The 134,426-nt window shown below is 39.9% G+C and overlaps 2 protein-coding genes across 2 annotated transcripts; one reads left to right on the forward strand and one right to left on the reverse strand.

Annotated features, from left to right (window-relative positions):
- Positions 1 to 4,756: 4,756 nt before the first annotated feature.
- On the reverse strand, positions 4,757 to 8,473 carry UTP23 (UTP23 small subunit processome component). The gene is made up of 3 exons (XM_054385524.1): positions 8,286 to 8,473; positions 6,059 to 6,233; positions 4,757 to 5,155 (listed from the first exon to the last, which is right to left on the reverse strand). The coding sequence occupies exons 1-3, from the start codon at positions 8,471 to 8,473 to the stop codon at positions 4,775 to 4,777; spliced, it is 744 nt and encodes a 247-aa protein (XP_054241499.1). The 3' UTR covers positions 4,757 to 4,774.
- A 6,544-nt stretch (positions 8,474 to 15,017) lies between these two features.
- Positions 15,018 to 94,744, forward strand: EIF3H (eukaryotic translation initiation factor 3 subunit H). Its single transcript, XM_054385459.1, has 8 exons — positions 15,018 to 15,138; positions 31,548 to 31,704; positions 75,846 to 76,013; positions 77,452 to 77,551; positions 78,882 to 79,031; positions 87,460 to 87,580; positions 91,950 to 92,082; positions 94,494 to 94,744. The coding sequence occupies exons 1-8, from the start codon at positions 15,019 to 15,021 to the stop codon at positions 94,589 to 94,591; spliced, it is 1,047 nt and encodes a 348-aa protein (XP_054241434.1). The 5' UTR covers position 15,018; the 3' UTR covers positions 94,592 to 94,744.
- The last annotated feature ends 39,682 nt before the right edge of the window (positions 94,745 to 134,426 follow it).

Below are 134,426 nucleotides of genomic sequence, written 5' to 3' on the forward strand. Positions count from 1 at the left end.
GCTCAGAGAAATATTTACACTCTCCTTCCACATGCAAGAAGCCATGACATGTCCAAGAGCAATGGCATTCAGCTTAGGGACCTGAGGAGCGGGCAGCAAATCAAGAGCTGAATGCAGAATTCCTGTCCTATAGCTTTTCTCACAAGACTCTTTTTGTCCCTGCTCTTCCTTAAAGAACATCCATCAGAAAGCAAAGGCATTCTGGTCTTCTCAGGTGGGCTTCAATAAGTTGGAATCTGCTTCCCTGTTAGGTACTGCAGAAGACACTTCAGCCTGGAAAAGAGCTGAATGAGGAGAAATATCACAGAGGTCTTTGCAGTCATGAGTGGCATGGGAGGAATGACTAACTGCTTAATGTTTCACCCATTACAAGGGCTAGCTGGTAGGCAGTGCATACAAAACAGACATGTGAAAATATTTTTTCATGAGATGTGTTCAAATTGTGAAACTCCCTACCACAGAAAATTAGAAGCTTAAAGTTTACATGATCTCAGGAAGAGACTGGACAGAAATTAATTGTGCATTGTTGAAAACAAAATATTTTTTCCTGGGTCAGGAACTCCCTAACAAATTGTCAGAAAGTTGGAAAGTCATCTGGGGAAGTAACAAAATAATGTTTTGCCCATTCTTCATTCTATTTCTGAGGAACAGCTTTCAGCCACTAAAGGAAACCCAATGCTGGGCTAGACAGATATTTGGACCATCTTGGAACAGCTCTGCTTGCATTCTTGGAAGCCAACAGAGAGGTCATGGGTGGAAAGAGGGAGCCAAGAATTCTAGAGAACTGCTTTCTTCATTTTTTTTCCTGAAAACCTGCCTGTTGAAATTGGTGTGAATTCACAAAATGAAAATCTTCTCAGCGTTTCTTTAAGAAAAGCTAAAAGAGTAACTGCCCCGAAGAGTCAAATCAGTAGCATCTTTGGCCACAGAGGAATAGACACTGCAAAAAGATCATTCTGGATCAACTAGAAGTCAAGACTGAACTAACAAACTTTTGAAATCCCTTACTGAGATCTTGGAAGATTAGACTTTAAAAAACCCTATACCATGCTTTGGGTCAAGATTTCCACAGCCAGAAGAGCCTCAGTCTATTCCAAGCTATTGTTCTGAGTACCATCAGGAGCAATTAAAATACATGGATTCACCCTATCAGTAATGGGATGAGTGAGGTTGCTCCTGGATGTAATATCTGTGTGCTGGGCAGCGAGCCATGAGCAATGTCAGGCAAACTCCACAGAAGGATTTGGCTGCAAACCCGACAGCGAGTGTTTGGCATCCTGAGACCTGCATTCTGCAGGAACTCTCAGGCTATCAGCACAAGATCTGTGAAGTGGGTTAGTTAGTCCAGCTCTCTGTTTTGAAAGGGCAGAAACTGAGTCAGAAAGGGCAATGAACTTAAGGGAATTGGAAAAGTGGGTTTTCTAAGATTTGTTTATGGTTTATTATTCTGTTCTCTACTCCCCTTGACCTCTAAGACATTTTTGGGTCACCTGTTGCTACTGGCCAATTCTTTCATCCACTTAACACTCAGAATTCCTCATATATACTTTTCTCTCCTCCTCGGTTTCTTTTAAATTCCAATGACTAATCTACTGTCTCTTTTCTTTCTCCCAGCTCTCAGCTCTGGGTTGTTTTTAATTGGACCCTTGTTAACAGCTTCATCGTTTCCCTGTATCCATACACAGAGCGCAGCTGCATGCACTCCCTCTCAACTGCAGAAAATAAAGTCCTCTTGAGAGAGCCCAGCCTGTGCACTGTAACAAGCCACAGCAACCTTTGCAAAATGACTACCTCTGTGGGCAGACAGCTGAGCTCTCCAAGACGAATTTGGGGCTTGGAGTGCACAGACATAATAATTACCAGAGATACATCATAAGCCCCTCTCTCAGCATTAGTTAGGCCATCCCTAAATCACAAGATGCAGTCTCTCTCTCACTCGGGTACAAAAACTTCTGCTTTCTGCCGTTCTCTCTCGGTATACTGCAATCTTTCTCCCTGAAATTGTAAATGATAACACCTGCTGGGGCTCTTATTTGTTCATTCTCCATATCTCTGGCTGCTCCCTGGGTGAGATATTACGCCCACACAGAAGCATAAAAAATACAGTGGCTGCTCATGAAATTTCTGTACGAAAGACGCAATGAGTATAAATAACGGCGCTGTTCCGACGTTCGTCATCCTGTATCTGACAGAACTTGTTCAAGAAACTCCAGGAACTCTCTAAAGCTGATGAAGAAGTCATTTGTGCTGTATCAGTGTAGCTGAAAACAACTGAGGATTGCTTTGGACATCCTGTTTTCCTTTCACTATCAGAATTTATATTCGTCCAGTCATACCCTATTTCATATTTACTTTAATGATTCAAAAACATCCCAGGTTCCAGAAGCTTCTAATTAAATCATCTATTTAGTGTTGTTAACAGATGCTCAGGGAGTGATTTATTGTACAATACCAGATCACACCAATGCATAAATCCAGCCAACTGAATTGGCAGGCAGTCTGGGTAAATATCTTTTGCTGCTGGTAGATGAGACTGTCCTAAATTCAGCACTAATGCCCTGTAGACTGGGGTTGAAGCATTTGTTTTCTTCTTCCATTACTCTGCATATGTAGCATGCATTGTACTGTACAACACTGGTTATTTCTGTATTTTTTAGAAAAAGGATTTAGTGAGGTACTGCATAGGACTCAGGGTACACATTTATTCTGTCTGAGAAAAGAGGAAATAGATGGCCCTAAAGAAGTTGTTGATCAGGCTCCTTTTAATTTACCTCTGGCTTTCTGTAAAAACCAAAAACAGTCCCTCTGACATCCTACAGCAAAACAATCCTAAACTTTATTGAAAAACTCACATTGGGAATCCTGTCTGTATTAGAGGTGTGACCAGATTTCCAGACCATTTATTGATAAAAAAGGGAGTGGGACTGGCCACCACAGCTTTGGGCAGAACATGGAGTGGAACACCTACCACAGCAAATTTAGCTCTAAGGTGCTTTCTGCAATGGTGTTTCACATGCCTAGGGATGCTCCTATCGACTCACACTGCAGAATTATTTGAGGGTCCCCAGCACGGGTTCTAGCCTGGGCCAGCTAAACGTATTTCTACCAAATCCTGGCAGGCAGAGCAGCACAACCAGAGAGCATCTGCAAAATATTGTTTCAAAACCGGTATTTTTAGTGAAGTTACAGAGTTCTAATATATTTTTGACTCAGAATAAGATTTTGAAGATGAACCATTCTCTGCTGTCTACTTCAAACTTTACTTACATCAGTGCTTTCCGTGAGTGGATTTGGGGAATGGGAAGAAATACATCAGTATTTAACAGGGTATGGGAAGCAAAGCTACATTAACATGATACTATGCCCAAATGAGTGAAAGAGCTGGGAAGATGATAGCTTGACAAAAGTGATACACATTAAACAGATACTTCTGCATTAAAGAATTTCTAGGAGTTACTAAATTCCTCCTTAGGATTCACTATTAGCAATCCACATAGGAACAGCATCGTGAGTGTGACTGCTCCAAATTTTAATGAAAGCTTTCATCTCGAGTGTAGGTGCTTCCATCTCTCACAGGAAGTTCCCAAGGCACACGTGGTCTCTCTTATGGCATAAGCAAAGCATGGGGCACTCCAGCCACCTGTGTTGTGAGGAATGGCTTCAAGCTGGGACTGCTGCAGCAGCACACAGTGCTGCAAGCACAGAGCACTCTGATACATCTCTCCTGCAGTGACCGGAGGGAAATCTTTGCATATTCTAGGGAAAGACCCTGCAGCTTCCACTAAGACTGCTGAACTCCCACCACTCAGTTGGTTTCCATGAAACAACTGTCCTTATAATTTGAAAAGCCAACAGAAAGGAGTATACCTTATAGTTGGGTATGTACTCCAGATTCAAGAACCTGTGCACATAATGCACATGAGAACTACTTTGCAAACAGGGACTATGTAGACTGATGGACTGTTTAAAAAACATGCCTTTAACTCAAGTAGGTGAAGAAACAGAAAATTTTGCTTTGAAGAATGACATCTCAGTTAAGCAGAAACAAACTGAGAAAAGTTTAAAGTCTGGTAAGAGCTGATTGTATTTCAGGACTCCTCCACAGTTGTGCTATCCTCTGATGATGATGTTTGCCAGGGAATTCAGTCAGCACTTTCCAGTTGCATTATTCCTATTTAATAAATGAAGAATAAACTAAACTAGACACACTAAGATGCCATTATGATGTCAGGAGTATCAACACAATCACACACCCTCCAGGATCCTCTTAACAAATACATATTTAAATACACAGAGTAATTTAGGCTGGAAGGGACTTATTGAGGGCACTTCACAAAAGAGTTAACTTTTGTATTCAAACAATACAGGTAAATAAGATACCATGGTCTTTTAAGTTAGTTTCATATTCTTTAATAGTACAACTGTCAAGACTAATTTTAGGAAGAACAGTGGAAGAAAGAGGTCCAGTATCCCACCAAAACACACATGAAACCCAAGAAGTATTTCGAAAAGGTTGCTACTGTAAACTCTCTGGAAGGAATCAAGATGCGGGAGAGAATAATGAAATATGAGGGTTCCTAAATATTTTGTCACAATCCCAATGACTAAACAACAGAATAAATTACTAGGAAAATAAACTGCAAATGTTGAGATGCAGTTAATAAGCAGTACTGCCTCATAAAAAGATAACTGATACTATCAACTTCATTGCATAGTAATCTTTTTGCAAAGTTCAAATAACGTTTGAATCCTTCCCTGTTTATAAAGATGGGTTTTATTCTTCTCCATTCTTCTGCACTGACTGCATGCCTTCTGCTTTAACCCTATTTCGTTTTCTTTTTCTTTTCTTTTTCTCAGCAGAAGGCTCCTGACCCTCCTGTGTTTTCTTTTTCTTCTTCAGACAGCTGAGAGGATTAGGGCCACCTGCCCTTTTACGTTTTCTTCTCTTTGCACCTTCTTGTTTAGCTAGTCCTTCTTTTTCTTTAAGCTGCACAATACTTTGTTTCTGGTACTCTGGAACAAGCTGATCTGTCTGCAACTTTTGAACAAATGCCAAAGATTTAGGAGAAGGTTTATCTAGCACCATAGTGTTCTGAATAATAAAGAGGAGAGGAACGCCGGCCTTCTTTTTCACTTTGTTTGCTAATTCCTGGTCCTGTAAAATTAAATAGTTGAGTCAATATTTTGGGATTAAATGGTATTTGCAATTCAAATGCACATATTTTTAATACAAAACTATGAAGATAAATTGCATTATGAAAAAGAAACAAAACTCAATCTAGCAAATATACATGCCGGTGACTTTCAGAGCAATTTAAATTTCAATTTCTCTCCTTCTGATTAGCTCAATTTGTGATGGAAAATTTGTTAGAATTTTCTTTTTAAATGCATGTATAAACATAAGTGCATTTTTAAGGAAAAAGTCCCAGTTCATTAGTATGCAGTCTGCCACTTCACAAGAAGCAACATCATTTCTTCTACAAGTGACTTTAAACTCCTTGTATCTTAGATAAGTGTACAGAATTCCACTGTACACCGTTTTATATATATTCTATATAATTTATACGCATGGTCTGAATAAGAGATCTAAGGAACAACCTGCCTTTCTTATTTGTCCACCAGTCCTACCTTTATTTAGTGAAAACTTTCAAAATTTCTTAACACTGAAATTGTATGCTCATTTAGCACTTAATTTCACTTTTCAGGCTACTGTGCAAAGACAGTTCAGGGCAAGAGATGCACACACAAGCAGTATGTAAATGAGCATTAACCAGTTGTTTTCTTGCATCTCAGCATGTGGTCAGTATGTTTTCTACACTTTGTGCTAAACCCTTTTACGTTCTAGGGTAAAAAAAAAAATCTAATTGTTCAAGTAAGACAGAAGATTCCCTACTTCACAATTAGCAAATACATTTAAAAAGTGAGTAAGGTTTTACAAGATTTAATTCCCGTGAGCTATTTAAAAATCTCATTATCAAGGCTCCTGTAGGTTTCCTTATCCTTATGCATCAAGGATCACTTCAAATGAAATGGAGTTACCTTTTCCATAAGCTTTTACCTGTGTAGCAATAAAGAAGTGATGAGGATTGCCATCTTCAATCATGGAAAGTAAACAGGCCGAACCACTCACAGGATCCTTGTGGTGAGAACAGCTTCGAACTTCAGATCTTTGGGCAATTAATTTTGCTCCATACAGTGCTTTCCCCAATGACTCCAGTTCTTTCAGAACACATCTAAAAATCCCAAAACAACAGTGATTTTCAAATGAGAAAACAACTACACATTTTTTATAATGGCAAAAAGGTTGACATGAGTCAATTAGGAATGAGCTACAGCCAGTTGTTCAGGTTCTGAGATTTGTAAACGGCACCTGGTAATCTGAAGGCAGTAGCCCATCTGAAGATGTCAGCAAGATTTCCTTGGTTCCACACGTTCATGTGATTAAAAATCTCTAAGTTTATGGTTCCACAACATTCCAACTAGACAAGAAAATGCAAACCTAAAATCTTCCTTCTTAGCAGCACTCAAAACATTCACACCAGAAAGCGTCTATGCAGAAGTGTCTATGGGAATGCTAGCTTGGATACTCAGATGTGAACAGGACATGAAACTTAACTTTATTCCAGCCATTGAGTGGGCAGTGGTAGGAATATCCTTGAAACACAGCTTCAAGGATACAGCATCAACTATTTTTCTTTTCAGAGAAGAACATTTAGCCTTTGAGGACAATCTTTGCAAAGACTCTGACAGCAAGCCAGCTCATTTCCTCAGGGAAGTTCTGGTCATGTCACTGAGGTGCTGCCTAACCAACTTAGCATTCTGTCAGCAGGAAAAACAAGTCCATTAAGCTAGCCTAAGTGAAAACAGGTCAAAAAGACCAACAGGTATTGCTGAAAGAAGGAAGCAAGAAGTGACACTTAGACACTTAGACACTTTGGATCAAAGTGATTCGCAAACCGTTCACAGCTAAGGTCATCATCGCTTGGTGTGATGGTTTTAAGACTGTCTTTTTAATTTTTCTTCACAAAGTTCAAGCAGAGAAAGTGAAAGAATGTAAATAAATCACTATTGGGTGTAAGAAAGCAAAATAATGATTATTCTAAAACACTTCCATTGGAGAGATAGAAATGTTTAAGACTCTACTCAAAACAAGGTTGGGGAATTGGGCAGTTCTCGGCTTACTTGGCTTCTGTCTGCTTCTTCTTTTCTGGCTGAAGATAACACACTGACCTTGACCTAAGTCTAACAGCCTCTCTGCCTCTTGACTCTCTGCCTTCTGCCAGGGGGTGCTGGGGGGATTCCTTCTGGCTGGGGGGGAAGGCCCCTTGAGGAAAGAAAAGGGGGCTTGATTGTGCTTTTCTCTTGATTGTACATATTTGTAAATGTTGTGAATAGTGTATATTTGTACATATTCATTGCATTTCATCATAGATTGTAGATTTGCTTGTAAATACAATTTTCATTTGCTTTCAGACTGAGCTAGCCTGGTCATTGTTGGTGTGTGTGGGGGATTTCAGCTCTTACAGTGTTACACTTGGTCCTTTCTACTATGTAGAGGCATATGCCAGTTTTGCATGCTTTGCAAGATGGCTCAGTGTTTAACTTTTGCAGCCTGGGGTATACATCTTCCTGGTATCTTCAGTACTTGCCTCCAGGACGGGCAGCTGGCTATTCTGTCTTTGCAGAAATCCAAGTCAGGGAGGTTTTATTATAGACAATACACAAAGTCAAGTAAAAACAAAGACCACTTCAAGGCAACTTAAATTCTGCATGCACACATCCACCCCTTTGTCTAGCATACCCTGTTCTCCCTTAAAAACAGCTACTTTGGGAAGAACCCTGTACTGGCACGGCGAAACTCCAGATGAGCAGTAATCCTTTCCCTGTTCAAGAGATCTGAGTTTGCCTCTGTTCTCCCTCTGCCAAGAAGACGCTGGGAGTAGGGCAAACTCCACCAGCCATCCCTCATACATGGGGATTACTTCTCACCCCACCTCATCAATGCCTCAGCGGTTTGTGCCATCTGCAGCAAGACGGCTGGTCCTGAAGGAAGCTCCTATTCTCCTGCACGCTAACTGCGACCCACAGCGCGGCTTCCTCATTACAGCTACCGCCCTCACCATATATAACCAAGCCAACCTAGACCCCCGCAACGCCCACCCCAAAGACCCAGGACCATGACAGCAACTTTCCCGCATGCGCGCCTCGCCTCGTTCCGGGGCCCCCGGGCATGCGCGGCGCGGCTACCGCCCGCCCCGCGTTTTCTCCATGCGGCAGAGCCTTACCGGGTGGTGCAGAGCTGCGTAATGCCGCCGAGGTAGCCGGGCAGCTGCTCCCGGATCTGGATCTTGTTGCGGAGCGCGGCCTGGCAGAAGGTGCCATCCAGCAGCACCTGGAAGGGCTGGCTGAAGTGGAAGTTGTGCTTGTAGAAGCCCATGTTCTTTTTGGCATGCTTCTGCCGCCGCAGCTTCATGGTGCCGCTGCCCGCCCGGAAGCTGCGCCGGGCCCTGCCGCCGGGTGGGGCGGGGCCGGGCTGGGCTTTCCACCGCCCACCGTGGTGCCGGGTTATGGGAAAGTTGGAGCTGGGGTGAGCGTATTGGGTGCAAGGGGCGTCTGTGTGGCTTGGCGAGGCCTGCGATTGCCTTCTCGCTGCGGAAAGTGGCAGGCACGGCGTGCGCCTGGCTGCCTTGTGCCTGGGCGGCCAGGCTGCCGTGAAGCGCGGCCCGGGGAAGCTGGGCCCGCGGCTGTGCGCGGTGCGTCACATCGATTACCTGCGGACGAATTCACTGCTCTGCGTTCTCTGATGCTGTGCTAGCTCCTGCCCTTCGCTAAGATCAGAAATACACGTGGTTTTGTTTTCCTAATACACTAAGAGTGGTTTAATTAGAATTACTGTCCGAGGGACTGTAGTTTACGCACTGGCATACTTTTCCTTCGGAAGGCGTAATGAACATCTCTTTATATTGTTTGCCTGTATTAAGCATCAGCATAAGGTCTGTGCTCAAAATTGAAAAGCATATAATAAACATTTTAGTAGTACTTTCCCTCCCCCTCCCCCTACGACAAAACAATCAAATTTCACTAGTCTGTGGAAACGGCTTTCAGAAACCTACATTGCCCAAACCCCTCCTTGTCCAGCTGAAAACAGGATCACACCAGACATTCAGCAGTTAAGAAACAAACGAACGTCTGTATTTTAGGCAGGCAAAGGGATGTGCTATCAGCACCAAAATGGTAATGAGAGACAGTTGTCCTGTTACGCAGGTACAACGGAAGGCATCTCTCTGCCAGAGACGACTACTGTAAGCAAAAAAAACTGCAGGTACCTGCCAGTTAGCTGTAATCAGGCTGCTCTAGGGTCATTTAAGCGAATTCCCAGCCGTGCTACTGGTCTTTCTGCTTGCAAACAGACATAGACAGTATCTGCTTCCAAGGAGGTTAGCTAGTGTTAAAGAGAAAAATGAAAAATAATGCATTTATTTGCTGTTCTAGAAAGTAAAATGTTTAAACAGGAAGATGCTTTAATGTACTTAAAAGGACAAGGTGTGAAAAAAACACAGGTGATGATTATTTTCCATGGGATCTGATTGTGCTGTTGACAGTATTCTGTCATTAAATCTGTCTTTCCAGCTGTCTAGGGGACAGTTGTGTGTGCTCATGAGTATCTTGGACATAGATGGACACAACTTAATATTTAATTCACTGGTCTTTTATTGATTCCTGTGGGTGAGGTATTATTGTACTGGTGGGTTGTCCCAGTTCTTCTAACTGCATAGTTTCCTAATTTGAAAAAACAGATAAAAACACTGTTAGTTTCCAGATTTTTTTTTTGTCAGGTAGCACCTCCCCCCCCCCCCCCCCCCTTTCCTTTGTTGTTTTTATTGTTTATTTGTTTGTTCTGAGGGGGAGCACAGGCTTTCCCCATCCCATTATGCTAGAATGTGGAATCTGCAATGGTAACAGCTGCTATTGCTTTTTTTCTCATTTTTGACTTTGAAGCAAATTTGCATGAATGATGAATAAAACCAGATCTTACCTACTTTAAGTCTTTTGTCTTTTTGAATAGATGCACAGCACTGATACACGCCATTTAGTTTATGCAGCATTTTTTGTTGACGCAGCTCTTTATGATGTACATGTTAACAGGTTTCATGCTGCTGCAAGGACACACAAAGGCACTGTTCAGAGGAGTCTTTCCTTTCCTCCCTGCACTGTTCATTGAAACCTGCCCTAATTAGTTGGCATTCTACTCCTTCTGTACTCATGGAGCTCATATAGAAGCCCATTAAGGGTGATGTAAAAGTACCATAATCTACAAAACTGGGACGTCTTCAAGGAGTACCCAGGACTGAAATTGTAACTTCCAGTTTGAGGAGCAGGAAGAATGGAGAAGATAGGAAGATATCTTGCTAAACACTGTGTGGTAGGTGATGCTTACTGTCCAGGATGGCTGCTCCTTTTTTTTTTTAACATAATGCTTTTACATTTAGTTAAGCAAATGCTAAAAGGTTGCCTAAGAGCATGGCTGAAACCATGTTGGCTTCTGAAATCTCCATTCTTACAGAAAAGAAATTGAATTTTCAAAGCTCACATTCTGGTCCTGTAGTTTCTTTATTGCATTTCATGTTTGTCCCTGGGGGTTTCTGTGCTGCTGCAGCTCCCACCTTTACTGTTTTTCTATCAGTTCTGTACCTTATTACTTTCCATTTCCTATTTCAAATAAAAAATCCAATATCACCAATTTCTTCACTTTGATTCTCTTCAAGGAAATTAGGAAAAAAAAGTGGAATCAGCTTCAGTATTAGTACCACTGACCTCTAAAGTCACAATCAGTCTCGTGATAAATAATAGTACTTAAGTATTTGTTGGCATAAAATGTCCATGCAGTTATGTAGCCTGATACTACGTTTTCACACTGAGCTCCTCTGTGTGAGGTCATAGTAAGCACTGGAATATCTGACACTAAAGATAGTTACTTATCAGTGAAACAGAATTCTGTAGATGCTGTAGACAAGTATAGAAAGGGCCTGACTTAAGTGACTTGCATCTGGTGATGTGATCAGTAATATCTGAACAAAGTAGGTGTAGAGTGCTACTGTATTTATCAGTGAGAACCTTTTTAACATGGAGGTGATATACCAGGGAAAATTTCTTTTCCTTTACACTTAAAATGTTGTTTTCAGCAGAACACGTACGTCTGAACCCCCTGAATTGCACAAGATTGATACACAGAGCTGCTTCCTGAAACTGTAGTTGGTATTTGGAATTAACCTGTGCATGGCACACAGCACTACTGAGCATAACTGTAGTTAATGGAAGAGTAATAACATGTAACATTGGAAAAACTGCATCTACTGAAGAGACCCTGAGAATCCCTGATACATCTTCTCCCAAACACTTTAAAAAAAAATATTTTTAAATAGAGAATGAGCACTTAATAGAAGATAATGAGCATTTAATAGATTTTTGTCTGTCCTAGTCTTTCTGAAACTTGATTCACAAGTCTTTTTGCCTTCCTCCTGTTCTCTCCCCACCCTGTGGGAGAGGGGAGTGAGTGAGAGGCTGGGTGAGTGTTTGGCTGTTGGCCATGGTCAGCGCAAAACAGATGCTAGCAACACAGAGGGACCTTCTTGTTATAAGGATTTTCACTCTGATAAGTGAGAAGCATTCTAAGAATAAGGAAGGGACTTTAAAAGCAGCAAAAAGACCATGCCATGTGTAGAATTACGTAGAATAAGCTTTTTACTTGAACTTAAGTAAGGGATTAAGTACAGGCTTATATTCACTACACTTCTCTCAAATACAAGCCTTACTTTACACAGAAAAGATGTTAGACAGTTCTTTTTTTTAAGCAATGCATCTGCCTGCTAAGGAAGAGTAGGTACATTAATGGCACACCGAAAAAGGTCAGTGTTGTGTTCATATGGGGATGTGCCACAAGCCCCTGTTCACTGGCATCTGAAAGTTTAATCTTGAATATCTCACCTCTGAGAAAAATCAGCTTTTCTGAACTTCAGACTTCTGTAAGAGTGCAGGATATTACAAGGCAATTTTACATCTCTGTCAGGAGAATCTGTTGCCACCAGGTTTTGGAGATTATTTTTCTGGAAACAGTTCCTTTCTGTAGATAATTAATGTTGGTTTAGGCAATTGCAGTTATTAGCACAACTTTGTATTTGAGGTGGCAGTGTGTCTCAGTTCAAGTACAGACTGCTGTATGTGTATCCTAAGTGATTCTTCCCTATTCCTCTATACTTTGTGATAATGAAATTAAGTTGTTCATTATGTTCAGAAATATTTGGAGTTGCTGAGAGGGTAGGGAGGGAAAATAGAATTCAGACATGACCCATTTACCAAGTGGTAACAAGTCATTGCAGGTTAGCCTGTCTCTGGTAACTATTCATGTGCATGGTCTTAGCCTGCAGCATACACAAATGTAATTCAAGTTGGTTTAGCCTTTAGTCTGATAGTTTGGAAGGGATTACATCTTTGAACCCTTAATCAGATAATTTCCATTAGCAACACAAACTCTGCTCATAGCACTAATATAGTGTAGTGGTGCTGTAGAGATAAATGACACTGAAATATTGCAAAGTTTTACTTATGCAGAACTGGAGAATAAAACGCTTTTGTTTGGTTCCAGCTGTGTTTTAGTTTAGAGTATCATTCAAAAATGATTAATGAAGTTTGTGCACTACTTGAATTTTATAGAATACTCTGTGATGGAAGACTTCTGTTTTGTGGTTTTCCTGACTCGCGTGGGCAATGTTGCTAAATTTTTTCAGTCTGACATCCTTTTTATTGCCTCCTATTCAATATTTGCACTGGTCTCTTCCCTCCAGTGATCTGATGAGTCCTGTAAAGTAGGAAGTTGATATTTGTGTTTCATTTTTCATGTTAATCATAATTAACCAAATTGACTGAATTATTCTGGCAGGGCCCTAAGTAACATAAGTCCTCTGCCAGTCTCTCAGCTAGAGGTGTTTTGGGTGCCCACAGCAAAGTCTTTGAACATGCTGTTGTTCTGTGTTGTAGCTACTTGTTGGTTTGGGTGGGTTCTGTTTTTTCTTTGTTTTTTTTTGGTTCGGTTTGGTTTTGCTCTTGCTTTTCCCCCCCTTTTAAATGACATTGAGTTTCTGTTCCAAAATTGATAGGCAAGAATAATGTATCAAACTTGTCTTATCCCTGAAGTTTTCATTGTTTTCCAGAAATGCAATCTTTTCTAAGAAATGGACAGGCATGTTTTTCCTACATAAATACCTTTCACCAGCATTTTTAGAGTAACCCTCAGATCTCCAGCAGCCCATGGACTGGAGTTGAAAGCCACCATAATACTGTTTTCTAATCGTAGTTTTCTTTAAAGCTATTTAATAATATTTGTAAATTTAAACTGGATATGCATGTGTGTATAACAGCAAAAAGAAATATTAATATCGAATCAACCAACTTTGTTCTCCAAAAAAAACTTCAAAAGGCAATGCCAATGGGAGTGCAGCATTCAGTCAAGGAAACTCGCTAAGGGTAGAACTCAAATTTGCAACATCTACATAATGGTTGAGCTCATCGGCCAAAGCATGCTGCCTTGAAACTCTGGGTCATTATTGCATCAGCCTCTCTACAACCCTTTTTTTTTTAGCACAATGCCCTAATCCTGCTGCACCGGAACACTTCAGTCTCTTTGGGGCACAAGACACATTTGACCTCAGTGATGCTGCAATTCTAAACCTCACCCTTAATGTTAATTTAACAGATTTTTCCCAAAGGGAAATCTAAAATGGGATTCATCACACCTAATATCAGCCATCTATCACAAGGTGTTCTCAGTAGGTATCTAGGTCTCTTATTAGTCAGTGCATATCTGGCAGTTAGGTTTCCTGTGTGTGGGATGGTTATTACACCAGATTTATTGCTTGAATTTCTTCTAGTCCCAAGGCAGGCAGCTGGCAGGGTCTCTTTTGTGACACTAAGGCTATTTTATAGGAACAGGTAAATGCTGGATCTGGGCCTGCTGGAAAATGCAGATATATCTTTGTATTGGTGTTGGCAAGTACTCTCCCAGTTTGAAATTACCATCAGAGACATTGTTAACGTTGAATTTTCATGAGGTCACATATGTGGCAGTGACTGGGGAGCTCTGGAGCGTTGGGTTCGTCTGCCTTTCACAGCCCACTCCACCTTTCAGGAGAATGTGTAGGGTTTGGAATATTAAAAAAAACCAAACAAACAAAAAAACAAACCAACCCCCACAACAAAAAGCAGCAAAGCAAGACCAATCTTTAATACCACACTTAAACCCTTTCCTGGACACAACATTAGTAATTGATAGTTGAGGGATTTGTTTGTATCAAATGTTACAATTTTGCATCCCATTACACACTGATGACTCGCTCATCCTGAAGACAGACATTTAACTCCACAAGAGTCTTGCTTTTTAAAGGTTAAAATCCAAAGCTTTCAAATCTAAGCTTTTCCTTCAAGCTGGTTTATTAGATGTGTATATCCCCCCAGCCCCGAGCTGAGCTGCCCTCAGCCCTGCTGGGGAACCCTCACTGCAGCCCCCTGGCCAAGTTCGGCCCACTGGTATGGCTGTAACTTTGCATAACCGTTAGCATCGGAATCGCCTGTGGAAGCCACGGAAATGCACGGCCCGAGATTCCCAGGACATCAGAAAAGGTTTGCCAGGCGCCAGCGGGCATGTGGAGAGGAGGGTAGAGGAGGGCCCCTCTCCCGTCCCCGCTCGGGTGAGTTAGGATGGCCACCGGCGCCCGGCAAAAGGCACAGAGTACATCTGGGACTGTGTGCCGGCTGGCCAGGCCCAGCGAGGGGCGAGCTGTCCCTCACGGAGGCCGCGCAGGAATTCCGCCACCGCACTCGTCCACAGCATCCTGCGGCGGCACTGCACTTGTGCCTCCCGTCGGTTTCCGCGCGTTTCCGGAGCCGTTTCGCTGTGCGCCGCCGCGGCTTCGCCGTCGCTTCCGCTGTTTCATTTTTCTCTTTCCGGCCGGTGCAAGGGAAAAGATGGCGTCGCGCAAGGAAGGCTCTGGAGCTGCCGGCAGCGGCTTTGGCGCCTCGAAAGGCAAAGGCAAGGCCGCCGCCACAGGTGACTCAGCCGTCAAGCAAGTGCAGATCGACGGGCTGGTGAGCGGAGGGGATGGGACCACTGCTGGCGAATGGGCGCGCGGGGAGGCCGCGGCCGCGTGGAGCTGCCGGCGGGGCTGGCCCCGTCTGTGGGGCGGTGTCGTGGCCGAGCGAGTGTCCGTCCCGGGACTGGGGTCGCCTGGCGCCCCGAAGGGTAGGAGCGGTTTCATCCTCCTGAGCTTCCCAACCCCTCTGTGCGTGTCCCCACCCGCCGAGGGGAGTGACCCTTTCCCGTGCAGAAGCTAGGACCGGGACAGGGTAGGAGTCAATTGCTTTTACTCGTATTCTAACTTCAGCTGTGCTGTGCTGGAGCCTAGCTTTTCTGGTTTACCCTTCATACCTTACACTGTTGAAAATTACACCTGAGCAACAATTGGCAAGCATGGTGTGTTTTCCCCTCATCCATGCCTTTTGCTTTCTCTGTTAGGACCACTAGCACCTACTGTCTTTTACTAATAAGAAATAAAAGTGACGGCTTGAAGGGGTTTAGAGAGTGAAGCCATCCTAGTTATTCCTTGCAGGCCTCAAGCAGAAGAGTGTCTACAGAATCGGTTCTGGCTTTGCTGATGGATGTTTTTATGTTGATTTGTGTCTCATACAATTGCTATTACTCACAATGACACGAAATAGAAGAAAACTAGTTACTTAAACTTCATAAGGATAGAAGCGTTTGTTGCTTCTTCATTATCTTTCCCATGTGGCACTAGAACGCTATACAGCTGAAGTGTGAAGGAGATTCTCATTTTGGGGCAAGGTTTGAAGCCCATTTGGCGTTTATTAGTGACAGTACCCAGTCATGACTGTGAACCTAAAGAGGTTCAAAAAAAAGCCAGGTGCAAGGTCCTGTACCTGGGTCAGGGCAATCCTTGGTATCAGTACAGGCTGGGAGATGAAGGGCTTGAGAACAGCTTTATGGAGAAGAGCTTGGGGGTGCTCATGGATGAAGACTGGGACATGAGCTATCAACGTGTGCTTGCAGCCCAGAAGTTCAACCGTATTCTGGGGCTGCATCAGAACAAGTGTGACCAGTGGGTTGGGGGGAGGTGGTTCTTTCCCACTGCTGTTGTGTTCTGGTTTTGATAGCTTCAACCTGGTTTTATTTTCTGGTTATTTTTTGAGAGATTTATAGCAGACAGATTATGCATGTTACATATGCACACAGTTACATTGGCAGTTCTGAATTAGGAATGCCTTTTGTGAGACGTGATAAGCAAAAATGGGTGGTATTCTTCATGCAGCTTGACTGCAATATCAAATACATTTGCGTCTATCCAGTTTCTTTTACAACACAGAAAAAGGCACTGATTGAATATGGATGCAGAGCCACTGAGGTTAGTTAAATAAGGCATCTTTGAGGTGCTCTGTTTTTGGAACTGATCATCCTCTGAATTACTGAATTGAATGGGTATTGCAGTTTAGACAATGTGATGAGTAGAAATATGAGATTTGTGTTACTCCTTTTAAGACAGTATTGTAATCTGCTTTGGGTTTATTTATCAATAGAGATTAGTAGAGGCAGCCTGTGTTTATTCTACAGATTGCTCTATTTAACTCATCCCCAGTGAGAGGGATGTGTAAGAATTTGTACAGTTGTAAGGGATAACATAGGTTTAGCTACATGTTATGGAAAGTCCTATAATGTCACTGGTTTATGCCATCGTGAAGTGCTTGGGCTGATTCAGCTTTTATTTGTTCAGCAAGTATCATGTGTTTCATTTTTTATGTGGAACTTTTGTTGATATAGCAATGTGTCAGAAAAATAATGCTTAATGAATAAACCTATAGTGAAGGCAGTTTCCAGTATATGTGGTCTAGTCTTTCTAAGAAATTTAGGAGTAACTCTCCAGAAATTCACATTTATAATGTGGATTTTTTTTGTTTTCTTTCAGAGGAGATGTAAAAGTTCATGTATTTGTTTTTGACCATCTTCAGAAAAGTATCAGAAAATGAGTGCAAATGCATCGCATTTTTTTTGTCTTTGCTTTCTGTTGTAGAGATTTGAATAAGAGATTCCATCATGTTCCCTCCACTGAAGTAGGCCAAAGAAAACATGTTCACAGAAGTGGTGATCACGTGCATAGGATATTTTTCTCCTTACTTTTTCCTTCTTTCTTTCTGTATGGCTGCGAGCAAGCTAGCTTTTCATGTTCCTACTTCTTTGAGAGGTTAGCACTTCCCTGATAACTTCAATTTGTGAATGATTTTGACTATAAGGAGCTTTATGAAGACTCCTAAACACCTTCTGGAGTTCTTAGAAACAGTAGTTGTAAGTTTTATAGTATCCATCTGTAGTAATCAAAGCTGAACAAGTGATGCTTTTAATAATGTAAAAACTGGAAAGGGAAAATAAGAAGTCATGACTTTTTTTGCAGCATGGTTTGCAGTAGGCTTTTGGACCTAACTATAGAGTTTACACCTTCTTAAATCTCTTCATGTAGAGTACCATAAGCTTTTTTACATTGGATGAAGTGCTGTCTAAAGGCATACATTACAACATTTGTGTCTGCTACTACTTCTCCATTCAGCAGGAAAAATGAGCAACTGGGAAGAAAGTTTATGTTCTTCCCTTTCACGTGTTCCTCATAAACAGAATAGGAACACAGAGTTGTGCTACCCTTTCTCCTCCATATGTGAAGCTTAGAAATAACTTATGTTAAATGTATATTTTCTTTCAGTGCAGAATAACCTTGTTTCATGTTTGTAGTAACTCTTCAGAATGTACTTTGCAGTATTTGTGTTCTTTTCAACAAGGCAATCATATGCATGATAACATTAGTTAGGCTCAGTGTTACATTACTGAAAGTAGCAGATTGTTGGCTGTAGGGTGGCATGAGACTGGTTGTTCTTCGCTTGCAGGCTGGCTTTCTGTTGCTATTTAACCTGATCTTGGGAACTTGTACTCTTGTATTCCTAGAGTAACTGAAAATTCAGTTTTGCTTAATGAAGCAGCATGTAGATTCTCCAGTTTCTAAGTTATCCCGTCAGAAGAATTGGGAAACAGTGTAGTCCTAATACAGGATTCTGAATTTCCATGAAAGCTTTGAGATTTTTCTAGATTTTTTAAAAATGAACCTTCTAACCCTACTCTTTCTAAAGTAGCAACTAAATTAGCCTCCTCAGCATATTTCTGCAGTTTCCACAATTTTAATAGTGATACCAGGCAAGATGTAAAACTGAAAGCAGAGGTGAACTGATGTATCCATTGGAGAGATGAAAGATCAGGCCTGGGTTAGCACAGCCCGCTCTCACAACACCCCCAACCCTGCAGATGGGAGGGAAAATAACTTAAAAAACACTCTGGGTTGAGATAAAGAGTTGAGATAAAAAAATTTCCTGGGAATGATCCAATACACAATTATCTTAGCCTATGTGCAGAAAAGTACATGGATAGCAATGGGTGAGAGATCGCTGAATCTTCAAGTCATCAAACTTTAAGATGAGAATTAGAGGCCATGTTAATACTGCCAGGTAATATTTGTTGAAGCTACTTAGTTCTGTGAGTCTTGGAGAATATATTTAGATGTGCTTCTTAAAGCTTGTAGAGAACTTAAGCTAAGCCTTTAGATACCCATGTCATTTGTTTATATTAAATGCAAATATACATTGGCTAAAACATGAATATGTCAAGAGATAGATAGAAGTTGTAGGCTTTGCATTTGTATTTGCACCAGTGTGGTCATAGTGTAGGGGTTTCTCTTGTGTCAGATATGACTGATTAAATCAGAAATTGTTACTTTAAGCTTCCTTACATCATCTCTGATTTGGTGATGGTAGTATTGTGCCTAATGGTTTGTATTCTCATTTATGGTATGTACAGGTTCTTAATTTTATTTTATTAACATAAGTTAAAAAGTCTACCTTTTTAAAACCACCCTAACATTATTGTTGTTATTTGGTTCCTCTACTTGTAGTTGTATTTAAGTTGCTTGTTTTCTTATTACCAGCCATTTACCTACATATGTTAGGTAGGATTGTATCCCCAGCTATTAATAGGGAAAGCTCAGTTAGCTTCTTGGGTGAGGAGTTCTTTAGGATATGTTTGATCACTGTAAATGAAATAAAGTACCCTCTTTACTGAAAATTGATTTTTGAGACTCATCTTACAAATGTTTAAGTACTTTTAAAAATTACAACTTTTGGCATTCTTGGAAGGAAAACAATCCATTTCCTTAGTATTGAGTAATTGGTAATAATAGTGAAGACTGTATTGAACTGGTTAAAAATCTTTCATATTTCTTAAGTTGTGAAGATTGCACTTTTCCTAGCTCTTCCTGTGCTTTCTTCCCTTCTCCTTCACCCTTTTTGAGATCTTCACAAGAATTCCCAGACTCTGTGTTCTGCCTGCTATTCTCTGCACAGTTTCTTGATGTTGCAGAGCTGTAAAACAGTATTTTAGAGTATAATGTCCTTCAGGCTGTATTGTGTTTTGTGTGTCCTTCAAACGAATTCAACAGAAGTTGACGTTTAATCTCTTTGACTTTTCCTTGCCCTGTTTCCCTAAAAATTTAGGTGAGATTATGCTGGTGAGGAGCGTTAGCGTGTGAATTTTATACTAGCTTGATATGTTCATGGATACCTTGAACGATGGAGAAGACAGAAACGTTTTGTATTAGTAGAGTGATATGTATGTACTTTCTATTAATCTTCAGGTACAATGAATTGCACAAATCTAACCCAGAGGGGAACTTCTGACACATAATCTGTGCTTCCATTAAGAAGAGAGCATTGTTAGGGAATAGCAAGTTGAAGGGGCAAGAGCCTCCTTGGAGTATAATACTTTCCAGGCTTAGTGAGGTACCCACATCATGGTCTGAGGATTAAAATTTCAGTGTGTTTTGTCAATGAATATCAGGTATACTTGCTGATAGAGCACAAACTTTAAATGATTTGTAAGAGTGTGTTGGTGCACTCAGCATCTACTACGTGTCAGGGTAAGTATACTCTAGTGAGGCATTTAAAACCAGAACATCTGGTATCGCTTCGTGCCGTGAAACTAGTGTGCTGACAAAAGGAGTTAATCTAAATGTGAAGGTGGCTATAATGTGTTGAACAGTATTACACTTCAAGACTTGAAGGGGAAAATATTATTTCAGAACAGCCTTTTTTTTTCCCTTAGTGTGCAAGGAGAAATAATGTGTTGCCCTCTACACTGCTGTCATCAGTAGTTAAACTTTCCATTGTTTTCTGTTCCTGTTCAGTGCATATCAAACTGATGCCTTGCCTTGTAGTTAAGTATGTGTGTCTGTTGAAAACACTAAATTTCACTCTTGTGATGCTTATTTGACTGTGTTAATACCAAGGAAAAGAGTGTTTCCACCAAATATCCTTCAGATAATTTACTGCATGTTAATGATTAAAATGTTAAGTCAGAAACAAATGTGATAATAAGCATTAGCTTTGTGTCTTGTTTAGGTGTTAAATTTGACTTTGCCACCTGTGAGTTGGGAGGCGACTGACTTTGTTACTGAGACAATGCATTATGTCCTCTTGCACACTGAAACATGTTAAATATTCTCCTTTTATTTCCAGTTTATTGTAACAAAAAATAGACCTTTGCAGCTGATATGCAGCATGGTGTAATTGAGGGAAGTATACAAGACACAGCAGGCCAGAAATAGAAAAGCAGCAGGTACATATACTGAAAGGCCCTTATGTATAAAATGAACATCTTTCATGCCCTATTATGTCTTAGGATTTTTGTTCCACCTTTTAAATAAATTTTACAGGCTTTTTGAGCAGCCTCATAAAAAAAAGAAGCAAGTCTTCCATTTTTTTCCTCATCTTTGAAAAAAGTTGGTGTATTTTCAGCTTATTGTTTCTGTGGATAGTATTAATGCTTCTAGAGGCATTTTTTTGTACGATTGCTTTGTGTGTTATTTCTCCATATTTACACATGTGCTCAAAATACACACTCAGTGATGATACACTTTGGAGCATGCTGTTCTAACATACTTTAATTTTCAGGCAGCATTAGGATTGAAGAGATGTGATAACCTGCTTTAACATGCTTCAGAAATAATGCTTAGCAGTTTGTTACCACATAACAACATGGTATGATTTTAATGGAAAGTAAGTAAAATGTTAATGTAATAAATTGGAAATTTTTAGGCTTGTAGAATAAGTATTTCTGTTAGTATTTTTGTAAGATTATCTAGCAATGTAATATTAAGAGAGCAAAGCAAAGACAATATAACTTATCTGACTTTGATAAGGTCTTGTAGCATTCATACACAACACTAGTAGTAAGTGTGGGGATATTCTTGAATGACTTGTATGTGGCTACATGTTTGAAATAAGCATTTCATTAATTTCTTTTGCCTAATCTAGTTTTAAAGTCAGCATAGAGACTTACTTGCTGAAGTTTGAAGATGCACTTGGATTTTGCTGTATGCTTGGAATCACAGGTTAATTCTTGTATGAATGTTTTGTCTTTTACTGGTAAAAATGAGGGTTAGCATGTTTGAGCATATAAGGCTTGTCAGTCTCTGGCTTGGTTGTGCTTAAGCATCATATCCTGCTTTACAGACCATTTGCTGCACATCCTGTCTGTGCAATACACAATATAAAATCTACACACCTATTCATATTAAGCAAGTGTAGTGCCCCTCTTGGTATTTATGATCATGGTTGGAGGTGTAAGTCACTTCTTTTCAGTATTTGGGGTTTTTCTATGCACATCTGAGGAAAATAAGCAAACTCATTGACAAAATTCTTCATTAACAGAAGGAGTGTTAAGCACTTAGGACTCAGTTATTTTTTACTATTGCATTATTAGAAATGCAGAAAGTATCTGTTTTCATGCTTTTATGGCTTTAGATGACGAATAGAGTATTTACTGCAACTATTATCACTTTCTGGGAACAATGTAAAAGCTTTATCCGTGGGTGCTGTAAACTGATAGAATGGTTGTTTTTAATCTCACTGTCACAGTAGCTGTTAAGAGAAATGGAGCTCTTCGGGAAGTGGCTTTCACTTGGCCATCAAATGGTGATTGTGATGGTTTTAAGGTTATACCTTTAATTCTCGCAGAGTTTGAGCATAAAGGTAAAAGAATGTAAATAAATCACAATTGGGTGTAAGAAAGCAAAATAATGATTATTCTAAACACTTCCATAGGAGAGAGAGAAATATTTAATAGTCAGTACTCAAAGGAAGGTACAGGCAGTCTCTTTGTCCTTTCTGTCTGCTGTTTCTCTGCTGGGCAGTCTGTGTCTCCTTCTGGCTTTTGGAGATAACACAACACCCGCATACTGATCTTGAAAAGCTAAGTTTAACAGCCTCTCTGCTTCTTGGCTTTCTTCCTTCTGCCGGGGGGGTCTGGGAAAAGAAGCAGGGCTCTTCTGGGGCCAGGGGGCTTTGTTGTGGTTTTTTTTTTTTTTCTGTTAATTGTACATATTTGTAAGTGTTGTGAATAGTGTATATTTGTACATATTCATTGCATTTCAATAATGGATTGTAGTTTTGCTTGTAAAATACAGCTTCATTTGCTTCTGAACTGAGCTAGCCCGGAGTTGTTAATGTGGGAGGGCAATTTCAGCCCACCACACTACAACAGTGATACAAAGGCAAGTCTTATCTGTATTTGAAAGGTGGGGAAGCTGAAACAAACAAGCAGTAACTGACTTTCATCTCTTTTCCTCAATGTTATACTTTAAGTCAGAAGGAAAACCGAGACTCAGTCAAGGCTTGGTTCTCTGGATTGCACTACCTGTTACTAGGTTCTGTCTCTTGTTGCAGCCTCATACCACATAACCAAGCATTCGTGGTCTTTAAATGTGGAAAAAATTGTTTCACGGAAGGTTGTAAATTATTAAAGTGACATGGAAATCTTGTCCAGTAGGGATTTTACTAGTTTCTTGGAAGCATATGTTGAATGCATGTGGAAGTTGTGATTTTCAGACACACCCGTAAGTGGCATTTTTATTCTGGTTCTGTTTTGCAGGGTATGGTCTTCGAAAAAGATTTGTAGTTTCAGCTCATCCACTACTCCCTTCTCCCCATCTAGCTCTGCCTTATTTTACTAATTTTTGAAGGTCGAATAGATAAGGGCAACTATCTTGCAGTTTTTCTTCAAAATGATAAGTTTGGCACGATCTGATATAAAAAATAGGCTGTTTAAATAAAATTTTCTACTGCTGCGTTTTGGCTGTCATCTTTAAATCTTTTTATAAGAAGCTTCTAGAAGTTGATATTGAAGAGAAAACCTTTTACTTAGAAATACTCTGCTAGCTCAGTGAGCACTGTGACTATTTGAATCATGGTAATTGACTAATACACAGAACATACTTCTCAGCTGTATGTTGAAGTATAAGCATAAGGCTCTGTATTGAGTGGAAAGTGAAACAGTGTCTGCCTTTACTGTTTCTATATAGTATCCATATGTTGTGCTCTAATGGAGTATTAATCAGATTTCGTTCTTGAAATGATGGTTAGATATTGGATTCATTAAAAACAATAAATGGTTTTAGCCATTTATGAAGATTGTCTAAAGTACTGAATGCCTTCAAAATATTTGAAATTGGTCAAATTTGTGAAATAGGAGAAATGATACACTAAGTAGTCCTGGGGAAATACTCCATCTCATTTGTAGCTAGCAGAATTTTGGATGTTAATCTTACTAGAGCCCTATCACTACCTCCTAACTATGTGCTAATAACATCTAATGCCCTACTGCTCATACGATTGAAATCCTGGGGCTGCCTTATAAAAATGTTTCTCCAAGGAAGTGATTCTGCAGTCCCTGTGGCCCTGGTGGTTTCCATGGGAATAATCATGGATCCATGTACTGTGAAATGTGTTATGAAACTTTGTATTGCAGAGAAATACGTTATAGCAGTGTGTGAACAGGGCAATGGAGAATTTAAATACGTGGATGTCACGGTGCAGGTTTATTTACATTGAGGTCCTAGTTAAAGTGTACTAGTGTGTTGTAAACACCCGTGGAGATGGTTGTTAACCTGAACAGTTGTGCAGTCATAAAAAAAAAGAAATTGGGAAGAGATTAGTCAGTTTGGTAAAACACACCTTGATTAGCACTAGATATTTTTTCTGTGTCTCTGTGTTTTATTAAACTTTACTTTTTTCCACTGTTTAATGACTTTTTCCTTCAGTGCACAGCATTTTGTGTTTAACTTTTTCCCTTTGCATGAGCAAGCAGCTCACTTGGACATGAGTAAATAAATGACTTAAACAGATGTTTCATGGTACCTACAAGACATTAGCTAATTAATGTGAGTTCCTAACAGAATCAAGAAAAAACACAGCATGTGAAAAAGCAAAAGGTCTCTAACCAAAACCCAGTTATCACCCCTCCTGATGTTCTATTTGTACAGAAACAGGCTTAGTGCCTGTACTATTTCAGTTCTTCAGGCTGAAATACACCCACCTATTTATATAAGATATTTACCAGTTCTAGGTATTAACTAATGGTTTATTTCATGTTCATGTTTTTATATCAAATCCGTGATCTTTATAATTTGGAGAACGTAACCTATGTTTACACCAACTGGGTGTGCTCTCAGTGCAATGTATGTGTCAATCATTTGGCTGTGTCCTTAGGGAGCCTGGACTTGCAGTGTGTGAACAACCACCTTCTGTGAAAGACTGGGACTGTTGGAAGATGCAGAGCCACAGAGGAAGGCTCTGTTCTCGTTAGACTGGGTTCCCCACCCTCTTAAAGAGGAGGAATAACAACTGGAAGAGTGGATGCTTAATGAAGCATTTCATATGGGGCATTACCAGGTGGTGGTTTAAGTTTTGCATTTGGTTTGCAGTGAATGGGTGGCTGAGTAACAGTTGAAGAAAATCATAATGGATTGGAGTGACTGCTTTCTCCAGATGGAGCTTCAGGGAAAGCAAGGTACAGCTGTGCCCCAAAGAATGCATGTAACCAGTTGATGTTTAGGAAGGAATGATAAAATGTTTCTTTTCCTGTCACTTTGAGTCAGCTGCATACTGAGATGAAGTGGCAAGATATATTCTGTCTAGCTTAATGCTATGTATGGATATTGTTGCCTTTTCTGTACTGCTGGAAAAAAGACTGACCCACAGGAAAGTGTTGAGTCAAATGACTATAAGCACTTCATGAGGCAGGAGGTAATATGGAAAACAATTGAGATTTCTACAATTACAGTGTAATAGGGTTCCTAAACCAAGAAGAAATCAGTGAAAATACTAATGTAAAGTCAATAATCAGTTATAATTTGAGTTGTTTTCTTCAGCCTAATGTATGTACTGTGGAACTGCACTCTTTGAAGATTACTGATATTTGTACTTAAATCTTGAGGGTTACGAGTGAAGTAGGTGATATGATACCAGCTGATGTGATGTAAGTCACCCAGGGAACAAAAACATTTTCATAAACTTCCTAATACTCAGGAGTATTCAAATGTTACATGTTCCTGTACTATTCTTCCCTTGCCTTCCACGCCTCCCCTCAGAACAAAAGAGAAAGGGAAAAAATTTTTAAAAGTTCAAGATGGATTTCCAAAATGGTTTGGTACTGGGGACCTACATGAGACATAACCAACAGAATTCGATGATCTATAATGTCCATGTAAAAATGTGTGTAGTATTATCATATGCAGTATCCTACTTGAGGACTACCTCAGGTCAATATGCATTGTTCATGATAGTTGAATTCAGGCACCGCTGCAGGAAATTTCCACTCATGTGAGAAAGAGATTTTGATATTTGCATTTGATTGAGGTGGCATGCATCGTTCTTCTATGCCTCCTATGTAATTATTGGTTTTAGGCCCCAAATTTCTGTCAAGTTCAGAAATAAGATTTTAACATCTGGTGTTTATTAGCTGTTGAGTGACATAAAATTTAAGCTTACTATTCCGAGAACTGTGTTTTCAAACGCTTTGTAAGTGCTGGTGTTAAGACTAGCTGGTCAAGATAAAGGTAAAATATTGTGGGTCATTTGAGGCCTTGTATCCAAAGGATGACTTGCTAGACAGAACACTGAGGACTAAGACTCATTATTTCTGAACTTGCTGTTCAGAAACAATGTTTTTGAAAAGTCACCTTGTTTTTTAGGTCTTCTCAGTCTTGCCCTTTTGGCCTTAGATTTTGTGCATGTTGAAGGTCTTAATGGAAAACAATGTGAAGCTTTTTGTTTGTTTGTTTGTTTTTAAATTCTGAGATAAAATTAGTCTCATGATTTTAAGTGCTTTTATTCCAAAGTTAAGGAAGAAAAGAGTAAATGTTTAGACATCATGTGTGGAATGGTCAAAAATCAGTATTTTTGACCCAGACAGTCTAGAAGATTTTAAAACTCTGCTGATGATCTAGAATATGCATTTAAGTGAATTTAGGGTTTCATTGTCAATAGAGGTTGTCATATTTCTTACAACTGGGGTAACATGGAAAACTCAGTTTCACCTCTAATCTTCAGTTCACCTCATGCCACAACTTTGTGGTGGCAGTCTTGCATCATGAAGTTTCATATCCAGCATCTAAAATACAAGGGTATCAACCCACTGATTTTTGATGTGCTTTTTGATGCTTGATAGGTGCTTTTTGATACTTTTTAGAACACGTTTGTGTGGACTGCCCTGATTAAGTTGGAATTTTTTATGCATGTCTGGGACCATCTGTCTTCTTAATCATGTGGAGGAGAGCGTTATGTATATTAGACATATGTTTTCTTACTCTTAACTGTTGCAGTGGTATCTTTAATTTCCTTGAGAGTTCCTTTTCTCCTGACAGGAAAGTTGAGAGACTTTGTTGCCGTCTTATCAAGTAGTGCTATAGCCAGGAGACAAATCAGCTCAAGACAGGTTTCTGCTTGGTCAACTTCCAGAACTTGTCTTTTGTGAGTGCAGGATAAGCATTTATCTGTCGTGTGTAAGGAAGGGAAGAAAAAAAAAACCCAAAGCAACAAAAAATCAAAGCAAACAGACAAACAAAAAACCGATGGAAAAACCCTAAACCCTCATCTGGAACTATTAGAAAATGTTAACATTACCCACATTTCACTGTAATTTGCTCTAATTCCGCCCCCCCCCCCCCACCTCCCCCCGGCTTCTTTTGTGCGTGAGTTTGTCCCAATCCATGAGCAGGATCTTGCTCTTGACTTTGTTGAACTTCATGAGGTTTACACAGGCCCACTGCTTAAGTCTGTCTGGGTCCCTCTGCATGCCATCCTTTTCCTCCACTGTGTTGACCACACCACACAGCGTGGTGATGTTGGAAAACTTGCTGAGGGTGCACTCAATTCTACCATTCATGTCACTGGTGAAGGTATTAAACAGTGCTGGGATCCCACTACCAACCCCTGAGGAACACCACTTGTCACTGTCTCCACTCAGATACTCAGCTGTTAACTGTAGCACTTTGAGTGCAACCATTCAGCCAGCTCTTTATCCACTGAGTTGTCCATCTATCAAATCCATGCCTCTCCAGTTATAGAAACAAGGATGTTTGTGCACGACTGTGTCGTATATTTAGCACAAGTTAATGAAACACATTAAATAACATTAAATAATTAATATAAAATAGTGTTAAACAGATTAACTTTCTTCTTCCAGGCGTGCCATATATACATTTCATGTGTATCAGGTAGATGCATTCTGGATTTTAGATTAATTAAAACTCAATTGCATGACTTATTGGCAGTGCTGTCTGAGATATTGACAAAACTACATTAACCTAGCGCTTTGTGCTAGGAATTTTAAGTAAAATTGTGCATGCTGTAATGCTTAAATGTAAAAGTTTATGGTTTGAGTTTTAAGAATTCATATGGAGAAGGACCCATGTGTGGTATGGATGTATTCAAAATATATTAAACTCTAGTAGCTTTCAAGACTCTTTTGCCAAGCTAAATATTGATCACAGTTTCACTAGTGTTAAATACTGAGAGGCTGTGGTTGTCGTGGCGCCTTCCACATTTGGTGGCCATGTTGGTTATGGTTGGTTTGAAAAGAGCTACACAACTGTGTTATTTACACTCTCCCCCCATCCTCTCCCCTGATGCTGGCAATTGGTGCTCGTGGTTGTGCCGACAAAGCTTTCTTGGGTGGGAAAAAGTCGTAAGCATTCAAAAGGATTTCAGTACTCGATTTAAGACTGTAAATTGGCTTGTTACATCATGTATCCAATAGGCAAGCAGAAGCTGTCTCTCATTTGATATCACATATGAAAGAGACAGCACAGGGACTGGAAATCTTGTTTCAATGTGGTGACTTTAAGCTCTCTTGAGCACAATGATAAATGAATCTTCCATGGTTTGATTTGCTGTTGTTCCTCTTTAGAGAAATACAAAAATGTGCATCTTAGCATATTCGTGTGCCTGCAGCAGAATCTTCTCAGGCTCCCTCAAAGGCTCATGATATTTCAGCTGATGGTTCATGTTATAGGTATTTCTTTAATGAGATACAAACTTGAAATTTACATGCTGGGTTGTAACCAAAGTCAAAATTTGGCGTTATACTCTTACAGCTAAAATAGATATCTTTGAAGTTTTTAGTAGTTTCAGAATGATTCTTTTTTGTATAATGACTTAATCCGTAATGTATGAGCAATGCTTTGAAGATCAGAAGCATTGCTCAACTGCAATCTTACTAAAAAAATATGTTAATCGAGGATTAGTGGCTATTAAAGTTTGACAGAAGACTACTCCAAGTGATTGAATTACTTTGGTATTTTGAACAATGAATTTACAAGGTTGGGAGACTCTTTGAGTTTTATTTAGGAGTTACTTGTGTATATCCTTTTTATTCTAAAGAGTCTTTGTGTATCTGGGCATTTCTTAACATACTAATTATATTTACTCAATCAAGATGCCTATGATTATTGACTTGTGTGTTCAGAGGTATCAGAATTTAGAAAGCAGATTATTTATTTATTTACTTACTTACTTATAATCAGTAAATTAAATTACTTGCTACGTTTTGTACTTGAGTACATAGCCTTTTCTGGTTAGCCAGCTGAATTACTTAAATAGCAGTAACAGTGGAAATGTGGTTTGGTTACTGTTAATATTACCTAAACAGCAGTGAAGGGGCTAAGGTTGTCTAGCAGTAGTATTTAAGATTATCTAAGCCATGAAGGATCTAAGGGCTATTTAAAACCAAAGAGGCAATCTCTCTTATTAGATGAATAGGTGGAGGGGAGTTTGGAAAGTGAATCAGTGTTGGATGAAAGGTTGGTTATACTGACATTTTACACGTTTGAAACTGGTCTTGTTAGCACTAGAGAAATAGTTTTACTTCATGCTTGAAAGTCTGTTTTTAGTACTGAAACACAAGTTCTTGTGCATCTTTGCTGCTTGCTCATACGGTAGTATTTTGATGGCAGGTTTTTCAACCCAAGTTTAAGAGCCTGCTGTACTAAAGACTTGTGTCTTAATGTGCTAAATAAAACTCACCAGAACAAAGAACAAAATGAAAAGAAGAATCATATGCCATTGGATGCATTTCTCAGATGTGTTCATTTATCTTTTTATAAATTATTTCAGTAGCTAATGTATTTTCCAGTTAAGTAATAAACCTGAATTTCTCTAGCTTGCTAACAGGTGTGAAATTTAGAATAGTAAGATCATGACCTCCCTTTCTAAAGGAGTCTCTTTCTCAGACTCCATTGGAAAGCAAGCTTGCAGATAGGCCTAAATTGGGGTCTGTATTTCCCTGGATAATATCTGCTGTAGTCTTCAGGCTGGAGCTTGAAAATTGCAGACTTGTGTAATAACTTCATTGTGTAATGGGGTATGTGGTTAGCCTTTAGGAGACTTGGACTTCTAGTTTTATCTCTCTGAAAAATCATTGATAATCACTGACAGCCCATACTCACTTCATTTGTGGCTGCTTTCTGTGAGTAGTTATCATCAGAAATGCTGCAATAAAATTGGCATCCCATGACAAATGCTCTTGGAATGGAGTCATACAGGCAAACAGGATTCACAGTAGCAGTCAGCGTGCATAGGAAACTTAAGAGCAAGCAAGGAGAAAAAAGTGGAAAAGGTGATGCTTACAAGATTGTAAACTTGTTGAGAATAGTTATAGGGCAGGCAAAGAACATGCTGTGCTGCAACATGTCCTGTTAGTTGTGGATTTGTGGACTGTGGAAGATAGAACTCATTGCAAATGTATGATAAATTGTACACTAAATGCACATTGAATATTGTGTATAGGCTGGCTCTGTGGTAGCAGACATCTATCTCCTACATCTAGGTGACCCCAAAGTGGTGTTTGCTGAACTGCTTTTAGCACTGTTAAATTGTGCCCTCTTAATTTCCTTATTATTTTCCCAAGAAATAAGTTATAAAAAAATCAATGTTTTTTTTTTTTTGTTTGTTTCTCTGTTCTTTAGACTTATTCTAACAAATTTGATAAAAGGATATGGCCTGAAAGGGCCTGACTAAGAGAGTGGAACATCTGTGTTGTGAGGAAAGGCTGAGGGAGCTGGGTCTCTTTACTTGGACAAGGGGAAACTGGGGGGTGACATCATTCGTGTTTATAAACATGTGAAGGGTGAGTGTCAGGAGGATGGAGCCAGGCTCTTCTCAGTGATGTCCAATGATAGGACAAGGAGCAATGGGTGCAAGCTGGAGCATAGGAGGTTCCATGTGAGTATAAAGAAAAGCCTTTTCACTGGGAGGGTAACAGTACCCTGAAAGAGGCAGCCCAGGGGGGTTATGGAGTCTCCACTTATGCTGAACAAAGAGTATGTTCTTTCAAATTGAATGTTTGTGGTCAGTGTCTTACCTTGTTCTGGTTCTCAGTGTTAAGCATAAAAATCTAAGTGTAAAGCATTTCTAGCGAATTATTGGCTATTTTTGAGTGTTCCTACTATTCCTTGAGTTCAGATTTAGGGAAGGAAGTGACAAATCATCTTAAAAATATGAGTAATTTCTGTTTCTCCTTTTCCCCCTTTCTTTTATCATTCATTTTTCTTAAATATCCTGTGACACAGTTTGCAAAATATAAATTGATCTATCATCTGAAGCAAAACCATAATGAGATATAATAGTGAAGATTAATGCAACTGAAATTTGATGCATTTTGTACCTTAAAAAAAAAAAATCCCTACTGGTTTCTGCACAGTTACTTTCAAGGTATTTTGTTTCCTCTACAATGTTTTCCTCTGGAGGGAGCTTATTGCCCTTGCAAGATAGCTTTTAACAGTTAAAGCAACAAGGCAAAGTAGATAGGATCAATAATTCATTTGAAAAGGGTATTTCAGAAAATTGGTTTAGAACTGCATTTTTCCCATTCATTTGATGGTCTCTTTTATTCTCCTATAATGCTGTTCTTCAACCTGTGTTAAAATTGCTGGTGTTTAAGCCAATAGCTCAATTGGTTTGCAGCTCTGATTTATGCAACACTTAAATTAAAAATCCCTAATATATAGCTGGAGGACAAAAAACACCATTGCATATTATGATTGTCTTGTTTTGTGTTCTAGGTTGTGTTGAAGATCATTAAACATTACCAAGAAGAAGGACAGGGGAATGAAGTGGTCCAGGGAGTGCTGCTGGGTCTTGTGGTGGATGACAGACTTGAAATCACCAATTGCTTCCCTTTCCCTCAGCACACAGAAGATGATGCAGACTTTGATGAAGGTAATGGTTACTATTTTACAAAACTTTAGTAAAAAAAAAAAAAAAAAAAGAGAAATCTATATGTGTAAAAACAAAAGTGTATTTTTTTTCATGGTGACCAGAAGCTTGCATGTGATCAGAGTTTTTTATTTGCCTTGAGGAATTGATGAGTTACCTACAATGCTATCCCAACTATCCACCTACGTCTTATCTGTGTAAGGAAAGTTATATAGATAAATACTGCATTATATAGTCATACTTATTTTAGAGCAAGACTGTCTACACAGGAAATGACATTAGTTTCCAGCCTATAACTCATATGGACTTCAAACCCTTTTCATGCAAATGTCTCTGTGGAAGTGTATGTATGCATAAATATATGTATGTATGTAGTCAGGCATATAGGTTGTCTCTTTGTGGATTTATTTATTTGTGTTAAGTACTCATTGAAATCCTGGAGAGCAGAGCTTTTTAAGCTTGAGACTCTTAACTTGGTTAACTTGAAATCTGGGTGATACTTCTGCAGGTGATCTAGAAGTAGCATCAATGGTTTCTATCTGTTCTGGTGATGTTTTGTTATTGCTGCGTTTTATATATGTGTGTGTGTGTTTAATGACACTAGTAGAAATTCTTCTTTGTTAGGGCTTACAGAGAGAGGATTAACTTCAAAAGTAAGTAAAAAGGCTCTATATATAGTCAAAGTATTTGTGGTTGTAAGCTTGATTCTATCTAATTTTGATAATTCCATTTGAGCAAGATTACTTTATAAACTGCTTTTTCTTGCTTGTAATGAGAGTAGATATTATTAAATTAATATTTTATCTTACTAGAAAAGAATCTCAGAGCCTGCCTTTAAAACAGAAATAATTTTAAGAATTCTTTGGTACTTGTTAAGGTTTCTTAGCTATTTATTGCTTCTGTTGTGGGATTATACAATTTGCTATATGAAAAAAAACACATGAGGCAGTCTTAATTGTTATACATTAATAGGGTACTGGAGACAGATCTTTATTTTATAAAAGTGTAAAAGGTTCTTTAAAGATTCCTTCTTTTCTGGAGCTCTTCAAAGGATCAGAATAATCTAAATTTTTAATTGGAGCCCATGCTAAGTTTTTTCCTGTAGAACAGTTGAAGTATTTTCATGTAGCTGAGAGGTGAGCAAAGCCAGAAATAAAGTTCTTAGATGGATTCATCTCGCTGTGTGATGACTACCACGCTGAAGCTGTAAGCCTGTGAGCTGATATGCAAGGTTCAACTGTTCCTGCTTGGGAGAAACTTCCTTCCAAGAAAGTAACTCTTGTTTCTAGTCTGTCTTCTTCCTTTTTCTAGCAAGTAGGCAGGAATCCTGGCATTAAGTAAGTTGCAGAAGGCAGAGCCTATGGAGGTTCCCTCACCTGGATGCCTTGGCTTGCCAACCTTCTGTTCTCATGCTACAGGCACAGAAAAAAAAAACCTGCATCCAGAGTGGAAAGTGAACCTTTCTCAGTGATGCTGATACACACCTCTAGCAGGGATAGGGCATTTGCAGCCAAGTTGGGCAGCCTGACTGTGCTGAAGCTCAAGAGGCGTTTTGTATTACTTCTCATCTTCTCTAGCCTCTACTGTATGGGTAACAGAGAGGTTCTGTCTGTGTCCTTCTCAGTGAAATACAGTCTACTAACTCAACCATTCAGGAAATGCACAGTGCTTATGTTCATTCTGCATTCCCTTCACTTGTGGCTTGTTTGACCTATGTGGTAGAGGGTAGGGAAGGTGAAAACCTAAACAAAATGGCTCTTAAAGTTGCCAGCTGAGCATTATGTGCCCTTTTAAGCTCCTTATAGAGCCGTCTTCTATCTTGCCAATGTGAAACAGTAATGTTTTATAAACACTCCTTGTTTGATTTCCCTGGAGTGATACTTCTCTACACAACCATCCTGCCAAATTTTCAAAAGATTCTTTTTTTTTTTTTTTTTCTTCTAGATAAAGATACTCCAACAAAGAAATCCCTTGCTATATGCCAGAACCTTGAAATTCAGGCTGCTAAAACCCAAAGCAGACAAGGCACCTCCCTTCCCATAAAGCTTGTATCAGTATTATAATTTGCTTTATGTATTTGCACAAATTCAAGCCCACAGATATGGAAGGAAAGTATAAGGGTCTTGGCACTTCAGTGCCTCTATCACTTTAATGTTTTTCTCTTTGGACAGAATGACACTGTATTGTCTTTTCTTCTTCCTTAGTGTGTGCTTTTATTTTTAGTTTTTCCTCACCTAAGATTCTGGAATAGGAAGAATCATGTTGAGATTCCAAGTTTCTGGGCCTGCAGAAAGCAGTTCTTAGCAGACTTTGGTCATACTGGATCTTATGTTAATGCAGGGAGTGTTGCGGTGTCTGAGGGGCCACACTCTCCTTCTGAGGGAAGGAAACGGGGAGCAACCACAGTGTGTTTATGTTTTGGCAGATTGCTGACAGTTGAATGAATACACCCCAAATCACTTTGTTCTCTATGCTTTTGAAAGAGCTTTAGGAGCAGATTACATGAAAATTACTGATTTGCCTTGTGATGTCAAGGTGATTGTTGTTAAGAGAATTTTGCTTATGTATAGGAGGGTTATATTTGAGCAAACAAACTGTTGGATAATTGGCAAGACACATCTAAGCTAATGTTTTCCTTTTGTAAACTGAACACATCTAATATAAAACATGCTTTTGAGGGTGCTGAGAAAACATTGTTAATTTGAACTTGAAATATGGATGCATAACATGCTTTGTTAGCGACAACCATTTCTTCAGATCTCCTTAGATGTGCTTTTGTTCTGCTGCCATTTTGTCTCTTACTGCTAATGCCTGAGGTAATATTAAAGTATTTGCTGCAAGAGGATTCCTGCAGAAGTGCTCCTTTTATTTAAAACAATCTATACTAAACGTTGTTCTCTTAGTGCAAGAACGTTTTCTGAACATGTTTTTAATGAGACAATTTGCAGAAACTAAAGAAGGTTTTTTAGTTTGAACTAATCCTTCTTATAGATCTAGGATGACTGCCTACTATTTATGAATGCACAGGTGGTTTTCATCTTAGAAAGTTTCTCCTGCAGTGTCATCTTCCTGCGGTTCTTTGTAAAAAATATAATTTTTGGTAAGATTTTCCTGTCAGGGAAGTCTTAAACACTTAGATCAGCCTGCTGCAGCGCAAGATTTTTGGAGGAGGTGGGAGGGTTCAATCCAGCTTTCTGTGTTAGAAATCTGTAGGTGAAGTTTAGTTGATGATGTGTGAGCAAATGGAGCGAAACTGCAGAACAGAGTTATGTTGTTGAGTCTTCAGCAAAAGACGCTTCAACATGAATCTCTGATATTTTAGGGCTCCACTCTGGACTTTTGTTCAGGCATTAATTTTCAGATAAGTGTGTTTCTTTACAACTAGGGCACTGAAGTCCTCATAGGTATTGAATTTGTTTCTCAGAACACAGTTCTTTAATAGTCAGAAGATAATTTCAGTTATCATACATGTACAACCCCTATTCCTCCCTGCACCCAATGCTCTACCCAAAATGGATTCGACTCTTGTTTAAGGAAATTCAGATTTCTGCTGTAAGGAATTTGGCCTAGATGCTTCTGTGAAATGTCACAGTACCCCAACTTGTCTTTGTGGAGGCAGTTTTTTGAGAGTTACTTCTGCTTTAGAGTGCCTTCAAGCTTTTGTGTGAGCATACGTTTGCTTTCTCTTAATTAAGGTTTACCAAAAAAGGGTAAGGTTTGTTTTCTTCCTAAGAAAGAAGTGCATTATTCTTGACTGTAAATTTTATCTCTGAGTGACATGTCAAGTTCAGTCCTTTGTACTACATTGTTTTTATGTTCAGTGCTATTCATTGAGTTCTTTTCCCTGTTTAAAGGAAATGTATATTTCTGCCATAGAAAGCAAGACTTAAAAATGTAGTGTAAATCTTGTAATTCGTTATAGATCTTCAGACGTTATTTTGATGTATTTTAGTATTTAGCAAACTGAGATGATAAATTAAGTGCTGTGATAATTGTGCCAGTAGAAACATGGAAACAGTTGTATAATTATACATCAAAATAAGTTCTAGAAGGTTGTAACTTTTTTGTCTTTTATTCAGTGTTTCCATTAGATTCCCACTGAATTGCTTCAGACAGAAAGGTGATTGCTGCCTTCTCCTCCCCTCTCCACTCCCAATTTTTACTTTCTTGCTGAGAAAATGTTGATACTGAGTTTTCAGGTTAGAAGTATCTAGATGAATACAGGGTTAATCTTTTGTACTGTGGGTTGTAGTTTAGTTTTATTGTCAGTAACAACTAGAAGTAATGTAATGCAACATTTCCACAAAAACACTCACAATTTTCTTTGTTTATGGCTTCCATCTAGCCTCACATGAATGCAGCTGCATACGGAGAAACGTGTTGTAACTCCTACGTAGTACTTTTTCAGGATCTTAATTGGCCAGGGGGCACAGCAGTTGTGCTGCTAAGTCTTACTTGTAGTGTTGTAGGTACCTGTGATACGTTGTCCTTGCAGAAGAGGGCTTCAGGTAGCTAAAAGAAATATGCTTAGAAAAGTTAATTTAAGATACAGCAATGAACTGAATGTGTGCTTTTGAACTATTGCCTAGTACAGTGAGAATACAGTGGGTGTTGTCTGTGTAAAGCCCCCTCCTGTTTTACTGGAAGACTTGTTCTTGAGGTTACTTTCTTGAAGTGAAGGTCTGCTACACTGGTTTAACATTATAGAAGCTTCAAGACTGAAGTTGTATGGGTTCACAGGCTTTTCAGGGTACTGTGTGGCGGTGTTTGGTGGACTGTTTTGGTTTTTAAAAGAACATCTTAGTAAAAAAGATGCTGTCTTGTAGGCTGACATTTTTTCAAGTTAATAGTGTAGCTCTGCAGACAGCCTTGTGAGCACAACTAGAAAGATAGTATGAAGCTGTTAAGGTGCTTGAAACCCCTGTGTGGTCAAACTAGAATCTCCTAGGAAGTCTGCATCCACCCCATGGACTCTCTGAAGTTAATTTTGTTTTGCTAGTATTGCTGTAGAAGTCCTCTAGCTGCATTGATTCATCTCCTTTTTGTAAAGACTTCTGTCAAGGCTAAATTTTGTCAATTTTTCTTGTGAAAAAAACCTTGCAGTTATTCCCATTTTAAATCTGCTGGTATTATAACTCAAACATTTATCCTTGTAGGCATATCTTCTATTTCTCTTCTGTTGTTGCAGGACAGAACTTGAGCGTGCCGTAACTGTGTTCTGAAAGGTAGCTGCAATTTTAGCTGCCACCGTTCTTCCTTTTTTGTTTAGGTTCATTCTATTTGTGTGTAACATTAAAAATAGAGAAGGTCACATGTATTTTATTGTAAGAAAATAAAACTTTTATGAAATGCAGAAATCCAGTTATATGGATTTTGAGTTTTATTTTATTTCACTAAGGACAGGAGCAGATGACCCAAAAGCTTTTAAATCATAGCCATGGTTCTTGCTTCAGTTGTATCCATGTGAATTCCTCAACTGTGTTTTTTGTAAGTTCCTATAGTTTAGGGAGAAACCTATGCTATGTGAATGTTCTTGCTTCAGTTGTAGTCCATGTGAATTCCTCAACTGTGGTTTTTTGTAAGTTCCTATAGTAATTTAGGAATAAACCTATGCTATGTAAATGTTGACTTTTCAGTTATTAAGTGCTGGCAAAAGCCCATCAGGTTTGTGCTTGCATTTCTGAAGTTTCACTTTGTGCTCCGTGTAAAAAGCATGTTGAATTTTAAGCTTTTTAAAAAAATTATTATTATCATTTACATTCATTAAATAGTCTCTAGACTTGTTAAGGATTAATTTGTATAAGGAATTCAGATGATTATGACAGGGTAGATAGTCAGTTGTTAAACACATAACAGTCTTATTTGCATTTTTTTCTTCTGGGTTGCCAGGACAGATATTGGAATATACTGGTTGGTTATTGGACGAGCTTAAGTGTCATGTAATAAGATGTATCACATAATCAAGGTTCTTTAAGAAAGCTGCTAATCACACCTGAGTTACTTTGTACCTGTCACTTCTGTGAGTTATCAATTTGTTTCCTGAAAGGAAACTAATATTGATGCAGTTTGCATAGTTGTAATGGTTCAGTGGAGTAGCAGGCGTACAGCATGTTAAATGTTTTGCATAAGTTTTCCAGCTGTGCAGACTTAACCTCTGCTGGAGGTTTCCGTCGTTACCGGGCTGAGAAGAAATTAAGACAAAAGGCTACATTTTAGGGCACAGTCTGAAGTGCCCTTTTATGTTCGAATATGTGAACTTGTCTATATCACATACAGCAACGTACCGTGAAGTACGTTTTTGTAGTCAAAAGTGCCCAAGAAAAAGTGCTTTTAGTTGTATTAAGTACAACAGAGAAACGAGAGACGAGTACGTGTGCATATCCTCATCTCCACTGTAAAGCTCTTTGCCAGCCGGCGGCGGCTGCAGGCGGCGGGACAGCAGCAGGCTCGGCGCAGCCCCCATTAGAGGGCACTCGCACCCAGCGCACCACGCTCCGGGCTGCGCTGCTTCTGAGCCAGCAAACCTGAGGCTTGCAGACAGACAGAAGAGGGATAAACATTATTTTCATCTGATAAGATTCATCTAATCTTTGATACAAATGTATTCAGAAACTGTTACAAAGTGCATTGAATTAAATACAATCCTAATGACTCAATGCCTTTTTTTTTTTCTTATTTCTTGAATCAGTCTAAAATGTGCTGCATAAACTGCAGACTGCTAGAATTGGATTCAGGCACTTTTATATGTGTCTCTGTATCCTAAAAGCAGAACAGAAGCTTTCTTGTTTTGAAGGTTCTCTTCTTCACTTCCCAAGTCTACCATGCGTAACTAAGAACTTATTTCAGTGGGTTTATACTACTGGACTGTGGAGACTTAAAATAGTGCATATTCCTTTTCTCATGGTATTGCATGGATTGACTGAAATGCTTTATTTATTGCATTTCTGGATTTTCAAGTTGATTTTTATTATAGAGGCGATGCTTTAAAGTGGTAGGTAAATTCTCTTGTTCAGCATATAATTTTGAATCAAAAAAGAGAGATAATTTTGCTCTTTAAAGCACCAGGCATTTTAAAGTTTTATTTAAATCCAGTTTCATTAAGATTCTACTACAAATGAAGTTAGTGTAATTTGCTTTTAAATGCAGAAATATACTATCTTTTATCTTTTTTGGTTTCTTTTTTTCTTTTTTTCTTTTTAAGAAAACGTGGCATTTTTTTCTGAGTAATTATAAACATAGCCTTATGACTGCCTAGATTCTGATAAATCCACTAATAGTTTGATTTAATTTCAAAATTTTTTTTTAATAATCCACAATTGCAGTGGACATTATTGTTGTACGTAACAAACTTCCACACTAAACTTTACAGAATGTTATGCTTAAGAATAACCATTTAAGAATCCTAAAAATGAAGTTAGAGAAACATCTCCCTAAGTGATAGGTAATTTGCTGTATGTAACTCTCTTCAGCAGCATTAGAATGAGCTGGAAGTTTGTATCCAGCTCAGTTTTTGCATGTAACCATTTCACTGTATGGACGCTTTGAATTGAGGGTGAAGTTTTTATTCGATGGTTTGCGTTCTGTTTTAGCTGCATTCTTTATTTATAATCATGATGCATGATCGTTTAGTTTGCCATATGGATATTTCATATAGTTTTGTAACACTTGCAGAAACTCATTAGTTTTTATGTAATCAGCAATGTGAGAGCCCAATTTCTTTTACATGCAATTTAGGTAAAATATTACAAATGAGCTATTCTAAATTTGATTTTTCTCGCTAATACAATCAGCTCAACTTTGACTAAAGACTTAAAAGTGCACAGGAGAGGATAACCAATTAAAGTAAATTTAGATGTTTAATAATTGTTCTTTGATTTCAGGCATCAGTCTGAATGTTATGCCTATATTGTAGTTTGTGGTAGTGGTTTAAAAACATTAGTCCTTCTGCTTACTGTTTATTAGGGAGAAATAAAATGTACAGGTTATTTACCGTGAGTATTCAAAAGCTGTAAAAAATTTTTTTTTATGAATTACAAAGAATCTAAAGGTTATTTGATTTTTAGAAATTCATGTAATGTATTATTTGTTCATTTTGGGGAATATGAAGGAACTCTTAAAATATATTTTATATTCTCACACAATTTAAATTGCACAGATGCAAATGATCTTGTGTTTGTATTTTATCATTAACTTGTAGAAATATTAGGGTAAACAGTGTGTAATGTTCTAATTCCTATTAAAAGCAGCCTTCTGTGTAATTCTTTTAGCTTTTCTACTACAGATTAGTTCATGAAGTGATATTGCTGTGAACATATGGCAAAGGTGAAACTTGCTGGCTTTTATTGTTTTCCAGATGTACTCTTATCTTTTACTAAATGTTTGAATTTCACTGTAGTGTAATTCAGGAAAAAGGTCTGCATATAGCCATTTGTATTTTAAGGAAACAGTTTTTGCAGGCAATTGCTAGAATGTATAATGGACATTGTGGTAGATCCTGTATTCATCTTAAACCAGCTGAAGTAGCTGCTGCATCGGGGGCCTAAAAATTAGAAAAGTAGTAGTTTTAGGCTGCCTCTGTGTTGAGAGGAAGTAAAGTTTCAGTCCAGAGGGAATCCCAGACCATGTAAAGATGACGTTTTCAATTGTGCTGAAACCTTTGTATTTCTCCATCCTTGATTAGGATTCTCCAGACTTGGACAATGTGCTGTGGGAGTGGACATTCCTATTGGACTGCCTTGTTCACTCTTTGTGTGCTTTCTGCATGTCTTGTTTTGGTCTGTAACATGTCCTTAAGAGACCAATTGCTTGTGGTCCCTGTGTTCCCCTGTAGCTTTGGGCAGTTGCGTTGACTCTATGCTCATATTTGTTCTTTCAGTAACACTTCTCCCAGTGTGACTGGACCAAGAGGAAGAGAGTGTTCTTATAACACATTCTTATTACCTCTTTCCATTCCCCCTCCTTTCCTTTTTTTGCTAATGCAAGTATTTAGCCATTTCCTTCCCTGCAGAATGCTGCAATAAACTGGAGGGAGCTGAAGAAAAGCATGGCAAAACGAACAAATCCCACATACAACTGTTTTTTTCTTTTCTGAGAGCCAAAATGAAGGAAATGCCTTTGGTTCTATTGAAAAGCAATTCAAATTGATACACCTGGGTGGAAAATATTAGAAACTGATTGAAATAAATAATAGTAGTAAATAAAAAAAAAATTGGTTCTTGTTTCTTGCTCCATTATGGATTTTTCAACTTTATAATCTGGAAAAATTCTGTAGCATTTATTCTCTTCTAAGAAAAATGATAGATACTGAAGGTATACAGTACATTAAACCCCAGTGACACCTTTTTTGTTCATACTGTTCATGTTTACATTATTGATGGTTCAGTATTGAATATTGAGTACTTGAGGAACAGACTTGAAATCCATTTTACTAACAGGAAACCTACTTTAGCAGGGGAGTTGAAGGTATAAGAAATTGATTCACAAAGATTACTCACCTGAAAAGATTTTTTAGAGAAATACCAGTCTTTGATAGAAAATGGAAAAAATCCTCAGCAGATGCTTTGGATCTGTATTTTAGCACTGATTATTTATGATTAATATATGTGGCTAAATCCAGTGATGCAGTCAAAATAATATGGAGAGACTGAGAAAGCTCAAACTGAGCAAATCTTGACTTTTGCTGTACTCTGGTAAGCCAGTGTATAGAATCTTAATAACAGCAAAATTTAGGGGAAAAAACCCAACTTCTTCAGAACATTACTGAAGATGAGCCAGGTGCACAGCTGCACATGTAATAGTGTCTAGGATCTTAAGTCTATATAGTGCCCTATTGACTATATCTACAACATGTATTTATTGCAGATGAAGTAGTTCTCACCCATGTAACTTCAAGGCGTTTAGTATATTTTGGTTTGTGGTGTGTTGGTCGAGAAGTTCTGTACTTTTCAGCTTGTCTTTTGTTTCATTGTTTGCTGAATACACAGTGATTTCTTTTATTGGATTACATGCTTCAGTTCAGCATAAATTCATGCAGTAGAAAAATACACATTAAAATAGATTGTTTACTCTTCAGTAAAATAGTCTGGTTTTTGTAGGTTTAGTGTGACAAATCCTCGATGCACATATTTATAGTCAGCATGCAGCATTGTGGAGTTACAGTCAACAATAGAAATGGAAAGATTTCTTAAAACTTGTTTAGAAAACAAGACAGACATGTTCTTTGTGCAGTATATTTAGGTCATGAGGGACATCTACTTAGGATAATTTTTTTAACACTTGCTAACAATCCTAATATAATATGGTCTATTCATCAGTCATATTGTTCCTTGCTTAGTTAGTGGGGATTTTAGTGATTCCCGATGTGCATTCAGACTCCTTTAATTGCTAGTTTCTTGCTGTTCTATCTTATTGTTTTTAGGACAATGCATAAGCAGGCACAGAATAATCAAAACTGTTTTCCTGGCCATATTAGGCACCTAACAGAGATATATTTGCTGTGTGTGTTTTTGCAAGTGGAAGTCACAAAACGGGAAATAAATCTTAACGGGAAACTAATTCAACAAGATTTGAACATGCTTTTCAATTTGTCTGTGAACATACATCTAAAAATATGCACCTATATATGTGTGTATATATATGTGTGTATGTATATATAAACCCTTAATACATAGAACATAGCGTGGAGCTGTTAGAGCGTGCGTTTATGCAGCAGAAAAATTAGACATGTTAGTTAAGAAGGGACTAGAAATACTGAACATCAGCTTTTAGAGTGCTCAATAGCTTGTGCCAGTTTTGTGCTTTTGGTTGAGAAAGAAAAACTGATTCAGAGATGTCTGTAGAATAACTGAAATGTCATCTTTTATGTTCTCATGAATGCAGAATTTCACTTAACTGTAAGATGTTTGACTCCTGAAAAGGTGCATGTGATGTTCTCAAACATGGGAGGCACTAAATAAGGTGGACAATGCTGGACTTCGTTGTCTTAGCGTACAGATGTTATGGGGAGTTTCAGGAAAACTGACCAAATTTCTGAAAGAGGTATTTGCATTTTGAGTTCCACATGTAGATGGATATAGATCTGACTTTTTTTCCTTTCTCCCTCGCGTGTTCTTTTTTTTTCTTTTTAGCAGCTTGTATTGCTCCATGCTGTGTTCTTACCTACTGACAGAGTAATAGCTGTTTAATGCTTTAGGATAATTATTCTAATCGTTAAGTATTTTATCTTAATCCGTCTTGTGCAACTATTTGTGATAATGAAAGCAAAAAAAAGTAGAAATTGTAGCTTTTGCAGCAGGTTGGGGTAAACTTTCTTTATAAAAGCTTACTCCAGATGTTGAATCTTGTTAAATCTTATCCCTCTGATCAGTTTTAGGAGAAAACAAAAGAACTTTCTTTGCTAGATTTGTTACTCTCATTTTTACAGTTGTCTCTGCCAAGCAAAATAGATGATCTTTAAAAATCCTGCATGGCTGCAAACCATGAAAATTAAGGTGATTTTTTTTTCTAATTTTTTAAGTGAATTCTCATTCTGTTCTAGTAAAACCAGTGTTTAGGAAAACTGTTTTGGGCTATTAAAGGTATACCAATGAATGGGGATAAATCAGCTGATGGCTTTAAGTCAATTGAGTACAGTTGAAAGACCAAAGTTTCTGAAAATGTTGATTTCATTCAGAGTTTAAATCTGTAACAGCGTGGCTTAATTGAAGCATTTTACCAGACTAGATACTTGTTCTCCATGTTAAATGGTTGAATACAAGATTAATCTATGCACTGTTGATTAAAAAAGTTTGGCAAAAGCTTTATATAAACTACTTTAGGTATTCTTCGTGAAATGTACAGTTTAAGAATAGAGCTGCCAGTTTTCTGTAGCTTCAGTCTATAAGAAAAGAATGAGGCAAGACCATTTGAGAAAGGAATTGAAGACGCTGTTGTAAGGATGCAGTTTGGACACTGGGTGCCACTCCTGGTACACACTGAAGCTTGAAAACTTTTCTCACGCAGTGGAACAACAAGCACCCTTAAAAATGGAGGTCTTTGTTACTCATGAAATTCTGAAGGTCTTCGTCCCCTGAGTGTAGTGGTTCTTCTAGTTGAAAAACATTCCTGAGTTGTACAAAGAGCAACTAAAGCTACAAGGACAGGATTTTCAATTTTTCTAGGCTTGATGTGTTGCTCTCCAGTTGTGTAGTTCCCATCATGTACAAGAAAGACAAGGTTGGAGCACCAAATATTCATGATCTAGACCAAACATGGCAATTCTCCTCTGGAAGAAAAAAAGTAATTTTGAAACAAAGAAAAAAAGGAATGAGATGCCTCCTTGGATGTGTTGTAGGTGGTTTTTTGGTTGTTCTTTTCTGTTTGTGTGTGTGTGTGTGTTTGTTTTGGTCTTTTGGTCACGTACTTGTTAGATAATACAGTGTCAAAAATCATTGAGTAGTGTTTTACTGAGAAGACTAGATCTGTTTGAGATTGAGCAGCTTGCAGAAACTTGGAGGCATGTACTGATGGCTGCCAGTAGGCACCAAGTGCTGAAGAGGAATGCCGAGGAGACGGTGCAAGGAGTGGGAGTAAGAAGTGTTCAGATGTAAATTGGAACAAGGTTATTGCTCTCATCTTGAAAGCTATGTAGCTCGGACTAGGAAGCAGGACTTGATTTATGTTTTACTCTGCTCATGCCCAGAGGTGTCAGCTGGCTCTGGGTGTCCTAAACATTGTACAAACACATAACCTGCTTAAACGTTTTAGAAGCAGCACGTAAGCTTAGATGTCCAGGTCTTTATGGCTTTCAGCGGAATATTGGCATCTCTACCTGGCTGTTTTGGCAACTGAAATGTTAGTTTATAACTGAAAGGCAAGTGGGGGTTTGAAAGGGTTTTACAAATGTTAAGACTTCTGAACCAGATTCCTGTGTAAAATTTCTATCTGTTTTGTTCAAATAGTGGGTCAGAAATTAAAATGTACTTCGAACTGGGGGAAATACAAGCAACGAATGGCAGAGTGAGGGATGATAGAGCCCCTGGTAAAATTCTGCTTTGATGTAGTGATGTAGAATTAAAAACAAAAGCCTCTCCATCCTCAAATGTAGAAACTGGAGCTCTTAATTTTACTTTTTAATATGATATTTGAAAACAGAGTCCTGTTATTCACAGTGCTCTAATCTGTGATGTTTGAGTAAGTCTTCCAAGCCACTTTTCTTATAATGATGTTTCAAGTGAAAAATGAATTGGTGTGTTTGGATGCATAAAGCACAAAGTTAAAATGAAGAATAAATATAAAATTATTTTTTCTTTCTTTTTATTTTTGTTTTGTCAGCTTTCTGTCAAAGCTTACACTCCTTTTAAAGGTGAAGACTTTCTCAAGTAGTTAAAAATATAAAAATACTGACTTTGTTTATAATTGAAACATGCAAGTAAAGTCTTTTAAAGCTGCTGTTAAGTTTTTTGAACTTCACAGGACAAACAAGCTTCCAGAAAACTATTGCAAACATGAGTCACTTTGTATCTCCTTTTGTAGTTAGCTCAGTTTTGTGTAGATAGTGAATAATACGAAGCCACATTGGTTTCTGTGGTTTTGCCAACAGTGACAAAAAAGCCTAACTCTTAAAATAAGTACTTATAAACTTTAAAGAAAAAATTAGACCTTCTTATCAAAAAAGCACCAGGTATATAAGCAGAGCTGGAATTGAATGAACTGGCAACAAACCTTATTTTGTTGACACCTGGAAATCTATTAAATAGGCCACTTGAAATGATGAGTGTGGCATATGATAAGACAGAACCACCTGGATTTTATTAGGCTACTTGATGCTTTGATCACAACTTTAAATAAAGAGTTGCCTGTTTATAGTGTCAATGTTCCTTGTCATCGCTGCGATTTAGATTTTAATCTGACACAATACAAAGAGGAATTGCAAAACCAAAACAGTACTCGCATCAGAAATTGGTGTGGGACTGATGCTAGTTCAAGTTGTCAACCTTGGAACAAAAGCAGCTGTTACATGAGACCTGTAGTCTGAAAGAAGGCTAGGAGATGGTTTTCAGCAGAGGGGGGACACTTCTGCTTCATGCCATGGAGAGCAACAAGGCAGTTTGCGCTTACTGGGAGCAGAGAGGTTCACATGAGGTGGGGTGGTGCCATCTTGGGAGGATGCAGGCAAGCTCCTTTAGGATTTTCCTTTGCTTTCCTTTCATGCATTTAAATGACACTTTAACATGAAAGAAGTAACACTTAGGTCCATCCTCTGATCTTGCTCATTCTTGCTAATAAATTAATAAAATGTGATCCATCTTAATAACTTCAGTAAGGAAATATTAATAACTTGGATAAGGGGAATATCCTTTCTCTTATTAAAGCTTTGATGCAGTTTTGCAGATGTGAAACAAACCCATCACTATATACGAAATGCCTAGGTTGTAACATTTTGAGCCTTTTTTGATTGGCAGAGCTAGGAGAACTGATTGTTTGATAACATCTGTGCACTTGGTTTCATCGTGGATATGTAAACATATTAGCCTCTAGCAATGCTACTTTTATTACTGAGTTATCTGCTGCTGAAGCTGCACTCCCCTCCTCCTCTCTCCTTTTTTCTGTTGTTATTATTTATTGCTATGTAACAGAGTACTTGCTAAGATGAAAATAGTTCCTAATTGAAACCTTCTTTGTTCCTCTTGTGAGATTTTTGGTTTTTCAGAGTGGACAAAGTGAATGAACATTTGGTTGTCTCCATTAAGAAAAAAGATTCTGCAAAAGAAGAAAATATTTCTTTTTGTTTTTTACTTTTTTGGCCTTATTTTCTTCCTCCACTCTTACTTCCTCTTCCTTTTTCCAAGATGGCTTCAAAAAACAGCAGTGAGTTTAACTCTTATCAAGGGTCATTCATGAGGAGAAGCTCTGTAAGGGTTGTGGTACCCTATGACAGGTTGAGGGAAGGTCTGGAGAGGTCTTGAAAGGCTCATTAGCCAAGTGCTTGCTACAAACAGTATATAACGGGATGAAATGGCTGTCAAATTACTTTTATCTCTGTCCTTGTGATTTTGCTTTCCTATTTATCCTGAATTTTAAAGAGATTTTTAAATTACCAAAATCTATGCATTTCAACATCTGTAATTTGATCAACTCATTTGGTAATATACCTAATACACTATATACCTCAAACTTGAACATAGAAGATTTCACCTCAACATGAGGAGAAACTTCTTTACAGTGAGGGTGACAGAGCACTGGAACAGGTTGCCCAGGGAGGTTGTGGAGTCTCCTGGAGACTTTCAAAACCCACCTGGATGCATTCCTGTGTGGGCTACCCTAAGTGATCCTGCTCTGGCAAGGAGGTTGGACCTGATGATCTCTTGAGGTCCCTTCCAACCTCTGACATACTGTGATACTATGATACCCTCCTATATGTGGAGGTCTTTGTGAAGGGATTGATGTGAAAGTGGTTTGATTTTACTGAAAATATTTAGCGTTATGAAGTGAAAACCAAAGTTTGTATGAAAACATCTCAAACCTTGCAGTTCAAGTATCTCAGAACACTTTAAAGAAGAAACCAATATTTTACTTGTCATTATTTTGGCATTTTACTTAAATTTGTTGTGTTGCAGTATTTTTCCTGTTTGACACAGAGGAAGGTAGCTGCTGAACATGGTAGACACAATGTAATGTCCAAACATCTTTGAGATCCACTATGTTATAAAATGAGAACAGGTAGACTTTTTTTGTTTGCCTTTCTTAGTAAGGTCTTGCAGAAAACTGGCTCAGGTAAAGTCCCATAACCAGGAGACTGTTAGAGAAATAAAGTGATACAACTTCTAGTCTCATGAAAGATCACTATCATATCTTGATAAAAATAAGATTACCTTTCTGGTTTTATCAAGAAATGGCTAGAAGTGTAAAGATAATTGTAGATGTGGATGAATAACTAAAGTTTTTGTTAAATTTTATTTACTGATATTAAATATGTTTTGTCATAAGTTCATTCAAGCTCTTACAAGTTAACAACCCCCCTCATTTTTGTTAGGTAGGAATAGAATGAATATATCGTGACATGAAAAAGCATAATTGACCACTATCCTTAAACACTTTTAATTTAAGAAGTATTAAATATTTAGAAATGTCATTGCTGTTTTTCTTCCCAGAATACTTCTCCAGTCAGGACTTCTGTAAATGTATGTGTGTGTCATTTTGTCTCTGTGTAGCAGAAAGGTGTGTAGCGCACTGAACATCTATAAAATGCTATTGCTGTTGGCTCTGTGGAAAAGGAAAAACATTCAAAAGAGACTTGGAAGAAAAGAATGGAAAGGGACCTCAGTTTCAGTCCTGTGGAACTACAAAGCACTTCTGAGTTGCTGGAAGGGGGAAAAAAAAAAAAAGAAAAGGCTTTGTTTATAGTAGTAAATCATATCTTTAAGCTATAGTGAATGCAGAACTAAAGTGGATTTAGCCAGTGTTGCATAACTTTGATCATCATTATGGTTTGTTTTGCATTTCCTTAGTAGTGTCCCACCAGGCTGTCTTTGAATTGGCTTCGTTGTCATCATGTCACCCACACGTGCAGGCTCAGAAACTGCTGTTCTTCCGTCCTATCTGGAATCTTGCAAATGCTGTATTTTCTTTAACTTTATAGAAGTGTTTTGCATTTTCTTCCTTCCTTGTGTATGGAATACCACTTACGGTAAATTAACTTTTACTGTCACCTTTTTTCTGAAGTTTCTCCCATCTCCCATCCAGATTATGGCATTAGGGTAACATCTGATTTATGACTATTTTCATCTCTCTCCTTGATCTTTCTCTTTACTTCCCCTGGCTTGTCCTGTTAACATAGAGCAGATCTGCCCTTGCTTGCACTACTGCTCTTTCCCCCCTGCACTTCCTGCTTTGAAACCTTTTCTCTACTTGATCTCCTGACCTGCAGACCAGGCTGATAAAAGTGCTCTCTCTTTTCTGCACTGTCCTTTTTACTATCTCTGTTCTATCCATATCACCAGTGAATTGTGACTGAATTTTCCAGCGTTTATGTTATGCCTGCTCTGAACTTAAATTGATTAATTTAGAAGGAAATCTTCATCTAATATATTATTTAATGTAATGAGGAGCAAAATGCAGGCATTCTAGCTGGCTATAGAAGCAATGCATGTTTTGAAAAGTATGCAATGAAAAGTTAAACTTGCAAAGATGGCTACAGCTTTTATGCAGGTTAGATGGTATCTGGCAACATATCTGTTACATGCAGCTGACAGAAGTTTCATGGATCTCATAGTACTGCAGCCAAAACCTTGGTGTCTGTATGCAGCTCACAGACTGTGTATTTGGGCAGTCAACCTGAAGCTGCAGATGTCTTGAACTAAGTGCTCTGTTTTATGCAGGAAGGTGTAGGTAGCCGAACCACAAAAGTATACTGTGTCTAAGATGTCTGCTGCAGGGAACCTAGCCAATGTATGTAGTAGAGAATTTAAATGGTTGTAAAGCTGCCAACACCAGGTAGAAGGTGGGATAAGAATGATTTGTACCTGGAGTGTGAGATTAATACTCTGCACTTGCATAGCACCTTTCATTTGAGGATCTTGGCACACTTTATGATCAGTTAATTGCCTCATAACCTCTCTGTGAGGTAAACTGTCACTAGTTTACAACTCAAGAAACTGATGCATAGAAAAATTCAAGTAACTTCTTTGGGATGCCTGGATAGTTGTGAAAGAAAGTGTGAAGTTTGTCTCATGCTAATTTTGGAATGTCTAACATCGCAACACTTAATTTTCCTAAACAAAATTCAGTAACTGATTCTCACTCTTTCCTTGTCCCTCCAGCTCTTCAATTGTGTGGGCTCCTGTTCTACATTTTTTTTTAATTTGTTTTTTTTCCATGTGGTCCTTTGAACTGTGGTCTTACAGGTGGCAGCCATAGGGAACTGTTGGAAAGGGAAAAGAAGTGCTCTTTTAATTGTGAATTAAAAGTACTGCAATGTGTTTGTTTTTTAGATGCTGAAAAGATGAATTTTACCTTGAGAAGAGTCAAAGTATTTTCACTTTCTTCTCATTCTCTTCAACATACAGCTGTCTTAAAGCTTCTTCTTTTTGTTCCCTATTGTTCTTGTCACTTAAATCATAAACCATTAATTCTGTAGTGTCCATGCTCGTTCACTAAATGCAGGTATTGCTGGTGATGGTCTAGCAATGCTAGGTGAGCTAGGCACTACTAACTAGCAGTGCTTATGTTAAGATATGGCTTTGTCTCCCTTAGACCGATAAGGATTAAATAAATTTGCATTTCTGTTTTACTGTATGAATTCACCTCTTTGTGGCTCAAAGAAAAACTTCACAGCTTATTCCTGACTGATCTTTTTTCATGCTAGGAATAAAACAACTAGAACTATCTCTTTAATTGTTTTGACCATGTCAAAATAAAATTTCTGTTTGTCTATAGTGGTTATAAAGACAGGAGTAAGTAGAAGCTAGTATGTACCACAAAAGGAAGATAACACTCAGTATTTGGTTGAAGAGGTATTAGAATACAAAGTTAAATGTAATCTTTTAGAGAAAGTTCTACAGGCTGCATCCTTTGTAGCAGTATATATAAAAAGCTGTCTTCAGGAAGGCGACTGAGAGTAGTAATTCTTAGGATTGAAAAGTACTTCACAATTTTTTGGAACTACAGTTTCTATTCCGGTTTGACTTACACATGAATAAAAATGAATACACACCTTCCAAATCCATGAAATTTGATTCCCTTATTGCATGTACCAGAGCTTGTCAGTAGTGATTTTCTTCTGGTTTTAAGGCACTGGACAGTGAGAGGTGGTGACAAAGATGGTATTAGCTATGTACTCAATGAGCAAAACACATTTTTTTTACCTCATCTTTGGAGAAGAAAAGGAAAAAAGTAAACAGGACTTTCCCTTAAGATACTGCAGACTTGAAAGAATGATAAGTGGTTTTAATCTTTCATTTCAGCTGCTGTTGCCTCACAAGATAAAGTATTTTTTTCTTCTGCTTCTCAACAGGCAATAATGCATCTCATGCTGCAAGGCAAAATCCTAATGTTAAGTATTCAAGATAGACAATTTTTTTTTTTGACTCCAAACCTACTGTTTAGTTGTTCTGCTTTCCTGATCTGCAATTCTTTTTTAGTAAAGCTATTCAGTACTTCTTCCTTAAGATCAGAGCAACTAGAGCTGAACATAATTCACTTAAAGAGAGATCTCTTACGAGACATGTACAAAGCTTGTCTTTGTTAGAGGAGGCAATTTTTGAAACTTCTTAGATGGCACAAGGACAGCTGTTGTGATGGGAAAGGTAATGGATTATTTGCAGGGAGAAAACTTACCAGCTCTAGATTCAAAAAGCAACAAGTTGGGTGGTTTTTGAGCTAGATGCATCTGCTGATGCTGATTGCAAAAACGTTGCATTTACTCCTGTGATGTATTGTGTACATGTAATATTAACCAGTTCACTCTAGTTTATCATCCTAAGTCCAAGGAAGTTAATTAGAATTGCATTAGGTATGTTACAGATTTCAGAGGTTCGTATTGCTAAGTGTTCAAAATTGCATGATAGATAGCTGAGCAGAATTGTCTTGCAAGTACACCTGCAAACCTTCTGACGATGGCTGTTTTCTTCTAGCATTTAATGCTACTTGTCCTGCATTCAGGATGTAATTAAAGAGCTGGCATTACTGGAGTACCTGTTGCTGTAACCTTAGTAAAGTTATGGTTGTCTTGGAGAAAAACAGACACCTTTGGTTGTTTTTGTGTTTTGCGTAGTACACCATGTATGGTGTTGTGGGGTTTTTATTAATTCGCGTGTCCCATCACAGTACATTAGAGGTTGGAAGGGACCTCCAGAGATCATCGAGTCCAACCCCCCTGCCAAAGCAGGATCACCCAGGGTAGTCTGCATCCAGATGGGTTTTGAAAATCTCCAGAGAAGGAGACTCCACAACCTCAGTGAGCAGCCTGTTCCAGTACTCCATCGCTCTCACTGTAAAGAGGTTTCTCCTCATGCGGTGGTGAAATCTTCTATGTTCAAGCTTGAACCTGTTGTTCCTTGTCTTACTATTGCGCACCACCGAAAAGAGCTTGGCCCCCTCCACTTGACACCCAACCCTCAGATATTCTCAGTCTTCTCCAGACTAAACAGCCCCAGGTCTCCCTTCATAGGGGAAGTCTCTGTCTCTCTTGAACTGGGGAGCCCAAAACTGGACACAGTATTCCAGGTATGGTCTCACCAGAACAGAGTAGAGGGGGAGAAGACCCTCCCTAGACCTGTTGGACACACTTTTCTTGATGCGCCCCAGGATACCATTGACTCTTCTTCATGGGGTTTCTCTCCTGGATGACTTACATGCGTTTTTCATTGTTAAGATGGTAGTGGTGCATCACCCATTTTCACTGCTCGGTTAATTTGTCACACAGAAGATAACTGACTCTGCTGGCCATAAAATTTGTTTTATTGCCAATACATTTAAACGCTTCTGATTAACTTTTATTGGGGTCATTTTATTAAATTTGATACTTGTGAGTGTCATGCTGAGGTAAAGATTGCTACTTCAGATGCCACAAATTTTATTAAATTGTTATCTGGAAGCATGGTGGTTCTTTGCTGCTGGCCTGGACATCGAGTTCATTTGGAATCTGGCAAAAGAACACGGTTTTTCCTTCTTTTAAATTGGTATCATGCTAAGCAGCAGGGCCTCCCAAATGCTTTGCACAATTATTTTTAAAAGATCCATAAAGACCCCCAGAAATATGAAGAGGCTTGCTTTGAAAGCTTGGATGGCTCATTTGAAGGACAGATTTACTTGCTTTGCCTCTTCTACAAATGAGTGCACAAAATAATGACCAAGAAAATGTACCTCTTTGCAGGTAGTTTTATTGTCTTTACAGAAGATAATGCAGCTGACCTATTTGAAAGACTTATTTGCTGTTTCCCTTCACAGTGGGCTGGAAATGAAGCTCTTAGCATTTAATGATTTCAGCCCTGGAGGAGACTTTTTTTTTTTTTTTTTTTTTTTAACAGAACTAGCTACTTTTAATGCAAGTTAATTAGATTTTACTCCCAAGAAGAGTAAGACAGTAATAGTCACACTGCAGCTCTATTGATTTGAAGATTGCCTTTTATGAATCTATACTTAAATAATGCAAGTGTATTTTTATTTAAGAAACATTGGATTTTCTTATTGATAATATATATTTTCTAATAAAATGTAGCTGAGATTGTATGATTCTATATCATGAAGACTTTATGTGGTAATTAATTGATACCATAGCAGTCAATAATGCTGCAAGTCCATTCTGCTGAGGAATAGACGTGTGCCAAACAGTTACGTACTGGGACTTGAACAGGCCAAGTAGGTTATTAATTATGAGTAATAAATGGGCTACTAGGTAATGGTTACCTACAATATATAGTCGGAAAAATAATGTCTTTAGGAGACTTAGGGAGAAAATTTTAGATGGATTAGCCTCAGTCACCATCTGTAAATGGAGGCAAAGAAGGATTGACAAAACATATCAGAAAGTAATGCTAAGGAGTGATGCTTTTATGTTTGCGTGGTGGTGATATACTACCTTTGTGTTTGATGAGTGAAAGCTGCATAAGTAAACAGGCAAAGCTTAAGCAACAAGGACAATGAAAAGAATTATGAGCATTAAATTTGCTGAGAGATCACAACAATAAGAAGTGGAGAGAGAAGAGGAGAATTTGTACACGGAGAAATAATGTCTTCACTGTGGTGTGAGCTGTAATCTGGTGTTACCAGGAGTGAAATGGTGATGGGAAGTAGAAGTTGTAAGGCAAAATATTGGTCTTTTTGTTTGAGCATTGTCTCTCTTTTCATAAAGATAAGGCTAAAATGGGTATGTTTATTCCCTGCATTATAAAAATTGAAGGATTTGATTTAATGCATAAAACCAGCAATTAAGAAACTTCATGTACTGTGTACTAGGTGATGCTTTTACCTCCATGAGATACTCTGAGCACCTGCAAGTTTTTGACACTGAGAGAAACGTGTAATTGTTTAAAATAGCTCCTTCTGCTAACCTAACTAAGAAGAAGTTTGGTGTGGAAACCTAATGTTGCAGAAGTGCAGATAGGGTGTTTCATGTAGGCTTTCCGTGGCTCAGTTGCTGAACGTTTGATAGCAATGAATGTATTTCCCCATCAGCTGGTAATAGTCTGTGCTTTGGGTGAGAAGAGGATATTACATTTTGCCTTGTGTCACATAATCAGATATTCAGTTCTTCAGTTACATAAACACTACAAAATAGAAATCTGGGCATCTGTTTCAGAACATTTGGTGAATTCTTTTTTACTAGTTATTTCTATTTTCAGTTTGTGTCTTCTGTTAGAAAAGATTATTTTCTTTTTTTCATGGGCTTTCATGAACTAATCCTCTGCCTTTATATTAAGCCATGGCTTTCCTTTATAAAATTCTTAAGCATGAAGTGTGTGCTCTTCATATGAAGAGTTAACACAACAGCTATAACAGTTCCCTTTTTTTTTAATATAGGAACATCCTTTGTATGCTTTAAAAAACCTACTTAAACTACTTTATCATTGTGTGTTCCATCATGGTAGGCTGTATTTCATGGATAAGCGATGTGCTCTTGTGGTCAAGAAGGCCACTGCCATTCTGGGGTGTAGTAGAAGGGCTGTAGATAGTAGGTTGAGAATGGTTCTGCTCCCCATCTACTCTGCCCTGGTGAGGCCACATCTGGAATATTGTATCCAGTTCTGGGCCCCTCAGTTCAGGAAGGACCTCAGGGAACTGCTTGAAAGAGTTGAGCGCAGAGCCACAAAAATGATTAAGGGAGTGGAACATCTCCTTTATGAGGAGAGACTGAGTAAGCTGGGTCTCTTTAGCTTGGAGGAGACAAAGGGGTGACCTCATTAATGTTTATAAATATGTAAAAGGGGTGAGTGTCAAGAGGATGGAGCCAGGCTCTATTCGGTGATGCCCAATGACAGGGCAAAGGGCAGTGGATAGAAGTTGAGGCATAGGAAACATGAGTAAAAATTTTTTCACTGTGAGGGTGAGAGAACACTGGAACAGGCTGCCCAGGGGGGTTGTGGATTCTCCCTCTCTGGAGATGTTCAAAACTTGCCTGGATTCATTCCTGTGTGACATGCTCTAGGTGATCCTGATCTGGCAGGGGGGTTGGACTGGATGATTTCTTGGTGACCTTTCCAGCCCCTAACATTCTGTGATTCTGTGATAAACACATTTAAATTACAGACTACAAAACCTTAGTGTACTGTATAGATGTTCTGCAAGATGATCTGTCTACATATTAGGAAAGATGTTTTCTTCTACTCAATAAACCCAGATTATTTTCTTAAGCAAGAGCTGTTCATGCAAAATGTTGTCACTTCAGGATATATAAGTTAGTGACTAGATGTGGCTGAGGTACCATCAGATAGTGGTATACACTTAGTAATATCCAAATGTTTCAGGACAGATCCTATTTTAAACATATATCTGAAGACTGGTATGTGAATAATGCTCTTCTTTACCCCACCCCCAACAAAACCACACTTTTAAAAAACATTGTTGGAGATATTTAACTATATTGCTGTAAAATCAACTAGAGAACAAGATCTGAACAGATAGGAGAGACACAGTATTTGAATTTACTTTCTTTGCTGTTTTTTTTTTCAGGAATATTTTTTTCTTTACAGTTAAGAAGAAAATAAATTGCAGTAAATTACTGTAGTTGGATGTCCTTCATGGGAGTTGAAAAGGAAAGAAAAACAACTGACTTGTTAACAGATTGTTTAGTTTGATACTGAAAAAGGGATACTTCACAGCTCTTGGAAGACAGTGGGTGATATTATAACCAGCCAGGGGAAAATGGGTTAAGTAATTTCAAAATAAATAAAGCTTGTGGTTCTTCTTGTGATACCAAAGGAGAGGGAAAAGATATTTTATCATGTTGTATTTCTAAGTGTAATGAATTAATGACTCCTAAGGTATTTTTCCATGTAATTTATACAAGTCCAATATGACTTTTAGAAAGACAAAACAAAAACACCCTGACAAATTTTCAATTATTCTTTTGTAAAACTCTACAAAAGATAATGAACAGGTCGGGTAACTTCACTGTCTCTTTTAGTGGACAGATGGGAGCAGGATTATTAAGCATTTCTGCAAAATAAGACAGCTACCTTCTCAGGTCGGAGATAATTGAGGGAAAGGACACTGATACACTGAGTTGTCCCTAACCTAGTCACACTCAACACTTAGGCAGAAGGAATCCTCCTGTTTTTCAGACTCCTTGTTTGAGTTTCTTAAATTAGATGAAAGTAACATGTAATGTTTTTCTGATCTTTTGCATGTCTTGGTAGCTATGGCTGCCGTGGAAGTGATGGGTAATTGCACTTTGCACAGTTGGAGGAAGGATAAAGTAGTAGCTTGTGAATGTCACTTGACAATATCTCATCAGCCAAATTTATTCTATCAAGACAGATCTCTCTAGGCTTGCCTTTCAGTTATGAGATGGGAAAGCTCAAAGATAGCTAATATGATGCGAGGGAAACTGGTATTTCACCCCAGATCTGTTCTGAAGGATCAAACTCAGTTTGGAGACTTGATCCTGCATGCGCTGCAGAATTAAACATATGTGTCCACCCATTTAGTTTTTCTGCTATGTTATCAGCCTCCCAAGAACAGAAATCTGTTCTCTCTCTCATAAGAAATGCAGTCGGTTGGTTGGAGTTTGAATAATATTCTTTGTGATTTATCTTGTCTTCCCCTCTGCAGAACTCTATACAGCCATGTTCTTTGGTTCCTGTCTTGAGTTACTTCATGTAGTTGTTAGTTGGTCATGGAGTGAAATACAATATGTACTGTTGTTTCCTCTGCATAATCTGATCCTACTTGACCTGCTGACAGCACCACAAAGCTGTCTATATGGGGGGAGTGGTTTGCATGCACTGTGGGATGGGGAGAAGAATGCAGAATGGCTTAGAGCAAGAAACGTCAACATTTCCAATCCCTGTAATTCTACTTGATGATAGAACTTTTCAGAGAAGATTTCCTAACAATTTTATTTTATATAAAATACTCGAATCGGTAATTGTAACTTTAGGCAGCCAGGAGATCTTGAGTATTAATTAATCTTTCTGCTGCATATTTTTCTATTTCAAACTGTTTGGTAGCTTTGCTTTGTCATTAAGAGTGTTTTCTGTATTGATACACACTACCCCCAAAATACCTGGTACTCTGTCCACAGCTTTTTATGTAAAAAGCTTTTATTTTAAAGTATTTTTTAATTCTTTGGGAATTCTGACATTCCTTTTTAAGAATTCACTGCATAATAAGTCCTGTATCTGTATGTGGGGCACACTTGAGTTGATTTGTCCTACTTCATATTCTACGCTTCAATGAGTTCAAGTTTCCAGTTAATGTCACAGGGCTTTTGCTTTGAGTATTACAATTTTTTTGGTGTTTGTTTTTCATACGGGAAAAACAAAGTAAAACTGGACACAAATATTGTTTTGTTAAATTCTGGATGACTTTAAATAATTTTAATGCCGTTTACCTTTCTTTAGATTCTTCTGATTAGTTTTAGCTTTTGTTAAGGCACACATTAGTAGGGACAGTCCATTTCATTGCACTGCCATTTCTGAAGCAAAGGATAGTTGCTACAGGGCAACCTTTTTAAGTAGTGTTTAATTTAAATGTGTTCTTGCATCATCTCTTGGCTGTTAAATTTTGTAATTCAAGCATCTGTCATTCAGAGCTCATTCCCTGGCAAAGCAAATCTTAGGTAACAAGCATTTATATTGTAGGCTGGCAGCAGTGGTGTATTGATGAAATTGAATGGTTTCAAGAACAGTAAATTAACCATAACATGCAATTTACCCCTTCTTTGTTATTTTACTAGATAGGTTTTCTGAATGATATATAGCAAACAAACAAAAAAACCCCAAACAACAACAAAACAAAAAATGTAGTGCTTCTAGTTATGATACTGACCTGTTCATTCTAGATGATTTGTTGTCTGCAGGTGAACTTTCATAGTACATGCACCCTAATCTAACAGCCAAGGCATGGGAGGGGTCCCACTGTTCCTCTGTGCACTTGGCTGCATGTTCCTGTCTCCTCCTTTGCATAGGATCTAGCAATTGCATGGCCACAACGTGAGTCAGATTAGTTTGATGATCCATTGGAGAGTGAATCCAACAAGTTGATGCAGCTCATATAGCTGGAGGAAGAGGGCTATTGAGTAGGGACCACCCATTTCAGCAGCAATTTAGATTAAAGGATTGAGTGTAACGTGAAACAGTGTAGTTTTTGTTCTTGTTTTTGTTGTCTGTTAACACAGCGAAGAGTTTATTTTATCATAAAATGATCAAGAGCTGTAAATATTACTGGGATGACTTGTTTTATTCTTAACTAAATTATCTAGATAACATGTCAGATACAATAATTCTGAAATAAGGCCAAGCAAAATATTATCTATATCACAGATGTAGACTTACTTGTCAGGTCACTTAGAAAAGCTGAATAACTGTTGTATTTCTCATTAAGAACCAAATTTGAGCTCACAGACACATTAACTGCGTATTTAAGTGATACTTAGCTTGAGATTCCTCCAAACTGCTGTACATGGATAAGGTAGTGTAAACAAATAATGATTTATAGACCCTGTCATACAAATTTCATAGGGCTTTTCGTGTCAAAATAATATTTGTACTGCTTCTTTTTGGTTTAGTTTGGGTGGGTGTTTCCCCCGCCAGCTGATCTGAAATATGAAAAACTTTTGCATCACTCGTCTTCAAAGTGTTTTGAAGCTGCACTGCAAGGTAAACTATTTGCAATACTTATTTGGAACAGCAGTTGAAGCTTACTTGATGTTTCTTAAAACTGAACAAACATGAGTGCCCCCTCTGCATCTCTCTGTTTTTATTGCATCAGAGGTGGTCCCTTTCTTTATCCATTCTTCTCCTGGAACCTCTCAACACTTTTCTGCAGGGTGTCAAGGAGCCTAATATCAACACCTAATAATTTCATGTGCTTTGTATTGCAATTCAGTTTCTGCATGATAGATTCTTGGTCTTGTGCATAATTTGTATCATGATGCTACTCAACCACATTTCTGTGGTCTCTGTTTTCCCTAGTTGACCACATTACATTTATCTGTTCTCTGTTTTTGTCTCATATCTTGCATTAAGTTCATATAAAACCTTTTTGATTGTTATAATAAAGACTACTATGCAAAGGTAGGTGGGAGAAAAGGGCTGTAAGAGAGAGTTCTCAGCAACAGAGTTTTTGTTAATGTGTGGTCTATTTGGTAGAAAATTCTCAGTGTTCCTGTGGTGGTATGAAACATTTTAATCACTTTTGGTTCTACTATGAAATTTTTAACTGAGGTAAAAGAAGTTTGGGTCTGGATATTGCTGCTTCATCTTCTATGCTTGCCTAACCAGATGCCCAGTAGGGTATTTATTCTTCTGATTTTTGCCCCAGGTTTGACGTAGAATTGTTTAGTGACCAAACTGTTTCCACTGTCAGTAGTGTTCCTACCATTTGCAACACTGTGTAAAATTCAGTCTCTCTTTCATCGGTACTAATGGAAGTGAATGAGAGTATGAGGTGATGGAAACATTTTATTTCCTAAACACTTCTCAGTTTGCTATTGATTTTGGTTACTCTGGAGGACTGATCTTTCACAGCTGTTGCAAAATGTAAGTGAGTTTTTTCCCTGCTCTGCAGATATCTGCCTTTTTTCCTAAACTCTCCGTGGCACAAAAGAGTCTTTTTTAAATGTCACAAATATAAAGGAATTTATGTTGGCGTTAAATGTAAACATTTTACTGTCATTGTTTATGGAAGAACTTGAAAGTTTAGGAGTGACTGGGTAAAAAAAAAAAAAGATAAATATTGAGCAACCTTCTTATAGAAACAGGAATACCAGTTGCACATAGTTTATTCTTACATTCACTTTTATCAGTTGATACTTGAACACACTTGGGGTTTTGCTTTTAGATAATTACAGTAACTGTGCCTTTTACTTTTTTTTTTTTGCAAACAAGTTTTGTCAAATATAATGATGTATGGGTAAATTAATCGTTGTAAGTTTAGGGTGTTCTAAGACTAATGAAAACTATTTATGAGTGTATATCTAGTTTGATCTTGATGTACATGCATATATATGTGTATATAAATATGCCTAGAAAAATGGTTGCATATGCATGAAATTGTGTAAAGCCCTCTGTGATATGAAATACTAGGATAGGTTTTAAATGAGATAACTTTGCTTTTAGAAATTATTTTCCACTGAGAGTTAGCACTGGACATTAATGCATACATATGGAAGCCCAATGTTGATTCAGATGGAAGAGGAAATATCAATTTAGATTGAGGAATGTGTTCCCTATAATCCTCCCTGTTCTCAGTTATTCTTATGGAGCTTTACATAGAGCTCGTAGCGATGGAGCGGGAATACTAACTTCGGTAGCAGATGTGAGCCTGAAGCTTATTACATGTTTCACCAGATGTTTCATTTATCTTTAGGGCAACCTTCTGGTTTGTTTTTTATATCAAACACTGCAAGAAATAAAATTCAGAATGTATTTTAAACATGTTATGGGTATTTGGAGATAAAGGAATCCTTTCATAACCTGAGGAAGCATTGTCATGTCTCATTTTAAATATATTTTTCTTTTAAGCTGTATTTCAGCATGATACTTTCTAAGTCCATGTATTGATCCAGTTTGATTTACACTAGGATTGCTTTTTAAAGGTAATGTAACCCTAAACTGAGCAGATTGTTTGTTTATATAAGTTCATTGTCTACTTTTATATTTCTTTATTAATAGGTCCTGTGATTTAATATCTTATGTATTTGCTGTTAAAATTTGTTTACAGCTTAAAATAACCTTTTGATTGAAGAAGCCTTGATGTTTTCAGTAATAATTGTGAATATCAATAAGAGATCCCTTAGACAGGAGGATTCATTTGGTAGTTGTGGAAAGATACTGATCTTTGGGCTGCTTCTGTGGCTTGCTGTTTTTGGTTTTGCACATTGGCCGTTACCACTGTGCAGATTAGGAGGTCAGAAATTCAACTGTGTTCCAGCACCCGCTCATGTGCTTAAAGCTGTGTTGTTCTTGATGTGCTTTAGTTACTGGATAGTCCTAAAGCTGATGTGTGCTTGTTGTCTGTTAATGAAAGTTTTAGTACTTTTGACTTGTGGTTCAGGAGTATAACAGTATCATATTTTTCAAGGTCTTACCAGGGAAAGTTCTAGGGAACAGCCAGTGAAGTATCTGTGAAGTCTGTCTAGTGATTTTGCTCATCAAGCACGCTTCATGGTGTTGGTCATCAGGTACCATCTCTGCCCCTGCTTTTTCTGTTATCACCATATTGGTTCAATGAAAAAGAAGTATATTGTTCACAGTCTTACAAAAAAACCCCAAAACCCAAAAAAGAGTGCATTTTTCAGCTTCAACTGGAAGGTAGGTAGGAGCCAAGTAAACACTTAAATCTGACTCTGTATTACACTTGAGTTGTGGAAGAAGCTGTCAGACTTTGCAAAATCAAAGAAAGATCGAGTGCAATCCTTGCACTTGAAATGAAGCATTGGAAAACAAGTTCTTTATTGCTCGTCCTTGAAAGATGTTGTTGAACTCTTGTGTAACGTGGAGCAGGTCTTAACAAAGACTATTCTGTGTACATGCACTTCCATTTGTGGATCTCTGCTTTGTGCTGTGCAAATGTCTCTTCCCCTTTGGGACTTAATTACATAGCCTGCTTGTAACAGCTACAATTGCTTACATAGAAAAGTAATATGGGGAGAGTATTTCATGTATTTATAGCTATCGCTTAAACCAGCAGCTGGCTACCAGAGTCAGCGTGATGTGATTCAGCAGTTGCTCTCCAAAACAGAACTTGGAAGCCTGTTTTGAAGGCTAATGGATGTATCATTAAGTCTGGGGTAGGTTTTCTGTTCCTCCTCATGCTTCCAAAGTAAGAAGGGAGGCCTTGAGGCTCAACTTGCATTGCTGTACGGCTTTGTGGGGGACACAGGAGAAAAGGAAATGTTGCTTGGGCTCTGCCTTTCCTTTAAAAGAAAACAGTGGAATGGGGAAAGTTTCAGTTGTGTTGACATGATTATATAGCTAATTTACCCAGTTTCCTCAAGGTCTCACCCAAGAGCTGTCCATTGCAGGAATGGTATCACTTACTGTGGACCGAGTTATGCAGGGTCCCTGGTGGAAGTCTGGATTTGGGGAGTCATTGTGGATTCACCTCTCCCACACTGAGGTTTTAGTAGTGCAGTTGTCAGTTTGTTGAGTGTTTCTGACTTGCGAGACTCTGCTGAGGCCATTTTCCACATGGAATCTTCTCTTCCAGCAAAGGAGTAGGACGTTGTTTCCAAGACCCCTCAGCTCTAAATGTAAAAATTTAAGAAAGGTTATTTGCAGAAAAGCAGACTTAGATTCTTAAGCTAACCAATAACTGAAACTATTTACTATGCAGGAAAAAAAGAGTTCTTTTATCATGCTACCAACTAAAATAATCTAGTTGGTGTTTATTGTTAAGGACTCTGCACATATCACAAACTCTGTGTCTACGTGGATATATGAATGCTCTCTAATAAGCATGCTGTGGCTCACAGTCTTCCTACAGAAAGAAGGAATTTTTAGTTATTTTCAGTCCCCTTGAGTGTATTCTTGTGATAAAATATGGAGGAGTGATTAGAAACACAAATTGCAGTTTTTAAGTAGCTGTTTGGAGACTCTGGGAATGGTATAAACATCTTTCTTATGAGGCATAGAAAACCTGACTAAGTTTGCAGTATTTCCTACTGGCCCCTGATTCTATGATCGTGATACATGAAAGTAAAATAAGTTGGGAAGTTTAAAATAATTATTTTAAGTAAACAGAAATTGAGCTTAATTATTACCTTTCCAGATACTTTGAAGTTGTCACTGTTCAGGTCATTAAACTTCTGTTGTTCTGAACTGTTTTCTGAATGTATATCTATGGCATATAAATTTTTGGTTTTCAGTGAAATGCTTCGGAAAATAGCATTTTTTGTAATATTTTGCAGAGAACAGATCTTCAACAGCTCATCTAGATTTTATTCTGTTTATATTATTATTTAAGAGAATTTACTGAGTTGATCTGCAAAAGATTTGATTTAAATGCACTTTTAAACAGAGATCATGGTCAGTGTGTTAAGATGGTTTTGGATTTGTATTTCTTTCTGCCGTGTTTCCCCATCTGTTGAACAAAATGAATTCTCTAGGCCTTTCTTTTCAAGTCCTCTTGACATTGCAGCTCAGTGTTATTCAGTGCTTGGCTTTGTTTCCTTTCTGTCCTTTGACAGTTCTGTATTTTCATGTTTGCTTACCGTATTGAACTGCAGTCGCAAATCTAAGCAGGGTTTGTGAAGCAAAATATTTTTGGACTGGCTTACCCATGTTAATTTTTTGAAACCACTTCTGTTGTATTTTTGACATTCAATGAGAGTGGCTAAAATAAATATAGACTGTGGCTGTTAACCAGAGATTTTTGTACCTATTGTGACTAGTGCCTTGTTTGCATTTGAAAAAGTATTTAGGTTGAATCCTTTGAGAATTATATAGTGCTCTGAATAATTGCTTTTAAAGTTTTCAATAACTAAAAAAAAAAAAAGATGAATGCAGAATGAAAATAAATGCTTTTGAAACACAAAAAGTCTCCTTTGAAATTTCACACTATTGTTGTTTGTTTCTAAAAGCTTGTATTTTTCTCAAACCCAACTTAGATTACTTAAATCACCATAATTTTTCCGATGTATGTAGCAGAGCTTTCAGGAACTTGGCCCCTTGAATAAAAACAGCAAAAAAACCCAAAAACCAACAAACAAACAAGCAAAATAACCAATAGTATTTTGTCTGACTTGAACTAAGGTTTGATGTTTTTGTGATTATTTCTTTACCATATTCTAACTGAAGCCATCTTTTGCAGTCATAGAATCACTGAATAGCTAATGTTGGAAGGGATGTGTAGAGGTCTCTGGTCCTATACCTCTGTTCAAAGCAGGGCCAAATAGAACAGGTTGCTTAAGGATTTATACATTTGGGTTTTAATCATTTGTGAGGATGGAGGTTCCACAGCTCTGGACAGCCTAATCTGAAGTTTGTCCCATCCCCACAGCATTTTATACTAAAAAAAAAGGAGAAAAAGAAAAAAGAAGGTATTTTTTCATATGTTTAAGATGAATTTCCTGTACTCAGTACCTCTAATCCTGTTTTTGGGCACCACTGAGAAGAGTCTGGTTCTTCCTTCTTTGTATCCCTGTCCCCTCCCTGCTTAAGTATTTATGCATGTGATTCAGATTCCCTGGAGTCTTCTTCGAACTGAACAGCCTCAACTCTCTCAGCCTCTCCTTTTATGATAGATGTCCCCATCCCAAGTCATCTTCATAGTCTGTTGATGAACTCTGTCCAGTAAGTTCATGTCCCTCTTGTACTGGAGATCCTAGCACTGAACACAGCACCCCAAATGTGTGCCACCAGCACCCCTTGACCCTCTCTGGATGTTGGCACAAATCTCTGGTGTATCAGCTACTCCTCCCAGCTTTGTATCAGTTCACACTTGTTAAGGGTGCACACTGTCCTATCATCCAGATCATTAAAGAAGACTACAGATGAATATTGGACCTGTTATTGACCCCTGGGGCACACCACTAGTGACTGGGCTCTGAATGGACTTTGTGCTGCTGATCCTGCATGCCTCATCATTGTGTTTTTTATCTGGAGTCTGTTTGGATAGTATTAATCTTGATGAACTTTTTTCCTTCAGATTTAATTCAGGTTTGTAAATATAATTTAGTTATGAAGGCATTTTGGCAGTCAGTGAAATATAGGTTACCACCAAGTGATTTCAGTGATTCATCTTTTCTTCAAACAGGGCTGTTTTGCTTTGGAGCTGTGTTCAGAGTAAATGGTAAATGCTGTCCCAAGGGTTCATAATCTTCAGAGAAGAAACAGGAATGGAAAGAATTGACTTGTACAGCCCTCATCAGGTGGTCCTTCAGCTGAGTGAGGAGTGGAAGTGCAGCCTCCTGCCTCCAGCTTTGATGTTCTGTACGTTACACTGCTTTTTCTCTGGTTAGAGCATTGATTACAGGTGATCTGTCCCCCTGCTTCCCAACTTTGTTTCTGATGTACAAAACCTGCTTTAAGTTTATAACTTTCTCCTTGGCGCAGTACACTTCTGCCTGTTTAGACAAGGTGTGAGTTTAGTTCTTGGCCACTTTAAAAGAACAATCCACACTTAGATATGAAAGTTGCAAGTGCTGTGTTGCTGAAACACTATCTTTGGCTTGCAGAATCCTGCCATATGATGTTAGAAGCCCTAGAAAGGGGAGACATTCACCCTAGCTGTCTTGTGTAGCTTGATCTAAAAGCCACAAGCTCTATTTTCTAAATCTAATATTCTTAAGTTGTTAAGGGTTTTAGTTTTGTTTAAATTATTTGGTATCTTTTGCATTTCAACATAATGCAAAAGATACCAAATAATGCAGTAGATAATGTGCAGTGTTGTAGTCCCTAACTGCAGCACTAAAACACAGTGAAATAGGACTTTCTGTTTTGGACAGTGGTGTGAATTCATAAGCTGGATGTTTTTTTTCCCCAGTTTATTTTTCCTTTTTATTTTTTGGTGGGGGGGAGAGTAGAGACAACCCATGCAGTACTGTGAGCAAACATCTGCTGTTGGCCTTCTGCATGGTATTTGTTGCCAAGGAGTTGCCTTTCCACTACTTACTGTTGAACTGGCTTTATTTATAACACCCTTTTTTCATGTATATAAAAGTACAACAACGTGCATTAACATTTGCAATGGTATACACTTTTGTTCTTGGTTAAATGCATATTTAAATGGGGGAGGGAAGGTATTTGTGTATATTCTCTCTTCTCCTCTTCATCCCCCTCCTGGATATGTCTGTGTATAAGTGAAAACTAAGAAGCAGTAAGTGATAATGGGAAATCTGATTTCCTTATGAAGAAAATGGGCTCTGTAAGAGACTGTTCTGGAGTCTAGATCCACTGTGTTTGTCACTGAGACTGAGCTGATGGACTAGAGGGCACAGGTATTCAGTTTGTCCAAAACAAGACTGAAAATCTGATACAGAAGTAGTTTTGGAATTTGGAGAAAGTTAATGCATCAGCACAGTTGAGCTGGATTGATCGTGGCCAGTTGAAATGGCTTTTAGGTGGACCAGATTTTACTTTCTTTGCATGTGTGGAAAGCTTCTGAAGACTAAACAATGCTTAAGTACTTCAGTAGACTTTTGTGTGTTAAAACAATGTCTGTCATTTCCTCTCCAAAAGTGTGGCATGCTAAATTGTATTTGTCTTCCCCAGATTGAGCATTCTGGTAGAAAGGTGATGGGAACTGGGGGCGGGGGGAAATTACTTTCATGGTTCTTGCATCAAAATGGTGTAGTTGCTGTCAGTGAGCCTTTCAAAACTACCTTCTGGCTTTCTACAGCAACTGTTGTAAGCTGCAAACCCTGTGCTGAAGTGTCATGGTGGAGTCACGTAGAAATCTGTGTGTTATGCCCAAAACTGTGCACTTTTAAAGCTTTATGTACTTCAGTGGAAGTGTTGCACTAATTAAATGTTGCACATGCTACTTAATAACTGCAGCAGTCATGTAAGGAAACAGTACAATAATATGGATGTGACGTTCTCAAACGTTCCTGAGTTGGAATTGGCATGAAAACAAGGTTTCATCTAATGAAGCATAACATGCTTCCTCAATTGGTTAGCTCCAAGATTTTTAACACATTGCTTTTCTTCTGACATCAATGCTTATCTGTATAGGATGAGATCTGTTGAAAATTTGTTCCATCAGTTCTGGATGATGATTTTCTGATCAGAATGTCATGTCTTGTAAGCCCTTGCTGCCTGCTATTCTCCATGGCCACTAAAATTTTTCATCTTCAGTACCCTGCTAATGCTGCCGTATGTTATGCTGACATTTACATTATATTATTTGGCTTCAGGAATTAAAGGAGGCTGGCTTTCACATGCAGCAAGGGACTGCCTCTATCAGAATTTTATTTAGGCTACAGTCAGCAGGTTCCAAAATGATTGTGCCATGACTGGCAGGAAGGCCTTGATAAAAAGGCATAGGTTTTCATGAGATATGAAAATGTCTTGTCATCTAATTGCAATAATTTTGGAATCTTTTAAGCCAATTCTCTCACAAGCTTTCAACCACTGGTCCTACTCTTCCTCAAAACCTGGAGATTTTTCTTCAAGCTCCCTAGAAAATATTAGCCAGTCTTCTACTCATGGGCCCACCTGCAGTAAGTTTCCTTCACATTATTTCACAAGCGCTAAACTATCCTGAGAGAATTGAGAACAACTCTTGGTAACCAATGTGATACCATAACATACTAGTGTAGCATGTATCCCTCGTGAATATCCCTTTCCCTTTCCCTTTCCCTTTCCCTTTCCCTTTCCCTTTCCCTTTCCCTTTCCCTTTCCCTTTCCCTTTCCCTTTCCCTTTCCCTTTCCCTTTCCCTTTCCCTTTCCCTTTCCCTTTCCCTTTCCCTTTCCCTTTCCCTTTCCCGTTTTTCAAGGGGAAATGGGGGAATAAAAAGGCCCCAAACCCCTTATATGAAGTCATTATTGTTTTTCTTCACTTATGGAAAAGTTACTGATAAAATGGCACAGAATTGAGATGCATTACTGATTTTTCAAAGTGCAATGATTGCAAAATTGTTTCTGTGTCAGTGTCTGTTCCCACTCTGCTCTCATTAAATATGAAAGTCTGTGTTAAATTAGAAAAAATATAAAAATGATCATGTAATTCATTACTCTTTGAACACCTCTATTTTTTCCCCCAGATAATAACTTCTTTGAACACTTTTAAAACGGAAAATGTCATAAAAATACATTAATCAGATTCACATTTATGTAGGAAAGGATTTATATTTTCACCATGTTTTTGTGTTATTGTGGGCCTAAGTGCTTTGTAACTTGTAGCACTAAGACAGACATGTTGTTAGTACTTTGTTAAAACTGTTAATAATTTGTAAAGAAAGAGCTTTTAACTGGTAATTCAGTTTCACTAGACTGCACAAGCAAAACCAATGACCAGCAAAAAAGTTCAGCAAGATTTCCTTTTAAATTTTGTCTTTTTGAAGGAGGTGCTTAGTCAGGTACGAGGTTACTCTAACATACAGTTGGTCTTTGACCATGCCGCTTTCCTTTTCATGCCTTAAAGTCTACTTTGCATTTTATCAGCTAGAATCACAGAATTGTCAGGGTTGGAAGGGACCTCAAGGATCATCTAGTTCCAACCCCCCTGCCATGGGGTTCCAACCCCCTGCACTTTCCACTAGATCAGGTTGCCCAGACCCACATTCAGCCTGGCTTTAAAAACATCCAGGGACAAAACTGATAAAAATTTTGTAAGTAAAGGCTTCAAGGTGCTGAAGTTCATGGGAATGCATTCCTAATAGAAAACATTTGATGCTTTCATTAGACATTTGATGTTTATTAGGAAGTGAGATAGCATCTCATCCTTTTACAAGGAAAGCAAGAATTAAGTTGCCCATCTGGCACTTTTAGTAGTATAATTTATTGCTGTCATGACAGTGTAGGCTGACTGAAACTTTTTCCTGATAAAGATTTTAATCTTGTATCAAATCCATCTTCAGTCAACGTAAAAATAGTTGTGCAGTGATCCAAACTGATGCTTTGATATGGATAATGTTTACCTGCTGTATAGGAGGAGATTGAGGATTAAGTAGTGAGTTTGTGTAAGATACTGTGAAGATGGAGCTTTCTATTTAAATGCCAAGACAACTACTCCAAATACATGACAGGAAGCCTTCAAAATATGCTGCATTTTCTTCTGGTATTTGCTTCTTAAAAAAGCATTGTCAACAAAATAGTGAAATTGTGTTGCTTGATTTTATCTTTTATTTCAAGATGCTTAATGAAAAATATACTTCTGAATTTAAAAAAAATGCTTTTGGAAGCCCCAAGTGTTTTAATATTTCTAGAAGATAATATTATAATGTTTTTTTCCTTTGCAATAATGTAGCATACCTTAGAAGACAATTTTGCAAGTTATCTTGGCAGCTCTGTCCATCTTCTTTAGACTATTTTTGAGGCTCAGGTGTGTTTATTTAAAAACAGTACAAGTTTCTGTTATCTTGAGGTGTACAGAGAATTGTGAGGTCAGTAAAATTTATTCAGTTTGTCCAAAGGCTTATCTGAGTGCTTGTCCGTGTGTTAATAAAATGATATGATAGTTCGAGTGGCTTGATTACCTCCTAATTCAGTGGTTATGTGCTTAGACCAGAGCCCCAAGCTTGCTGTCAGAAAACACTGGGAGAGTGCCAGCACATGTGCAGGATGTGGTGTGCTTCCATTTGCTGCTTTCCTGTTGTCCTGTCACGCACATCCCTATGCTCCCCATTGCCTTGTGTTGTTCCTTTTGGCTGAAAGCTTGCCTTCATCCTCCTTTATTCCCTCTAGCAACAGAGCTATGCTTTCCCATTTTGCCCTTGCACTGGCCCGCGTTTTGAAGCCAGCTCTGTAAAGCAGCAAGGTGGTGATGGGCAGTTACTGCCTGCTTTGGTGTGTTGTTCCTCATTGCAGAGCAGTTACCTCTGCCCGTACTGCCAAGCCACTAGTCATCAGGTCTGGTGGAGGCTGCATGAACAACTGCTGTCTAAAGTGCTAGTAAATTGGTCTGGAGGCACACACTTACCTCTTGGGTAAGTAGCTCCAAACAGAAGCATTCTAAACATGTTGGTTTATTTTTGTTACGTCCCTGTTGGTTTTCCGTGGTCACACTACTGCTTGTGGTACTTTCTGTGAGTGTCCCATATGTTTTCTTTAGAGCACAATACCACACAGGGGTAGTGAACGTTAGCAAAACTAACACTGAGTTGTGATGGAGGTTAAAAATCACGGAGTTCACCGAGTATACACAGTAAATAGTGTTTCCCCTTTTCTGTTTGTCCCTTCTTTCTCATAAAGTGAAGAAGTTTTTGCTTTAGAAAGCATTGCAACACTAGTGAAGCCATGATTGCTGCAGTGAGCATCTACTCCTGAGAGGCAGTTGGGCTTGCTCTTACTAGAGTAGTGGCATTGATGGCATAGATGGACATGGGTGTGCAGATTTGCTTTCAGTTTATCCCACAGTCTATGCAGAAGATGCAGATTTGTAAAGTGTGCTTCTCAGATGGTGTGCAGTTTTTCCACCACAGTTGCTGACTTACTAAACAATAACAATTCCTTAATCTACTTTGGACAAATATTTTCTGCCCTTCTTTTTTCATCCTGGAATTTATCAATTAAAATGGAGTTGAATTAAGCCTTTTAACTCACTTTTGGCTTTGTGTTCTTATGATTGATTATAGCTCTTGGATTTTTGCCTGTTTTCAGGTGATTTTTTTTTTTTTTTCCTATCCAGCTACTCACAGTCCCTGGTCTGCTTAGCTTCCAAGTTTAGAGGAGATCAGGTGCTTTCAGCCCAGTACAGAAAAAAATGCATAAAACAGAGTACTGTTTTGTAACCCTGACTTGATATTTCAGAGGAGGAAATGAATATTATTGAGGAAGGCAATATTTATTTTTAATTTTTGTTTCTCTCTGAATAGGAGAATTGTTGAGTTACTGAGCTTGTGCATTTGTCCTGGGAGAAGTGTCAGGGGGTTGGGTATCGATAAAAATCTGCAAATATGTGCACATGTTGCACACTTAAGCTTAGGAAGTATTTTCTAGCAGTATCTAAAAGGCTTTTTCAGCTAAAACATTGCCTTTGCTGGAATTAACTGTGAATTCTTCTTTCCCTTTGACCATCCTTTTTATTTGTAATTTGAAACCAGAGTAAGTTGGTTGTGGTATTAATTATATTTGTATCTTCACAATTGTAATTATTATCAAGAGGTGCAGTTGTTGTGATTCATAGTTTTTTAGACAATTAATTGAGGTGTGTGTGTGGAGGGAAGCTAATCTGTTGTCTCTGTAGTACTCTGTGCTTAAATAAATCAATTTTCCTTCTTTTCAAATGTATATGCTGGTTCCTTGAACTATCATCTGCTGATTTGTTTTAGTCATTGAAAATACTGTCTGAATCATACTTGTGGTCTGGCAAAGCTTAATACGTATAGGAAAAACGGAATTTTTTGTGCTGCTAAAAGGTACCATGTAGTGTATAGCACTTGTTCAGTACACGTGGTAGCACTTCAAAAGAGGTAAATTATTGCCTTAAAAATACTATCCACATTAATAGTGGTGCTACAATGGAACATTTAGTTGTTTTTTGACATAGTTTGACCAGAATAATCAAAACATGCCATGTTCGTGTTGCCAGCTAATTTCAGAGAGTTGTTAGCAGGGAGGCTGGATGCTCTTTCTTCTGATGGACTTCTGTGTCCTTTGGAAAGTATACCCAGTCTTGAGTAAATTTGCCTTAGTGACAACCCCATGTTTTAGTTCATCAGTCTTCTGGATGCCAAAGAATCTACAAGCAAATGATACTCATCCTGTTGTCAGTGAAGAAGCAGTAAAGGTCAACCTGGTCCTTAAAACAGTGACCTGCTCTCATGAAAACATGTGTAACTTCTACTGTTTGAGTTCATAGTTTAAAGATAAATATGTGAAACGTGAGTCAAGATGAGTACTTAATTGTGAAATCCTGACTGAAGGCTATGCAGATCTGATGCACAGTGTAGAATTTGTTGTTAGCTCCTTTCATGGTGCTGCCTGTTTGCAGTGTACACTGCAGCAAGGTGGGTCAGCAGCGATGTAAAACCAGCCCGTGATGTGTGATGCTGTGTGAAGTTCTTCCTCTTTGGGGCTTGAGGCTTTTTAGGAGACATTTTGGTTGTTGCTTTTAAAATTGATTTTCTTCAGGCCAATCAACTTAAAATATATTTTGGAAATTAAGACTTTGAGCATGTCTGAAGTGCCATCAAATGTATTGCCTCCAGGCCATCTTTGATCAGCGTTTCACATGTCATAATATTTGCCAGCAGTCTGAATGTGGCCAGGCTGAAATGCATCTCATCTGATGGCAACAGTGACTATTTAAGGACTAAAGTTTGGCAACAAATACATTGATATGTGACCTCCCGAGAACTGGATTTTGATGATATGTTTATAAAGAAATAAAAATAATACAGTTATAGTGGCGAATAAACTTGCATTATGTACAGATTACTACAAGAATACTTCTGTTGGAATTGTTTTGGAATTAAGCTGTCATTTCAAGAAGGATGTAAATTTGACAGTTATTTGTAAAGTCTGGTGTCTTGCATTTGTTTGGATTTCAAAATCATCACGTGGACTTTTTAAATTTATGTATCTTCTTTTTAGTACCTCAGTTGATTGGACCTATTCTTAAATTAGGTTTTCAAATACTGACCAAGGGTATTGTAAGGTGTTTAGAGAGCATGAATGAGTTGCTCCAGTGTTAAACAGATCATCACATTAGTGTTCAGTTCTTGGCCTTGTCTCTAGCTTAGTTTGGATATGTTACTCTCTGGCTTAGTTTGGATATGTTGCTTTCTTATTGGTAGTGCAGTTCATATACCTTGTTTATGTTAAAGGCCAGTTAAAATTTCTATTGTTATTGGTACTTTTTAGGAAAGGAAAAAATGTTTACATTGTTTTAGTTTTAACCTTTTTTTTGCAACAAGTTTGTTTAAACATAATTTAATCCAGGGGACAAAAATACCCACAAAATTGTTGTATTAGGATTTACTGTTTCAGTCAAGGTATTCTCTTAGTATAACTTCACAAAAGTCAGTCATATGCAAGCAAAACACCCACACTGTGTAGTTTTGCATTTTTTCTGCTTTAGATGAATTATAGTAACACTTCATCGCTGCATTAATCTTTCCCATTAGTTTGCAACAGAAAAATTAACCTTTTAGAGGAAGGCTTTAAAAAACATTAATAACAAAAGAGGCAATCTTCTGTTCAAAAGAAGTTTACCTTTGGAGAGATGCTCAGGAGATGCATGGTGGCTCAGGAGACACAGGCTGGGTGTTCTCGATGTAAGAAGCACACTGAGAAGTGTAAGCATGACTGTTGGCGTTCTTGAACAAATAATTTACTTAAAAATATAGATAGGCAGTTTAAATGTGTGGAGGAGGAGGGGAAACATCCTGATCTGTCTGTTCACACGTTCTTTTCCTTGCACACCTCAGTTCTGGGCACCACCAGACTTTGTGGCACTTTTTAGTGGTACCTTTGCAGTGTGGCATGGGAAGGACTGTGACTGGGAGCAGTGAACTCGTTAGAAGTGCATGGCCGTCCCATGTGCAGGCAGACTGAGGACTGGGTAGAAAGAGAGGGTTGTTGCATAGTTTGTGCTGAAATTCTAGGTAAAAAAATGGTGTTTTCTAGACTGTAGATGTAAAGAAACAGCATTAACAATATCAACAAAAGCAACTGGCAGCTGTTGCCCATTTGTGCAAGTTGGCAGCTTGTTTGATCTATCTAGCTACTAATACATGTTATAAAATATATATGTTTGGTTAAAAGAGTTTCCATTTCTCCCTGGTAGAGACTGCATCATGTTTAAATTTCTGCAGTTGTTTTCCCAAAGCAGAGATGTTAGCTATTGATGTTTTATTGGTTCTTTGAGACTTTTTCTGCTGTCGCCTTCATTATCATCTAACTGCTAACAGTCATGAGAGGAGGAATTGCTTACTTGAAATCTGGATGGTTTTCAGTAAATCATTTCTCTTCTAGGCCCTATCGCTTACAGTTGCATTCAGTTACATAGTGCTGGTTGTGTACCATGTTTAAGAAAAGTAGTTGTCCTGGAACTTGTTTACCAACAGTTACCTGTCAGATGAACACTTTGAAGGGCATGATATACTTTTATTCAGGTTTGTAAAAGATCTGGATGTTTTTATAGGATATTCCCTCCCTTCTCCTTTAATACTGCACCTCTTAAGGGAGAAATTATCTGAATGGGTCAACTGTATAATTTCATAGGAATATATTAGTATCTTCCCATCATTTCATGATGACTGCTACTGTCAGTGTCCTCAGTTACCAGAGATTTGCCTCTGCAAGGAGCTCAGCTGTCTGAAAGCTCACATGTAACTTCATTCTCAAAAAATGTTTTCTCTCTTTCAACTGCTTTGGAAAATCTCTTTCTAGTTTTTCCTTTTTGTTACTTCATTTGACTAGAAAGATCTAACCATAATTTCACGTCTTAGCATGTTGTAGCGCATCACGTCAAATGCAAGCATTGCTTGCTCTCCAAACAGAGGTATCTTTGAAAAACCTCCTTTAACCAAAAAAGTTTATTTCAGCTCCAGTTAACAAATGGATCGTATGCTTTTTCAATTCAAAATCATGGTCACTGTAGGACTTTTTTAGTTTGTTCTGGAGGAGGTCTGTGTTCCTTGTATTAATAGTAAAATTCAGAAAGCTGGTGTCTTCCTCCCCCCGCCCCCCCAAAACACCCAACAAAATGTTGACATTTAAAGACTGAGCTTCTTTGACAAGCTAAATCTTGGCTTTGCTTCTGTGAGGAATGTTGAGATGCTATCTGCTAAATCACAGGGGCTGCTGTGTAAGGGCTGTCCTTCAAACTGGCCAGTAAATCTGGACTTGTGCAATGAAAGTGGGATTAAAATTCATTTTGATCTGGCAAGGGGAATTATTTTCAAACTGACTTTGAAAGCATTATTTGGTCAGTTGTACTTAGCTGTCTGCCTTGGAGCATGTAGTGGCACCTTCGTTTAGAGATAGCCAAGTGGTGGAGGCCTTTTGTTTGCTTGCAGTGTGTTGTGGGATTTCAGACTGTAGCCTGGATGCTTTTACTGTATGAGTTTTGAGGTGCTGTATTATCATGGTATTTTGGATGAAATGCAAGTTGCAGGTCATTTATACTAAGACATTACAAAACAGAATGCAAGCACCAACATGCTGATGAAAAGAGTCTTCAAGGGCTTATATAAGTGTACATGGATTACATTAAAAACAGTAAGATATGGCAGTTTAACAACAAGGGCCAACAGACTGCAGGATGTAATTTGTGCTAGAAGGGTGGTAAGTTGGAAAAATATTTGTGGAAACATGAAAAATATCTCCTCATATCTTTAAAGAATATGGATGGATTTTTTTTTTCCTACTCTTGAAAAGACATGAAGTGGGATTTGAAAGAAGACACATTCTGTCCTCTAAATTATTTGATATTGCTTCATTTTATAACGAATACCATATTTTCATCTGCTCAAAGAGAAGCTTTGAAAAATTAGGAAAAATGAATGCATAGGAGGAGGCTGGTTTTTATCTTTGTAAATTTTGCAGCTGCAGACAGAGTCTAAGGGTTGTGTAGTGTTCCTGCATTTCATTTCCTATCAGGTGGCTGTGAGCATTGGTTCATCTGATAATCACTCTGAAATCTCTGTTTCCTTAAATTTAACCAGTAGGTACAGAGTCTGTTTAAAAGGTCTGATAAGTGATCAGGTGTGTTGATCTGCTCAATGGGATTATGTTAAATATTCCTGAGTACAATTCAATTCTATCAAGGCAATCTGCTTGAATGAGGCATTTTAGAAACAGAATTGATTTGTTGGTATGATGAAGCATTACAGCTGTTGACGTAAAAAAAAAAAAAAATAAATGACATAAAATGTTCTCTACTGTCTGAGGTAACTTTCTGTATATAAATGTATCATGTATAATATATGCACACATATGTGTTTATATATACCTAAAAAGATGAAGCAGTATTGAAAATTTGAAGGTAAATGCAGTCAGAACTACCTTGCCAGCTATAGCTGGGCCCTAAACTCTGATACTGAAAATGTAGTTATGCAAGATGTTGCTGCTTAATGGCACTCAGTATCAGAAGTTTTTATATCAACAAGCAAGGCAGCACACTCTGTAAATGACATGTAGCAGTTTGTTGATCACTTTAGCAATTAATTGCAGCTGAAGAGCATTTGCTTACCTAGGCTAGTCTTGCTCTCATTCTTTGAGGGAGCTGTGGATTTTAATGAGGACAGCCTAGCAGTGAATAAACAACCTTCTATGCAGTTGCAAAAAAACCCCTCCAAAATAAAATACAATTTGCTCATTTAATACCAAGCTCTCTCTTGAAATAGTACAGATTGTGTAAGTGTACTTTTTAAACATTCTTTTTATTTAATCTAGTTCAATACCAGATGGAAATGATGCGAAGCCTTCGCCATGTAAACATTGATCATCTTCACGTTGGCTGGTACCAGTCCACATACTACGGCTCTTTTGTCACCCGTGCCCTCCTGGATTCCCAGTTCAGTTACCAGCACGCAATTGAGGAGTCTGTAGTTCTCATTTACGGTTAGTATGAGGTTTCCTTTATTATTCTTTTCCCCTCTTAATATTATTACTACTATTTTTGTATTCTGTCTTTTGCCTGTAAGAGTAGCCTGGCAGGCCTTTTCGAGTAAATACCAACCCTGTGTCTACAGCAGCCTCAGCAGCAGCTAAGTCTAGACAGGGTTTCCTTCTTTCTGTTTATTTTTCTTGCTATCAGAGCCCTGATGTGTACGTTTTGGAATGCTGGAGTAGCTGCTTCATTTTTATTCCTTCATCTCCCCTCCCTCGTCGAAGGGGTGGTGGAACTCGACCAGATGTCTAACAAACCCTGCTTGCTAGCGTGTCTGGCTCTGTACGTGACTGACCAATCATCGCAGGACTTGCCAAGTTTTTTTTTATACCTCTGACAGAAGCATACAAAACCTGGACTGTTTCTTAGCACAAAGATTTTTTTCTTTTCTGCCTATTTAATGGTGTTTCCTCAAGCTCTCCAGACCAGATGTTCTGTGCTGTATCAGAACCGTAGGCAATTTAACAGCTTTATAGCCTCCCCCTCCCCAAACACTCACAGTTTGCCATATCTGGCAGACTTGCATATAGTTTCCAGCTGAGAAGTAAATGTAACGTCCTGAGTATCTGTCAGAAAAAATACTAATGAATACGATCAATCTTATGAGCTGCCCCAAAATTGTTTCAGTATGTTAACAATTGGATTACAGTAAAGAACAAGTTGTTAAAGTATACTTATATTGGCTGGAAACATTGCATCATCAGACCTTGATGAATTTTCCACTTGTTTCAGTCTATTTTGGTTTTCATTTTATCACCGATTGCTAAAAGTTTTACTGTGTTAAGTTTCAGACAACACGAATGTTAACACAGCTTTTATTCTCATGTTGGCATGCTTCAGCCGTTATCATGCTGCAAGTGTTAAGCTTCTTTGTCCTAGGAATGTAACAGTTTATTTAGAAAATTTCCCCCTAAATTCAGTAGAGTATGTCAAGGCAAAACTAATCATTTTATATACCACTTTACATTGTTACACACGTAGCAGCAGGGCAACTCGATCTGAATGAGCCTCTTGCTACTCTAAAATTACTTCTTTTTCCCCCCATTTTTGTTGCTATTGTATCACGTAGTTTAATGAATATTTTAATTTACAGCTCTTACACAAATTCTGTGGATAGTTCGTATGAAAGGAAAGAAAATTAATGGGGAAATAATATTGTGAGTAAAATGGGTCTAGATCCCCCCAATGTTCTCCAACTGAAGCTTATTAATTAGCTTCACTGTACATAGTTGGATGTATTTTACATTTCAGTACATCTGCTGTAATGTCTTTTCTGTGTTGCTTGTCTTAACTTTTTTAGTAGGACTACTGAGATACTTTCCTACTATTTACGTCATTCAAGGCAATCTGGGCTCAGTAATAATATGCTTCCTTCATTTTTAATAATAGATCCCATTAAGACTGCTCAAGGGTCTTTGTCACTCAAGGCATACAGGCTGACTCCCAAACTGATGGAAGTCTGCAAAGAAAAAGACTTCTCTCCAGAAGCGTAAGTAACTTACAAGAATGTTTCCTCATAGGCTTTGCTTGAATTGCTTGGGAGGCAGAGTGTTACATAGAATGATGAAATACTGTGGTTTAAAATCCGTTGTAGTAGTAGGTGCTGGGAAAACTGGATATACATGGGTAGTGATAGATATGTACTGATACTGTGGGCTGAGAAGGTGTAAAAGTCTGTCTCTGGACACCTACATAAGGGCTGAGGTGATGGAAGCTGAACTGATTTTGGAGATGGTCACCTGACTGGCCATGGTGAAGATAGCTGTATCTGGGGAAAGAGTCAAAAAATATAAAAAGAGAAATGTAGAAGAGGAAATAGCTGGTCTGTCTTTAAGCTCTTTTTTTTTTTCTCCCCAGAAGGTAAATTGATCAGGTATTCTGGCATAGCTGTTCTTCTCTATCTATTCAAATTAACTCCCCCGTGTGGACACAATCTTCTGGAGTAAAGTAGGGTAATTACTCTGTTTCAAAAGATTAGCTGTTTGTAATAGATGGAGGCCTTAGCTGTCATCCTTTTCCTCAGACAGCTTGGTATTCAACAGCAAAAGCACAAGCATTTGTTAAACTGTCTTTGTTGAGGAAAACCGGAATCATTTCATTGCTTGGTGCCTACACATAACATTTCCGTGATGGACGAACAAATCCGTGCTTAGTAAAAAAAAAAGGGAGGGCAGAGGGAAGGCAGAAAGCAAAAGCTTTTGTTCCAAAATCTAATATGCATTAAGGATATGTTTCCTTGGAAATTTATAGATCATGCCTTTATTTCCAAATTTTATTAAAAGTATTACCATCTATTTGATTATAAGGCTATAACAATAGTTTCTATTGTAGAATAAGAAAATATGTGCTGGAATGTTGTATTTTAAAAATTTTGTCAATCTAATTTTTGGTCAGTAAAAATTATTCAGCTATTGAGGGAACTTTGTAGCAGTTAGGCTTTTGAAGGTATTTTAAGTGTCATGTGGTAAGTAACTTTTCACTTCTATTTAAAAAACCCTGATGGCAGGGAAGGGGCAGAGTTAATCCTGTCAGCACAGTCTTTTGCTGCAGGCTTTTTCATGTAAGTAATGTATTAGCAAGCAAAGTGACTACTTGACTTTTGAGAGTTTTTCCTAGAGCAGCTTTTCCTTGTCTTTATAAACGTGAGGTTTTGCCATGCAAGTACTCTCTTACCAAAACTTGACTTGTGTTTGATTGTGGAATTATGAAAAATTTTTACAAACTTATCGATTGTTGGAACTACAATTCAACAAAAAGAACCAGAGAGCCACTGGTTACGTTAATAAACGTTTTTAAACTTTTTTTTTTTTCCCCCACAGCTTGAAAAAAGCCAATATTGCTTATGAAAACATGTTTGAAGAAGTGCCCATTGTGATTAAGAATTCATACCTTATCAATGTGATGTTGTGGGAACTAGAAAAGAAATCTGCAGTAGCCGATAGACATGAATTGCTCAGTCTGGCTAGCAGGTAAGTACTTGTTACAATAATGGATGTATTTTTATTCACTTTCCCAAACCACAGTTTAACACCTTGGGAGAAATCCCAGTCTTACAGTCCATAGAAGCTTTGCCTTGACTTTTAATAGGGTTAAGACTTTACCCTTCGTGTTCTTTTGCTGACGAAAAAACTGCGTGGTAAAACTGCATGGTAAAACTACAGCATTTAATTCAAGGGCTAATCTCAGTCTGTCATTCACGTATACCCATACTGCTTGAAATGTAGAAGCTCCTCAGTAGTGTGTATTTATTAAAAAAAAAAAAAAAAAAAAGAAACAAAAACTGGCATTCAGAAAATTCAGGCAAACAGATCTGGAAAGAAAAATTGGGTTTGATAAATATTCCTGAAGTAATCTATAAATCATTATAACAAGAAAATAAATCACATTTGTTCTACATTGGTAGCAGGAAGCATTTGAAAATAAAATGAAATAAAATAATAAAGCTCTATCAGAGAAACTGCCAAAAATACTCAAACCAATTGCCGTAACAGCCTGCATTCGTGATGTCAGAATCTGTTAAAAGAGTTTCTAGAATGATCCTAACTTTGTCTAAGAGTAACTTTTTATTCTTGTAGCACTTTGCCCTGAAAAATACATTTGCAGTAACAAAGTAGACATGACTTGTAGCAGTACTTCCAGAAATTTGGTGGTGCTTAAATCTCACACGGCAACTGTTCTGAAAACGAACTGGATTACTACTGGGCTGACCAAAATAACCTGACAGACAAAATGATGCAGGATTTTGTTGCATGTAGAAACTGGGATGTATTCACTAATAGGTTTTTGGGATGTAACTTTTTTTTTCTAATGTGAAAGCATTGTCTCCCAAGATTCTGATTCCCTCTGACAACCAGGTTAGCTGATTAGCTGAATACAAATTACTTCTTTTCTTTTTCCTTCTTTCCAGTCCCCCTGCCTCACCCCTCTACCCCCATGTAAGGCTGTTGTTATTGGACCCATATTGCTGGTCATCTGTATATTGTCTATGGGAACTTTTCCATTCTATTTTCTTTTCTTGAGCTTACGTGAGTATACTGAAGGATAGATAGCTTTTAGAGAAATTGTTCAAGAGGGAATAGGTATAGGGTTGAACTCTGGCAGGAAATTTACAAATGTTGCAAGAGATACTGGACAAAATTTTTGATTAAGTTGTTATTTGCACCTTGGAATTAATGAAGTGAAGAATTTTTGCATAGAAGTTCAATCTCTGTGACTTGTCAGGCTTTGGGTCAGGCTCTTTGCTTGATCAAAGATCACAAATCTTTTACCATCTGAGAGGCTAGGCACCGTATGTACAAGATGACAGTGATTCCTCATAAACTCTATCACTTCACTGTGAGAGGAGGTCTGTGTTGAGAACACAGTAGGTTTCCAGGTGACCTGACATCATTGCCCTTGATGGTTTCTATGCTTTTGCTCCCATAAAACGTGTTGAGATTACCCAGTACCCTGGATCCTAACAGGGGCTGCTGCTAGTCAGGTGATGCAATTCTGGAAATGGAAATTAATTTGAGCAGATCACAAACCACAGCTGAATTTTTTCATCAGCTTTACATCTTATGTGATAACTGTTCCATGCCACTGCCCTAATTCAAGATAAAAGATAAGAACTGTACAAATTAATTTCCCTTCTAGAATGGTGTTGTTAACAGCCTGGTGCAAGACAGGCTTTTGTGTTGTTTTTCATATCAGTAAACAGGATAAGAAGTGAACAAGAAAAACACAAGCCCAAAAGAAAAAAGAGAACTTGTGTTTCCTTTACAACAGGAAAACAAAGGATATTTTTTTCTTAGTGAATCAAAGTTTCTTTTCAATGGATGTTTTCTTGGAGCAGTGCAGAACCGATGACCTGGGTGGAACTGGATTTTTGATAAACCTGGTTAAAAGTGCCTTTTCAATTAAGTGTGTTTCTTTGAACTTACCCACTTACTATCCTATAAAGTGGCAGAAATTTCTTGAGCTTATTGAAGTCTAGAATTTCCCACTAATGGGGGATTAATTAAATGGATTCATCAGTTTACAGAGGTATTTCTAAATTATGTCTTTCCTGGCAGTGTTCTTCTCACTAACCTGGTCTGTTTGAGGAGCTTAAGGTGCTTAGTTTGGTTTGAAGGAGAAAACATTTTGGAAGTTACCCCAATGGGTTTATTTGAATATATCCTTTAAAAAGAAACAATTTGCTAGTTGCTTTTAGTTATCAGATGGGTTACATTCAGTGATACCTTACATTGGTATAACTCAGCAGCTGGCAAATTAAAACATTCTAATGCTCATTTAGTCAAAGTAGAGTGATTTATACTGCCTTCTGAAATATTTAACTAGTTTTTACTTGAATTCAACTATGAAGATTTCTCTGTTAAAGAATATATTGCCTGAAGTAGGGGAGTTCAAACCTCCACTCTTCTGGAGTTTTATTTTCACTTTGCATTTCCTTATGTTTGTCTTGGAATAGTTGTGACTAAAACAATTCAGATCAACTTTTCATTTTGATGCATATCCTTCTCACTTAACTGCTGTTGTAGAAATTAGTTGGCAGTAAATGTAAGGCTACTTTTTTTTTTTTTTTAAGGTTTGGGGCTGGTTGGGCTTTTCAAGGGTTTGGGTTTGGTTTTTTTTTTTTTTTTTTTTTTTTTTCTTTTGTCTTTTGGGAGCATCCCTGAACTGCTTTTTAATCTTCTGAAGCAATGGTTTTGGCAATGAAATTACTTACCCATAGTTCTCCTCTGGAGAGTTTGTTTCATCAAGCTTCTCACATGTTCAGCCACCCACTTTGTCTGAGTTTGAAGCTGTACCTATTTGAGGTGCTTTGTCTGCACCATAATATCTTCTTTTGAAGTGCATTTGTGATAATTGTGTTGAGTAGTTTATTTTGGGGGGCATAAATTTGTGTTTCTCGTGTAAAATCTGAATTCAGTGGAATGTTCTAGGGAAAGAGGTTGAAGGCAGAATAGCACAAGGCTAGGAAGTAATAGCAAATAAGGCCTTTTGCTCAAACTGTTATCCTCCTGCTACCCTTTAAGGACCAAAATGTCTTGAAGCCCTTGGAGTACTGCCAATCTTTTGATAGAGACTCAAGAATTAAAATCCTGTCAGATATTGTTCCAGATCTTCAGAGGAATAATTACAACCAATTTTCCCGTTCTCATCCATCTCTTGCCTATTCTATTGACGATCTAGTTTAAATTAAAAAAAGCTTTTTTGCGGTCTAGCTTCATAATAGGGTTGTTTTATAATATCTCAATTTGTCTCAAGCAATTTTTCTAATGGTGTGCGTCAGTGGAAGCACACATGTGCTGAACATTTACTGCAGTAACATCTACTTGACAGATGCATTTTTCAAACATCAGATGCAGTATTTTTGCAAGAGTGACAGGGGAGGGTTACTTCAGCTTCTGAAAACAATATTAACCTTTATACATTGTACTGCTTATTCAGAAATCTCAAGGTGCTTAACGGATTATTAAGATAATTATGAAAATCTCTAATTTGCAGATGAGGGAAGCTGACACAGAGAGGGTAAATGCGTTGCCCAAAGGCACACATCAAAGTCAGAGCAGAAAAGGGAGTTCAAGACTCCCGACTTGCATATCTCATTCAAACAAAATCCTCTTAAAAAAGAGCACAGGTTGAACTTGGGCTGAAATTCTGAGATGTAAACAAGCTCTGCTAAGTGGTGGGAACGCTCCTTAGAAAGATTTGATCAAAAAGATGTGCTTTGCCCAGCAGTACCTTTCTAATCCACCCAAAGCTGTTCCCAGCAGGAGGAGAAAGGCTGCTCAGGGTGGCACCTTTCCTAAAAAACAGTGACTCTGAGAGGGGCCTCAGTAGAGCTGATGAAAAGTGGAAAAACAGAGCAGCAGATACAGCGTTTTCTCGTGCTTCCTCTTGTTGCTTCCTGTTCTCTTGTTGTTTAGCCTGGGTGCAAGCAAACTAGAATTAAATAAATGGAGGGGTCCATCTATGGTTGGCTGTGGGCAAGTTTAGGGAACTTTCTTCTTTGGACACCTCTAGCCTCGGAAGTGTTATACCTGAAATCAGGTGCTTGGGTACAGCACAGTGGAGGCTGCTCTCTCCAGGGCCAGCACAAGTAGGTGAGTTTTTCTCCAAAAATGCAAGGTGAGGTTGACTAGCTGTGTGTAGAAGCAGTTAAAACTAATGAGCAGGATATGGGGAGCTGAGAAGAATGCAAATTGCTGCCTCTCTTTGAAGCTTTGGTGTCTGACTGAGGCTGCATTTTGGATGTTTCAGACCTTTAGTGAGTGTGTCTCTGGAGTCGTTTCCTGATTAAAGATGCTGAAGTAAATGTGGGCTTCATGTGTAGTTCTCCATTATGAATCCTACAGAAGCGGAGCCAGTTTGAGGTTCCAGCCCCAGCAGCTTGCATCATTTCTCCCTACTGTCCCCATTTCATCTCTACACCCCTCCTGCCTCAAAGATTTTTTTATTCCCTCATCTGTTTCAGAATATGGCTGTACAAATAGCTTTGTGGAACAGTCTGGTGGAAAAAGTCAGGCTCCCACTCTTCCCTTCCAGCTTTTCCCTCAGTCTCCCTAAAAAAAAAAAAAAAAAGAAACCCCAACAGAGGGTGGTTTTGCATTTACAGTAGACTGTTTCACTGGAAGAGTTTGAAGTGTGCCCACGCAAACAGCTGAATCCATACAGCTGAGAGTGCTGTAATCCTTGGGCAAAGAGGGAGGGAGAGGCAGGAAGATCTACATGCTGGAACCTCTTAAACTAGCTTTGCTGGCACTAGCAAACTGCACCTTGGCTTTCCTTAAAGTATGTCCACAAAGGGAGGCCCTGGTGGTATCTCAGGAAGAGGGAGGCTTGCATTGGAGTCTCTTAGATCTTAGATCCATATCCTAAGGGGGTGCCCTCTTGTAGCAAGTGATCCAGAAGTTTAGTTCATGTGTAGTTGTTGCTTTCTCCTTCTCTGGAGGCTAAACCATAACTGCCAAATGCAAGGCTCACCAGTGAGAAAAAGACAGGAAGGACCATTGTTATCTTCAGATTAACCATAGGTCTGTACTTCTCACCCTCAGAATTATTTGACCTTTGTATTTGATAGTTGCTAAACAAGGAATCAGAAGTAATCCATGTGTCAAAGACTTGATTTCATATCTGCCCTTTGGCGTGAAGGATTATACCCAACAGCAGAAATGCACAGGATGAGAAATTGCTTGGAAAGCTACACTTTCTAGTCTGTTTGATGGTTCTCATTTGTTTGTTTTGGTTTTGGTTGTTTTATTTTTTTTTCCTAAACAGACTGACAGTTTCCCTTTTGACAGTTTGTATGAGCTTGTTCTTTTCTATAATTTTTTGTGTCATCCAAGCTACAACAGGTAAGTCTCAGATGATAAATCTGAGATGAAAGGTCTAGAGGTCACTTACTACAGGTGAACGATCCTAATAGCAACTCTTTTTGAAGGAATATTCTCATTAGATGTGTAAGAATCCACCTGACAGGTATTTTTCGCTGTCCTAACTGCAGGAGAAGCTTTGTTCTGTTTCTTTCCCTTTTCATTATCTGTATTTCTCCACCAAAAAGAACATAGTCCTCATGTGTGAACTTACTGATACCTGGTATGATAGCAGTTCTGCAGCTGATATTTTTCCCCATGAAGATTCCCTGGTACTTGAGGTCTGGTTGTCTCTTGGAGCTATCTTAAGGTGGAACTATATCTTTTAGTTCAACTTCAGAGTGTGCTCGGGTCATCACCACTGGGTGATCTTCGGCCCTGACTTGTTTCAGATAAAACTAAACTGAAAATAGGCTGTAGGATGCCTACTGAGTTTCAGGTGCTAATGGACTTTCTGAACCACGTCAGAACTGGTGATAAGAAACCCACGCTGAAACACAGTAATGTGCATTGTTTTTTCAGAACTAGCTGCTTTCCTTAATAAATCTGTTCCTGATGGTCTACAGTACTCACCTATCTAAATGTAAACTCCATGTCATTGATTCTTTTGCTGAATCAGCTGACTAAAATGCATCCATTGAAAATTCGGTTTCTGTATTTCTGGTCACCTCAGGACAACAATGAATGCAAGTGCTGAGTCCCATGGTATCTACATTTGACTATCACAGAACCCTGTAGGAAAGAGTCTTGGTGGGGATGTGAGCAGCATGTTATGTTATGTTATATGTTATGTTACTTAAGATTATAAAAATGATTTTTAATTTTTTTTTCCATTGCATTGCTACAGAGGAGTCAGGTAGCTAGCAGTGTGATCTTAGAGATCTGCAGTAGGGGAGTGTGTAAGGTAAAGAGATGCCTGCAAGAACCTTTGAGCTAAGGAAGTGCATGATGAATCTCATGGGCTGGAGCAGTGCAGTTTAACTTGTAAATCTCAGCAGAATAAACTTCATCTGAATAAAACTTGCTTAAACATGGTATACATCCATTTTTATAAATTACTTCCTATTGGTGTTTCTATTTTTTTTTAAGAGATGGAGAGAAAAAATAAGGATATCAATGACATGAGAACTGAGGAAAAAGCTGGTCCTGTATTTGCAGCATACTTATCACTTCATGTCTTAGTTCACATCTGTTTAAGTTATCTGGTTTTAGCTTTTTGTTTCCTTGGCAATGAGAGCAAACACTATATTACTGCATCTTCTAACAATAACTCTCTGTTTCTGTATTCTGCTGTGCTAAGCTGGTCCCAAAGAGATTCACATAAAATCATTCTTTGTTAACCAGCTATATTTCACATGGACACTATCTGTAAAATAATTGTATATTCCTGATGTGTACATACCCTGCAAGGCTATTAGTGCATACCTGCCTAGGCATTTCTGATAATATCTAGTTCTAACACTAACTCTTTATAATATAAACTCTATAAAAAAACTGAAAATATGCACATTCCTAGCCATGGCACTATTCCACAGTTCTAAATATCATGTGCTTGAAACATTAAACCAAAAAACCCAGGAAGTTTAAAAATAATTATGGTAGTGGCACCTTTCTTGCTGCTGTGTAGATGAAGTCCTCCTCACCATCTGCCTCTTACACAACTGAGATTTAAAACTCTGGTGTGAAAATAAATTGTGATCTGAAGTTACTGATACAGCCTTTTTATTTGGTGAGCAGGCAGCTCAGCTAGTGAAATAGCTGTCCTAATATTTGGAGGTATGGGTGTCTTTGGCTTCTTCTTGACAGGTACCCTCCAGTTCCTCAGTATATTGCCAGCTTTTGGCTCCAGCTTGGAGTTTTATTGATTTGCGGAGTAATTTACACTTACAGGACACCCTTAGCATTATGTATGGGATTCCCTTTTTCCTTCATTCCTGTCTCTTCCAGGTAGAGTGTCCCCAGTCTACAGGCTGTAGTATGGCAGGAATGCATTGTAAAAAGCAGAAAGAAACTCAGGTAACATGGAGCAGCAATAACTAAAGGATATGATTCTGACATAGAAGGGCACCAAACTTTTTATTTTAAAGAAACTCTGAGGAGTAATAGTGGATTTGAGTTGAGGAGAAAGGATAGAATTCAGTTTTTTGAGTCACTGGTCTTCAGCCAAGTAGGACTGGGTAATGCTTAGATCAAAGCAAACAAACTAGCTGCTGATCGAAGGGATCAATAGAGAGCAGTAAGTATCCTTTTACTCCACTACCCTGTCAACACAATTTAGGATGAATCTTGTCTCCATGGGCACCAACCGAAAAACTTCCAAAACTTTAGCTTGGAAGCTATACCTTAAGTTGAACATTCCTGCAGAATACTGAATCCATTGCTAAAAATGGTTACAATAAAAGTTGTTTAACAGACTGCATTTGTCTGGCCAAGGTAGTAGTTCACATAACTGGAACTGGACACACCCAGCCTAGCTGCTTCCATGTTGTCTGTGGTACAGAATGTGGAGCTGGCTGGGCTGGGCACGACACTCCCTCTCAGGAAAGAAGATCAAGCAACGTCTGCTAAAGTTTGATAGACTAGTTAATGAGGTGGAGTTCTAAAGAATATTTAACTAGCCCTGCAAACATATAGTTAAATACTCATGAAAAATCTGTGGAACTAAACTACTTGAACACATCCTCTGGCACATTGTTCAAGGTTGCATGTCACAAAAACATCAGACTACTTCTTTTAAATGTTTGACTTCCATCTGTAATATCAGTAAATTCACACAGGACATTGCTTTTTCCAGAGCTGTGAGGCTTCCTGCAAAGACCATGCTCAAACAGGCTATTCATAACGTGGCAAAGATATTAGAGGAGGAGATGCTGTGCATCACCAAATAAATGTATGACCAAAGATAACCACAAACTTAAAAATCTGCAAACTGTGCCATTAGTGCAGAAGTGCTGGTCGAGTGACTTGAAGTTAATGTTAAAATTGGACACACTTTAAAAATAAATTCAATCTTTCACGCAAGTTTCTTGTATTTCAGTAATCACTTAGGGAAGAGTCTGCAGCTGCTGATGGACAGAGTGGATGAGATGAGCCAAGACATCGTTAAATACAATACCTACCTGAGGAACGTGAGCAAACAGCAGCAGCAGAAGCACCAGGTTGGTACCATGGGAAGCCTGTAGGAGAGGACTTTCCCCCCCCCCCCCGCCCAAAATGCATGTTGGGTAGTGTTATCAAAGACCAGATGAATTTGGATCTAAGCAAGATAAAATTCTTACAGAAACATTCTTTAAGTAGCTGTATAAAAAGAGCTAGTTAGTGGGGAATTATCCAATGGATTCACTTCTGCTGATATGTAGTGTGGCTTGATCTTTCTTTGCTCTGCTACATGTTTGTTAGGGATTTATGATAAAATGACAACATTGAGATACTAAATATATATACTGTGGACACAAGGATTAGAGGTTTAGTAAATGAAAGAGCTGAAACTACAAGTGAATTGTTCCAAAACACACCGTGTTTTAATACCAACACATGTAGTCATGCATCTAGAAATAAACAAACATAGTCCATATTTAAAAGACAGTGGACTGTTCTCTGATCAGAAATGAGATTTTTGGTCATGTTTTGTATCAGCAGATAGTGATACTGATCAGGTAATGGTGATTTTTAATTCCTGAGGGGCCTCTTTAAAATCCAAAACAGTCTGATGAGATAATACTGTGTATGGAAATGGGTTTTAGGTGGCCTGCTTTATCAGAGGAATCGGGCAAAGTGACCTCCAGAGGTCCTTCCCACCTCAACTGTTCTGTGATTTGGAGATGGTGTTGCTTTATTTGCTGTTGCTGTGTTTGACAAAGCTGTGCTCTGTCTAACTATGGAGGAATGCTGGTGAATTGGAAACAAACCACTCTGAGAACGATTTCTAAGCCCAGAAAGCAGATTTTGGTGAATGCAATTCACTTAATGCGATAAATGAAGTTAGTGAATAACTTGCTTACTCAAAAAGTACTTGCATGAAACATAAATTTAAACTCTTTAATCTTGCAGACAGACATATGGCAAGATTCAATATCAGCAAGATTTAAAACAGGCCAGGCTGTTTTAAAGATAATATTGTAGGTATTGCTGCACAAAGGAGCTAATTATTAAAAAGAGCAACTGTGGTTCATGTGAAATGCTTTATCGCTGACTATTTTTAAATCAAAATTGGCTTTTTTTTTTTTTTCACTTAAAGTATAGCTTGGACAGGAAATACTTTAAGGAAGCAGCACATGCTCAGAGGTCTCTCCTGGCTTTGTAATTCCTGAAGACGCAGAAGCTTCATGCATGTTATCTTCAGAAAAATTTGTTTTCCTTTGTTGCCTAATTTGAAAAGAAAGATGGCATCCACTTCAAAGGGTTTTGTTTATAAGGGAATCTATTTATTTTGAAAAGCAGAGCAAAGTAGGTTCCATGGTGTCTCACTTCATTTCTTTACTAACCGTAGCTGCTTTAGTAGTGGCTCATTGCAGCATAGTTAGTGGTCTTAACTTCATTTCTAAAATGGAGCAATTGTGATTAAGAGCAAGCTGTTTCAATAGAGAATAATAGGCAGACTGCTGAGAAGTGAATGGGGTAATGCAAAGAAAGAAGAAACTACGTGCAGTTCACATACAAATATGGTCATTTAAGATTTTATTTTTAACGTTGTCTAAAAACATGTATTTGTCACTACTACTGGGAAAAAAAATGATTTCACTGGAGTATACCACCAAGGATGAACTGTTTTCAGACTTTTATGCACAGATGCATTTAAGTATGTCAATGTACATACCCTGTGCTCCTTGGCTTATTTATTTAAAATATTTTGTGTGTGTGTTGAATATGAAGGCTTTGATAGACAAACCTTACAACTGATTCCTGGCTGTGATATACAGTATGAAATCTCAGATACCTGGTTTTGAATGTAATAGAATCATAGAATCAAGAAGGCTGGAAGAGACCTCAAAGATCATCGAGTCCAACCTGTCACCCTAAACCTCATGCCTATCTAAACCATGGCACCAAGTGCCACGTCCAATCCCCTCTTGAACACCTCCAGGGATGGTGACTCCACCACCTCCCTGGGCAGCCCATTCCAATGGCCAACCACTCTCTCTGTGAAGAACTTTCTCCTCACCTCCAGCCTAAACCTCCCCTGGCGCAGCTTGAGACTGTGTCCTCTTGTTCTGGTGCTGGTTGCCTGGGAGAAGAGACCAACCCCCTCCTGGCTACAACCTCCCTTCAGGTAGTTGTAGACAGCAATGAGGTCTCCCCTGAGCCTTCTCTTCTCCAGGCTAAACAGTCCCAGCTCCCTCAGCCACTCCTCATAGGGCTTGTGCTCAAGGCCTCTCCCCAGCCTCGTTGCCCTTCTCTGGACATGCTCCAGCAATTCAACATCTTTCCTAAACTGAGGGGCCCAGAACTGGACACAGTACTCAAGGTGTGGCCTAACCAGTGCTGTGTACAGGGGTACAATGACCTCCCTGCTCCTGCTGGCCACACTATGCCTGATGCAGGCCAGGATGCCATTGGCTCTCTTGGCCACCTGGGCACACTGCTGGCTCCTGTTCAGCTGCTGTCAACCAGCACCCCCAGGTCCCTTTCCACCTGGCTGCTCTCCAGCCACTCTGACCCCAGCCTGTAGCTCTGCATGGGGTTGGTGTGGCCAAAGTGCAGCACCCGGCACTTGGACTTGTTGAATGCCATCCTGTTGGACTCTGCCCATCTGTCCAGCCTGTCAAGGTCCCTCTGCAGAGCCCTTCTACCTTCTAACAGATCAACTCCTGCTCCCAGCTTGGTGTCATCTGCAAATTTACTGATGATGGACTCAATCCCCTCATCCAGATCATCAATAAAGATATTGAACAGGATGGGGCTCAGCACTGATCCCTGGGGGACACCACTAGTGACAGGCTGCCAGCTGGCAGTGGCACCATTCACCACCACTCTCTGGGCTCTGCCCTCCAGCCAGTTCCTAACCCAGCACAGAGTGCTGCTGTCCAAGCCACAGGCTGCCAGCTTGGCCAGGAGTTTGCTGTGGGGGACAGTGTCAAAGGCCTTGCTGCAGTCCAGGTAGACTACATCCACAGCCTTTCCCACGTCCACCAGGCAGGTCACCTGATCATAGAAGGAGATCAGGTTGGTGAGGCAGGACCTGCCCTTCCTAAATCCATGTTGGCTGGGCCTGATTCCTTGGCCATCCTTCAGGTGTGCACTGATTGCCCCCAAGACAATCTGCTCCATGATTTTCCCTGGCACTGAGGTCAGGCTGACAGGCCTGTAGTTCCCAGGTTCTTCTGTCCGTCCCTTCTTGTGGATGGGTGTCACATTGGCCAGTTTCCAGTCTTCTGGGACCTCTCCAGTGAGCCAGGACTGGTGGAAAATGATGGAGAGAGGCTTGGCCAGCTCATCTGCCAGCTCTTTCAGCACCCTAGGATGAATCCCATCAGGTCCCATGGACTTGTGAATATCCAAGTGACTCAACAAGTCTCGAACTAATTCCACATGGATTTCAGGAGTACCACACTGCTCCTTGACCCCATCAACCGGTTCAGGAGGCCAGTTATCCTGAAGTCCTCCTGCCTTACTGTTGAAAATGGAGGCAAAGAAGGTATTTAGAATCTCAGCCTTCTCCTCATCCTTAGTTACAATGTTACCCTCCACATCCAATAAAGAGTGGAGGCTCCTCTTGCCCCTCTTTTTAGCATTAATATACTTATAAAAATGCTCTCCAAGAACAAATGTTTATGCAATAGCTGAAGAAATGGTCTACTTTAATTTGTAGATGTTTGAGTGATCTACATGGCCAAAGGAAGCACTCAACAACAAATCTCTTGGGTTTTAAAAAAATTTTTATTTATTTTTTACATAGCAAAATAATTTCTACAAACTGCTACCCTAATATATCCTCTGGTAACACACAAAGAAATAGAATCAAAGTGACAGAATGGAGAAATGAACCATTTGCTTTGTTTCAGCCACCGCTTTGATCTCAGTTTAGAGTTCATGTTTTTGGTCTTACAATACCTTGTCTAGTCAAGTTCTCTTCCCCTTTCACATTAATATTGGTTTGACCTTTAACTTGCATAAAATTGAGTATTTCTGCTTTGTGTAGCTATTTCAGGTAATGACTTCTCATACCTATCTATCCCAACCTTGTTTTTCTTTCTTGTGTGGGGAAATGGAGACCTTTATTTACAGTGCTGTACTCTTTCCATCAGATCCAGTGTTTATGAATATTTTTTAAAAAATGAACCCCACCACCTCAGTCCCACATAATTTCTCAGTGCCTCACTTATTTAAGGTGCGAAGAGGAAGTGCTTGTTAGCAATGAGTTGAAATTAGCTGTGAATTGCATTTGCATTATTGGAAATAAACTGAATAACACTGGAGAAATGTCATTTTTAAAATGTACTTTCTGGTTAGGTAAAGAGCATCTGAAAAGAAAAACTTTTGCTGCTTTAGGAGTCCTGTTGCATTCCATTTCTGTTGCTTTATTTTCAGTACCAGCAGAGGCGCCAGCAAGAAAATATACAGCGTCAAAGCCGAGGAGAACCTCCTCTTCCTGAGGAGGACATCAACAAACTCTTTAAACCACCACAGCCACCTCCAAGAATGGAATCACTCCTTATTGCAGGTAACATCCTAGCAGCCTGTTCAGTCTTCTCATAAATGAATGTTAGCTTCAGAAAAAGTGCAGTTTGTACCTTAGACAGCATTTTAATTTTTCATTACCTTTGCCGTGACAGTGTGATATTGTGGCATTGGTGGTATTCCAAATACACACCTTCATTTAGGTCAAAGGTAGTGGTTGCAACCTGTGATCCACAGCCGTAGTGACTGAAATATTTTAAAAGAGAGTAAAATAAATAGCTAAGAAATACCTTTGTTGCTAGTAGGCAGCCCATGCCTTTGTGAGAGAATAGAAGAATAAACTGTCTTGGTGCGTAACAGAGATGTTACCCAGGCAGATGTGAACATATGTGATTTTTTTTGGAAGCAAGACTGGTATCAGAATGGCTGCGTAGAGCTTTCACCTTGATGTATGGAGACTTTCTCCCTTTAGTTCTTGCTTTGTCACAGTACCTAGTTCCCCCTTTACAATCTCTGCCTCGTAAGGTGATGGGAAAGGTCAGGAGCAGCAGCCAGAGTCTCTTCCTAGCTCCATTCTGAGGGAGTGAAATGGGATTTTGAGGGAGGTCTGGAGAAATGCCCCACAGAGCAGGCTTTCTGCACTAGTGGGTGCAGTGACTGCTGCAGTTGATAAGCTGCTCCCTGCACTCCTAGTTAGGAGGCTCTACAGACAAGCAGCAGGAATAAGCTGTTTGGGCAGAGCAGTTGTCTGCAGTCCCAGGATACTTATAGTATCCCTAGGTGTTGAACTGGCTGTTGCAGCAGCTGAGGAGGTTGTACTTTGAATTTCACACCGAACTAGGATAATTTCTTTGATTTCTGTGGCCAGAATTTTAGGGAAACTATTCCCACCTTCCTGCACCTGCACCAACTGAATGAAAATGTATATAGCATAGATATAGAACCCATTGCCCCAGTTTCTTCAGTTTACTGGTATGTTGCAGTACACAGCCACTGTTCAGTACAAAAGTCAGTGCCTGTCCTGTGCCTCTTGAAAGGGTAAAAATATCCAGGGCCTCACAATGGCAACAGAAAAGCAAAAATGCCCTGCTAAGTGATCTAAATTCGGAAAATGTCATGAGAAGGCAAATTGTTTGACTGCAGCAGGTTGTTTGGATCAATTAGCTGCCACCTTATTTTGTACTGAGAGAAAATGAAACCAAATGCTCGGTGATTCAGTGCACAGAAAAAAGTGCTTTGACATTAAAAACAGACAAAAGAACCCCAAAAACAAGTGAGTTTGAACTACCACTCTTCAATTCTGGAATGACCAAGACACTATTTTAATATTAATACTGTTTCACACTAAGTGCTGCTTTTAGGAGAAATAATGTTCTTGACTGAATCCTTCCAGAGTTTGAAAAAAAACCCTCTAGTTTTTACCTGCTAATGAATCTTAGCAGCATTAAAGTATTTAAAAATCAGCATTAGCATAGCTTACAAGTGCAGCAGAGGTGTGTATGTGTGTGTGCAGATGTGCTTTATAAAAGTGAGAGCTTAGGATGAATCATCTTTTACAAGAGGAGGAATTGAAAACTATTACACTTAACAGCTTTCAACAAAAACACTCCCTTCATTTGTTCTCTTACCATAGTCAAGGGAAGAATTGAAAGCATCCTCTTCAACTTAGATGAACTAAAGTTTGTGGATAAAAAAAATAAAACTTAGCTCTTTTGTCTCTGAGGCATTTAAAAACTTTTCGAATAGAGCATTCAATTGAGAGTTTATTCATCTTCTAAACAGTCTTAAAATGGCTTCAAGTTTTGCTATTTCTAGCTAACAAGGGAAATAACATGCAGCATTATGTGTATAAAAATGTTTTGATGGGCATATCTGATTTGTAAAGCACTGACTTCATACCCTGGTGATTTTTGAAATAGCTAATAAAGGAAGATAACAGGTGGGGAAAAAAAATAAGACTACAGCAAAGTGTCAAACAAGAGCACTACAATTTTAAATCTGCTGCTACTGAAAAAGGTTTGTTGCAAAAATTTTAGTAGGGACAGGAGAGGAATAAGACCAGGACTGGAACACAGTCTTGTAGTGTTTTTAGAGCAACTAAACTGAACAATTGATGTGATTAAGATTCCAGCGCAGCAACAAGAATTGTTTATTCTTTTGATGTCATATGTCTTTTCAGGAATTTGTAAGTAATAGAATTTTAGGGAAATGAAAGGGTTTTTGAGCATAAAAACTTACCTATCCTGCTCATTTAGTTTTCTTCTTCCCAAACCTATTTGGGAATACTATACATGCAAAGCTATTTGTCAGGTGTAGAATAGTTGAGCTGTTTTGGTTGCTTCTCACATAAATCTGGAATGGTTCATGCACATTTGGCTTTTGAAAAACTATGTTCTAAAATGTCTTTCTGAATTTCAGAGCTGACAAGTGTTTACTCTTCTTTCCTGTTGACAGGTCAAATTAATACCTATTGCCAGAATATTAAGGAGTTCAATGCACAGAACCTGGGCAAGCTTTTCATGGCTCAGGCTCTCCAAGATTACAACAATTGAAGAAACTTTGCCATACCACTCAACTACAAAAGTCAGTTACAGTTTTATACTGTACATGATCCTCTTGAAATGTATTGTATTGGGAAAAGAGTCTGGTAAAACACAATCAACTTGGTTTCTGTAGTACTCTGCTTTAAGAAAAATAAAGGCAAATTTTCATGGTGTTGTAGCATTTCCTTATTTGTAGGCCCTATTGGACTGGAGTTTTCTGTGGTCATGCAGGTTTTCTAGATGTTTGGCAGTTATTCATGTTTAGTCATAGCAAATAATACAGGTTTTATTTTACTTGGAATCTGAAATCAAAACAAATTATTACGAATGTTCAGCATAGCTGACTTCACAGAAGAAACTTAAAATCTCCCAGTTTGGGTTGAGAGCTTACAACTGTAATGTGCTAGTCACATGGAGCAGTTGCTTGGTTTTATTTTCATCTCTTTGGCCAGCCTGGACCTTCCATACCATAAATTTTTCAGAGAGCTCACATTCAGAACATACACAACTGATGTTACATGGAGACTGATCCCCACCATACCACGCTAAGCTGTGTTCTTCAGTTGCCAGCACCAAGTGGATTGAAATTCAGTGATGCTACTGAAATCCTCGTGATAGAAACCTTCAGAGGTTTAATACATAGCAACTCACACATCTTGCTGTCTTTTGGTTTCTTTTTTTTTTTTTTCCCTTGAGTTCTTTGTTGCATGTCACTGTGTGGTAAGTACTGAGAGCCTAAAGCAGCTAAGGAGTGTGGTTTTGTCTTTTAAAATAAGTAACATCCTCTAAATTGGAACAGGTTACCCAGGGAGGTGGTGGAGTCGCTGTCCCTGGACATGTTCAAAAAATGTGTAGATATGACACTTTGGGGCATGGTTTAATGGCCATGATGTTGTTAGGTTGGACTTGATGATCTTAGAGGTCTTTTCCAACCAAAACAATTCTATGATTCTATGAAATATGGACCTAGTGTAGAATATTTCAGCCCCTAAGGTGAAAGTTTTAGAAAGCCAGAAGCGTGTGAAAACTGGGGATTAGACTAAGAACTGATTCTATTCTAATGTAAAGTACAGCAATTTCAATATTTGTGTAAATGTGGATGCAAGTTTTTGTTGCATCCTCACATCAAGATACGTGACTGTATTTCTGCTTTTGGCATATTCAAAGTTGGACTAAGCTCCATCTGAACTGTGACAATCCTGCTGCTGACTGCCCTCGTGGAGGAAACCTGGAGTGCTTTCCTCAGTTATTCTACATAGGTTGTTGTCTCCTCTTCCTTCTCAGCTTCACATGATATTCTCCCATATACTTAGATGTTTTGGAGGCTGAATTTCTACTACTCTGCATTCTAAGGTTGAACTGCTGCGCAGAGCTGAAGAATATTGAGAATAAGATACTAATGGGAAACGTTTGTGCAGATGTGAACAACTGCACAGAGTACAGAGTAGAGAAGCTCTAGGGGAGGTTGCAGATGTCCTTTGTGATGCTATCAGAGACACTGGATGGGATTTGCAGTGGCAATCAATAATAAAAAGAACATCTGATGTCTTTGTGTTTATACTCTCTATGCTTTGCAAATTCCTGGACACAGAGTCATTGATTAATCTTGTTGGTCAGTATCACCTCAGTTTTTGTCTTCTGATGAACCTGTGGTATGACAAATCACTGATGACAACCTGAGACATCTTTAAGAAGCAAGCACTATTTAATGATTCTCCCTTGATAGTCAAAGGACTCCTGGTACTCTGTTAAGAAGTCATTAGGAGCTGGTGATGCAAATAATATCACCAGCCAAAATATGTGCAGTGTGTGCACTAAGTGGAATTGAATTGTTCTCTGTAGCACTGCTTCTCATCCAGATTGCCAGCCCTGGGGTGAGAGATGTGTCCATCATGCTTTTCAATGCCTGTGCATTTTCTTTCCCTGGATGTTAATTTTCTTCAGATTTTGCCCATAGCTTACTGGTTTTTTTAAGCAAAAGAGAGCATACTGCTTCAAGTCCAATGCCTTCTGTCATTCTACGCTTTACTTTTGCATGAATTCGTCAGGAAAGCTGTGTCTGCAGTTGGTAAGGTGCTTTAAATTTGGTGATTTAAGCAGCATAGTGGAAACTTCAATTGCTCAGGTGAGAGGTATCGTCCTGACTTCAGCTTTCTCATGCCCCTGGTCTTCAGCTGCAGGGGACTGAAACTGTTGGCACTGCTCAGGAGATGGTGGTGCTGCTCCTTGGGACCAGTCCAGGGGAAGTGTTTCAGAAGCTTTTCATACCAACTTTACAACTGGAAGGAGGTTTATACAAAGTTTGGGCCTGTGTTTTATTTTTTAATCTTTTAATCGACGGAACAGATTGCTGTTGACACAACTCATCATATGCTGAGTGGTGGTGAATTGAACAGGGCTGTAGAGGATGTCTTTAAAAATAACAGCTTTTGCAAAAGGCTCCTTAGTGAGAGAAAACTTAATGGCTTACTTCAATTAAAGGAAACATTTATATGTGAGGAAGAGTGGCCAGACCCATTTTACAATGATATTAAAAGGCATTAGGGTATCAGTAAAATAAACAAGGAAGGGTAGCGATGTATTTATCCAGCAGAAACACAGCTAAAGACTTCAAAAGCTTCATAAGATGAAAAGAATGAGTTCATCAAGCATTTCCATTCTGGTTTATATGATCAATTTATTAATCTCTCACTATTACTGAGAGTGTTGGTCCTTAAACATTGTACAATACATCAAGCTTTTGATCTTTTTTCTTCTGGATTTATACACTACAAATTTAGTCCTATATACAAAACTTTTTCTCTCTTGTTATCCTCATTCAGAGCATGATTTCATCTCATACCTCAGTAAAACTGATGGAGACTCATATTCACAAGGTTAAAAAGTTGGAAGCTAATTGGGAGGTCTCATCCCACATGCAGCGTTTGCTTGCTTTCCTATCCTGACTAGGTACAGACAGCTGCTACATTATATCTTCAGCTCCTTTCAGGAGCTTCTCTATCCAATGTGTGCTGGTCCAGTGCTCTTTCTCAGCTGCCTGCCTCCTGGCAGGCACACGAGTTCTCTGTTGCAGCCTGCTCCCAGCCCCTCTTGAACAGGGTATCTGGGAGCTTCTCATCTCAGTCCACTCCATTATCTCTTTGCACTTGGGCAGTGTATTGAGAAATTACCAGAGTGGAGTTATGAGATTGCATTACTGCCTAAGCTCTGTTTCTTCAGAGAAGATCAACATAACCCTTTGTTTGTGTATGGTGCAATGTGTGTGTGATCTGTGTAGATCTGGGTTCACAAGGACCACCAGTTATCCAGATGGATAACACAGATTACAGTTGGAACATCTACTTGGAAATGGAAAACTCCTACATTTGCTAATGGATTTTCATAAGACTTCAATGAATATTTAATGAGTCCTCACTCTCAAAGAAAAAAGTTCTACTTGGGAAGGACACCCAGATGTTTTAACTTTATATGTAATCTGTAGAATGGAAATAGGGTGATTTATGAGAAGAGAAGAGGCTTCTGAATAGAGCACTAAAGCAATTACGTGGTCACCAAGAGACTGGGTTGTGTCTGTGTGCAAATAACACACACTGGCATAAAAAGTAAAATCCTGTAGCACTTCCTGGTGTGAATATTTCTTGTGTTGCAAGAATTTTCATTAGATCACAACATGATTAGAAGAGGCTCCTTTTGTACATCTGGTATTTTTCAGCTGTCATGTAATAAATTACTAAAGTGGTACAAGTCAGACACCTATCTGAAGTTTCTCATCCCCTTTGCAGGCAGCTGCTGCCTCTTCTTTTGGGACAACTAAAGTTTTGAGTTTCTCCTACAAAATACAGAAGAGCTTTTGTCACTGAAGGAGGTGAAACAGGACCTGAGCTATGGGCTGAGCAGTCCTAAAGGAGGAAAACATGCCTGGAGATAAGCTTGTCCCTGCTTTATAGCCCACTACCCAAAAACTCCTCTTCCACCACTTCTGCCTGCTGCTCAGGCTGTGAACTTGCCCCTCCTATGAGTAGAGCAGTTATGTTGGTAGATTTGGGTGAATAATTTCCTTGTGTAGAGAGCAGCTCTCCTTGGTGTGAAACGCATGAGCTGCTTCATCATTCACAATGGCCTGGCAACATAGACATGAGTCTAACAGGAATCCTGTGTCTAAACCTGGATACAGTAGATACAGATAAATACCCTGAGCAGGTCCTTGAATCTTAGTGCTTCACTCCTCCAGTGCAACAGACAGTGAGTCTGTCTCTTCTGTATTTTCAGAGTGTAAGCTCCTTAAGACAGATGTTATGTCTGTCATGTGCACTTAGAGTGCTTCATGTGCTCAATCCAGCCTATGCTCAGCAGGTCCTTGATATCACTTAGAGAATCTAAGTGTAATTGCTTGATTATTACATCTTACAGAGAAAATGGTACATGATTAAGCCATTAAAAGGTTGTGTGCTGAGTAACTGGATGAAGATCACACTGACAATTCAAGTTTTTCCTGTCTTTTGAGAGCTTAGATTTCTAAAGTTTAGTAAAGCAGGTTTTATTGTGTGAATCTGTGTAGGCTGCCACACCAGCTGTGTTTTGAGGTTGTGTTGGAAGCACAGTTATCCTGTTTCAGAACTAAGAGAGTGGAAAGCAGCAGCACAATGCAAATATCTGCTCTATGTACCTGAGAGCAGAGGGCTGTTAATGGGCTTCTTTGCTACTTGGCAGACAGCAAAGAAGCGTTGAGGCCAAAATACATTGCTGTGATGAACACTCCTAGCCTTGTAATCCCACCAACTATGACAGGGCTGTTCTGCCTTGCCTCTACTAGCACCTGCTTTTAATTTCTTATGTCTCTTAATTGTATAATTAGCTCATCTTGTTATTTATTTTCAGCCATGGTCTGTGTTCTTTTTCAACTGTCATCCTTGGTCATTTGAATTTCCAGCAGGGTGATGGTCAAAACTCTTGATTTACTTCATAGAAGCACCAGAGCTTTTCATGTGAAACTCTTAATTTTTCTCCTTTTTATTTATTTTTTTTTCCTGTAACCTCAGTCTTGGAAACAGCTGAATCCCTTGAGCAAAAGCTTCCCCAAAAAGACCCTGTTAGTCAGACAGCTCACATCAGGAATGTTTAGCCTGAATTGTTCAAAGTTATCCTGAAACACAGTATTACAATGGAAAATGTTAAACAGCCTCCACATAAATGCAGCTCCTTGTGCTGCCATTAATAACCTTGGCCTTGTAGAGAATGTTCTTGTGCTAGCTAAATTAGATTAACTAGTAAATTTTCTCCATCTTTAATGTCTGTCAGATCTAAGACTTCTGGGCTTAAGCCTGCTGCCACTAAATGGTAAAACCGTTGGATTCTGTGTGTGCATGTGGACTTCTCAGGAGTGAGGTCAGAATTTTTGTGCTGAAGAACACAAGAATACAGATGTTACAATGCAAAACTGAAGGGAGTAGCTTTCATACCAGACTTAAGTGTGAACAAGAATGTCTATGGCATTTCGGTCAGTTTTAACTTTAGCTTGTATAAACCTTGAGGTATATTAAGAACATAGAAGTCCCTGTGGCTTCTGGTTAAATTACATTTTGAATATCATAGAAAAAAAAGAAAAAGCAGTATGATGAAGGGTTCAATTCTCTTTTTCTGAGTGCTTCATATAGCTGAAGAATTACAACTCTTGGGAGAGCATAATATAAGTCAAATGGGTATTTAATGTTTTATCATTGTAGTTCTGCTTGCAGCCTCTGTGCCTTACTCCATAATGCACGGATATGCCATGGTGCTCTTCAGATTTAAATAGCTTTTGCCACTCTCTGGCAAGAAAGCAGCTCCAAAAATACTGTCTGCATTGATTGCTGAAAAGCCTGAGAATGTAAGCTGCTGCCCTTTTCAACTGGTGAGCACTGTGTGGTGCCACTATTAAATAGCAGGTAAACAAGCAACACCCTGAGGTCTCAGCTGGCATATTGTCACTTGGGCACAATAATACCTGCTCTGCTCCTAAGTACAAGAAAGACATTTACAGCTTTAAAATACTGATCTATTTTGTCCTGTATTTTGTATGTACAAAGCAATTTTTTTTTTAAATCCCTATCAAAGTCTAGAGTATCTTCAATGTGATTTCATGCTGTTTTTGAGGTTCCCAGAAGTTTTTTCTTCAAAGCTGAGTAGTGATGTGCCAGGGCATGGGCCAGACCAGAGCTGGCTTTGGGAACAGGTAATCCAGTGAAATAAATCTTTGCCTGAGATAACTCATCTAGCTGAACTGCTATGATATCCCAACTACCCTGAGGATTTTCAACCTGCTTTGCTCCATATAGCATGGACAGCCTTCAGTCTCAGATCCCTGCATGGAAGACAGGCTGTGAGCTGAGCCACTCCGCTCAGCCTGTGCTTTGATCCTCACGAGGTGCCAGGGATTAGAGAGCGAAGTGAGAGGTTTCAGTATGTCTAGGCTGGGAAGTCTGTGCTGCCTCCTCCCCAGTTTGAAAGCAAGAGTTTTACTGACCATTCCTGGAGGGCAGGAGCCTAAACCTGGCAGACACAGGAGTAACATCTGACCCAAAAAATGCAGACTATCCACCAATTCACATCCACATACAGAAAATTCACAGCAAATGCTCATACTTGGCCTCCTTGCAAAGGGATCAGGTCAGCTATAAACGAACATCTCTCTTTGCTGAGTTAGAAGTGAGAACCTCTCTGAAGCTTGCTTATGGCTGATTTTAATAGCAACAGTCTCATCTTGGGGGGTGTGTGGCTTTAATTGTGCACGTTCCATTAGTGCTAATGGAGTTATCCACCTGAAGTCCTGTGCACGGAGATGAGGGTTACAACCTCATTAAAGCTGTTTATTTCGTATGTAATAGCCCTTTTGCCACCTAGATACCTTAAGTCATTACTTTATTTGTCCCTTTGAATGAAAGTCTTCTCATCTCAAGATCATAACTGCCTCTTTTGTGCCATGCCCTGAAATGACCACTCATACCTTTCTCCATCTCTGTTGCTCAGCATGGCAAAGAAAGTCAGAATCCATCTCCTGAGAGTTATTGGCACTCTGATACAGAGAACTTCTTATTTTTTAAAAGTCTTTTAAGCCTCACCAATTTCTGGATTGTTTTCCATTATAAGTGCTGAAAGGTGCTGCTAGGCTGAACCATTTCTTAGCATGATCTGCCATTGCTTTTGGAAATCCAGCACTATTCAGCATTTCCTGATAGGCAGTGAGTGAAGGCTACAGTGGGAGAAGGGTGCAGCAGCAGCCAGGCTTGTGCTGGAGAAGCTGCATGTGGAGTGAGCTGCTGGGGCACACAGTGAGCTCCCCTGGCACACAGGGTCTGGGGAGAAGGCTCTTGAACAAAAGCAGGGCAAAAATGTGCAGGTCTGTAGGTATAGGATGAGGGGCAATGGTCTGAAGTTAGAGAAGAGCAGGTTTAGATTAGATGTTAGGAACAAGTTCTTTACCATGAGGGCAGTGGAACACTGGAACAGGTTGCCCAGGGAGGTGGTTGAGGCCCCATTCCTGGAGATATTCAAGCTGAGGCTCAGCAGGGCTGTGGGCAACCTGATCTAGTAGAGGATGCTCCTGCTTAATGCAGAGGGGGTTGGACTGGATGACATTCGGAGGTTCCTTCCAAGCCAGACTATTCTATGATTCTATGAAAAAAGAGTGGGAAAGCCAGGAGAGGACTGGGACTGACAGAACCAAAGAGAGCTCCCTTTCCTGAAGAACAAGTGCCAGCAACTGATGGGACAAGAAGATGGCTTTCCCCAAGTGTCAAAAGTGAGTGCAGGTAAGGCCATTTTTAAAAGGGGGTGGTTTGTGAAGGGATGGAGTGGGCTAATGATGAGCAACCTGGAAGGGCCTCTGAGCAGAGGTGTTGGTGAGCTGTGAAGAGGAAGTGAAGATTTTTAAAAAGCCAATACTAAATGGAAATGAAATTGATGGAATAAGAAACTTCTTCCCAGGTAGTAGCTGCTCGTTTCCCAGATGAAGGGTTTTTTTCCTGGAAAATCAGAATACATCTTTGCCAGTTAGATCTGCAAAACTGGAGGCCAACCCCTGCACCGTGGCACTGCTGTTCATCATATCTTCTAGCACCATCCTGTGTTGTCTGATGATTGCTCTGTTCTTTGTGCAAATCTCTTTCTGAACAAGCATTAAAAGCAGACATTCCACTTCACTTTTGCATTCGTCTTTCAGTATGCAACTCACTGAATTAATTGGCAAGGGTTTGAAACACCTCATTTGGAGATGGATTAGATGACACAGCAGCAGGTACTGAACCACCCCATGTTCTGCATTGAAATAACCAAAATGGAAGTGTACCTTGGGTTTTTTCATTTCCATTTTCTTTTCTTACTAATTTAAGTGAATAATTAAGATTTAGGTTGCTCCCAAGTACCTTTTATGCCTGAAGCTGCAAGGTACCCTGGGCAACTGGGCCCACAGAAGGTACCTTAGAGGTGTTTTAAATTCATTTAAAGACTTAGTTGGTTGAGACAGCTCAGAGATTTCAAGTGCACTGGATGTTTTTGTCTGCTCTGCTGTGATAAAGGTATGCCTGCCACTGCATGCTTTCAAGCTACAGCACAGCAAACACAGCCAGTATCCAGATACAGCTCTCCCCAGCCATAGCTGAGACCATAATTTCTGAGCCATCCCTCGGTGCCCTTCTGGAAGGCAAACAGCTAAGCTGGCCTTGCAGTCATTCAATTTTTGCAAGCCTAGGGAGAGAGTGAGGACCCTTCAGTTGAGGACCCTTCAGTGAAACTGCTGCCTCTACCCCTTCTGTGATAATCACTGGCATTCATCTATTAAAAGAAACAAATTTAGACACTGTCAGTTTGTACCAACTTTCTGTTCTTCTCCACTGCTCTGGTTTGTTGTGCACTTTTTTGTTGATGTTGTTGTTGTTTCTAAGTTCTCATTTTTGACCAAATCAGCAGAAAGTAGCAGTGGCAGTAAAAATCAGACCGTTTTATTTTAACATCTGTCTTTGAGTCGTGTTTGACCTTGGCAGAGAATAAATAAAGGCATTTTGTTGTTTCCCTGTGAAAGATTTCAATGGGGGTTTTTTTTGAGCATTTAGGTGTGTGCTGTGCTCTGCAGAAAGGGCATCCCATAGTTCCTCATGAAGGTTTCCTAATTGTGGGCTGGGTAGGATAAATGTTTAGCAATCAACTTGGCAGGGGAAGTGCTGCTGAGAACTACCACCCAGGGAGCACCCCACCACCTACTGCTAGACCAGATCCAACAGTATTGGTACCACTGAGATCCTGCCACCCGGGTTGCTGGTTGCTGGCCTGGGCAAGCCCTTTGATGAGGCCACACAAGCTGGTTTCATCTAGAGGCTACCACCTGCACGGAGTTTTTGTGTATCACCCAACCGTGGCACAATGCATCTCAGCTGGCTTCTGTTGAGCCTGTGTTGGACCTGGTCTTCTGGGTACCTCTCAGGGAAAAGCGCAATGATGAGGGGATCAGATGTCAGCATCTACTTTTGAACGAGATGGTTGTACCCTAAGCTATGCTGGCTGCAGAGGAGGCATGGGGCAACCTGCTCAGGTGCATGCAGACTGTCAGTCAAATGAATATAGCTTCTGGTATCTCCAGTGAGACTGCTTAGAAGTTGAGGGTCCACATCACTTGTCCATATCTCCTTCATGCCATTTATATGTAGATGAGATCCATCTCTTCATTCTGGACATGTGCTACTGTGAATTTCCACCTGGAAATGGGAGCAGAGCAAGTCCACATGAGAGGAGCATCCTCACCAAGCTGTGCCCCCTTCAGCTGCGTCTAGCAGGTGCTTTGCATGTGTGCTGCTGCATGCTCTGAAAATCAGACCCCCACTGATAATCAAGCTTTGAAATATGGTATGTGCCCATCCTCTGTGGGTTACATGAAGTGTATCATGTTGCCAGCTTTGTCGATATTTTTGTATGGCTACAAATATTTTCTCTCAAGTTTTATTAAGTGAGACCCACATACTTCTTCCAGCTGGGACCCTGCGGTCTGTTCCTACATAGCTGTTCACCCCGCCCTTGCTCAGCAACACTTCACAGTCATGCTGTGGTGCAGATGAGGAATTTGAGTTTGAAACTGGCAATCTGATTCCCATTAAAGCTGTATGGAAATTTGCCACACACCTGCCTAGGAAGCTGGAATAAATAATTCAGTGCTGCACAGTGATACCTAATGGCAAGCAGATAACTTGACTAACCTTGTGCTGGGTTAAGCTCCTCAGTGCTCTGTCCTTTCATGACGAGACAAAAAGAAAAAGCCAAGACAGACATAGAGAGGTTAGAAAGGGCTATGGAGTTTCTCTTGGAGTGCACTTTCAGCCCTTCCAAAAGGAAAGGACAGACATCTGGTACAGCTGAGGAATGCAGCAAGGGGAGCAAACTGTGAGACCCAGTTACAGTTGCTGGGATAATCAGCAGCACAGAGAAAGTAGCAGAGTTATTTGCTGCATGTTAATGACCATACAGGGGGAAAAAGAAAAAAAAAAAAAAGAATGTGTAAGTCTTTGTGTCTGACTCCCGTTTTCAGAGACTTCAGGAACAAGTCTCATAAGAAGGATTTAGCCTCTTCATTGAATGGATCACGTATCCAAGGAAGGCCACCTTTGTTACATGCATCTATTAACTAGTAACTGGGGCAGGAACTCTTCTACGAGCATGACTGAACTGCCCTTGCTTGGATGCAGCTACAGAAAGTTATTTTGAAAGGTAGGGAGGCAGGAGCATCGAGGTTTGGGTCCTGTACTGCTTAGGAGCTCTTTCATTCCTAATGCTTTCTCACTTTTTTTTTTTTTTCAAATGTACACATCTCTGGACACCTGGTGATAAATATCTGGAGTTAGAGCAAGCATTATCAGATCTAACTGTTGTTGTTGTTTCATTTTCTAGCTCCAGAAACCCATCATGTTTTCTTCTGCAGTTCAGAAGCTAATCTGTGAGAAAATAATCCTAGCAAATACCAGTTTACACTTAAAACACCTGATTTGCATAAAATCATATTAGCTTTTTGTCTGCAGCACTTTTTAATTGTCATTGTTTCTTATGTTTGAAAGTGAAGCCATCCCTGCTGCCTCCAGTCTGCTGGAGATCTGTAAGTTGTGTTGGAGGCAATATATCTAATTCAGTAGGAATGATGCACTAATGACCTTACAACATGCAGCCTGTTCAATATATGAATAGATGAAGAACGTAGTAATTTTAACAACTGAAGTTTGTGTCTCTGGGCTCTTGGGCTTCAATGACAGCTCTCTGCCTCCTGCCCTCTTGCCAAGCCTACAAATGCACCCAACAAAGAGCAGATAGCTTCTGCTCATTATCACCAAAACCTAAAACTCTATCAGCTGTATGGAGACACCTGTTAATCCTCTCAACCCTTTTACCCCCAAATTTGACATTTCAGCCCTGATCTTGAATGAGTGTGGGGAAAGATCTTGGATGTCATTAAGTATGCTTAACCCAAGCTGGAGAGGTAAGTGCCTCATGGCAGCTCTGGTCAGCCCTACCCTGTCCTAACTGCACTGCCTCAGGGCCCTTGTGAGGAGTGATCCCCAGGGAGGAAGAATAAACTACCTACAAACACAGCCTGGCTTTCAAAGCAAGCAGGAGAGTAGCTGTAGATGCAGAGAGGGAGATCTGCAGCACAGGAAAGTGGTCTCCTAGTGTGGCTCTCTGGTGCTGTAAACTCTCTGGGCCGATACAAATAGTATCAGTGAATTAAAACAGAAGGAGTTTCAACTCTTACATAGTTATTGCAGTTATTTCCAAGTTGTATGGCAAAGAGATTTTTTTCTTCCAGCATGCCTGTGCTTAGAGGGAAACTGTAGGTAGGTCCCTGTGCTCAATTTCAGCGTTGAACCTCAGGACAATCAGGTTAACAACCGGTGCCTCGATGACATTGCAGCAGACTGTGTTTATGATGTCAAACTGAGGCCATTCTGATGTTTTGGCTCCTATAAAACACCCCATATACTGCACGAGGAAATAGTCACTCTCTTACCTACGACGTGCCAGGTTGGTACAGTCAGACAGTTTTGGTACATTTCCAAAGAAACTAGACTTCTGAGAATTTTTTTTTTTTTAAGTTTTATTTCTATTTCATTCCACCCAATGCAATCTGATCTACTGCTGCTCCCATGTGTAGTCAGTTTATGTACCTTGGGCCACGCAACCTCACATGATTACTAGCTGACTTTCCTGGCTCCTAGAAAAACTGTCAGGCCATTTTTTGTTGTTAGCTCCCAAGAAGAGGAAACAGGGAGCTTGCTAGTCCTGGTTCTGTGCACAAACTAGGGGGGGGGGGGGAAGGAGGGGAATCACATATTTTCTTTAAATAGAAGGTAATGAAGAAAAATAAATAAATATTAAAAAAAGAGAAACAACCTCCCTGAACAAATGTTTCTTCTGTCTGAGCAATTATAAGATGCTAGTTGCTTTACTGGGGAGAAGTAGTATTCTCATACCCTTAATTGGAGACTGGAGCAGATCTTGAAGCAAACAAACACAAAAAATCTCTGCTTTACTAATCAAATCTATCAGTCAGTTAAACATGCATGCCAAACACCTCCTAGCAGGTCATGCTGCCTGCTCATTGGAAAACCGTGGGGTCTGTATTACTTGAAAATGTTTTTTGTGGTGCTATTATTCCTCAATCTTTGTTTTCATGTAGTGATGTCAAGATGACAAATCTCTGAATTATTATTCATAAACTGAATAATGAAATGAGAAGGTTATTTCACCTTTTATTTAACTACTGGATGTGCTGCACCCCTTTGGTTGCAGCTGTTGTTCATAGCACTGGAGTCCCTTCTGAGTCAGGTATTTCCTGTCCTGCTCCCAGTCAGGGCACCATGGGTGGGTTGATCTTGCAGAAGGTGGATGAAACAGCATCACTGCTGGAGTGATGATGCCCACCAGGCATCTCATCAGAGCAGGGTCCTGCTCATGTTACTGACCAGTGGACTGGGGAGCAAGGTGGGGAAGAGTTTTGAGATATTCAAATGTGTCCAGAGAAGGGCAACAAAGCTGGGGAGAGGTCTGGAGCACAGCCCTATGAGGAGAGGCTGAGGGAGCTGGGGGTGTTCAGCCTGGAGAAGAGGAGGCTCAGGGGAGACCTTATTGCTCTCTACAACTACCTGAAGGGAGGTTGTAGACAGGAGGGGGTTGATCTCTTCTCCCAGACAACAAGTGGCAGAACGAGAGGACACAGTCTCAAGCTGCACCAGGGGAAGTTTAGGCTTGAGGTGAGGAGAAAGTTCTTCCCAGAAAGAGTAATTGGCCATAGAATGTGCTGCCCAGAGAGTCAAACATCCCTGGAGGTGTTAAAAAAAAGATTGGATGTGGCACTTGGAGCCATGGTTTAGCTGTCAGGGGGTGTTAGGTAATAGGTTGGACTTGATGATCTCTGAGGTCTTTTCCAGCTTGGTTGATACTGTGATTCTGTGAAATTTGCCTCAAGATGCAGATTTTGCAGCTTGGTCCTACTTCTGTTTTTGGCCAGAGAAAATCCTGCTGGTAGTTTCTGTGTGATGGAAGGACAAATATGGGGAAGGTGACACATTCCTGATTATAGAGGGAGAAGGCTCAGGCTTTGGCAGCTGAAGTCACAGCTCTGCCCTGTTTCTAAGAAGCTAAATGAGCATTTCCCAATCTTTTAAAATCAAAGGACCTACAAGCCTTTTTGATCTGAGCACCAGCAGCTGGGAAGAGAATGGTGCCTGTGAGCAGGAGCTGACATAAGCACCTGCCAACTGTGTGGGATGATGTGTGTGTGTTTTGCTTTAGTTTCTTAATTATTTTTCTGCAATCAGTTCACCAACCACCTTCTGATGGATTGTGGGTTGCCCATGGGCCTCTCATGAGCTGGATGACTATTACTTATGAACTTAGGCTGCACCACAGGCATTACAGGCAAATAATTTATGTGCTGTTACATATATTCCCTGAAATAATCACCTCTGTCTCAAATACTCTGATACCGATAATTAAGTGAGGTAGAATCTGTGTTCCTATCTGGTCCTAGCCTTGTTTTGCAATTATTCACCTTCAATGGTTTCCTCAGAGAGGCTTAAATTTAGCAATTATTGGTTTGCAATGGTCTACACTAGCTCAGACATTGCATTCAAGAGTTTAGTCTGTGTATTTCAGATGAAACATTAGAAAGCTTCTAGAATCTGTAATAACTTCTCTGTAGTAAATGAAAGAATTCTTTAGCATTATAAAAATACACTGAAATAGTATGGGGCAGCTTTAAAGTGGCTGCAGACAGGAAATTGGAAGGTGGATGCTCTCTTTTTAGCCCATCTGGACATAAAGTTTCACAGGAGACAGGCTTCAAGGTCCACTCAGTATGGACTTGGTTTTCTGAGCTTGCTACTTCAGAGGGAAAGTGAGAACTTTCCTGCGGATGGATGAAGCTCTGGCAGGAGACTGGAGTGCTGTGTGCTGCTACTGCCCAGCTTGGGTTCTTCTGGGGGATGTTTATTTCTGTTGCACCAAATCAGTGAGTGCCTATGGACTCTGAAATCAGCAGGTGTTGGTTGGTGATCAGAATCTTAAAATGCAAACCTCATCTTCCCCTGAAAAGAGTCAGCAGATGCACTGCAGGTCTGGCAGGCTACATGGCCAGGGCAGAGAGCAAAAGTGCTCATTTTACATCACTGCTGTTGATTCAGTGACTGAGGCTTTGGGCAGATGCTTAGAAAAAGCTACTCTGGCCTGCAAAAGGCACTGTGCATTGGTGTTTGATGCATAGCTCATGGCTGCAGCTTTAGACCTGCTGCTCCCGTAGCAGCGGCGTCTTCCCGCTCCCCACATCCACCTACAAGTGGGGCAGTTCCCAGAGCAGCAGAGGGGGGAAGGTAGCCCAGGAAAGGTGGGTAATTATATGATAGTGATAATGAAAAGGTAAATTAATTATTATGTGTGAAGAGGCTAATTAGCAAAGAGGTTACCAGTCAGCAGATGAGCTTTTAATCTGTTTGGTCAGGCTGTTTTTTTCAGTAGTGGTTGATAGGCTGCAGGACTTGATCCCCCAGGTACACACAGCTCGTTCTGTGGGGAGCTGGCTGAAGTGATAAATCTGTCTAGGGTGCAGTAGAGCTTAACCCTGCTTGTGAACAGCCACTGTATAAACATTTGGGGTATGTGCTGCATTTTAAACACTGATGTCATGGCCGGTTTTGTTAACGTTTCAAAACACTGGATGAGGCACAGCAACAGAATTCTGTAGTTCTCTGGCTCTCTATTGCTTGTTCCTGATCTTAAAGTGATTTTTTTTCCCCCCAGTAATAGATAGCATTCTTTAAATTTTATTTTAATTTTGTCTGCCACTTTGGATGTCAGATCTGGTTGACATACTCAGCATACACACAGTTTCCTTAAAACAGAGGGATCCTGGTATGTTGCCTCAATCACTTTGCAGCCTGCTGCTGGTTCTAGCAACAGCAAACCTGCTCAAAGAGTGATACCTCTCTGCCCTGCCAAGTACAGGACTTGCAGCAGGGTGGGTGCAAGTGATATTGGACCTCTATGCTCTCCTCATACCTTCCCTCTTTTGCAGCTAAGGGAAACTAAATCTTTCTTCCCAGGTGAGCAATTAGGATTTTTTTTTTTTTTTTGGCCAAATGAGGAGATGGGGAGAGGAACCTCCTCACCTGCCCTGAAAGAACATGGACTCTCCTGGTGTAGTCAATTTGAAAAATGATGGTGTAGCAAATGTTGTTTTGTGTGTGGCTCTTGATGCTGACTGTTTTCTTTAAGCAATATTTCCTGTGAGTGCAGAAGTATCTCAGGTTCTATTTTGTACTAGCAGAAGGTAATTTTCTAAGTCGTGCTTTAAATTTGTTGAAGAAGAGCTTGAAAGAAAAACTTCAAGGATCAAAACCCAAAAGGTGAGCAAGAAGAAAGCACCAGGGCTGTTATTATTAAAATAAACAAAGCAACCAACTAACCAACCTAACAATTAAAGACCATCTGGCCCAGTTTGTGATGGGGGCTGGCAGTGCTGTGCATGTCTGTCTGTCGTACTGATGTTGTCAATACTCCCTCTGTTCCTCCTCCTACTTCTTGTCTTCTAATTTAGTGAACAGTGTTTTTATAAGTGCTTCTTCTTGGATGGGTTTGGAGTTGGTGAAAGGAGAGACCAGGAGAAATGCTATCAGCTCATCCTCTCTGGGCTTGGTTGTGTTTTTGCATACATGTTTCTTGCTTGCTGGCCATGCTGCCGCCTCTCTGATTGCCTCTGCCCTAGGTCAGCGAGTGTCAGCAGCTTGGGAGGGTGCCAGGTCCCCGTGAGGCTGATCTGCTCAGTCAGGACACTTTTACAAATGTGCCTTACATCGATCTCATTGTCCTCTGCCCTGACAGGTCTGACAGCCTTCAGACCTCCCAGGATGTCCACTCTCCTGTTTTTTGGCTTTCACTCCATCATTTTCCATACTGGGTCTCTCACTGCTAGAAGAGCTCAAAACTGAGCTGAAAATGGAGATACTGTGGCTTTATTAAGAGGATCTGGTATTGTTATTTACTTTCCCCATGGTTCCTACTCTAATGGCCATGGCAGCTCATGTTTTATTTCAGTCTGATGTTTGACAATTCATTTAAGAATAATGGACTCTTCGTTTCAAACTTTGCCTGAAAATATCCACAGGGCTTATGTTAGGAGTTGCCAAAAGCAGTAGTACCATAGAGGGGAGGCTGCTGCAAATTTCATGTCCCCAGCCCAGCCAGCAGCAAGGCTGAGCATGTGCTCCCAGTAGGCACATGGATATGCACTGCCTAGAGGCAACACAAAGTAAAGCAAACAGAAAGATGCAAACATAGGTGGTACAAATGACCTAATCCTGCCCCATTTTCTGGATGCCCTGTGGTAGGAATAGCCAGATCTTCATATTTAAAGATGAATCCTTACAGCAGCTAGGTTCAGACTGATTTTCATTATTCCAAGTTGCTGGCACCCACACAAATGAGGTCCCAAGGCCAGAGCCCCACTCCAGTTGCTGTGTTCAGACCTCCCCATGCACATATGCACACAGAAGACAGATCTCCAGTCCCAGAAAAGAGTTAGAAATTGGGTTGTTTGAAAGATAGGACAGACTGCTGCATGACCAGACAAATATATTGGCCAGACACTTTTTTTTATGTACAGCTGGCCTCTCTTATGTCTTCCCCCCTCTATTTATACCTCCCCAAACAGCCTAAGTCCCTCCCTTTCCTAGCCTTGAATCGTCCCTTAAACATTCCACACAATGACAGAATGATCTCTCACTTCCCATTCTGAGTCCTGTCCCTCAGGGCAAGGACACTTTACTCTGTGGAATGCTTCAGAGACCTGCCTCCAGGGACTCATGGTTCTGGGTCTCACCTGCCCCATGGTGTTGATGGTCTCCTTGGATAGCCCTAGAGGGCTGGGACATGGTTTTGTGTCTTTGACCAAGGTTGTCCCAGTGTCTGTGCTCTTCTGTGAGAGTGAGCTTTTCATCATGTAACTTAACAGGTTATTTCTGGAACCAGAAAGTCCAACAGTTAAGCTAGCACTACCAAGTCACTATTAAACCATGTCCCTCAGCACCATGCCTGCACATTTTTTTAACATTTCCAGGAATGCTAATTCCACCACTTCCCTAGGCAGCCTGTTCCAGGGCTTGACAACTATTTCAGTAAAGAATGTTTTCCTAATATCTAGTCCAAACCTTCCCTGGCACAACTTGTGGCCATTTCCTCTTGTCCTTTCACATGTTACTTGGGAGACAAACCTATCTACAACCTCCTTTCAGGTAGTTGTGGGAGTGAGAGGGTCTCCCCTCAGCCTCCTTTTCTCCAGACTGAACAACTGCAGTTCCTTCAGTCAACTCTCATAGGACTTGTGCTCTAAAATCCTCATCATCTTTGTTGCCCTTCACTCCAGCACTTCAATGCTCTTCTTGTAGCGAGGGGCTCAAAACTAAACACAGCATTTGAGATGCGACCTCACTGGTGCCGAGTATGGGGGAACAATCACTTCCCTAGTCCTGCTGGCCACAGTATTTCTAGCACAAGCAAGGATGCTGTTGGCCTTCTTGGCCACCTGGGCACACAAGCAGCTCATGTTCAGCTGGCTGTCAACCAACACCTCCAGGTCCTTTTCTACTGGGCAGCTTTCCAGCCAGTCTTCCTCAAGCCTGTGGTATTGCGTAGGGTTGTTGTGGCCCACGTGCAGGACCAAAACAGAAACACTGGAGAGTATTCCTAGGTCAGCCAAGACTAAGGCATGTTCAGAAATGCCTGAGTGACTTAGCAGCCTCGTGCCCTTCTTTGATACTTAGGAACACAAAACTCATCAAAACCCAGTTGTGGTTCGTGGTCCCCCAGATGCTTCCAAACCTGAGGCTGAGGCTTCTCTCTGCAATATTTACTCCTGTTTTGACTAGCTTTGCACAAGCCATAGATTTTGTACCATAAAAACTGCTCCCAATGCAACAGTTTATGGTGAAACTGCAGCGTGTGTTTTAGAAAGATAGAGACTTTGAGTCAAGACTGGGTAAATAATGGAAAATGCACCACACTGTTTAGCAACTTCTTCTAATAACAGCTTCACTGTAATAGGCAGTGATTTGTCAAAATCTGGAGTCTCAAACCTAATTGAAATGGTTTGCACTGATTGACAGAGCTGTAGTCAACAGCATTCTGTGTAGAAACAAGCAGGATATTTTCTTCTCCGTGTGCTTGCTAGATTAAAGAGCTCTCAAGGATCAGAAGACATGTCTCTGTCTAAGTAACACAGGCATCTGTGAATGGTAGGGGTGTAATTTCCTACCCACCTCCAATTACACTCTCCTGTGATCCATCTGTCTGGAAAGCTATTGGGTATTGTGTTTTATAATTACTGCTTGTTAAAAATACCATCTCTGTTGAAAGTTTAAAAAAGGAAATCTCAGAAGACCCTCAAAAAAAAAAAAAAAGAAAAAGAAAGCAAAGCAAAGCTGCTTTTAGAGAAAACTTTTTAATGAGAAAGAGATTAAAAATGTGAACACTTTATGCAAGGATTGGAAAAAAAAAAACAACAAACAACTCATGTAGAGCATTTCAACGATGAGAGAAATGTATGCAGATATGAAATTGTTTTTTGTCAAGGAAACGCATTTAAATGTCTACATGGAGGTGTCCCAGTAGAACTGTAGGATTGCATCAGGAGATGTCCTTTGCCTTTTCAGGTGCAATACAGAACTTTAAGCTTGGTCTTCAAGGTAATGATTGAGCTCAGCTCCCTTCATGAGGGAGCAAAGTGGTGCATCTAATTGGCAGGAAAGACGGAAGTGTTTGCTAATGGGATCTGGATCTCTTTAGGTAAGTCTGATTTTCCCACAGAGCTGAATTTATCCAGGAAGAGCAGGTACCTCACAACCACTGTTTTCACTTTGGCTAAGTGAGAAGGGATACTGCAGCCCCCTTCTAACCTACATACCTGGATTTTCTTCCCACAGAAAGAAAAGGCTGTGACTGGGTTACACATCTGGATCTAGGACCTGGAGGATCCTCCTCAGCCTGCATTGTGAATGTAGCCAGGACTCCCATTCTGGAGGTCTCTGAAGGCAATACATTTCCGTAATGGATTATGCCAGTTTTGGTTGGGGTAGAGTTAACTTCCTACAGAGTTATCTGTTCTGGGGCTGTGTTTTGGATTTGTGCTGGAAACAGTGTTGATAACACAGGGATGTTGTAGTTAGTGCTGAGCAGTGCTTACACAGAGTCAAGGCTTTTCTGCTTCTCACATCACCCCACCAGCAAGTAGGCTGGGAGTGCACAACAAGCTGGGAGGAGACACAGCTGTGAGTGGACCAAAGGGATATTCCATACCATAGGACATCCTGCTCAGTATATAGAGCTGTGGGAAGAAGGAAGCAGGGGATGTGGGGGTGTGGTGTGTTAGGAGTGGTGGTGTTTTTCTTCCCAAGTAACTGTTATGCATGATGGAGCCCTGCTCTCCTGGAGATGTCTGAACAGCTGCCTGCCAATAAGAAATGATGAATGAATTTCTTGTTTCAGTTTGCTTGTGCACGTGGCTTTTGCTTTATTTATTAAACTGTCTTTATCTCATTCTACAACTTTTCTCACTTTTACTCTTCCAGTTCTCTCCCCCATTCTGCCTGGGGGATGTGAGTAAGCAGCTGTGTGGTGCTTGATTACTGGTCAGGGTTAAACTACAACATGAATATACAAGGAATTAGGAGAATCATTGCACTAAGCATTAGAGGACCCTCAATTAAGTGGATTTGGTCCCACCCAGACCAATATTCACTTCAGTGCCACTGTGAAATATTTAAGCAAGAAAGAGCATTATTAGGTAGCAAGGACTGAAAACTTCAGTATAATTCAATAACCCCAATGGCACAGCTCAGTATATATGCTGATTGAAAAACAGAATGTGACCTCTATTTATTGATGAAATGGTGGCATTTTTATACATACCCCATTTTTTGTCTTTGGTATAGTCATTATCTTCTATGGAAAGCTAGATGTGCCCAGCATAGCTGTACCATGTGTTTCAGAAAACTAATTCAGCTGATACTATCTGCTCTTTCCAGCTAATTTCTTGTTTCTTCCTGTTTTCTTTCCTTGGTTCCTGGTCATCTAGATTAGGAATCAGTCATCTAGATTTGCAGATTTAAAATGTTTGCTTGTGTGCTGCCTGTTACAGGCACTGACCCATCTATTCCAGTAACAGCCTGAGAGGCCAACTAAATCAAGCTGAACTTGCCTCTTCCTATAGGGCAATGATGCCGTGGGGAAAGCAAGCTCACTCCTCAGGTCTGGCTATATTCAGACAGACTGGAAGATGCTGGGTGGCCTACACTGCAGTGATACAGGGCCTTGGATTTATGCACCCAAAATTGGGAGACAAGAAGGTGAAATGACCAGCTGTGGTTCATGGACATGGATTGATGTTTTGGACCTAAGGCCCTATGCCCTGATGTCACATATGTTCAGCATGGCACCTTCAAGGAAACCAGTGCCTGTGGGCTGATAATGTAGCTTAACCATTGTGTGGCTATTTCTTCTTCTGCAAATAGTCAATAAGAGAGGAAGAAACATTTTCAGACCAGAAATCAAAATGACCAGTCAGCATTAGAAAGAATAACCCTAAGCCTTCATAGGCAGGGAAAGAGTTAAAACCCCAGAATTCCTCTCTGGACATCCAGGAGAATCATGACTTTTACTATATCACTCTGACCATCAAGGATAGTAACAAACTGGGTGGATGAAGATCTCTCTCTGTTTGTAGACACTGAAAATTATGGTATTTGCACAGCAATAAACTGCTGTGGGAATGAAAACAGCTCTTAGGTGTTTACTGCTGGCAAACAGGGGGATCCTGAAAAAAGGGACCACGGAAGGACTTGTATTTTGTGGTGGAGACACTGACAGTAAAATGTATTTTTAAAAAAGCCACTATTCTTAGCTGATAGCATGGGCAGACTCTGCTGCTTCATGATTTCACCTGGCTGGAGTGTATTTCACATTTCCTGCAGATGCAGTAAGCTTTCTTTGCAGAATAAGAGTGTGACAACTTCTCTCTCATCCTCTACTCTAGAGGCTTGTTAAAAGGAAGAAGAGCAAGTGCACCTGGAAAGAGACTGGTTGAATTACCCAGGAGCCAAAGAACTGGGGAGGTGAGAGGAGGTAAAATACAGTTTGTGAGTTACTCCAGCTAGTATCTCAAATTGCTTCCCCAACAGAGCTACAAAGGGGTAACCAGAAGAGTGTTCTACTTTTAGTCACAATTCAGGTGTTGCCCCTGGGGATCTCTGCACTGAATGGACTGTAATTCCTAAGGAAAGTCTATAATTAAATTACTCCTTAACCTCTCCTGTACATACCTTGAGTCCCTGGGGCACCTCCAGAGGTGAGTGCCTGTCTGTAAAACTCCTGGGATTTCCTCGGCTGGGCCACACGCATGTGTTTCTTCCAGGGCCATGTGTGGTTTTTCAGGTAAGGAGTGATCTGTGCCAGGAAGATGGGATAAGAGGGTTGGACAGGCTGCCCTGTGAAGACACTAAGCATGGTGTGGCACGTAGCTGCCAAATCTTTCTAGTGGTCAGAGTGCCCGAGGAGGGAATGTAAGATCTCCCTGTGGCAGTGGCTGGAAGCAGAAGGGGAATTTCTGTGTCCAGAAGGGAGCCAGCTTTGCATAAGGAAATAATCTCATATGACAGCCTGATGAATTTGTGTGCATGTATATCCCTGCTCGCTGCTGGAGGCAGGCCAAGCTACGTGTCTGTGTGCCATAGGCCCTCCGCAGCTCAGAGCAAACAGAGAATCCCTGTCAGCCTACGAGGTGGGGAACTGTCCTTCTGGCACAAGGCATCCCTGCCTCATGAGTTAGTTCCCAAGCTGGGCATTCTGACTTTTGCTCTTTTATACCAGTGAAAGCTCTGGGAAAGGCATGGTTGGTTTTGTGCTGTTGTGCTTGATTTAATAATGGTGGAGCTTGATTTGAGAAAGCCCTCTTTTTCTGGTGTAACTCAGAGAACCTGTCTGTGCTGCAAAGCCCTCTCCTATGCAGGTAAGACCTGATGTGAGCTGGTGCTCTGCACTCTTGCATGGAGGGGTCCAGCAGGAAAAAAAACAAAAAAATCCATTTGCTTCAGCCCAGGAACGCACCATAAAGAGAAGCAGGTCACGGAGCATGCAGGCGGCCGCGCTGGCAGCCGTTCACAGCATGGGTGAGGCTGTCTGCCCCGAGCAGGTGGTGGAGGGGAGCGGCTCCCCACCAGCAGAGCTGATGTGGGGCGGTGGGGTGGACTGAGCAATCTCTGTTTCCCCATGCCACGGCCACCCCAGCCTCCCTCTTTTCCAGTAGTTACGTCAGAGCCTGTGCACTTTGCCAGTAAGTTTGATAGGACTGACTAAAAGCACCATTTTCCTGGTAAAACAAACACAGACTCCTTTTTAAAAACACCTTTTGATACTTTATGAGCAGGGCTGGGGTATGTAACCTATCAAGCCCAACATATGGCTTATTATGACATTTAGCTGATTAAAATAGTCTAGACATAAACTTGAGATTTCAGAAATGTTTAAGCTAAGTCCGAAATACATTTTAATGTACAGTAGATGTATACTGCAATTTGGGCCACCTGTGTCCCTGTAGGAATTATGGAGCAGGAAGTACTTTTGACTCAAGAAGTGTGTCTGAAAATTGAGGCTGTAAATTAACAACAGCTTGTCTATTAGATTATTTCACCCATAAAGGAGTCTGTATATTTCCAAATGCCTCATGATTCTCAATACCTTGCTGTTGTGACTTTTATTAAAGAAGGAGATTGCCAATAGTCTGGCCTTCTAGGTTGAGGCACGCTTTTAGAAAATCATAGAATAAATAGCAGCAGCCAGCCAGACGGTGGTGAGGCATACTTGTGGCCACAAGAGGAGGAAATCCCAGCTTGGCCTGTTAGTGGGCACAGTGGTGCTGGCGTCCCTTGGCACCCAGAACATGGTCCACCTGGCTGCAGATGATGGGGCTCCTGCTTTTGGGCCATTTCAAAGCTGAAGGCAGGACATTGTGTGCACGCTGCCCTTAGCTGGTCCTGCAAAAGGTCACATAATTGACCTCTTTGTCAGCTTCCCGTCACGCTGCACAGCTTCACGTCATCATCTGACCCGCCTGCCTTTCTTCTTTGTTTTTTCCTACCTTCCAAGAGTTTGCTCTATTTACAGTTGTTTGTCTGTCGCTGGAAAGGACAGAATGAGAAACTAAGGGAAAAAGCAAAAAGAAGACTCCTTCCACATGATCTATCCCAAGCTTCTCGAGAGTGGTGCTCAAAGAGGGAAGCAATGAATTCTGAAGGCTGCAGAGAGAGAGATATCTCTGCAGACTCCTAGCAAGGGGCACGAGAGCAAGGCTGAACAGGCATAAGTGCATCAGCAGCAGGGGAACAGGGATGGGGCAGAGGAAGAAATACCTGCAGGAGAATTTCCATGAGGAGGAAGTTATTGGACAGAATATGCATCCTAGCCCCCATAAATTGCTATATATTTCCCATTTTGCTGAGCAGTTCTGCCACATAAGTTAGGCCTAATGACTTGCACAGAGCATGAGAGTGGCCTAGATGGGGGTGATTATTTTGGCAAAGAGCTGTGTTATGCTCAGTCTGGTCATTACAGAGAGGCCTAGATACATTACTCCTCCGTGCTTCACCCTCAGGAGAGGTCTGTACCCCCTGCATGGACATCCCCCCTCCTGCTAAATGGAATAACATATTGGATGAGGTATGGATGGGATCCTGTTACATGGGCAAATGTTTGACCCACAAGAAAAATGAAACCATGAGTGACAACTCATGGAAAGTCTTGGTTCACTTGAGGAGCACCTGGCTGTGGGTTGGTAGGCAGTACTCCCATGATCTTGTAATGCCCCATCTGCAAGGTGGGTTGGTAGGGAACTGGCAGGTGAAGGCAGTGGTGGATGTTTTCTTGATCTGGATCTGTGTTAAGATGCAAGTGTCATTTCTCCATCCAACACTACCTGATGGTGGAATGATCTTGTTCTACCTGCAGAGAGGTCTCCCTGTCTCATCAAAACTAGTGGAAGCTGTTTGGGACTCCTGTAGCACAGACATCTTACTAGCAGCCATTTCAACATGTCCAAAAGCACAGTGAGTGCAGAGCTCAGGTTATCTGAGGGGCTCCAGGTGAATGCCTACTACAAGCTGAGTCAAGACAAACACTCATGCACAAAACTGGAAAGTTCTCTGAATTTCCCTTCCTCTTCACTGGTTTCTCCCTTTTTGCAATCCCCTTGCATTGTTGACTTGGTGTTGCCTCCATCCCTGCTCTTCCAGGCTTGGTCCATCTGGCACATTGTTTGCTAAGCCACTGGTGGGCAGGCTTGCCAAGAAGGCCTCTTGGTTGCTTTTTAATCCATGAATGAAAGCAAACCAGACAGAGGGGAGCATTCCAGCTTTGCCACAGGGTGTTTGGTGTGACCATGTCAAGAGCGAATGTGGTCTGTTCTTTGCACGTGCAGAGCTGGGTCAAATGGGCTGGCATGGGCTGCAACCACAGCCTGCTTCCAGGCAGTAAACAGGGGCTGCCAGGTGGGTAAAGGACCTCTGTGATGGTGGGTGAGGTTGGTGAATGGGGACTTGGAGGTGTTGGGGGAAAGGGAGCATTTGTCACTCTGGGCCAGCTTCTCTTGTCCCAGAATGCAGCATATTAAAGCAATTAAGAAAAGCTCTGCTCCAACACAGGGATTTTGAAGGGAAATATGAATGTAAGGATACAGCATTCCTCAACCAGAGGAGAGAAATAGCAGTGGGTAAATTAAACACAGCTGGAATGAGCATAAGAAATAGATTAATTCCACGGGAATTTTTTTCCTTTCCGTTCTTTACAAATTATAGGAGCTAGAGAAACTTGCACTTCTTAATTCCACTTGGTATACAACCCTTTAATCCTCTAGCCTGTCAGCCAGCATGCACTGAATTCAAGTGCCAGCCCTTCACCCCACAAACCCTTAACTTGGAACACCTCTGCTCTCCCCAACACTCCCTGCACATATCCTTCTCACCTCTCCTTGAGCTGCTGTAAGAACAAATCCTGTGAAGAGAGGAACACTGGAAAACATATCAGGAAATGATATTTGTTACTATGTTGTGATACTGGTTCAAAGCAATAAACAGTGCTTATTTGCAACAGCAAGATCAGGTTTTCCTCCCAATACGCTTGTCCTCTGTTCTGAGGCTGCACAGCACCTAACACAACAATGTCTTGGTCCATGGCACAAGGAGGTTTTAGTCTGTGGCTCAGGTGTTTGGTTTAATGAAATATATGTTGTAAATAGTAGTGGAGTCTATGGACTGAGGCTCACAAATTCCTGTTGCTGTAGTAAGTTCTCAGCTCCTCTTGGATTTGAGCACCTCATGACAAGTTTGGGCAGGACCTGTGAAATCCTGAGCTTCATGTGAGTGCTCCTGAGTTAGGAAGAGAGAAATCGGAGCAAAGAAGAAAGATAATATAATTGTGTTAGTGCCACTATAGCCATACATTGCACTCCCTCCTGCTGGATCCTAAGTGACTGGGGAAGCCGATCTGACCATTGCTTCAGGACAGAGATCAGCTTCACATCAGCACTTGTAGGGCAGGGATCTGAGTCCATAGATGTCAAGGTGAGGGAACTAGTGTCTGGAGATGCCCAAAGCTGCAGGTGTATGAAGGAAACTCTCCTGCCCCTTTCCCCTGGGTGCAGGCTGCTGTAGAGCCCCACATCCCAGGATCCTTCCTGTGTCTTCCTGTACCAGCCCTCAAATCAGCTGCCTGCCAGCCCCATCCTGTACCTCTATTCCTCCATCTTCTAAGGGTTTGCTTAACAGGAAAATCTCTTTGGGTTTGTGGCCAGTCTTTCATATATCACCCCACCAATGAAAGGCTTGGAAGGGCTCAGCTCCACTACTCACTGGAAACTTCTCAGGGCTGGCTGGGCTGCAGAAGCTTTGCTTAAAAAAGATGGAAGATAAAAAGGTCAGGAAAAGGATACTGCTAGGTGTTATTGTGGGCACTGCTAAAGCAGGAAAGGGTTTGATAGAACAGGCAAAGCTTGTTTCCATAGTCTGCAGCTTGGTACATTGAGCAGCACTGGACAGGAAATGCAAGTTATGGCTGGCACTTGACTCTTACCTCATATAACTGCTGGTAAAAGCATAAAGGACAACCTTGACTTTGAATCTCTTGGATTCTCTTAACTTGTCTTACAGCCGTAATATTAAGTAAATACATGTTTCCTTCTGGGAAGATATTTTTTTTTCCCCTTTGGCAATGATAGTTTTTGTTTGTTTTGGTTTTTTTGTTGCTGTTGTTTTCTTTTATTTTTAAAAATGTAATAAAATAATATATGATTGTATTATTTACCTCAACCTCATAGATGACTTTGTTGGAACTTGTCCAGTCTTCAGTTAAAGATCTATTTAAGCAGGTTTAAAAATACAGTATGTATTTAAAGTTAGGTGAAAATGGTGTCTGAGAAAAGTCTCTTCACAGTGTGTTCTGGTATTTTCCCCCCTTCCTTCCCCAACTAAGTGTAATGTTTTCAGTGATGCAGTCAGGCTATTGTAAATGTTCAACTCAGCAGGTATGTAAAAGGCCCATACAAGAGCAGAGAATGGATAAAAGACTCTCTAAGAGGTCTGGGAGCCACAACTGTGTTTCCTAATGTTCTGGGGCATCTCCTGGACTCTGCTGGGTTCCTGAAGGAGCACCCTTTGAGATGTTCTGGGACATGCTCCCCATGCTGCCTTCTATGCCTCTCCCTTTCTCCATCCTCTACCCTGAACTCCCTGTCGCTCTCCTCCTCTTCCTTCAGGGCCACTGCCTTGAGAAGGCCAATGCCATGACATTATTTCCAAGCTAGATGGCAAAACTGTTTTATACAAGAGATAAGGGCTCTGATTGCCTCAAAGCTTTTAAATATATATATTACTTATGTATTTATTTATTTTTATCAACTGACCACTATGCAGAATCCTTAAAAGAGGAGAACTGAGACTACAATTCTGGAGTGAATGGATAAAAATGTAATGTAATATAATGTAGTATGCGTCCCATAGATGCAGCTGCTGTGTTTTGGCACAGCAGACTTTGTTTCTCCTACTTCCCTGAAGATGCTGATTTCTTTGCTTCCTGCTCAGTATGGCAGGTTCCCCAGAAACCTTCCAGAGCAATCAGAGGAAGATTTTGCAAGACTGGCATGAAGTTTAAAGAATGTTCAAAACACACATTATAGACTCCAAACAAAGCTGTGCAGATAATTTAGGCTGCAAGACTGTAATTAAATAGAGGAAAATGTATGCTGTGATAAATCCAGCTGCTGTCCTCATAACATGTGATTGATATAGTGGGCACAAGGCCAGGACCAGAAAAGGTCATAGGCATGGTTAAAATGTTGCCTTCTAAAATGTGTCAGATCTTATGCGCTTCTTCAGGACAATCAAACATTGGTTCAGGTTCTCTCCTGATCTCATTTGAGGAAGTCTGTGAAGATCTGTCCCAAAGAGGTTGCTCGCTTCCCTTGTGAAACCTAGTCAGAGACTTTTGAGAACACTGGCTGACTACAAGCTTTGCAAAATATGGTTGAGGAGAAGATGTCCTGATCCATTTGATGCTCAATGACAGGACAAGGGGCAATGGGTGGAAGCTGAGGCCCTGGAAGTTCCATGGAAACAGGAGGAAGAATTATTTCCCTGTGAGGGTGACAGAACACTGGAGCAGGCTGCCCAGGGGGGCTGTGGAGTCTCCTTCTTTGGAGATATTCAGAGATATTGCCTGGATGAGTTCCTGTGTGATCTGGTATAGGTGATCCTGCTCTGGCAGGGGGGTTGGACTGGACGATCTCTTGAGGTCCCTTCCAGCCCCTAACATTCTGTGATTCTGTGATTCTGTGATTCTGTGATTTGCATCAGCATAAATTCTGTGTATTTTACCCAAAGGAACCTTCTGTCATGGCTAATATAATTAAGGGATCTCAATCAATGACACTTTTAAACCTTGGATCTTACAACTCCTTCATGACCTTATCATATAATGAGACCTCCAAAAAGATGGGGCATGCTCAATAATTAAGGCATCTTCTAATCTGCACTCTTGTCAAGAACAGGATTTTCGTGTAAAATTCATGTAAGAGTCACAGTGAGATCACTTAGAAGCATTCAATTTGAAGATCTTATTTCTGCAGTCAGACTTACACTTGTTGCCAGGCTGCAGCAAAATAGATTGAAAAGAAAAGCTTGACATTTTAGCATCAGAACTGAAAATGAAGCAATCATGCTCTCTTCTTATCTCTGACATAGGCTTGCCTTGGCAAACCCAAAGTGTTATCTAGTGTATTTGCCTTAGCTTTGCCATGTTGAAAATGGTGATATCTATTCTGTTTCCTGAAGGGGCATGGGGCTTCATGTGTAGCATCTGATAAATGCAAAATTTGTACTTGAGGAAACAACAACAACAAAAAGAATATTTAATTGTATAAAAATTCAGTGATTGCCAGGAAGGCAGAGGGCTGAGTGAGACCTGCAGCCTTTTAGGTCAGTTGTGAAATGTGATGGTAGGATTTTATTTCTGGTTTTAAACTTCCCCTCCCCCCCACTTCTTCTCTGATACTCTCGTTTGGTTTGTTTTTTTTTTTTTTTAAACCTAAATTATATCTTAGGGTTTTGAAATAGCATCAAAGACATAGCTGGAATGCTTATAAATAGCTGTATCTTTTCTTGAAGGTGTGGTGTCCAAGTTTATTTCAAGTTTTGAGGCCACAGGCTGCATGGGCCTGGCTGCCTGGCAAGGTCTGTATTTACCCTCCTTGCTCACTCGTGTGTCCAGACCCTGCTTCTCCACAGCCACACCGCTGGGTCTTCTGCCTGTGCTACCTGCCCTGGGGGATGCCAACCTCTGTGCTGGCTTGTCCTAGTGCCTCCCACAGTTGCCATCCAACATTTACCTCCCCTATGGAGAGAGACTGGGATCCCTGGGACTATTTATTCTGGAGAAGAGAAGGCTGAGAGGGAATCTCATCAATGTGTATAAATATCTGAGGGGTGGGTGTCAAGTGGAGGTGGCCAGGCTCTTTTTGATGTTTCACAGTGATAAGAGAAGGAACAATGGGTTCAAGCTTGACCATAGAAGATTTCAGCTCAACGTGAGGAGAAACTCCAGGCTCCCCAGGGGGGTTGTGGAGTCTCCTTCTCTGGAGACTTTCCAAACCCAGCTGGATGCGTTCCTGTGCAGACTACCCTAAGTGATCCTGCTCTGGCACAAGGGGGTTGGAGCTGGTGATCTCTTGAGGTCCCTTCCAACCTCTGATACACTGTGATACTGTGAAACCCTCTCCTCTTTCCTCTCTTCACTCATTGCTCCCATCAGACCCTCCCTTTCCCTTGACTTCAGACGCATGGGCAGAGCGTAATTCCCTTCCACTTATCTCCTTAAGACCTAACATGTCCCCTCCCTCTGCTGGAGTCTGAAGGCTCCACATCCCCAAGCACTGCCACCACCCCAGCGGGCTTGGCCACCTCTGGGACTGCCACACTGTGCCACTTGTCAACTTGCAGTGAGCTGTGAGCAGGAAGGAGATGTTGTGTCAGACAGCAAGGCAAAGCCTCTCCTGTGAAGAAAAGCACAGGAGAGTCATGAATATTGATCTACAGAAGGGTCTTGGGTGTCCCCTGCAGTCTGGGGGAAGGTGTAAGAGAAGCTGCAGAATGGCATCTTGCAGTTTAGGCACAGTGGATGGGCTGCTGGAAGGAAAACCCAGAGTCTGCCTCAGAGTTCGTGGAATAAACTGTAACCACCAGCCTATAAATGAGAACATCCAAACAAACAAACAAACAGGAATATGACTGGAAAAAAAAGAGGGGAGAAAGGGGGAGGAGGGAAAGGAAAAAAGGTCCAGAATGGTGACTGCTTTGACTCTGGGCCCTGTCATCTTCTAGGAGTGATGAAGCGACTGGGTGGTTCTTCAGATTCCTGTGGTCTGAACACACACCCTAGTCATCACTGAGATGATCTCGGAAAAAAACAGTAATGAAAGAGGGCTCTGATTTATTTCCTGATAAAATAACCTCTGCTCTCAAAGGCTAACATTTCAGCTTCAGCTTGCAAAGAATGATCTTTTATTTCCATCCATCAAAGCCTACGTCGTGCGAGATACCCAGAGAGTATTCTTCACTCACAGCCTCGTGTTGGCCAATGAAGGAAAATTACTACCTATAATTTATATTTTTTTTTTCTGAGGGAAGAGAAAAAGGAGGGGGGCTGGAATCTGTATTAAAGACTGGAATAATTACTATTTATTTCAACCCTGTGACTACAGTTTGAGCAAAATTGTTTAAAAGTACACTGAAAACCAAAGCTTTTACTTTGCAGTGCAAATAAGCTCTGCAATTTTTGCTGCCTTTGATCTGAATCATCATCCAAACAATTCCTGCTTATTTTAGCCCAGGTAGACAGCTTGAATACTTATTCAAGGGCTTTCTGTTCTTCCACTGTGTTAGATTTACACCAGTGCATCATGTTTTGTCCATTACAGGTGTCATTTTGCTGTGAGGTAAGAGCCTGCAATCTTGACTGAGATGGACAAGAGGAAAAGTGAAGATTTCCAGCTCACACAGACAGTTGCACACCACGCGGTGCTGCAAGTGGCTATAGGAAACAGTCAGCATCAGTGAGTTCAAAGGCAGGCATTTATTTGCAATCAAAGTATTAGCCAAGCTTGATACACAAAGAGAGAGAGGCACCTGTTCTGTAAAGAAACTTGTTGAAATTAATGAGTTGTTTACCATAGAAGAGAGCCTAATTCAGGCCATTTTTTTCTGAAAGTATAACTTTTTTTTTTTTTATTTCAGTGCACTGTACTTGAGCAGAATAGAGATCTTGCAGGGTTCATTCAACCACCAGAACCAGGAGTACTGAGCAGCAAGCCCCAATGCATGAAGGATCAGGGTTCGCATGACCTCAGTGCTTCCTATGTGTGAGAGAACTGGCTGGGACTGAGAGCTCAGATGCTAGCCCACTGTAATGTCAGGGTTTTCCCTGGGTTGTGATGGTGGATTTGAGGAGGGTTTGGAGCTCTCTGAGAAGGCACATCTCACAGAGCTCTGTTTTGTAAGCCCCGAGTTTTTGGTGGGTTGGCAGAGCCTGTCTGCTGTGTGGGTTTGCTGGTGTTTACAAAGCTCTGTGAAGAGGTGATGTTGCAAGAAGCAGCTTGTGTGGGTGTAGAAAACAGCAATGGACTTTTTTCTGTGAAGGTGGACAGAGGTTGTCCCTGGGTGCATGCACTGTATGCCAGCCAGCACATATGAAGAAATGTTTCTACCTTCAGAAATTAGCACACAGAAGTGAAAGGCAAGAGGAGTGAAGAGGCCAGGATCCAAAGTCTCTCAAAGTCAGCAGGGATTTCTTTTAATTTCTTTTTTTCTCTATGATCTGAGCTCTGCTCTTTTTCCTGGGAGAGCTCACGCTATCAACAGGCCTGCAGAGGAGATCCAGAAAGGATGGGATGAAGGGAAGAGAAGAGACTTTTGTGTTGGTGAGTGGAGTGATGCTGCCATAAGTCATCAGCAGATATTGACCATCCCTCCTTCCCTGCAGAAAACATGAATTTATTTTCTTTGAGCTAAAAAGAGAAGCATTTCATAGGTGGCAAGTCTAATAGAGATGATTCTCATGGGGACCAGCCCCTACAAAGAGAGGCAAGCAGTTACCTTGCAAAGGATGCAACAGAACTAAAGCTCAGCCTTCTGTGTGCTGTCAACAACAGTCAACTGGAGTTTTAAGGGCTGAATGTCCCCACTGCAGTCAGTTAAGGCTTTGATAAGGCATGTTAATGTTGGTTTTATTATAAGACAATAAAACAACAGAATGGATCATCCAGCCATTAGCATATCTACTTTGGCTATAGGGAAACATTCATCACCCACAACAGGAGCAGAAAAAAATCAAATGCTGAATACCAGTAAAGAGCCATAACTCTCATTTTCAAATTCTGTTGTTAAGGACCTGTGGGATTATTCCCCAATTCTCAGCTAACCAGTAGTCCCAGCTCTTGCTGTAAGCAGTTTTTTACATAGCTTGACTTTCCCTCTAAGTGTACCCTTCACCCACAAGGACCCCATAAAAAGTATTAGGCAAAGATTAAACATTATAAGCATATAACCAGCTCATAAAATGAGTTCTAAATGTTAAGCATGAAAGGGTGAATTTGCCTAAGGGGACTGCTCTGAGCTCTGTTGGCTCAGGGAAACTTGTTCCTCGAGAGACATATTTATCCCTGTAGTTTATTTGTACTACAAGAAGCACCACTGTAAACTGGGGACTTCACTGTGTGAAGTGCAGCCCAGACATCCAGTAGGAACCAATTCTCCGTGAATATTTTACATCAACATTAATAGGACAGGCCTAGGCCAATAATAAGGGAAGGTTTTCTATCCTCGTTTCACAGCTGGGAAACCGGAATCTACAGGATGAAGGACTTTTCCCAGTGCCTGCTGGTGGTCATGAAAAAAGCAAGGGAGCTCAGTTCAAGCCTACAGCACGTCCCACTGCAGATCCTTAGCAGAATCAATCCCTAACCTGCTCTTGCAGATGAGCAGCAGAAGCTCTGGGCCCTTTGCACCATTGCCACCTCATGCCTTCCCATGACAGACTGCTTTATGGTCAAGATCAAATGTGGACAAGGTAGAATAAAGCTCCTGGAATGTATTCTCTCTCCACAAGTACAGCCAATGACCAACCCATTAACTGCAAAAGCAAATGTTGCTTATGTGATTTACACAGACAGGAAAGAAAAGAGGCCACAAAGAGGTTATAAGAAGCAGCAGCAGCATTTTTTGGATGGTTGACTTAAGATCAAGGATGGTGGAAAACAAAGACCAAAATGGAGATAGCCCTGTGTTTACAGTCCTTTATAACTGACTTGATTTTTCAGGAGCTCTCCCAGAATAGTTCATTTTGCACCTAACTCCTTGACAAAAAGCCTTTTAAGTCTGTAGAGTTAGCAGCCAAAGAAGCATTGAAGATTGCATGAGTCAAAAGAAGAGTTAAATTTTACATTAAAATCATAGAATCAACCAGGTTGGAAAAGACCTCAGAGATCATCAAGTCCAACCTATCACCCAGCACTTCATGACTAACTAAACCATGGCTTCAAGTGCCATGTCCAATCCTTTTTTGAACACCTCCAGGGATGGTGACTCCACCACCTCCCTGGGCAGCACATTCCAATGGCAGATCACTCTTTCTGTGAAGAACTTTCTCCTCAAGCCTAAACCTCCCCTGGAGCAGCTTGAGACTGTGTCCTCTTGTTCTGGTGCTGGTTGCCTGGGAGAAGAGCCCAACCCCCACCTGTCTACAGCCTCCTTTCAGGTAGTTGTAGAGAGCAATGAGGTCTCCCCTGAGCCTCCTCTTCTCCAGGCTAAACACCCCCAGCTCCCTCAGCCTCTCCTCATAGGGCTGAAAATCCAAGCCTTTCCTCTCCTCTAGGCTAGCTAACATTTCCTCTTGTCATCTAACCAGAGTTTGTTTTCATGTCTCATTTTACTTCTTCTACTGATGTATTGGTCTGCTAGGCATTTTTGTGCAAGTTTCATTAAAAATATTTCACAATATCTCTCTAAAATGTGATCTGTGCTTTTGTGCCGATTGAAGACGGTACAGCAGCTTGTTGAAGCATATTCTTTTATATTTCATCAAAACAGATATGTTTTAAATGGAAATCTCAACTACTATGTTTCCCTGTGGAGATGAAAGTGAGGTTTTTCAAACTGTCAGTACAATTGCTTTGAGTCTGATTCTCTTGTCAGATGTACCTCAGTAAATAAGGAGACATTCTTCTCAAATCAGTGGAATTATTCTGCTGAAAAACTTCAATGCATGATCTAGCAAGGGCCCTTGTTTTTATTATGTATCAAGCCAGGCTGTCTGAGCTGTCCCAGAGCTGCCTGTTAGTGGTGTATATTTAACTAGAATATTAATGAAGGGAAAAATCTAAGTATTTGCAGTTAATGTATTTCTTTAAAACTTCACAATAGGAAAGAACATGTTTCACATTACCGCTTACCTCCTCTAAGGCAAGAGCTGTTCCAACGGGGTAGACTGTGTGAGACATTATGTTACATACCACCAGAGAGCCTCAAGTATCTCTAAGCAATCTGAAATTCTTTAAATCTGCAAATCAAACCACTGCTGTGTATTGTAACAAGCTGTGCTGTGCCGTGCCATCTCCTCTCAAGTCAAGGAAAGAGATGAATAATTCACCAGAGTCTTTTTTAATTTCTAAAGTAAATACTTTAGTGCTGTTCATTTCAATAGGTGTTGCAGAAAGTGACTGTCGTTTTGGGATCCAAAGGCTCTCATAGTTGCATCAGATTTCATACTTTGCACTTTTTGTCTCCCTGATTTGTGGTCGTTTTGGTGTCTGAAGCTGTCCAGAATCTTGAGATTTGTTACGCTTGTCTGCTGCCAGGTCGCCTCAAGCACTCATCTTTTCCTTTCTGTAGGATAACCAGGCTTGGGCCTGTTCAATACATGTGTGGGAAACCTCCCAAAACAGGCATGGTAGGAAATGGTGTCATATATTCAGGTCCTGACTCTCCTCTCCCTGATTTAGCCTGGAACTAGAGGCCTCCTGTAGAGAGAATTTTCACTGCTGGGCTTTCTTTCAGGAGCTGGATTGCTTACTCCAGCTTCTTGATTGACCCATCACAGTATCACAGTGTATCAGAGGTTGGAAGGGACCTCAAGAGATCATCAGGTCCAATGCCCCTTCCAGAGCAGGATCACTTAGGATAGTCTGCACAAGAATGCATCCAGGTGGGTTTTGAAAGTCTCTAGAGAAGGAGACTCCACAACCCCCTGGGCAGCCTGTTCCAGTGCTCTGTCACCCTCAACAATAAAGAAGTTTCTCCTCATGTTGGGGTGAAATCTTCTATGTTCTAGTTTGAACCCATTTTTCCTTATCTTATCACTGTGAACCACCAAAACCAGCCTGGCCTCCTCCTCCTGACACCCACCCCTCAGATACTTATAGACTTCAATCAGATCTCCTCTGAGTCTTCTCTTCTCAAGACTAAATAGCCCCAGGGATCTCAATAATTATGATGATTATGCCCTGCTCATCAAACATTCTCCTGTATAGGAGCTTAACTTAAAAAACAGTTGGCTTTCTTCTTTTTTTTTTCAACCCACAGGTGCAAACTTTTGCTAAACCAGGCTTAGAGGAGGTGGGAAGTTTAAAGATGGTTGGAAATCTCTGTCCGTTTCTACTGGATTAAGTAAACAGCAGAGAACAAAAGGATTCAGGATCATTTGTCCTGATCAATCTTTGCTGAGTAGTTCTAGTTGGAAAAGAGAATTTCTTTTCATTGGAAATTTGACTCTTATAGATTTGTTTTTGTTATCAGTGAGAAACTTAGTTCTCCATTTTCTCATACACCATTCGATAGGGGAGTGTGTGGTGGGGGAGAGCAATTAGGAAATGTCATGTTATTTTATTTTCATTATAGGAACTTTTTCTTTTTCCTTTTTTTTTTTTTTTGGTATTATGGAAATATTTTGTATTGCTGTGCTGAAGAAGTATAGTTTTTCAGGAAAAAAAAACCAAAACAAACCTGCAAGAACAGAGGCTGACTTCTTTCTTTCTGATTTCTCTGGAGATTAGCTTATTTGTCCAAAAGAAATTTTTTTTTTATTAAAACAAAGCCCCATTTTCCATAAAAAAACCCCGTTCTGTGGAAATGTTTGTCAATCCCAACTTGCTTTTACTGTTGCTGAATGCTGCTCAAAATGTGTCATGGTTCAGTTTTCAGCAGTAGGTGACCCACTCTCTATACCCCTACCTGAGGGTGTGTGTATATGTATTTTGCACATGTGCATACCTGAATCACAGAATTAGCCAGGTTGGAAAACACCTTCAAGATCATCAAGTCCAACCTATCACTAAACCATGGCACCAAGTTCCTCAGCCAGTCTTATTTTCAACACTTCCAGGGACGGTGACTCCACCACCTCCCTGGGCAGCCCATTCCAATGGCCAATATCTCTTTCTGTGAAGAATTTCTTCCTAACATCTAGCCTAAACCTCCCTTGGTGCAGCTTGAGACTCTGTCCTCTCCTTCTGTCACTGGTTGCCTGGGAGAAGAGACCGTGCATGCACAGGACTGACTTTTGCCCTCAGCTGCATGTGTAAATCCCATTGGGGATTTCCATCAGTGTTACGCATATGTGAATGAAACCAGAATTTGGCTCGAGGTTTGTGATCGATATATAAATATATAAAGCTTAACGAGTGATGGTAGATGCTGGGAGAAAGCTGTTACATAAATGTTAGTCATTATTATTTGCAGTAATTATCTACAGCTTTAACTATGGCAAACTTCCATGTAAAACCAGCTAGCCCCTGACATATGGCTTCTGTGCTTCAGTTCTAGATTCCACCAAAGTGCACAACAAACTCTTTCTTTAAAGGCCTGTGCCTAAAGGGAACATCTAAACTCTGGCACATGATAGCAGACCTAAAGATGAGGAGAGAATTATTCCATCCTTATTAGCAGCAGCAGCAGCAGCATTCTGACTCACAGAAAGGAATGGGTGTTGGACTGAACCCTATCATGTGAATAACATGCTCCTCAGATGCATTACAGCCATGGGCAATGTAGGCAGCAAATCAAATTCAGGTTGGAAGTGGGTCAGGACTGCAGAACATTTTGTAACCATATTTTTCTGGTGTGGCTGCAGATTAGCTGGATCTTTATTTTGGGGATGTCTTCACTCTTTTTGGTTTTACTTTTAAACTAAAGTGTTAATTACTAAAGTATTAACTACCTAAAAACCCAACCCAAACCAAACCAACAAACAAAAAACCCTCAAATCCCACCACCACCAAAAAAAAAAAAAAACAAACCAAGAAAAAGAAAAGAACCCAAATAAAATCTTCCATATGTCTACTAACTTTTTTTTTTTTTTTTTTTTTTTTTTTAGATTTTCCCATTTCTGACATGGCCATTACAGCCATTTAAAAGATGAAACACAGAAACTGTTGAGCAGCATACAATGCTGCTACTCAATAGTCTCAGGAGGAAGCAAGGAATATGGCATCTGACTGCAACTACTCGAGAATTTAGGCACACAGCCTGTAATTTCCAAATTGATTTTGGCCAGGACACCAGGGCTAACACCCACAATAAGTATAAAGTGCCATGGGATCTTTAATGACCCCACTGCTTTGGACACTATTTTACATTTATTTAATGCACATTTTATGTTTGTGAATAATATACTCCATAAAATGTATAAAATATATACAGTCAGGAAACACCAAACATTGCCAGTTTCCCAAAGGCAATTTTGGAGCTTGCAGAGAGCACTCTCAGGCCTCAATTCATGATCATGTTAAACTTTGTTTATATGAGGTAATCCAATATTTTATTCATTAAAATGCACCCTGCACCTAAGAGGAATTAAACAAATACTTTAGTATGCACTAAAATTGTTCTTCCCCCTTCAGTGAGGATTAAGCAGAAATAGTTTGTGGACCCCTGGACCTTTTGTGGTCAGGGGGACTGTGGACACTGGCTTTGCTGGCTTCACAGCAGCTCTTTGGATCTCCTGCTGGATTTTTACTGGCAAAGGCAGGGAAAAGAAGCCTGGAGAGGGCAGAGGGAAACTCGTGTGATGAGCTGCCAAGAACTCTGAAAGCCTATGGTGTCCTCTTCACAGCTGGGGAGAAGCTTTTATCCAAAGACAGCAGGTGGAGATCCTACCTCACCTTTGGATGTTCTGAGACTGGGGATAGCTGAAGGTAAAGAGAAATGGTGGGCACCAAACTGAGGAGGAGAAATGTGTAGCAGTCATTCAATATAATGTAGCATGGTCTGATTAGTAACTAAATGGAGTAAACATCTGCAGTTCTGAATCCAGAGTGACATCTTCTCTAGGCTGCTAACCTTAGGGGTTAATTGCCACTGAGTAGCTATGATGAGAATTCAGGTTTCCCTCTGTTTTTAGGCCAGCTATAAAGGCCCTTTGTGTTATACTGATGGTAATTTTGCTTGGGTGCAAACAGACCAAGATTTTCAAAAATAGGTCACTAAACTTAGGCTCCAAGGAGTTTATATGTAGACACATAACACAGTAATCTGATTAAAAAAAGTCAATCTGAGTGCCCAAGGTCTCCCAGAGTTGTTAGATCTGTAGCCAGGCAAATACAGAAAGCTATAATCAGCTCTGTGCAATTTATGTACATATTTGTAATTTTAAAGATTATGCTTCTATTCTGGTAATGACTGGGGTTTTAAACAGCCTTTTTTATTTACTTTTCTTTTTTTTTTTCCTTTCCCCCCTAGGGAAAATGATGGCAATGGTTTCCTGAAATCCAGATCAAGTCTCTAGGTTACCCATAGCGTTCTGATCTGTATCCTGGTTAGTACAATGTGTGGCTTCTGGAGTCAGTGTCAGAAGTAGAACTTCTTCAATTACCACTTCAAGATAAAACTTCCTATCAGTGCTGAGAGCTGCTGACACAGTTTGCACTCAGTAGGTGGATCAGATACAAAAGCACATATCACACACCTGAGAATAAGGTTGTGTACTTCCATATCATTTTTTTCAGGCAAGAATTCCAGTGGTTCTACAAAATATTAACAGTGAGGAAATCTGTGCAGTATTTTTGGGACACAAGTGAGCATTGTCCTGAGACCCACCCTGGCATAAGTAACTTGAATTTTCTCCTTAATCTCTTTCTAATCTCCTAGAAATCTTTCTGAAGATTGACAAATGAAAATATTATCTTGTGCCATGGATTAATGTAAGGAAAGCTCTTTTATTTTTCCCCTCTGGGGGAAAAGGTCCAATTGTTAGCCCCCACTACTGCCACTGAGAAGGTCTGGACTTTGAACACCATTTTTAGTTTTCAAGGAGCAGAGACTTGCAGGACCCGAGGTGCATTTTTGATGTGGATGCGCCATTTGGAAGACATCTGTGCCACAGAGCCTCAACATCTGACCTTTCACTGAAGACTTTGTTGTCTGATAATGACTGCATCCAAACCAATGTGGTATGTGCAAACATGTGTGTGTGTCATCCATTTATGCCCTGCTTTGCTGTTGCTCTTTGCAGCCAGTCCCACCTCCTACCCAGCAAGTGCTGTGTGCTGCTGGAGGGAAGGGAGCGTTGCCAGTCCCTCTGTGGCCAGCCTCTGGCGCAGCTTTCTGATGAAGGCTCACTTCTCACATTTCCTTTCTAAAGAGACCTTCTTGTGCTGGACTCAGCCTATGCTTGGGACTCTGTGACATCAAGCACAGAGGAGGTCAGG

This window comes from Indicator indicator, chromosome 12 (assembly GCF_027791375.1).
Source record: "Indicator indicator isolate 239-I01 chromosome 12, UM_Iind_1.1, whole genome shotgun sequence".
In the NCBI taxonomy this organism is placed as follows: Eukaryota; Metazoa; Chordata; class Aves; order Piciformes; family Indicatoridae; genus Indicator; species Indicator indicator.

Coding starts and splice junctions, on each gene's coding strand:
- EIF3H (XM_054385459.1), top strand. CDS start 15,019: ATGGCGTCGCGCAAGGAAGGCTCTGGAGCTGCCGGCAGCGGCTTTGGC. Junction 77,552..78,881: donor AAAGACTTCTCTCCAGAAGC/GTAAGTAACTTA, acceptor TTTCCCCCACAG/CTTGAAAAAAGCCAATATTG. Junction 79,032..87,459: donor TTGCTCAGTCTGGCTAGCAG/GTAAGTACTTGT, acceptor CTTGTATTTCAG/TAATCACTTAGGGAAGAGTC.
- UTP23 (XM_054385524.1), bottom strand. CDS start 8,473: ATGAAGCTGCGGCGGCAGAAGCATGCCAAAAAGAACATGGGCTTCTAC. Junction 6,234..8,285: donor ACGCAGCTCTGCACCACCCG/GTAAGGCTCTGC, acceptor TGGGATTTTTAG/ATGTGTTCTGAAAGAACTGG. Junction 5,156..6,058: donor ACTTCTTTATTGCTACACAG/GTAAAAGCTTAT, acceptor TTAATTTTACAG/GACCAGGAATTAGCAAACAA.